Source organism: Sabethes cyaneus, chromosome 2 (genome assembly GCF_943734655.1).
Source record: "Sabethes cyaneus chromosome 2, idSabCyanKW18_F2, whole genome shotgun sequence".
NCBI classification, from domain to species: Eukaryota; Metazoa; Arthropoda; class Insecta; order Diptera; family Culicidae; genus Sabethes; species Sabethes cyaneus.
Window position 1 is genome coordinate 82,398,045 of NC_071354.1, and position 121,896 is coordinate 82,519,940.

At 40.7% G+C, this 121,896-nt stretch overlaps 5 protein-coding genes across 6 annotated transcripts; 3 read left to right on the forward strand and 2 right to left on the reverse strand.

The window, feature by feature from the left end:
- The first annotated feature begins 31,230 nt into the window (after positions 1 to 31,230).
- On the forward strand, positions 31,231 to 32,625 carry LOC128734682 (ADP-ribosylation factor-like protein 1). The gene is made up of 4 exons (XM_053828982.1): positions 31,231 to 31,433; positions 31,553 to 31,769; positions 31,830 to 31,941; positions 31,998 to 32,625. Exons 1-4 carry the CDS (start codon positions 31,430 to 31,432, stop codon positions 32,205 to 32,207), a joined length of 543 nt encoding a protein of 180 aa, XP_053684957.1. The 5' UTR covers positions 31,231 to 31,429; the 3' UTR covers positions 32,208 to 32,625.
- A 142-nt stretch (positions 32,626 to 32,767) lies between these two features.
- On the reverse strand, positions 32,768 to 40,236 carry LOC128738751 (DNA polymerase delta catalytic subunit). Its single transcript, XM_053834102.1, has 3 exons — positions 40,145 to 40,236; positions 38,062 to 40,082; positions 32,768 to 33,973 (listed from the first exon to the last, which is right to left on the reverse strand). The coding sequence occupies exons 1-3, from the start codon at positions 40,207 to 40,209 to the stop codon at positions 32,775 to 32,777; spliced, it is 3,285 nt and encodes a 1,094-aa protein (XP_053690077.1). The 5' UTR covers positions 40,210 to 40,236; the 3' UTR covers positions 32,768 to 32,774.
- A 2,769-nt stretch (positions 40,237 to 43,005) lies between these two features.
- On the forward strand, positions 43,006 to 47,402 carry LOC128733987 (palmitoyltransferase Hip14). 2 transcript variants are annotated; one of them, XM_053827936.1, is made up of 4 exons: positions 43,006 to 44,547; positions 44,638 to 44,800; positions 44,873 to 44,992; positions 45,049 to 47,402. In XM_053827936.1, exons 1-4 carry the CDS (start codon positions 43,330 to 43,332, stop codon positions 45,417 to 45,419), a joined length of 1,872 nt encoding a protein of 623 aa, XP_053683911.1. In that variant the 5' UTR covers positions 43,006 to 43,329; the 3' UTR covers positions 45,420 to 47,402. The 2 variants fall into 2 exon arrangements, with proteins under 2 accessions (XP_053683911.1, XP_053683912.1); XM_053827937.1 differs by having other exon boundaries at positions 45,058 to 47,402.
- A 6,719-nt stretch (positions 47,403 to 54,121) lies between these two features.
- On the forward strand, positions 54,122 to 54,686 carry LOC128737641 (transmembrane protein 14 homolog). Its single transcript, XM_053832317.1, has 2 exons — positions 54,122 to 54,263; positions 54,328 to 54,686. The coding sequence occupies exons 1-2, from the start codon at positions 54,188 to 54,190 to the stop codon at positions 54,585 to 54,587; spliced, it is 336 nt and encodes a 111-aa protein (XP_053688292.1). The 5' UTR covers positions 54,122 to 54,187; the 3' UTR covers positions 54,588 to 54,686.
- A 4,184-nt stretch (positions 54,687 to 58,870) lies between these two features.
- Positions 58,871 to 121,355, reverse strand: LOC128735640 (fatty acyl-CoA reductase wat). Its single transcript, XM_053830124.1, has 9 exons — positions 121,118 to 121,355; positions 98,705 to 98,820; positions 98,474 to 98,596; positions 98,106 to 98,377; positions 93,368 to 93,477; positions 59,673 to 59,871; positions 59,361 to 59,612; positions 59,035 to 59,292; positions 58,871 to 58,961 (listed from the first exon to the last, which is right to left on the reverse strand). The coding sequence occupies exons 1-9, from the start codon at positions 121,353 to 121,355 to the stop codon at positions 58,871 to 58,873; spliced, it is 1,659 nt and encodes a 552-aa protein (XP_053686099.1).
- Between the last annotated feature and the right edge of the window lie 541 nt (positions 121,356 to 121,896).

The window sequence follows — 121,896 nt, forward strand, 5'->3', positions numbered from 1 at the left end:
AGCACCTGCTCATAATGCCAACAAAACGCAAACACGGCTTGCTGCAATTGTTCCGGAGTTTTGGGAGAAAGAAAGTTGGCCCCATAGCAATCCCGATATCAATCTTTTGGATTATTTTGTGTGGGGCATCGTTGGGTGGGATACCGTTCTGATTCAAACTTAGAACAGTCTCAAACTTCGAACACTTCAGAATAAAATGCTCGTTAGTATCGCTAATATTATAAAATATTATGTTTATTGTACACCACCGTGTTGGTTAGAATGTCCTCTATCCGGTGAGGTATGACATTGAACTGTAGGACTCCTTGTAAGAAAACAGCAGGCGCTGGAAAAAGTGAGAACTCAGATTTTAACTTCGTTCGCATACTCTTAGCGTTTCGTGCAAAAGTAGCTGTTTTTTCGTTTGTATTATTTTACCAATTTTAGAACATTTACCTTCCCACTGCGTGATTATTATTTAAGTGCAAGATATATTTGTACTAAAGCATAGTTAAAATATGCTGGTCATTCTGAAGGCATCAAGGTCTTGACTATGAATGCTCAGAAACCGACAGGCACACATCCAATTGGAGACCATTCCAATCAGAGGGATAAAAGAACGCCCCTGAAGAAGGGAATCAGTCAAGATGCAGAATAAAATAAAATTCATCCAGGTGAACCTTCATCACGCCAAGGGAGCAAGCAGCGTCCTATGCAGGAGGTTCATTCACGAAAATTTGGACGTGGCTCTAGTTCAAGAGCCGTGGTTCAACAAGAATAGGATTCTAGGAATTTCCACACAAGCATGTAAGCTTCTTTATGACAACACGCAGGCTGCTCCAAGGGCAGCAATTCTAATACGGGAAGATAAAAAATTTATTCCTGTTACAGAATTCATCAATAGAGATATTGTAGCAATACAATTGGAGGTTCCAACGACCCGGGGAAAAACGGACATCATCGTAGCTTCGGCCTATTTCCCAGGAGACAACGGTGAAACACCTCCAACAGAAGTTGCAGCGCTAGTTCAACACTGCAAATCGAAGAACAAACAGCTCATTATTGGGTGTGATGCAAATGCCCACCATACAGTTTGGGGCAGCAGCAACATTAATTTTAGAGGTGAGTGCTTGTTTGAATATTTATTATCGCATAATATTAACATATGTAATCAAGGTAATGATCCCACATTTGTTACATCAACTAGACAGGAAGTTCTTGATCTAACACTTTGTAGTTTTAAACTATCAGATATGATTGTAAATTGGCATGTGTCGAATGAGCAATCGTTATCTGATCATAGACATATAATGTTTAATTACAATTCTGGAGATCTTTTAATCGAGCAATTCAGAGACCCCAGGAAAACCAATTGGGATACCTACTTTTCCAAACTTTTGAACGATGATTTCATACCGATGGATAATACAGCTTCCATCGAGCAACTTGAAACAGTCTCGTCAACATTTACCACTAATATCATGACAGCTTTTGAGGAAAGCTGCCCACTGAAGCGGAAAACTTCAAGCAAAGACGCGTCATGGTGGAATCGAAAGCTTGAAAAGCTTAGAAAATTGACTAGGAAACTTTTCAACAAAGCCAAGACTACTTCTGATTGGACTAATTATAGAGAATGTCTAACAGAGTACAATCGAGAAATCCGTAAATCTAAAAGAAGGGATTGGAGGAATACATGCGAGCAAGTTGACAGCTTGCCTGTTATAGCAAGACTTCACAAAGCCCTTTCAAAAGATCACACTAATGGACTTGGAAGCCTAAAAAATAAACATGGCCAGTTTACAACCGATTCTCAGGAATTGCTTAGTATCATGATAGACACACACTTTCCAGGCTCAATTCAAACGTCTTCCGATGACGCACAGGGCTTCAACGCAGCTCAGTCTAGTTCAATTATGGACGAAGATGGAGTTCAAGAATTAGCCAGTGCTATTTTCACGGAGTCGAGAGTTGAGTGGGCAGTGGATTCTATAAGTCCCTTCAAGTCTCCAGGATTAGATGGAATTTATCCAGTGCTATTACAAAAAAGCAAGGATATCACGGTTCCTCTTCTGACAAAGATGTTTAGGGCAAGTTTGATACTAGGATACATTCCTAAGAAATGGCGAGAAGTCCGGGTTATCTTCATTCCTAAAGCGGGAAAACGTGACAGGACAAATCCCAAAGCATACAGACCAATCAGTCTCACATCCGTGATTTTAAAGACGTTTGAAAAAATCATGGATCTTCATATCAAATTATCATATTTAAAAAGAAGACCTTTGAACAAATTCCAGTTTGCTTACCAAGCTGGAAAATCAACTGAAACTGCACTTCATACGTTGATTTCGAAAATAGAAAAGTCTTTTGACAATAAAGAAATCTCACTTGCAGCTTTTCTTGATATTGAGGGAGCATTTGATAATGCCTCCCACAATTCAATAAATAGAGCCATGGAGGAACGGGGTTTTGACAGGTGCATTTCCAGTTGGATACATGCTATGCTAACCAACCGCACAATAACTACAAAACTGGGAGGATCTACTTTAACGACAAAACCAACTAGAGGTTGCCCTCAAGGGGGAGTCCTATCTCCTATGCTGTGGTCCCTAGTAGTCGATGATCTTCTAAATAAATTGGCTGAAAAAGGCTATGAAGCCATAGGATTCGCTGACGATATAACAATATTAGTAAGGGGAAAGTATGAACATACTATTTCCAATAGAATGCAATCTGCCCTCAACTACACACTTAAATGGTGTGACTTGGAAGGACTAAGTATTAACCCTTCTAAAACAGTCATAATACCATTTACAAGAAGAAGGAAATACAGTATTGCGGATCTGCAGCTGAGGGGAGTCCAATTGAAGCTATCCAAACGTACAAAATACTTGGGTGTTATACTTGACCATAAGCTAAATTGGAACGATCATCTAGAGTATGCAATCTCAAAAGCAAGCAGTGCTCTTTGGGCTTGCAGCAATACATTTGGTAAAAAGTGGGGACTTAAACCGAGGATGATTCACTGGATCTATTCGGCAATTGTGAGACCCAGACTAACATATGCTTCGCTATTGTGGTGGCCTAAAACTACACAAATAACAGCTCAAAAAATGCTTGGAAAGCTACAACGTATGGCGTGCTCTTCAATAACTGGAGCAATGACCAGCACACCTTCCAAAGCTCTAGATGCTCTTTTATATCTTCTACCGTTGCACCAATTCGTACAACTTGAAGCAGAAAAAGGTGCTCTTAGGCTTAGGCGTGTTAAACACTTTCAAGATGGAGATCTCAATGGACACCTACGAATCCTCCGAGATTTTCAACTGAACACCCTGGTAATCATGAACGAAGACTGGATGGAAACTAGGACAAACTTCGATATACCCTTCAAAGTAATCGAAACCGATCGGAGATTATGGGAAGAAGGTGGTCCTAAGACTCGTCCGGGATCACTCCTGTTTTACACCGATGGTTCTAAAATTGGCAAATCCACAGGAGCTGGGGTTACTGGACCAGGAATCGACATATCAATTCCAATGGGACAGTGGCCCACAGTCTTCCAAGCAGAAATACATGCCATATCAACTTGTACAAACATTTGCTTGACTAGGAAATACAGACATGCCAATATCTGTATTTTCTCCGATAGTCAAGCAGCTCTAAATGCCTTAAAAGCATACACATGCCAGTCAAAGCTGGTTTGGGAGTGCATCCTCTCCCTAAGACAATTGGCTTTAACTAACAATGTTAATTTATACTGGGTACCCGGTCATGCCGCTATAGAAAAAAATGAAAAGGCCGATCTCTTAGCGAGAATTGGTTCGTCAACTGAATTCGTTGGGCCTGAGCCATTCTGCGGGGTGTCCACAGCCTGCGTAAAAGCTGAGCTCAAAGTCTGGGAATCATCAACGATTGATGCCAACTGGAGAGCTGTTCCAACATTACGACAATCAAAGCGTTTTATTACGCCATGCAAAAGCATCACACGCAGCTTAATCAGTTTGAATAAAATGGATCTGAGTACGCTGACCGGTCTTTTAACCGGACACTGTCCGAGCAGATATCACCTTAAAAATATAGGTAAGCTGACAGATGACATATGTCGATTCTGTAATTTTGAGATCGAGACCTCAGAACATATACTGTGTCAATGCAGCGCTCTAATTCAACGAAGACTGCGTATTCTCGGAGAGGGCGTTCTAACGCCTAGCGAGATATGGTCTGCTGAAACAAAAAAGGTACTGAAATTCATTAAGGAAGTCATACCTTCTTGGGGGGAAATGCAAATTCATAGGGCGACCAACACGCTGACTCATAGTGATGGAACGAACTGATTATGCAAACAGCAACTCGGAGTATACCACAATAGATCTAACTAATGGTCGCAGTGGTCCAGGCTCCCATAAAAAAAAAAAAAATAGTTAAAATACAATATTTCATGCATTAATTCAAAGATATTAGATAAATAAAAAGTGTTCGAAGTTTGAATCACGTTTTGAGGTGTGATTCAAACTTCGAACACCCACGAATAATATCCGGTTTTTCTGGGTTTTCCTTCGGGAAAATTAATTGTCTGCATTGATAAAGCTGTAGAAAGTAAACTTCCTTTAGATGTGGTTCAGGGAGTTCGTAAATATTCACAATTGACTTCAGAAATAGGGATTGAAACTAATTATTGTGTGAAAAATTTAAATCACACTGTTAGATGGATTTAAAAGGACAGTGTTTAGAAAAAGGATGTAATTTCACTTATTTAAGTTAAATGACATTAAAAACATTAATACTTTTCAAAGTAATACAAGTATTCGATGTCTGAGACTCAAATATTCGAGCTTTGAATGTCGACCATGAAAGTGTTCGAAGTTTGAATCAAAACCGAACAGCAGTTTTTTAGTGTTTTTCATTATAAAATAACATTTTATCCTCATTTTTAAAATTTTCCCATGAAAATAAATAAATTGTCATGCTATTGAACCATTCATGGGGGTAGAATAAAGATGTTTTCGAGCATTTTACCTTGAAGAAAGTTTCAGCATGGCTTAAGTGTTCGAAGTTTGAATCAGAACGGTACCAATAAGACGCCTTACACCACGCTTAGGTCGCTCATAGCTAAGATCGTCGAGGTGATGGCGTCTATGGATCGAAACATGGTAAAACGTGCATGCGGCAGTTTCCCGAATTGTCTATTAACATTGAAAAGGAAGGCGATTTTTTTTTAAATTAACTAAGTTACAATTCCCATATGTTGCGAAAGAAAATTAGCCACAAAACATTCCTCGCATGTATAACTAACTGGTGTTCATTTTTTAAAACATGTCATTTATTCCAAAAATCCGTCATGCACCCTGTAGGGGAATGCCCCCGGTTGTGAAACAGGTTTTGTTTTTTGGTCATAGCTTTTGATCAGATTATTCAATTTTAAATCTTTTTAAAGCATTTGAAAGATTCAAGACTTACGTATATTTTTGCTAAAGACAGCATAATATCAAAAGTGTGTTACATTTTGATAAAATATTCATTAATTGTGCATCTTGCATAAAAAATAGTATTCAGAGAAAAAGTTTGTTTTAATGTACTAAATACCTTCGTGGAACATTTGAAAGCAATGAAAAAATCGTGTGTAAAGTAATTGAGCAGAATTGATTTTTAAGTCCTCTTTTTAAACAAATCGTCATAATTCGCAACCAGTAGGAGATAGATAGTTACTATGTTTTACAGAGTTGCTTAATTTAGTGTGTTCTACAAATTTTCGGATGAAAGAGTAATTTTTGGACGTGTTTAAAGAAAGGTTTTGTAAGACAAGTAGGCACGGATAATTAACAGTTCGCCCACTCTATAGCGATACTTATAGTAGATAAATAGACAAAGTAGTTGATTGTAAGACCGTAGGTAATGAGGATTGAGTGATTATTGGCGGAAGCAGCGTTGATTCCTAGGAAGGGCTATATTTCCGGTCAGGGATGACTCTTCCTCAGAGGTAAAAAAGAGAAGAGAAATATTCACACTTTGCTCAGTTTTCAATACGATGCGTTGTTCTCCGTTTTGTTTTGCTTCCGCTCACTCTTAGTACAGACGGCTGTTTGAGCAACCTGTAAGTTGTTCAATCTGCTCATTGAGAAGCAACAAAGTGTTAACACTTTGAACACATTCAAGCATTTTTCACTAGCGAATGATGGAAATGATAACATGCGACTGCCGTGTCACTGTTTCTTGACACGACTGTTTTGGTTTCACTTTTCCCCCACTGCAATTTGCAGTAGCTACCGAGAACAAAGTCGAAATTTTCTCATTTAAAGAGCACACTGTGCAAAGTGTGAGTATGAGCAAAGTATTTCTCTTTGCGTTTTGATCATTCTCTCTTTGTGTGAATGAGTATCACAACTGTTTCAACAGTTCTGTGAAGAAGGTAAAAGTTGCACTTTGTGCACAATGAATGAGAAAATAACAAGCCTGTTTCCGGGCATTTTTATTAGCCATTTTATTTCGTCAACACTTTAGAATCAAATGCAAAATAATACATGGAATCTCATTAAAACGATGCGAAAACAATTGGGCTGGAGTTTTTGTTAGCTGTAATTAGTTTTTTATAGTTTTTCTAAATTTTGAAATTTGGACCGCTTTTTCTAGTGGTTTCACCGATGGACCAAGCAAACATTTTGACAACTTTATGCACTGAAAAATAAACGTATCTATTAACTGATCAATCACGTGCAATTTTTTAAATTTTGTTGGCAATATATGAGAAAAAAATACATAATTAATATTGGAAAGGGAGGAAATGTCTGATGCGAACAATGATTAACTGGAGGAACTGGAAAATTTCAATATAGACCAAAAATACATTGGGTTGCGCAATGGTAGATAGGGCTTGCACTTACGCTCTTTCGGTTGGTACCCGAAGGCTTTACTCACTAAACTACTGCCGCCTGTTATCTGTTTGATAGGCTAATATCTAGTTTTGTTTTATTGTCCCAAATCTATCATTCCCGTGTAAATTGTAATTATTATAATATGACTACTTTTTATTTCTACTGCCGAGACTGTTAGCTATACACTTTTTTATGTATGGACTCATTACTGCGACTAGAGAACCGTAAAGAATCGCCATCTGAAACCAATAATCCAGCAACAATGCAGCGGCGTATGTCACTGTTGCCGCACTCTCTGATTATTCTGTGATCAACAGACATTTGGAATAAATAACTTTTATAAAATCTAGATATGTAATTCTTTTTCATGATTATTATACCACAGTTAATGATCGCACCGTAAATAGATATGCTGCTGTTGTCTGTTATTGCCAATTCTTTTGAGAACCAGCGATTTAAATTAGTGATTTTGTATTTCACGATGCTACATTTAATAATAACATACTCAAAGAACCTTTCTCTGAGGCTTTTATTTCGAATAACTCATAAAAAACTGCTAAAAATTTAGAAAAATTTGCTCAAAAATGTTCTCGGTTTGAGATGGCGTCTCTCTATCTATAACAGGCTCTCTAGTCGTTACACTTTTGGAGGCTCTCTAATCGGTGTTTTGAATTTTTGCCTCCAAAAACCACCCCATATGTACCAAATTTGGTTTCATTTGCTTGATTAGTTCTCGAGATATGAGGAAATTTATATTTCATTTGTATGGGATCTGGCCCTCTTAAAAGGGGAGTGGTCATAATTCGCCAAATACAAAACCCTGCCTCCTAAAGCCCTCACATCCCGAAGTCGGTTCCATTTGCTTGATTAGTTCTTGAGTTATGAAGAAATTTGTGTTTCTTATGAGGAACATACGGACAGACATATAGACAGTCAGACAGACAGAAATTTATTTTTATGGGTATAGATAGTTAAGCCCCTTTAAAAAGTTGGTACCCTGATTTATATTAAAAAAATTTACTAACTAGTGGTAAAAGCTTATAAGAAAATCATGATTATTTACATATGAAATAGGATTACATTTTGTTGAATACTAGTGTATTCATATGTATTGGTGTTTTTGCATGTTTGCAAAATTATGATTTAATTTATTTTACACGGAAATCAAAAGCATATTCACCATTTTAAGAAACAGTTTCCGCATTTTTAAACAGTTAATGCCACGGATCATTCTACCCCACGGGTACGTTATGTACCATTCTCCCCTATTATGACATGGCAAAAAATACCTGGCTAATATGAAATCTATACAATATTTGGTCCTTCCAACAGATCTTGCCGTCATTTTGAGAATTTTTGGATTAATCTAGCTTGTTCCGAGCGTCTCACGGACAAGCGGACGTAGCACTCACAGTTTTCAAATTTCGTTCTGGTTGAGGATGTCCCCGTGCTTGTTAGGCTGGCGCTTTTAACGAAGCCAACACAGAATTAAAAAATGAATCTCACATTTGACGTAAACTGAAATCCGATACTTTTCCATTAAATGAAAGGTAAATAGCCAAAAGCGTTTTTAAAGATATATTTTTACATCAAACCAAACGTAATAAATAAGCCTTTAGGTGAAATAACACGTAACTTTATATGATTTGTGATGTGCCATTTATGTGCATGTCAGAAGATGTAAAATTACAAGATTTTTTCGAAGTGTGAAAATAAAAGACGTTTGCAATATGCTTGATTACCCGAGGGATGTTCCTGTTGAAAGTTAAAATTTGGGATTAAAGATAATGCTAGTGTAGGAAAAGGTTGAAAATTTGCAGGAAAACATCAACAAAATAAACATTGAAAATGGGCTTTTTAAGATCATACTAGTACACTGAATTTTTTGTGTACTCCAGACAGGATTGTAAAGGATTATGATCCTCGGCTGGATGCATTAAGGGCCAAACAGAATGCTGCGGCAACGCGTCCGTCAGCGTCATTCTGACAGTTTTCCCTTGGGTTTGCTGTCAAATTGACGCTGACGGATGCATTGACGCAGCATTCTGTTCGGCCCTTTAGTCTGGTCAAATCGATGATGAGAAAAAAAGAAAGAATTAGAATTACTGAGAGATGATAAACTTGCCGAATGGAACCTCGAATCCTTAATTGTTTATAAAACAAGGTATGATAATTCAAATTTTATGATTGATAACAGTAAAAACATAAAGGATTTTTTTCTCCTGATAACCGATAATTGAATTATTGCCACTGAATTCCGTTTGGCCTTTAAGAGTAAGTAAGTAAGTAAGTGTGGTTTCTCAAACATAAATTTGGATGCAAAACATAATCTCATTATTGGTCTGCAATGATTTTTATATGCGTATTCACTGTACGTGTTGCAGATGTTATATACCTAAGTTTGGTGCGTGTAAATCAGTTAAGTTTTCTTTTTTCTTGTTCGGCATCTAATTGGATTGGGTAGCCAAAACAGCTTTCTATTAAAATGTTTCTATTAAATGTAGATTTCTACATATTTTTGCACCTTTTGAGCGTATGATTTCATTGACTTTATCATTACATACCGCTACATTCCTCTCAACAGACTTCTATCAAAAAACGAAATCAAAAGCCGCGAAATAAAAAGCTTTTATTGAAACAAAATAAAGATATTTTATGCTTCAAAATTGGTTATAATATTACTATTTTATTTTATTTATCTTTGGATAATATTATTATTCAACTGTGTCTTAACTTTGTCTTGCAATCCATAACCAATGTCGTCATGATTGTACCTATGCTTTGTGTTTTGTTTTGATTGTAGGGTATGTTGCTGCTTCGTCGTAATTGCCTATTCCCGTCCTATCCAACACAAATTATTAAAAATATTAGAATTTTTATGACACACAATGCAAAACTAGTTATTCCCTAATATTTTGGTTTGTTGTCTATCCTACACGATCAATCAAAGTGAGCTGAGATCTATTTAAATTCTTTTTATCATTAAAGAAGTCCTACCAGCCAAATTTCCTACGTTTTTTCGTGCGACGAAGAAGAAAATGTCGACTAATCGTTTTAATTTCCGTCATTCATAAATGGAAATAACTCACGCAAGGCATTGTCGTTATTCTACAACCAGCAAAACTTGCCTGACCTGCAGAAATAACATTTGTGCCGTCCTACACAAATACATGCACGTTAGCTTCGTAAACATTGTTGTGATTTTTAGTTCGGACGATGAAAAATTTTGATGGACGGATTTTAAAACGGTACGACGAATTTAAGAAATAAAGTCAGTTGCGTAATTTCAATAATATGCTTTAATAATCGCTTCTAAGTGATTTCAAAGTTCATGGATCAGAAGGCAAGTGTGTTTTAGTCGAATCAGCACAAGAACCTTTGGAGTATTCATTAAATCCATCTAACAAATGATGAAAATTAGAATGGCTTTACTTACTACGACGGGAATTTGAAATAAACCCTACCTATGTTCATGTAGAGTTTTATTCGATTTGTGTTGATTTGGTTGGTTGTTAATCTTGGTTGATAATTGACTCATTAAACAAATTAATGGTAGATCAAAATAACGCAAATAACAAAGTCGTCATGCTTGTACAATAAAACTAATTATGGTAAAGTTAGGAAAGAAAACATTAATAACACTGTATAGCGACTGCAAATATGGTTCTCTATGGAATTTGTAGCCAGTTGAGGTGTCGTAGCATGCAACTCCGTATACAAGACGGTAATCCTTAGGAAAGTTATCAAACGGAACGGAATGTTCAAAAGTTTTTTATTCGGGCGAAAACACGTAGACTTTCTATAGTAAGTTGCATACTTGTCAGTTTATAATGAGAGGTAAAAGAATATCATTTAACTAATTTTCAAGTAAATGAATTTGTGTGATTGAAAACAACATTGAATTTACGCAAATGTTGCGAGGAAAATAGAGGGGAAAATAATTACACAACTTTCACGTACACTTAAACGTCAAACTTGTTTTGAATGCTTGATTCTGCATCGTTTCCTTTATCATCCTTGACTTGGTCTTAGTCTGAACCTAGTAGACTTCCAATAAAAATCCAACGTCATTGGGGCGAACATTTTAAAATGAAAATCGGTAGAAACCGGCAATTTTCCATTTCATTTCAACCGATTTTAATTACCTATTAGCCTATTTGTTTGTAGCATATTTATGAAGCACAAGGCCAATCTTTGCAAGTTTATGGTACAAACAAGAAGTATCAGCATTACGTACTAAATTGCCTGCTGGTTCATGGTACTGCCAATGATACTACCAAAGAAAACTGAATAGCGCAACAGAAAGAATAAGGTTTGACTGCACAATCTGCTTGTTATCCACCTGAAAGGGTTATTAAACTTTCCTCCTATTGTAAATTCAGTAATTGCGGTACAAGCTTTGCTATAATACTAGCAATAATGTTACTATTATTCCTTTGAAATACAGATTAAAACTCTCTATTTTACCAGATACGGTTACACAGTTTGAGTTTCTGGTTCATACTTTTTCCTGATAAGACTTCGTTGGACGGAACGAGATATCGACAAGATCCATACTAGTTGCTTTGACGTCCTCTTTTGATCTTAAACGTACTTAAATGCTTAATGTAAGTCATAGTTCTCTCAAACCCGTATTTATTTTCTTTTGTTTTTGTACGTAGAAAGCAAACGCAATAGGGTTTGAAAAAATATCACGCCATCCCTCGTGAATTCCTCATGAATAAACTAAAAAAAATCCTGCTAAGAACCAAACCACTATTAGTCACGTCCCATAATGGAACCACAACCCGCAATAAAACCCAAAATAAAACCATTCATTTTCTGATCATTTAGAATCGAAATAATAACCCAAATGCTTCACCGGCCGTCAGGCAACCGACATGTCCTTTCAAATTTGACACGAGAGGCATCTCAAACAAAACATGAAAAATGTACACCTATTTTGAAACGAAACAAGTCAACCAGCAGCAGCAGCAGCAGCCTGGCCAGGTCGCCGTGAAACTTGGACGACCTCACTGACGACGAACGGACCGTCCGACCGACCGGCCAACGAAAAAAAAAAAATCAAACCTGGAAGGAGGGCACTTACCTCTTCGTTTTATCTCTCTCTTTCTCCGTCGTATGTATATGGTCCCGTGTGTGCACACCGCAGTAACACTGTTTGCGTTCCCACTTGCTCTTCGCCAACCAACTGGCCAGCGAAAATCAGGTTTCCCGCTGCGTTACAACCGAATTCCTTTCGCCTCGTGGCCCCTGCTCGTGTCTCTTTCTCGCTCGCTGTATCTTTCCTCTGCGCTTGGTCACTGTATATTTTTCCCAGATTCCTCTTTCGGAACGGTCTTCTCGCTTGGCACTCCGATTCGATCGCTTAGGTTCACGAACACAAACAAAATAATAATCGTTTGAGCCGTGGCGAAAAACAGGGAATCCACGTAGTAATAATATCAATAATAACCACAAACACTCCAGGGGAAATAAAACAAAACCCTCGGTATGGAAGTAGAGGTCCTAAAAGAATGCTTGCCGGCTCGCGAGTGTGTCGGTATGCGATGTCTTTTGAAGCCGTTCGGGGTTGTAAATTGTTTTTGATGTTTCTTTGTAGATCGATTGTTGAATTATTTGGACCTTTGGCTTCTGAAAAGATACATTTTATGTAATCACTCCGTGGGCTACTTGTATACGATTCAGGTTCTTTCCGTCACTAGAGTTAGTGTTTTAAGTGGCAGTAATGCGATGCTATCGCATGCAGAATTACAACACCGGTTTGTACCACATCCCATTGATCGAGACCGACGAAGATTTTTTGTGATAACTTCGCTGCCGTGTTGTGACCTATAAGCTAGGAAGGGAAACTCCAACTAGCTTTCAAATTGATCACAGGCTGTCGGTATCGAGCATAAAACAAACTGCCGTTTGGTTTCGTGAATCTATGCGCGAACGTACACTGTTTAATGCTACAATGAATGTTTGCATCGAAAATTCACACCGGGCTCGTTGCCTGTTGCTTCTGGATCATTGAAGTCACTTCGCACTGGCTTCCCTTTTAGGTCACGTTGCTATTGTTATTGCTGTCAATTACATTCTGTCCCGATTCCGCATGCATGCATTCCGCCCTCGTGCGCCGGCTTGAAATGTCAGTTCAACTACAATTAATGAGCCTTAACGTTCGGTCTCTTTAGTCGAGACAGTTGAAGATTGCAAAAACTCAAACAAATGTTTGTGAGATAGGATTTATACAAGCGAAGCGTACACGAAACTCACTGCTTAATGGAAGATTAATTCGAACAATTAGTACATTTATCACTTGCTGAGTTGCCTTGCATGGTTTCCACTACTCAAAACATGCGCTTCTCTTTTCCACTGATTATGAACATTCATTATAACCTTGCTGCCATGTATTACATTCGTTCACCGCTTAACTTATCTTCTTCGAACTGAGCGTACTTAAGCTGCGCGAAAATTCCTTTTTCGTTCCAACTTTCACGGGTCAAAATATCTTCAAACTAAATCGCACTCGCATTCAAACCGGATGGTATTTCTTCTCCACGATATCCCTTGCAAAATAAATTTTATTGTTATTCTCTTTTGTCACCATTATCGTTATCATCATCGAGCGTCACTGAAGAATTTGCTCGGTCTCGAAAATAAGAACACAGTACTTGCTTCTACCTTAGCGATGCCGTCTTATGAACTCATTTTTCACCATTCAAAAAATCTTCTGCTCAGAACAGTGCTCTTGGTATCAGGTCAAAAAAAACATCATTACCGGGGCCAAAACAAAATTATTCGTTAAAAAAGGCAAGAAAAGGACACATAAAAACTGCTCACATTCCAAAACCGAGTTGTACAAAAATTATCATTATTTTCCGCGCGCACTCACTCCGGTCCTGCCGTTTGCATTATCACGTTCGTGCAGAATGCGTTCTTACGCTTTTGCCCAGGGTTCGCCACTGCTCCACGTTCCGCGGGGAATGGTGGTGTTGATCCGTCAACACCCCGAAAAGAGTGTGCTGGTCGGAAGGTAGAACTATCCTTGGCGCACAGCGACCAACTTCACATACGCGTACGCACAGCGCAACTCATCAAAACAGACTGCGCCGGAGAGTGGCACGGGCTCGGCATCCAGGTCCAGCCATAAACTATACAACGCGACGATGAACGACGCCATATTCGTTCATCGTCGCGTCGCGTTTCAGTAGGCAGGCAGAGACCCGCACAGTTGGCTTTAGAGCGCAAGCCACGGTGAGATCGGTTTTCACTCCGATTTGCTGCTGCGAGAAAAAATCTTGAGAGTAAGAGAACTTTACTTTACTTTACGTTACTGTAAGGTCTCTACAGCGAGACTTGCAGTGACGCTGACGGTAACTGCTATGTAGCCAGCGCCTTTCGAGTCCTGTTCGAGGCGCTCTTCTATTCTGTTCACTGTGCGGAATAATCCTCTGGCTAGGTTGATAATGTAGTGAAATTGTTTCTGCTGTGGTAAGAAAAGAGTGCTAATGGAAAGCAACGCATTAGAAAGAGTCGCTAATTGGACCTAACACATAATGTTTTGAAAATGAGATATTTCTGTAACATTCAACTGCTACTACAGTTAAACGTTCTAAATATAAGAATGACACATTCTCCGACGTAACGTTACGGATTTTCCAAGCTTGCGATAATTTTTCTCAAATTCTCATCAATCTCAAATGTCACTGTAGATTCGAAAAAATCATAACCTTTTCTATAGAAGTTTATGCTTTCCTTATAAAATGGGTGCAAGAACGTTTCATTGAGGAATAACACTGCGTGACATTAAAACGAACGCAGAATTTGTCACTTTTTCTTTCTCAAGAACTTTCTCAATAAGGCTCATAGAAATAGGGTAAAGAGGGGCAAAAGTACAGTAGTGGTGAAAATGCAGTTCAATGATTTATCAGTGCAGATTCGGCGTAATTTGATAACATTGGCATAATGGGGTGACTGCGCTGACAGCTTGAATCTATTGTAAACATTAACTTATTTTTGAATAGGTCAAAAACTGTTTGAATAGGTCCTAACTGCAAGGGTATGAAATGGAGTGAGTTACCTGGAAGGAGCATCAAATATAGCTCTCTCTCTCTCTCTCTCTCTCTCTCTCTCTCTCTCTCTCTCTCTCTCTCTCAAGCTCCCACCTAACGCCTCCACGCAGATCTAAGTCAAATGATGACGGTCAATGGCCTTACTTAGATATGCTTCATGTACTTACTGGAGCAACTAAGCTAGAAGGTGCGAAGTAGAGCGCCTGTTCTCCAGGTGAGTGGCGGCTCACACAGCGTCTGTCTCGGAACGGGCGGCTGAATATGAAATGCTGTCTCCCGCAAGCTACCTAAGATGGCAGACCCATCAGCCGGATGTAGGTATCGCGACACCGCACAGTGGAAAATACTGGGACAAAACACCCAAAATGGAGTTGAAGTTTTTCATGAAGTATTATTTTTCTATGAAAGTAGACAGACTAAATAACTATATTCCAAAGTTTCAGAGCACTGGGAATGATACAGATTTTTGTAGAATTTTCTGAATCTGAGGTTTGTGTGACAACTTCCCATATTTTTCAATCAACGCAAGTTTCGAAAAATTGTTTTTAATCGTATCCTGTTAGATATTTGGATACAAAGAAAACGTGATTTGGTATTGAAATGGTTATAGATTAGCACCTTATTTTGCAGATTGACGAAAATCAAGTACACTCTAAAATATATTTGCTACAAATCTCAAAATAGTAACACACATGTGACTTCGCATTTTCAAAGCTTTTTTGGGAACGGAAGGTAACCGTGATTTTTTCATATTTTATGTAGAATTTAGTCTACTTTCCAAAAATCATAACCGCATTTTGCGCAGATTTGCGCAAAGACTAAAAATATTGAAATTTATAGAACCATGTGTTTTTAGGCAATCCTGCTTTGTAATTACTTCTAACAATACTATTGCAGATATTTTTAAAGTAAATCTGTGAGCATTTAGCAGCTACAGGTTAGTACCAGGTCAGCAGAGCAGAAATGACACTTTGATATTCAAATTTTAGTAAATAAACATGGTTATTGGCTGGAGAAAGAGCAATTTTTAAAATTCAAAATTTATTTTTAAATTTGGCTCAACGTTATGGATTGCTGAGTGTTACAACGTCATTACTACTTCTCCTAATTATCTCAATGCAAAAAAAAACACAAAATGAAAATAATAGTTCAAGTAGTTATAAAACTTTTCTTAGAAAATTATTTTAGAGACACCCTAATTATTGATTTTTTTTAAATATTTGGCAACTTTAAGTTTTAGTAGTCAATTTAGTTCACAGTTATATACAAAATATGCATGTTCCATGCTACTTTACCAATTTTATTAGTTTTGTCTCAGTTTTATTCTAACTGGCGCCACTGTGCACCGGTGAGGTAGTACACTCAAGTACTTTTTTTACACGGTTTGGTTTTTTGAGTATTAAGAACGAGGTAACTTAGGGACCATTCCTTTATTTCTCAATACATTTGGGAGTAGCTGGACATTCCTCACGTAGATTGAAAATAGTTCCTTAGTGGCACAGTTCTCGAGTAATCGAAAAAAACAAACCGTGTAAAAAAAGACTTGAGTGTATACTCAATTAGCACGAACAACGAAGAAAGAAATTCAGGACGGAACAATCGGTATAGGACACGGCAAGGGACATGGAAACGATTAAGGGATAACGATTGGAAAATTGGTACCTAGAATGTCCGAACTCTGCATGAACCCGCACGGGCTGGCTTGGTTACTCGAGAGCTGCATCAACTCGGAGTGGAGGTCGCTGCTATTCAGGAAGTTCAATGGCCAAATTCCAGAGAAAGGGAGTTTCGTGCAGTAGACCCTATTGCAGGCACTTCTTTCAAATACCATATCTACTACAGTGGCGGCAAAAAAGCGGAACATGGAGTCGGTTTCGGAGTGTTGGGAAAACAAAAGCAACGAGTTATCCGGTGGAGACCCGTAGACGACCGTATCTGCATGTTGAGAATAAAGGGCAAATTCTCTAACTACAGCCTCATCATCTTATACGCACCGACAAATGATAAATCCGACAATGCTAAGAACGATTTTTACGACAGGCTTGAGAGCATCTATGGAGAGTGCCCAAAACACGATGTGAAAATCTTCATCGGAGATGCAAATGCGCAGATCGGGAGGGAAGAATTCTTCCGTCCAGTCATTGGAAGACATAGCCTTCATCTGTCGACCAATGATAACGGTCTGAGGCTCATAAATTTTGCCGCGGCCAGAGGAATGGCGATCGGTAGCACCTACTTTCCACGTTTGAATATTCAGAAACACACCTGGAGGCATCCAAATGGAGACTCTAGCTCTCAGATCGATCATGTCTTGATTGACGGTCGACACTTTTCGGACGTTATCGATATACGGTCTTTTCGTGGACCAAATATCGACTCTGACCACTATCTCGTAGTGAGTAAGATTCGCGCAAGGCTGTCGAACACGGCGAAAGCTCGCACTGAGAGGACGCTGCGTTTCAACATCCAGCGGTTAACGGCAGACGGCGTAGCAGTGGAGTACGCCAGGAAGCTTGACCAGCGAATCGCAGAACAGCAGGTAGAAGAATAAGATACAAATGGGCTGTGGAGGAACATCCATGGTGCCATCCAAACAGCAGCGAGAGAGGTGGTAGGTACGACGCGTGGAAGACAGCGTAACAGCTGGTTTGATGCCGAATGCCAGAGAGTGACAGACAAAAAGAACCAGGCCAGGAGTCGCATGCTCACTGCGGCAACGCGTCAATACAGAGAGACTAGAGCTGCGGAAAAAAGAATCTATCGTCTAAAGAAACGCGAGTACGAGGAGCACGTGCTCGCCGGCGCAGAGGAGCGATACTCCAACAACAATACACGGAGTTTCTATAAAACGGGGAGATCCATGAATTTTGCCACGCATGTGATGTGCAATGATAGTGCTGGCAACCTGCTTACCGACAAAACGGCGGTAGCAGCCAGGTGGAAGGAGCACTTCCAGACACCGTTGAATGAAGTGGTAAACGCAGAGATCACCAGGGACAGGATAGGAATTGTAAGCGATGGTCAAGCTGTGGAGCCACCAACATAGGAGGAGGTTAAAAAGGCAATCAGTGAGCTGAAAAACGGTAAGGCTGCTGGGAAGGACGGTAACCCGGCTGAACTTCCAAAAGCGGGGAGCGAGCGGCTGTACGAAGCAATCCACCGGATCATTGACGGGATCTGGAAGGAAGAACAAATGCCGGAGGAGTGGTTGGATGGTCTCATTTGCCCAATTTTTAGAAAGGGACATCGACTGGAGTATAAAAACTATCGAGGAATTACATTGCTCAATTCTGCCTACAAGGTGCTTTCCCGTATCCTGTTCTGCAGACTGAGACCGTTAGCGGAGTCCTTCATCGGCGAGTACCAAGCTGGTTTTCGTGAGGGTCGTTCCACGATGGATCGGATGTTTACTCTGCGTCAGTTACTAGACAAGTTCCGGGAGTACAACTTGCAGACGCACCAACTATGGACTTTAAAGCAGCGTACGATTCAGTTAAACGAAGCTGTGGCAGATAAACCTAGGACATGGTTTTCCGACGAAACTAGTTACGCTGACTCGGGCGACGCTGGACGGATCCAAATCATGCGTTAGAATAGCGGGTGAGACTTCAACTGCTGTCGTGAGGTTGGATGGACTGAAGTAAGGGGATGCACTCTCTAACCTGCTATTCAACATTGCCTTAGAAGGTGCATTACGAAGGGCAAACGTGGAAAGGAATGGAACTATCATCACGAAATCTCACATGCTTATCATCGGAATCAGGCCCTATAAAAGGGAAGCGGCGAGATTGGGACTTACCATTAAAACAAAAACGAAGTACATGGTTGCTGGCAGGAAACATGGGAGACCATGTGGTGTTGGTGCCGTGGTGATGGGGAACGATATGAAGTAGTGGAGGAATTTATATACCTTGATACACTCGTGACATGTGACAACAATGTAAGCCGCGAAGTGAAACGACGACTTGCAACCGCCAGTTCTACGGTTTACGTAGCCAGCTGAAGTCCCGTAGTTTGCAAATTCGCACAAAACTGGCGCTCTACAGAATACTATTCTTCCCGGTGGCTCTTTACGGACACGAATCATGGACGCTAAGGGAAACTGATCGATGAGTGCTTGGGGGTTTTGAGCGTAAAATTCTGCGATCTATTCTTGGTGGCAAAATGAAAAATGGAGTGTGGCACAGACGCATGAATCACGAGCTGTACCAAGTACAGTCGTATTTCGCTGGTTGGTCCACCACCTCGGCCCAACTGGTGAAAGTGATTCGTTAGTTGGGCCAACTGACAGAAGGGTAATATTTCATGAGGGGTACACGCATTGTTTTTTGTTGATGTTACAATTTTGTAAAACGTTGAATCGCTGTTGATTTTTTATTTGTTTGAAGCATAAAATAAGATGTTTATGTTTGGGTTTGGTTGATTTTTTTCGGTGAGGAATGAAACAGTTTTAGATTTTCTGCGTTACGCGTTTCAGCCTACTATATTTCATTCAGCCATCTTCGGACGCAAGAAAACACGTCTTAATCCTACGAGTGTTTCATACTAATTATAATACTAATACTAATCGTATAATTATTACTAATTATAAATCGTAGTTTGAATCAGTTTGATGAGCTTCCTGGGAAAGCTGTTCTTGCCTATGGTTTTCCATAGCTCTTTCCAGTCGATGCTATCATATGCGGCTTTGAAGTCAACAAACAAATGGTGCGTGGCAACTCTGTATTCACGGCCCTTTTGAAGGATCTGCCGCAATAAATATTTGATCTGTTTTAGACCGCCCTTCGACGAAGCCGGCTTAATAAGTTCCAACAAATCTGTTCGCAAATGGTGAAAGTCGGCTAAAAATGATTTGGGACAGCACTTTGTTGGCGGCACTGAGAACGGTAATCGCTCAATTTTTCTCACAGTCCAACTTGTCGCCCTTTTTGTAGATCGCGTTATCTGCCCATCTTTCCATTCATCCGGTAGCTGTTCCACATATCAAATTCTTACAATTAGCCGGTGCATAAAAAAGGCTGCTTTTCCCATTTTAATAAGCTCCGCTCGAATGCCATCTTTCCCAGCTAATTGATTGTTCTTTAGCTTCATGATGGCCTTCCTAACGCCCCTTCCTGCCATACTGTCGTTTATGCCATAGCTCTTCGCACTCGACTGTATCGTCGGTTGCCCTTAAATATAAGTAATTTTCGGTGTGTGATGATTTGATTCATAGTAGCAAAACAAATCTTAAACTTCTTTCAAAGACTTGACCATTTTTTGCCGAAAGACTAGATTAGAAAACAAATATGGGGCCAATGTGTAACGATCCTACTGTCAAAATTATCATCGGGGACTATAATGCTCAGGTTGGTCAGGAGGAGGAATTCAAACCGGTGATTGAACGATTCAGTGCACCCAATTCAGCAGATATTGGGTGACAAGAACGCAGCGTGGGTACAAATGTTGCGTAGGTACAAATGCCGCGTGGGTACAAATGCTGCCACCTGTCAGAATGTGGACAGATACAAACAGAAGCAAAGATTTTCACGACACACAGAAGTTCTATCAGAGACTCAACAAATCTCGCAAAGGGTTTGTGCCGCGGGCCGAAATGTGCAGAGATAAAGATGGAGGTATCTTGAATGACGACCGCGCGGTGATCGAAAGGTGGAAGCAGCACTACGATGAACACCTGAATGGCGTGCAGGCGGAAGACTATGCTTGCAGAGGAAGTGACCACATTGGTGTAGCAAGCAACGAATATGTACCACCCCCATCGATAAGGGAAGTTAAAGAAGCCATCCAGCGGCTGAAGAATAACAAAGCAGCGAGAAAGGATGGTATTGGATCGGACTTATAAAAATGGACCCGAACAAGTTGGCCGGATGTCTGCAACAACTGATTGTCAAGATTTGGGATACGGAACGAGAACCGGAGGAGTGGAAAGACTGCCCTATCAACAAGAAAGGCGATAAGCTTGATTATGAGAACTACCGAGCGATCACTATCCTGAATGCCGCCTTCAAAGGGCTGTCCCAAGTCATCTTCCATCGACTATCGCCAATAGCCAATTGATTTGTGGAAAGTTACCAGGTCGGCTTCATGGAGGGTCGGTCTACAACGGGCCAAATCTTCACCTTGCGGCAGGTCCTCCAGAAGTGCCGCGAATTCCGAGTCCCCGCGCATTACCTGTTCATCGATTTCAAAGACGCATATGATAGCATAAACCGACAAAAGCTTTGGAAAACTTTGGACGAAAACGGCTTTCCGGGTAGGCTTACTAGGCTTATCATGGCTACAATGGATGGGATCCAGTGCTGTGTGAGAATCTCGGGTGGAATGTCGGACCCATTCGAATTTCGCAGGGGACTTCGACAAGGAGATGGTGTTTCCTGCCTGCTATTTAACATTGCGCTGGAAGGCGTTATAAGACGAGCGGCGATCGAAATGCGGGGAACGATTTTCAATAAATCCAGTCAATTTATCTGCCTTGCTGACGACGTGAATGCTGTCGGGAGAGCATATGAAGTGGTGGAAGATCAGTGCATTAGACTAAAACGCGAAGCAGAGACGATGGGGTTAAAGATAAATACGTTTAAAACGAAGTATATGCTAGCGGGCGGGACCGAGCGCAACAGAGCCCGCTTGGGCAGTACCGTAGATGAGTTTGAGGTAGTCGACGAGTTCGTATACATTGGCTCACTGGTAACAGAGGACAACAATACCAGCCGTGAGATTAAAAGGCGTATTATCGGCGAATGTCAGGCCTTCTACGGACTCCACAAACACTTATGGTCGAACAATCTGAACCCCCGTACAAGGTGCACACTGAACAAAACGCTAATTTGACCGGTTGTCCTCTATGGGCACGAAACGTGAACACTGCTAGAAGAGGACCTACGAGCACTCGGAATTTTCGAACGACGGGTCCTAAGAACCATCTTTGGCGGAGTGCAAGAGAGCCATGTATGGAGGCAAATAATAAACCACGAGCTCGCGCGTCTCTACGGCGAACCAAGTGTCCAGAAAGTGGTTAAAGCTAGACGAACACGTTGGGCAGGACATGTTGCTAGATGCCGGACAACTATCCTGCAAAAGTGGTTTTCCCATCGAATCCGGTAGGAACAAGACGAAGAGGGGCACAGCGAGCGAGGTGGCAAGACTAGGTGGAGCGAGATCTGGCGAGCACTGGGTGCCCACGGAACTGGAGACCACCTACCATGGACCGAAACAGATGGAGAAATTATACTGCGCAGGCCTTGTCGTAAAACGTTAGGCCAATTAAGTAAGTAAGTAAGTAAGTAACAATCCTACTGAGTCTACCTACCGAGCACCGCTCCCGTAGTAGCACAGCTCCCATAGAGCCCACCTGGAGATAGACGACGTAATGAGATCTGGATGACCAGGACCACTTTGGAAGCGACATCCGGGCTGGCCTCCGTAGTAGTTGGTTTGACTACTTTTAACGACTTCAGTAACTTGACTTGCGAGTAGTAGTATCAGTAGTAGTAAGCAAAAGCAAAGCAAAGCCTAGGGGCTACATTCCGTTACCGAAAGTTGACCTTCTGTTTTTATATGACAGACTTCGCAAAGAGTACAGGACAATTGCGGGGCCAGTTGCTACGATCCTATTGACTCTAACAGCCTTTTCCAGTCGAGATTCGAACATACGACGATTGTCTTATAGACCTTTCCATTCTTATGTGTATTGGTGCTTGAAAATGAGGCAAACAAGCATCAGCCCTTTGCCAAAATGAGGCAAATATCATGTATATACACGCGTTTTTCGTGCTCGCTGTGTGGGTGGTTGAGCTGTCAGAAAGCTCTATTAGGCCAGCATCATACCTCGAGGCCAACTGATACTTCATACAATAGCGTTGACAAAATCGAAGCTCATTAACGATGTCTTGAACAAAGGTAGCTCCCTTTAAGTTGCAATCTGCTCCTCGGTTGGAATTTAGAGAAGTCAAAAAATATTAAATAATCGTAAAACTTAAAAAGCATAATAGGGCACCAACTTTTCAAAAGAGCGTAACTGTAAAAACGTAAACAAACTAAGTGAAAGTTTCTTTTTCTATGCCAGAGAAAAAGAAAGGGTTAAAGAGAATGCTGCGTCAACGCATCCGTCAGCGTCAATTTGACAATTTTTTTTTGTATGTCAGAAGGGCATTGGGTTAAAAGGCCACTGCGACAGTCTTAAGTTAACCCATGAGAAAACTGTCAGAATAACTCTGACGGACGCATCGGCGCAGCATTCTGTTTGGTCCTTAACTCTCACTCGGTTTGTTTACATTTTGCTCTGTTGAAAAGTTGATGCCGAATAGACCTTTTTTGAAGTCTGTCTACAATACAATAACAATTTAATTATATATTTGAATTAACAGATTTTTAACTGTGTTTATTACTTTAGAAGAGAATATTCGTGGTCCTTTTTACAGGTAATTATTAACTGTGCTAAATGAAATTCCATAACGTTCACAGCCAATAGCGAAAAATTAGCTTGAAGTTTGCACTCTGCACAAATTCAACAATGTCCTAACATAATGCATGCAAATATGCTGGTATGTCTTGTTTAAATGCAAAATGGTGTTGCAACTGGAGTCGTTGAGACTTTGAGTTCACGTTTTAAACGCCTTCGGGTGCTCGTGCGAACCGCAACTAAGACAATCCACGTTGCGTACCATCTAGCTTTTCTCGCATTGTTTCAATGAAAAGGGAGTTTATAAATTTAAAGTGAAAATTGCTTAAATATGTTGCATAATATGCAAAATATATTGCGCAAATACATATCGTTCAGATACCAGAATGACAATTTCGAAGAACAAAATACCATTGTGTTGAAAGTATCAATATGAACAGGGATGGCGAAAAGCAATCTATATACCTAGGTATATAAAAGTGAGCGTATGTTGTATGTTCCGCCATAACTCCAGAACACCGTTCTGGCGTTCTTGACCGTTCACTACCAAATTTGGCAGACATGTTCCTTGATATATCGGAATCAGTACTTGGGGATTGACAAAAGAGGGGTCCCTAACAAGGGGGCGGGGGGAGGTTGACAAGGGTTAGGAAGGTTATAGTGGGTAAAGGGGTGCGTCTCTCTTGCATTTGGAACGGTAGCATTTATAGAAGTGGCTGGATTTCTGAAAGGGGGAATAAGGTGGCCATTAACAAGGGGAGATTTAAAAACGTGAAGAAGGCTTTGTGTTGATTTATAAGGATTACCGAGAAAAAGACAGATATACAAATGGCTGGGGGACAACAACAGGGGAACTTACAAAGGGAGTTCATTCAAATGAAGGAAAAAGGTTTTGTTTCTGGCATTATGCAATGACTAGTCCACCTCCATCCTTCCAGGCGCGTGATATGGTAGAATCTAATGTGTAACTTGTACGGATGTCTTCCGAGCAACGATATTTAAGTAGGATTACCACTGATAAACATAAATCGGTGGTAAATCTAAGTCGGATACAACTTAGAACACGGTGGAAAAGCTATTGACGAAACGAGATGATAACGTAAAATGTAGTTACATGGCAAAAATCATTATATTATTGTATGTACTTTTTTAATTCAATTACCTGTACTTGATGTACCTATGCCTGTGATAGAAAAAAATAAACCTTTCGTTTATACTAGTGATCTTTTCGGATTTTTTTTTTACCATATTAGATATATCAGAATTAATTACAATATTCAGAAATTGGAACAGTTTCGATTATGCAAACAATATCAATAAATCAAACCTATCAATGAAAACCGTAAATTAAAATCATTATGTATTCGGTTGAACGTGAATGTGTCGGCGACAATGAATTTACGGTTATTTTGCGACTTTTCTGCGTCCAGAAAACACAGAAAGCCTTCCCCACACACGTTTCCGCGTGGCGATTTCTTTGGGATGTGGCCAATGGCCAATGGCAGGTCCGATGCCGATGCGATGCTCTCGCGACCGACGTGTCGCGAGACAAGACCCCTAATGGAGACAGCAAAAAAGCAAATCGCCGGGTAAAGTCGCCTCGCGTTCTCTCGTTTGCTCAGGCTGTAGTCAGGGGAATCGACCTACACAAAAGCGGGACTCCATGATAAACTATTTACGCCAACGGGAAAGTTGACCAACACTACCATCGAGCGGGGCTCGGCAGAGGGGTGGACTGCGAAGGCAAAAATCAATTAATAATATAATTTTTATGAATATCAAGTAAGTTCATCTGTCGTTATATGTTTATGGGGAATGTCTGTAACTTTTTTCTCGAGTTTATGCATTTTTCCTTTCGTTCAGCCCAAAACAAATCATTATGAAATGTTGCATTCGATGCTCCTAAAAGAATCCTCTTGAAGCGCTTACAGAGCATGCAGAAATACGACGGTGCGTTATTTCAATACTTGTAGTAGAATAGTAGATGGGGCGCATTCCAACGCATTATATGTCCGACAAGCAGGAATAATACTCGACGGAACGACGGAAATATTTTATTGAAATTTCTTCGTCTCCTTTAAGCGAAAGAGAAAAGAGAGGAAAGTTGAACCTCCTTGGGCTTCGCAGCGCATTCCTTTTCATGATGAGATGTGTCGCTGATGGTGCAGGCAGGGTTTCGCGGATGTCTGCGACTGTGGTGAGGATTGTTGGCAATTGCGAAAGCTCATTTGCGTTGACAAGATCGGAATTGTGAAATACGGTCCAAGTTTTACTGAACTGATATTTATGGTGACACCGATGTTTACGGAAAAAAGACTATTCCCATAATTTACATTGCGTTGATTCGCGCTACATGCATTGGACCTTTAACTGGGTTACATTTTGCCACTATTCGCCAACAGTCTCAAGGAATCAATTAAAGAAAATATCTTGTCATGTATCACTTCTTTTATTGAAATTTTGGCACAATTGGTTACGAGTTACGAAACATTTCTTTTGAATTTTAATAAACAATGCAACCAGGGCTGTCATGGTTTTTGTACCTCGAATTTACTGATTTACTGATATACTGCCTCAGCCAAACTAATTATTATCTACAATGTTACAAATTTAAGTACTTTTTCATACTCCTGGCGCCCAAAGCACGCATGATAGATCACGAACTTTTTGTTAAAAAGTTGAAATGTCACGGGATTAGAGGAAGTACAGGTTCCCTTTCGCTGGAGATGGCGTTTCCGGAGTATTTGGGCTTTAAGCAAAGCGATACACCAAAAGGAATGTGTGCAGATGCTACAGGCTTCTCTACAGCTCAGCTTCTTCAGGCCACGCTTGAGGGAATCAACAATCAACCGTTCCGTTTGGCTGTTGGACTGCGAGTGGAATAAAGTATTACGCCCATCCGCTGGTAAATTGCGTTGCGTTGTCCGAAACCAATGATTGCGGGTTTCCAAAACGTCAAAACATCTCACGAAGCATATTCATAGTTGCAAGGAGTTGCTGGATCGAGTGCGGAACATTTTGGACCACTTGGAAAAAGTATCCACGATGACGAAATAGTAATATGCATCGATAGGGCCAGCGAAATTAATAAAAACAAGTTGCCAAAACCGGACTTGAATGGGCCACGACTCCAGGGTTGCTTTCGTTGGAGACTTTGGTACTTCAATACACGCTCTGCAGAACAAACTGCGTCATATCGCCGTCAACATTGGGTCAGTAGATGAATCTGCGCGCTAGATATTTCATACGGTCCATCCCAGGGTGTTCACGATGCAACTGACGAATAATCCGCTTGCGAAACTTCGATGGTTGAGCGGTGGTTGGTGATCGGCTTGCAGAAGAAAATGGCTTCTACACAGCATCTTTTGGAATCGGCTAACAGGGGCAATGCTTCCTTGTCTACTTATCCGTAATTTACATCCACAGGCGTCAGTGAGCGAACATCACCTTTACATCACCAGCGGTTGGAAAACGACAGTCCCAAAACCATACACTTTTGACGGGTTGTAATGAATGAGCAACAAATCAAACAGTAGAATGGGCTTGAATTGGTTGAATGACTTCTGGCAGTCTTTGGTTCAGCACCAACAAACGTCCTTCTTGAGCAGATTGCCCAGGAGAGCCGTCAGTTACTCCACCTGCTTGACGAATCTACCGGATCTGCTTGACATCGAAGTTTCAGGTTGAATACCGTGCTTGTCCACGATGTGTCTCAAGAAGTTGATTTGAGGAAGCGCAAACCGGCATCTTTTGAGGTGTAAGTGGAAACCATACTCATGCACACGAAAAGAGTGTAGAGGCTTCGATCGTGCTCCAGGGATGCCGCCCACCATGCCTTCGATATGTTAGAATGCGCCTGGTGCTGGTTTGACTCCAGGGGGAAGATGGTTGTATTGGAAGAGTCCACGATGCGTGTTCAACTTGCGGGAGTCTTCCTCAATTTCGTCCTGCAGGTAGGCGTCTGACAAGTCGAGATGCGTGAAATAACGTGCTCCAGTCAGTTCCGCAAAGATGTCGACTGGGTTTGGCTGAGGAGGCCGGTCACTTGTGCTGTGTTGTTCAGTCTCGTTGTATAATCTCCACACACACGGACTGATACGTCGCCCGATGTGCGTACGACCACTATTGGAGCTAAAGAGAGTTAAGTTCAGTTGAAGGAGTGAACAAAAAGAATTATTCAAGACCTTTTTATTGGATTTTGGTTGGATTTATTAATCCGTCGCCAATCCCTCACTTCACACGGGTCGGCCTAGGAGGGAAATTTCCCCTACGTCTACCGTTAAGGAGATCGGGCGTCGACGACTTCGGTAACTCTCGGGCAGCAGGCCCTAATCGCTAAGGAGGAGACTCTTCTCGGTGAAACCAATAGGGTCTCGTCCGTGGCCCACCGATCTCACCAACGAAGGAAGACGCCGTCAAACTATTCTTTCTCGCCAAGCCAATCCGCCATTGCATTTTAGTAGGACGCCAGGATACCCACTACTGCTCGATTTTTCATTAAATTAAAACCCGAACAACGCGTCCCCTCCGATTACACAGTGCAAGCCGACCCGATCTACGGTCTCTTGCCCTGTAAGCTTTCCCGGTAGAAAAGTAATAAATTGAACTGACAAAATGATGCGTTTTTCAATGTCTGCTTTGGCCTTTGTGCAGTGCAGCGTATGCAACGGATCGCTTGGGAGAGTAAACAGGACGTGCGTCAGGCTTCAGGTACAGCTTCACTTGCGCTTTCGTGCCCTTACCTTACGTGCTTTAGGAAGCTGGTGCTTGAAATGGTTGACTTGTGTTTGTTGGATGACATTGACGTTGCCCAGGTTGCTAATCGACACTGACCATAGATAAAAATATTCATAGTCGCGATTCCCAGAACGTTGAGGTCCGCGTAGTTCAAGATAAAGATGCAACCAGATTTGGTGCCACAATAGATCAAAATAATGGTCGCAGTGGTCAAATCTTCCGACAAAAAAAAAACCAGATTTGGTGAGGTCGCCGATGATGATCTTGTTCTGGAACTCAAAAAGAAGATTTAGGTTACCTCCAGAAACTGTGACTGCAGACTCTATCATCAGTTGAGTGGGTGGTTGACCAGTATTGATCAACGTTTCGTTGGAAATGATGGTGATGTTGGACGCCGAGTCATATTGAAGTTTCATTAACACACCGTTGAGCTTTACTGTGTGTAGGGTGAGGACCCTATATGGTATTCTACCTTCAATTGTATACTCTCTTTGTTGCCTCGTGCTCATGTGAGTGTAAGCGATCAAAACATTCCGTCATTGTTTGTCGAGCAGCTAACGAGGTAAGACGTGTGTTTGCATTCCGAAGAGGCAATTGCGCAATGGGTGATTTCCAGTGATTGACCAGATTGCACATACTGGAACGAACTTCCGAGTGCTTCCGATGTACGCGATGCACGCAAACCGTGAAAATACTTCTCGTCTTGTTCTCTTTGGGCTTCAACTGCTTCGATGAGCCGGGCTTGCTACTGGAACATTAGTCTTTCTTGTATCCTTATTGCTTGCATCTGAAGCAGGTGTGCGTAGCGAACGAACACTCATGGATATAGTGCTGGTTACCGCGTGTTTCTGGCACGATCCACGGTTGCGAGACAATGTTGATGTTGCGTGCTTCTTTGCTCTCCATCATTAGGGTGTCCTGCTTGAGATTAGCCACGTGATGACATTCTTCCTCAAGGTTCGCCAGAGATACTTTACCTGCATATCCTGTTGCGTTTTTATCGGCTTCTAGTGTGAGCTTGGAGTATAGCAATGCTTCACAGTGATTGTTTACCATCGCAACATACGAGTTAACCGCATCGCTTTTGGAGTATTGCAGGCGCTGGTAACAGCAAAAATAGAGTTCTGGCGACCGAACATTTTTTAGGGCTTGAAAATTCTTTGAAAGGCTTCGAGATGCTTTCAAATTTTTTTCTTGTCGCCAATTGTTGTAGCCGGAACTAAGGTAATCCCAACAAACTTTTTTTTAAATAGTAGCTTGTTCAACCATTGTACCGCTAAGCACTAAGTAACAAGCGTTTGACAAGCCGTTATTCAACAAAAAATGTTTGTTGGGATGAACTGCTAGTTCGGAGTAACTGAAACAGGTATCCAGCTTTTTACGAGCCATAATGGCGGACGTGTTCGTAATATTTGAACAGCATTTTTGACATTTCCCTAATACATCGCACGTTTTCTTTCCGCACGTTCACTGTAAAACTAAAGGAATGTACGGAAAGAAAACGTGCGATGTATTAGGGAAACGTCAAAAATGCTGTTTAAATATTACGAACACGTCCGCCATTATGGCTCGTAAAAAGCTGGATAGCTTGCTTAGTAGTTGACTAACGACTGATAATCTTTATTGAGCAAATTATGCTCAATAAAGATTGTCAGTCGTTAGTCAACTACTAAGCAAGCAAGCAAGGCCTGCTCACTGCTGCTGCTGCCTATGTAGCGTTTTGAATAGCGTCGGCTTCATAAAGGAGCCGTATCGAAATGTCTTGCGAAGATCAAAGAAGAACCGACTTCCGGTTTGAATGTGTCGTTGAGTCTCCTTATAATGATAACCCAACAAACATTATTATTGTATAACAGCTTATTAAGTGCCTGTTATCCGGTAATTAGCTATACAACGGATGAATAAGGCACTAGTCAACAAAAATGTTTGTTGGGAAGAGTCTGACGTAAATTATTTACACCGTCGCAAAGTTTCTACTTAGTGATAAAGTTGAAGTCGTCCGTGACGTTTTGTAATTGGCTGCTGAATATCGTGCTTCCCTTTTCGATGCTCGTTTGCCTATTCACACCTTCAATTGCAATGTGATATAACACACTGGACGTTACTCCACCTCCTTGCCGCAACCCTCGACGTGATTTGAAGGGACTCGAACGTCCATATACGGTCGGAAACCTGGATTGTACTCCTCATCCCTACGGAGAACGCAGGTTCGTTATCCAATCCAAACCTCTTCTTCACTGGCATTTCGTGTACTCAAGGGGTCTCTAACTATTTAGAACGTAAACTATTTAACGGTAATTTCAGTCAGAATTTTTATCTCTTATTGCTTGACAAACATATTTTCAATGTAATTGGTAAGTACAGGATAATTATTATTAAAATATGATTTTGCGTATCCAGCTTTTTATGAGCCATAATGGCGCATGTTTTCTTAATATTTGAACAGCATTGTTGACATTTGAAGATAGAATTAACAAAAGGGCGAATGTCGCAAGCGTAAACAAACCGAGTGAGGGTTGCTTTTCCTATGCTGGTCCAGCAAAAAGTAACTCTCACCCGTTTTGTTTACATTTGCGACATTCGCCCTTTTGTTAATTCTATCTAGATTTCCCTAATAGCGAATTCATAAATTAACCTGGCTCAGGTCGATTAGCACTCAGTTTTAATCGAAGTGCTGTCAAAGCGTTCATAAATTAACCGAGATTGCATCTCGGTTAAACTGACAGCATTCAGTTTGAAGCGCAGGTTAAAACTGTCTAGCATTACGGTTTACGGGTCGATCTGTCAAACTGCGCGTATCGTTCATAAATTTCGGGTTCGAGTTAGCACGAACCCAGGTTAATTTATGAATTCGCTATAATACATCGCACGTTTTCTTTCCGTATATTCCTTAAGTTTTACCGTGAACGCACGGAAAGAAAACGTGCGGTGTATTAGGGAAATGTCAAAAATGCTGTTAAAATATTACGAACACGTTCGCCATTATGGCTCGTGAAAAGCTGGATAGGACCCGTAAAATTGTTGCAAGGAACAATATTTTTATGTGTTTTTTACATTTTCGTTGCGTACTTTTCTGATAGACTGTACTCTGTCACTCGAATTCCAATATCGCCCGGCGCTAAGTATGCACTGTTGCGTTTTCCTTTACACGTCAAAGCATTTTTACGACCGAGCTGTCATCCTGCTATTGTGAATTCTGTTCGGTGTCCGGTCATTAGAATTTGGATTTTCGTTTTAGGACAGTTTTATAGATATTGCCAATCATTATTTCAACTTTGTGTAGCACCCAAACATCTGCAGCGTCCGTTGATTACACGTCAGCACCAGGGAGTGGATAGATTGACTATCAAACTGATAACGGACCGTCGAAAGCTACGGAAAACATGGGTGAGTAATGTTTATACGCTAAAAGTGCACTGTCCTTTTGTGGCTGTTTTCCGCTTCACTGGAAACACCGGTACCGTTTTCGAACCTCTATTGAAGTGAATCTAAAATATCCATTGCAGGAGGACTGTTCAGCTACTTCCGCGGCCTTCTAGGGAACCGGGAAATGCGTATCCTCATTCTCGGACTTGATGGTGCGGGAAAGACCACTATCTTGTATCGACTACAGGTTGGCGAGGTGGTCACAACAATTCCGACGATTGGTTTTAATGTTGAACAAGTGAGTTACAAAAATCTCAAGTTCCAAGTTTGGGACTTGGGTGGGCAGACCAGCATAAGGTAAGCCTGGCTAAATTCACCATTCTATTGAATAAACAAACTGTGATTCGATTGTTACAGACCGTACTGGCGATGTTATTATAGCAACACAGATGCTATCATTTATGTGGTAGATTCAGCAGATAAAGATAGGATAGGCATATCGAAAGATGAACTCTTATATATGTTAAGGGTAAGTCCTGTCGCAATGTAATTCTGTATGGGTCATAATATTATATTGTTTTTTAGGAAGACGAATTGGCTGGCGCCATTCTGGTGGTGCTGGCAAATAAACAAGACATGGAAGGTTGCATGAGTGTGGCGGAAGTGCATCAAGCTTTAGGGCTCGAGGCACTGAAAAACCGAACGTTCCAAATTTTCAAAACATCTGCCACCAAAGGCGAAGGTTTAGATCAAGCAATGGATTGGCTGGCGAATGCGCTACAATCGCGAAAATAGTTTTCTGGGACACACTATTCAACAGTTAATGTTTCAAACCAATTCAATCGTACAGGACCCAAACCAGACAGCAGGAAATTTATTTATCTAGACTAACGTTTTCGCTCATATTCAGATGTAAGGTTTGAAAGCGATTATGTTAGCAGCCAGTTGAAACAAAACGAATTACGCAAAAATTGAGGGCCAAACATTTCGTTCATTATTTGGTTCAAAATCAGCAGTGCAAATTAGCCTACAAAGGTACATACATCAACTTGCAAATTATTTTAGAGAAGTATTTTGTTTGCTTTTTTTTTTGTTAGTTTGACTATGCTTAAGAATAATAAGCTCCAGCGACGGACTCCGTAGAATCCTTGCGCATTAATTTAAATTATCATAAAGTAATATATACAAGTGTAATAAAACAGCAATTTCAACAACGCCGATACGAATTTTGATTCCAGCAGAAATAAGCTGAAAACTATGAGGTACCGAATATAAGTTTGCATACACCAAATTAAAACACCAACAGCTCAAAGAACGAGATTATATTTGAATACTTGAATCAAACAACAGTCGACAACAAAACTACCATGTTGGCACACCAAATCGTGCAACCCGTTTTTCCTGCGTGACCAGTTCCATTCTGATCTTCGTGCGCATGTAGAAAATGGGACAATCTCGACTGGTACAGATGACCTCCTCGTGGAGTGAGCCTTGACAGCGTTGACATTGTGTCCATAAGCGACAGAAACGTTCCTCTAGCATACGCTGTCCGCTCAATTCGTGTTGATAAAGTGCCGCCTCTCTAGGTTTGCAGTGTTGACAAAGAGCTTGCCCTTCGTATCCGGCAGGAAGGAGTGCTTTACATCCGAGACAAGCGTCTCGCTTTTTTGTGAAAGCCGCTAAGGCTCCGACTTTCGACGTAACAACCGATCGAGTCCGCGTGTGGTCACCCCTAAGCAGAATAGATTCAGCTTTTTCTCCTAGGATTGGCTCAAAGATACGAAGCAAGGGCTTGGAAAGCTGATTCTCCAGATAGTAGTTTGCGTCGATGGGAACGCAATTCTCCAGTACGTAAATCGGATCTTCGGCTTTCATATAGGCTGGAGTGTTTTTGGCTGCTGTTATAATAACATAAGGAACGCGATCGCCTAGCTTGGGGGCACTGCCAGCATCTCGCTTTTTCATTTTGTTCGCCAACTCAACGTGAGCTTGCTTTGCAGCGTAATCCGTTTTCGCTAATTCCTTAGTTATGACCAACTGAGAAATATCGATTCGGTTACACAGAAGGTCAGCTATTACCTGTTTCGCGTGCTCGACTGCTCCTTCCGGATTGCGATCAATCAACAGTTTCTGTAGACAGGAATTCATAAGATTGGCAACCAAAGGTGAATTATCGCGTCGTACTGTTTCAATGCCTTTGCAATCCATCTTGTCGTACTTGTCCGGGCGGGTGAAGTACAAACCCGCATAACGCTTCTTATTGATTAGCAGATATGGATAGTAGACCTTTTCAAACTCCAGCTTGATGGGTTTAACGAATTTAGCACTGACGAAATCGGCCGCTTCCCGGCCCAGTTCCATGCTTCGCTCGAGAGATTTGACTCCGAAGTTAACCATCACCGAATCGGTATCGCCGTAGATTACGACAGCATCGTTTTCATAGCCGTTTTCCACCGTGTAGCGTTGTTCGACTTCCTGCTTTGTCTGCTCGATCATAGTTCGACCGTACGCTGTTACAGATCCGGAAATTTCTAGGCACGGAAGCTTACCAACCTGGGCACCTGTGAAAGGATATAAGTAAGCGCAAACTTAGAATGCTGTTTCAAATTGAGGTTTGATTATCTTGCATTGAAAAATCATGTTCAAACAAGGTTATAATGTTGTTATTTCTTTTTTTGGTATAAGTTTTTGATATACCTAATGAGCTATTGGGAATTTCAGGGTATGAAATGAGGTAGGCAAACGAGAAACCGTCCAACATAGCTTTCGCCAGCCCAAGCTCCCACCTAGCGCCTCCACGCGACCATACCCGGTAATACTCTATTGAGTAGCTAAGCTAGGATGTGCGATGCTGCGTGGTTCCCGGCTGCCTGATCTCAAAACTGAGATTTTGGGCAGACGGTTGAGCCGCATGGCCTTGTTATCGGGTAAGCCTAATATGTTATTTTAATTTAATTATTTGTTTCGTTTTAGCTCATCTGCTCATCATCTATACAGTAAAAGTCTGGCCGTAATAAGTTTAAATAATGCACATGGAAAGAAGGAAAATTAATTTAATTATTGGCTATAAGACGCACTGATGGAAACTCAAATGACTCGATTAGTAAGAAAATTTTATACTGACTCAATCCGCAATTTGGTAAGATCGTTTCAAGTCGAATTTTCTCACATGTTACTATATACGGGTCGACTCTTTTGGTAATAACATACCAAACGAGTTGAAGTCCGAATGTAATAGTAAAATCCATATGATTCTAGTATTACCTTCTGGCGGGGTTTGCTGACTAGAAAATGATTCCGGAATGCGCTGCAAGTACTCAGTCATTCTTCATGGGTCTTTGAATAGTCAGTGGAGCTAACACCATCTATGACCCGAAACTAAGATAATTGCATGGACTAACCATCACTGCAGTTACCTTCTTTTTTTTTCATAATATCACTGCCGAACAGTGGGAGATAGATAGGATACACACACACGCACCTAATGAGCTATTGGGAATTTCAGTCTTACAACCTTATTCTGTATTCAGACGAATCGGTTTGCTGTATAGTTGTGTTTCACGAATTGCTGACTAATAGCTTTTTTACACGATCAAACACTATTATAGACCACCAAAACACCCTTGGGACAGAGAGGGGTAAAACACGTCGGAATACAGAAAGTCCGAACGAGCGACAGCGAATGGAGGCAAAGCATGCACCTGGGATCGAGTCGGCCGAAGATCGCGAGTGCTATTTGCGATGCAGTTATTGGTCGAGTGAGCTAAAGGCCGTGAGTGGTTTTTTTGCTATAGGTTGTCTATTCCGCCATCAAATTTCTACGTTCATATCAGATAGAAGGAAAAATACAAGCCGGTTATTGTAGGTTATTTAGTGTGCACTGCCGCATACCGCGCCGCGTTTACCGCAAACAAGAGCATACCGTACGTGATAACTTCTTCCAGCACAACCTCTTCACACGTACACCTGGAGGTAACCAAATCAGAAACTGATTGACTACGTATTGTTCAAATGTCGGTACTTCTGAGACACTGAAATCAAATGCTATCGAAGCGATAATGTTGAATTGGACAACTACTTAGCGTCCTAGAGAATGAAATTTTTCACGTCATTTCAATCACTGGGTCATAATGGGTTAATAAGTTTCAAAACTCTATCTCATTACGCATCCAAATCTCTCCGTTGAGAACAACATTCGGTACTGATGCCAGGCCTGGGTTAAATCTCGTGCGGCTGACGCAGCCTGACGTCGCCTAAATTATTTATACGCATTCGCTCGAAGTCGCGCTGTCAGAAGAGCTGAACGTAGCTCCTCTCGAGGCCTCTTCAGCATCTGTGGCTCGAACAGCACGTGCATTAATTTTCGAGGACTGTTAGAATACCATCATAACAGCGATTAACAGTATAACGACTGAAAGGATGTTGAATGGCGGCAGCGTTGCACGTTGCTACTCGCCAGAACATGAAAAAACACAGACAGAAGAAGAAACAGCGAACTTAAAAATTCTACGTCTGAAGATTGGAAAACACATCTGGAGGTATCTAAAGATACCAAGTAAACTTTAGAATAAGAATTTAGTCTACAAAGTTTGATTAAATAAACAAATAGATTGGACAAATCGAGACTCTAGTCCTCAGATCGATCATATCTTGATTGACGGCCGATATTTTTCTAATGTCATCGATGTACGATCTTTTCGGGGACCAAATATCGACTCTGGTCACTATCTCGTCTTGTCTAAGATTCGCGCAAGATTGTCGAACGCGGTTAAGGCTCGCACTGAAAGGACGTTACGTTTTAACGAATACGTGGCAGGGGCTTGATTAACGAATCGCAAAACAGCAGGAAGAAAGGAAAGTAGGTATAAGTGGGCTGTAGTGGTGGCCACTGAAACAACTGCGAAAGAGGTGATAGGCACGACGCGTAAAAGAAAGCGTAACCGCTGTTTCGCTGTTTCTGCGAGCAGATGACAAAGAAGAAGAACCAGACGGCAAGTCCCATTTGTTTGTTGGGAGGGCTGAAATGGCTTTGTCCATTGAATAGAACTTTTGTAGTGCAGAAGTTGCGAAAAAAGAACCTTCCGTCTAAAAGAACGTGAGTACGAGGAGCACGTGCTCGCCGACACAGAGGAGCAGGTATCAGGTATCAGCATCAGAGGAGCAACAACAATCACACGCAGTTTTTACAAAGCGGAGAGGTCCCGACATTTTGCTATGTCTGTGATGTCAATGATAGTGCTGACAACCTGCTTACTGACAAAACGGCGGTAGTGGCTAAGTTGAAGGAGACCTGACGCTGTTGAATGGAAAGGTAAACACGGAGATCAGCAGGAACAGGATAAGAATTATGAGCGATGGCCAATCTGTGAAGCCATCAACACAGGAGGATGTTAAGAAGTCAATCAGTGAGCTGGAAAACGATAAGGCTGCTATGAAGGGTATCCAGGCTGAACTTCTAAAAGTGGGGAGTAACCGGCTGTACGAAGCAATCCACCGGATCATTGTCAGGATCTGGGAAGAAGAACAAATGCCAAAGGACTGGTTGGATGGCCTCTTGTGCCTTATTTTTAAAAAGGACTTATGAAAAAATTATCGAGGCGTATAAGGTATCCTGTATCATGTTCTGTAGATTCAGACCGTTAGCGGCGACTAACAAGCTGGTTTTCATGAGATTCGCTCCACGATGGGTTAAATGTTTAATTTCTACGTTAGTCACTAGACAACTTCCCGGAGTATAACTTGCAGACTCATCAGCTGTTTGTGGAGTTTAAGGCGGCGTACGATTCATTTCAACGAAATGAGCAGTGGTAGACACGTTTCGGCGAGCAGATTTCGGCTGGACTGTCGATTTCTTACGAATTCTACAGCGGGTGGGTGGAAGGTAAATATATCCAAAAAATTAAATGCTGGCCGATGGAACCAAGGCCGGCCGACACCGTTTGAGTAGGTGATGAGTTCAAAGTATTCGACGACTTTATGTTCCAAATTCAGAGACGCATTATTCACTAACAATTGCGACCGAAGAGACTAAGACCCCGTACAAAGCACTCCGGAGGACTTGCGAGGGCTTGGAATTTTCGAAAGGCAAGTTCAAAGAATGATCTTTGCGGCATACAGGAGCATGGAGGCGGAGAAAGCACCATGAACTTGCGAACAAGTGTTCAAAGGGTGTCTAAAGTTGGATAGATACGGTAGGCAGGGCATTTTGCCAACATGGTGTTCGCTTTAAATCAGGTAGGAACAAGAGGACCAGTAGCACATTGAGCAAAATGGTCATATGGAGCGAGATCTGACGGTGGGTACACGGTTATACAAAGGATTAGAGAGCGGTAACCAAAAACCATGTTAATTGGAGGCGAAATCCTATCTATAAATAAAGATTAGAATAAAAGTTTAGCAAAAAAGATTATAAACGACCATTTGAAATCCATTACAGTTTTGAAAAATTGGAAAACCATGGATATTTTTCCCTTTTCACCAAGTAGTTCCAAAGCTACCTTAAAAATTTGCTATCCGATAACTGAATTCCACTCAATGGCAGAAAAATTAATTACCAACTGCGACTAAACTGTCCGGTAATATAGACTGAGAGCTAGCCAATTTATAGTTATAACCTTGTAATCAAAGCTAATTTTAATTCAATACTTACCCGTGAAACCATACACAGAATTAGCGGAAATTTTCAACGCCAACTGACGACCATCCAGTACGGAACGTTTGAATGAATCCGTTTCGACTTTCAGGTCAGCTTTAGCACGCTTTCGAGCAGCGAGCAGCGACTCCAAAATCTCCGGTAGGATCCCTTTCCTAACTGAATTCTTCACAAATACATTGTTTGTTGGAGTGCGTGTGGTCTGATCATCAGTTAAACCCAACTTGTCTTTATTTCCTGGCTGCAACAGAGTGGTGTAGCATAGATTGTGAGCCATCATAATACTCGGGTATAGGGAGGCAAAATCCAGCGTCGAGATAGGATCCGCGTAGTATCCACGTTTCGGTTCAATAACCGTAGCTCCTTCATATTGCTCTTCCGAGCCGGAACCATGATAAGAAGGAATGATGTAACCAGAATCTTTGCATTTTCTAAGTAACTGACTCATCACCTTGATCTGCTGACCACGCGTGAGCAAGCAAGACAATGGCACGCCAGTGACACGGGCCATTTCCATGTAGTTCACAATACACATCAATTTATTCAACAATCTAAGAGGCAAATACGCATCCTTCAGACAATACATCGCCAATCGTCGTCGTGTTTGATCACTTTCGTTTTGTAAATCTGTGATTATGCTGTGATGAACATCCTCTTTTTGTTCTTGCAAAAAGTGGTAACTTACCGCGTTAAGCGTATACGATCTCAGTTTATAATCTCGCAGTAAAACAAACAGCAAATCAAACGGAACACGTCCTTCAAAGTTGACAAATTTGTTCTCTCTGCGTCCCATCTGTTTGGACTGAATGACAGTCTCCTTAATAACTGACCGGATGTTTGTTACTCGACCGAGGTATTCAAAATTTTTAACCTTCAAATGGTTAGCCCGGTTCAGCAGATAAGGTATATCGAAATTGTTAATATTATAACCGGTTAGAATGTCAGGATCCAGTTCGCGCACGAAACTAGCCCACTTATTCAGCAGTTCTTGTTCCGAATCATAGCTAAGAACCTGTGATCCCACGATGGGAGCACAACCTTTCAAAGTGAAAACGTTCCTCAAAAACGGTTCCTGTTCTCCCTGACGAATCACCATGTTTGCTATCTGAATCACCGGATCGTGCTGTGGTTCTGGAAAGATGCCCTTTCTTCCTGCACATTCAATATCGAAGCTAAGAATACGAAATGGAGCCACCTTACTCCATTCACCTTCTGGGGCATGGGCCACAAATTTATTATAAGCAACATCCACTTCAATCTGACATCGTGTTTCCATGTTAGGACTGGTTCCTTTCTTGCGCAATCGCCAAGTTCCTGCAGGCAACTCTATCCAGCTGCATCCGACTACATCGGTATCTACCATAAATCGAATGTCAAAATCTATGTTACTTTCATAAACTCGACAGTCCTGAAAGTCCATTTCCGGCATCATCTGTTCTTTCTCCAGCAATCTCTTGACAGCTGCTAACAATTTCGGCAAAGCCACCATCACTTTGATAAAAGTGAATTTATCCTCTCCGTTGTAACCAAGAATAGACTGACGCTGAACCAACTCAACATCCAGTACTGCTTCCTGAACGTTGTCTTTGTTCGAACGCATATCATTTAGCACTGATTTGTCCAGCGCAGTTCGAAACTCTGCCAGATGAGACTTGGTGAACCCTCGCGGAGCCGCAACGTACAAATACGGCGTAAAACCATGAACATGAGCACAAACCGAATTCCCTTCCTCAGTGATTCCGAACATACGCATAACAGGAACGGGTCCGATTTGCGCTCCAGGCATTCCCGGCATCGGTTGTCCGACGTAATGCTCAATATCAATTTGTTGGAATATCAACGCATCTTGATTCGGATTATAATCTCTTGGTTGGGGCCTGCTCCATTTGGCACAGGTGTTTTCGACTTCCGGCCCCTGGCCGACCAAATGTGCTTGTTCCAACATTTCATCCCCTTCCATGTTGGCCAGTTCGGCTTCGAAATGGCTTTCAAATTCATCTTCATCGTCATCTCCAGTTCTGTAGTACCAAAGGGGTCAAAATTGAGCATTCAATTTTATTCAGATACCTAACCAACTTACCGGAATTTCTTTTGAGACCCTGACGGCCCTCCTCCTTTTGAGAAATCCTTACGTTTAGCGTACATTGCTTACAAATCAAAACGCCGCAAAACTTGTGAAATGAATAAAAAAAAATCTACAATGAAACAACACGAAGCAAAGAGCAACAAGGAGTACGAAGCTTCTTTGAGCGCGCAAACGGCGCAAAAACAGCAACAAATCAAAACAGGTACCAACGCATCAGGTCAACAACAAAACAGGCCGACTGAAAAGCATGACTTCTAGCTTAAGGTCCTGTTTAAATATTACGTAACGCAGTGGGCGTGAGGGCTAAAGCCCTTTCCAGCTTATTACGAGCCATAATGGCGGACGTGTTCGTAATATTTGAACAGCATTTTTGACATTTCCCTAATACATTGTACGTTTTCTTTCCGTGCGTTCACGGTAAAACTAAAGGAATGCACGGAAACAACACGTGCGATGTACAGTGGACCCCCGTTCGTTTGAACGATTCCTCAAGCAAACTAATGGGGTTAGCTTTTAATTTGAACAACTGGTAACCCTAAATATGCTGGAGCTTGTGTGAGCTGGCTACCCTGTTCTTTGTTATAGTTTTGGTGGTTTGATTCAGTTGGCAAATGCAAGCACCGAATATTCCATTCTCCAGTCAGATTTCTATCATAATCGTTGGGAAAACGCATTTTGAAACAGATTAAACACGCTAGATCAGTACAAACAAATCGTGTTTATGTGCATTGTCTGCATGAGCAACTGATGTCACATTGAGAATGACATTTGAACCATTTTTAATTTGCACGTCGTGCAAACCAACGGGGTTCAAATTAAAAAGTGTTCAGATTAAAAACGGTCAAACGAACGGGGGTCCACGGTATTAGGAAAATGTCAAAAATGCTGTTCAAATATTACGGACACGTCCGCCATTATGGCTCGTAAAAAGCTGGATAGGCTCTGTAGGTAGCTTTTGCTTATGCTTCCCGCCATAGTTAGAGTAAACTTTAAGACTGATCGAGGCTGATACAGATTACACGTCATAATTTTCTTCCGTTTGTTGTTGTTGACGGTTGCCGATGGTTAATCTAAATCGGTTTATTCGGCTGGATCAGATTGAAATCCAGCTTTTTACGAGCCATAATGGCGGACGGGTTCGTAATACTTCAACAGCATTTTTGACATTTCTCTAATAGACCAAATCAAGGTGACGTCATCTGGCAGATACTGGCGCCCTTGTTTACAAACAGACCGCAGAGTCCAAAAACGTTTCAGCTGTTTAAACGGCAAGTTTGTTGTTTAAACCGAGTTTAAACAGCATTAGGACTAAATTTAAAAGCCATTATGCCTGTAAAATGTTTAAAAACACGCTACATTCGCTATAAACGGAAAGGAAAATTTTTCAAAATGTAAACAAGGGCGCCATGGTCTATGGACCAAATCATCATACCGTCAATTGACAGATACTAGCGCCCTTGTTTACATTTTGGAAAATTTTCTTTTTATTTTATATCAAATGTAGCGTGTCTTTTAACATTTTACAGGCATAATAGCGTTTTAAATTTAGTCCTAATACTGTTTAAACAACAAACTTGCCCTTTAACAGCTGATTTTTTTTTGGACTCTGCGGTCTGTTTGTAAACAAGGGCGCCAATATCTGCCAGATGACGTCACCTTGATTTGGTCTATACATACTAATACTCGTTTTCTTTCCGTACATTCCTTTAGTTTTACCGTGAACGCTCGGAAAGAAAACGTGCGATGTATTAGGGAAATGTCATAAATGCTGTTCAAATATTACGAACACGTCCGCCATTATGGTTCGTAAAAAGCTGGATACTGTTTGATAGTCGTTCACAGACGTTCGTCGAGCATGTTTGACAGAAATTGTCTATGCTAGATGCCATTAGTTTCAATATCCACAATAAAAACTGTTTTACAGTACAACCCCGCTAATCCGACAAATTCATGGCCGGATTAACGAATTTAGACGCGATAATCCGGCAGTCAAACTAATGTCAGTGGGGGTTTGAAATGTCGTGTTGTTTACATCCAGATGTAAACAACTCCGGAAATTTTCGAAAAAAATTGTCGTAAATACGCAATCAAGTTGTGTTATGTTAAGCAATGCACAATTAAACTATAAAATACTTTCAATTCATGGTTAGCTTCGAAATAAGCACAAGAACGTTAATCTATTGATAAGAGTGATGAATAAATAGAGCTCTTGGCAAAACTGAAAGCAGTTATAAGGAGCACCATTTACCATTTCAATTTAGTTGGAATGAGTAACATCTTGACTCAAATGTCGACCCCCAATGAAGGTAATGTTCGACTGAAAGGAGCTAACTACTCTGCTTTTTAATTCGGAATTTTCCGGATTAGCGAAATCCGGACTATCGTGTCGTCGGACTATTGAGTGTCGGATTAGCGGGGGGATACTGTAGTAATTGTCTCTACTTAAAAAGTTAATGTAATAGCGAATTCATAAATTAGCCTGGCTCAGGTCGATTAGCACTCAGTTTTAATCGAAGTGCTGTCAAAGCGTTCATAAATTAACCGAGATTGCATTTCGGTTAAACTGACAGCATTCAGTTTGAAGCGCAGGTTAAAACTGTCTAGCATTACGGTTTACGGGTCGATCTGTCAAACTGCCCGTATCGTTCATAAATTTCGGGTTCGAGTTAGCACGAACCCAGGTTAATTTATGAATTCGCTATAAGTTATTTCGATCACTATTGATAAAATATGAACATTTTAAGGTTTTATTTGAGGCTTTCTTTAGTACTTTCCGAGTAGAGTGTACCCAAGATTATTGCTGTCAGCTGTCACTGTCACAAATACTGTTTCATTTCCAGCCTGTCCCTACAGCAATTTTCGCAGCTATAAAATCATAGATGAGAAAAATCGAAGTTTTCTCGAGCTTATAAATTCGACAAAAGTGGTGCATTTTGCTGCGGTAGTGCCACACGAATGACTGTAATAATTAGCGAAGAATAATTACCTTTTGTAATTGTGCCCAACGTTGTTAAAATCAGTGCTATACTTGTAGAGCAAGTAAAACAGCAAAACAACGAGTTTAGGTTGTAATGGATTGAGTTTGTTTTGAGAGGGTGTTTGTTGGTTTTCCCTCCAGCGTTTGAAGGCCAGAGTGGGCCAAAAATTATTCTTGTGAAAATCATCAATTAGAGTGGATAATGTACCAAAGCGCCTGCAGTGCCGCTGCCGGTGGTTGTTCTGAACCGGAACGAACTGATCGGGATGGGTTGATATCTCATGAGTCAGCGGTGGCTCCAGTGGAACATGATTACAGTGGATTTGATATAGTGAAGGCGACACAGTTCGGTGCCATAGGTCGAGTGAAAGAGTTAATCGAAGCCGGATGGGATGTTAATCAACCGGATAGTGAAACTGTCACGCTTCTGCATTGGGCTGCTATTAACAATAGAAAAGACATTATCAAGTATTTCTTGGATAAGGGTGCGATTGTAGATGCAGTCGGGGGTGAACTGAATGCGACACCTTTGCATTGGGCCACCAGACAGGGTCATCTGGGGGCGGTCGTTCTTCTACTAGCGGCTGGGGCAGATCCAAGTCTAAGAGATGCGGAAGGTTGCTCTTGTATTCATTTGGCGGCTCAGTTTGGCCACACTGCACTAGTGGCTTATTTCATTGCTCGGGGGGTGAATCCGGATCTGCAAGATCGCGGAGGGATGACAGCGCTCATGTGGGCAGCTTGGAAAATTTCCGCCTTAGATCCGGTGCGGCTCTTGCTCACACTTGGTGCAAATCCAAGTCTCGCGGATCATACCCATGGAAACACAGCTCTGCATTGGGCTATTCTAGCCCGCAATGCCACCGCAGTCAGTACGCTTATATTGAAAGGAAAATCGAGCCTAGAAATTCCTAATCTTCGTGGTGATACTCCGCTCACCATGCTGCAACCTCATCTAGGTTCTATCTGGATCGGCTCGAAAGTGTCGGAAAAAGTGCGAGAGCTGACGCAGCAATCTCAGCGCCGTAATTTCATTGTTCGCTTCACACTAGATAAGCGCTTCCGCTGGTGGAGCATGATAGCGACTCCGTTCCTAGTATTCTATCTGGCTGGTTTGATCTTCTGTGCGGAGACATTGATTATTATCAAAGTATTCCTGCTTGGATGCCTGTATGCTGTTTCGCACACGATTGGCCAAACGCTGTTCGATGAAACATTGATGGCGCTTCTTCCGCTCAGCGTTTACATGGCTACCAAGCTTTGGTTCTATGTTACCTGGTTGACCTACATCGCACCGACCGTGTCCTTTCTGGCTTCGTTATCGTTCCTAACCTGCAGCGCCGGGCTGTGGGTGTGCTTCTTAAAGTCCTGGCGGGGCGATCCGGGCGTGATTCAACCGACGCAGGAGCAGAGATTCAGGGTAAGTTGATCTGCTGATTAGTCTCAGAAGAAACCTTTTTACATCAAAATATTTGTCCTCCTTATTTTGTGATGACTTATTCTATTGTAGACAATTATTGAACTTTCGGAACGTGGTGGTGGAGGCTTCGAACCGTCCGCTTTTTGTTCCGCCTGCCTGGTTCGCCGTCCTGTCAGGTCAAAACACTGCTCGGTCTGCGACCGATGTGTGGCCCGTTTCGATCATCATTGCCCTTGGGTAGGAAACTGTATTGGTAAGTTGCTTAGATTGCTGGAATGTATTAAGCTTAGAGCATTCATAGAAATGATTTTTGTTACGTTTTAAGGCGCTAAAAACCACAAATATTTCATGGGATTCCTCTGGATGCTGCTAATTATGTGCTCATGGATGCTGTATGGTGGAGCAAACTTCTATGTTCAAGCTTGTAATGTAAACATGGACGAAGGTATGTGTAGCAAGTCTTCTTATGTTGATTTGTCTAAGAGTATTAAAACCTTAAAGTTTTGTCAGGTTTATGGAATGCAATGGTAGCTATTGGGTCTTGTAACCCGTGGGTTGGTTGGGTGACAGCCAATGCACTGCTACATATATCTTGGGTGACAGTGCTTACTATCTGCCAAACCTATCAAGTTGTTTGCCTGGGTATGACAACGAATGAACGGATGAATAGAGGTCGATATCGACATTTCCAAGCAAAAGGAGGAAAAAGTCCATTCACGCGGGGTCCGATTCGAAATCTATTTGACTTTCTGGAGTGCAGTTGTTTCGGAATGGTTCAACCATTGCAAACTGACTGGATGCAGTATTTCGACTTCGATAAGCACGTAGAACATGAACCACTACTGCGACCGGATAACTTTCAGTACGTCTGAGTGCAGCGGCAACATCAGAGGCAGCAGGAGAAAACAATGTCACAGTCGGAGAAAGATGGACGAGAGAACGAGCCGGAAATCGTTGGAATTGGGGCGAATATTAGAACAGGAAATGAGACAGCAGGTAATCAAGGGGTTGCTTCGGAACGGTCTGAAGAGCAAGATAATTTAACGGTAATTGTTACTGGCGAGATAGAAGTCGTTGTTTGAAAACGGACGAGAACATTAAGCATCATATTAATAGCTCTTTCCGTTAGTTAATGTCATGTGGTAATGATAAAAATAATTATGCGAAAAAGTTATTCGGTCTGTAAAGTTGTTAATAGATAGTAGTAAAGCTTTGGCTAACAAACTGGCCTGAGGGTATCCGATAAATGTGCTTAACAAGGACTGCGTAGAAAGCTATTGTGCAAAAATATATTCAAAGACACAAATTTATATTTGGTAAATATAAATTACAAAGGTGTTAAGGAGTGTTAAAAATAGAAAACCAACAAACCCCTATTAGATAGCATGTAAACATTACCATTAACTAGCTTTTACATTGAAATATTCAATTATATCCAATCTTTTTTCTTCGCTGGCTATCATTGATCTTCGTAAAGTGTTTGAATCAGACAGCGTTAGCAGATTTTCCAATTCTACGCTCAGTTCACTGAAAGTAATATTTTATGTGTGATAAGCAGCGGTTGTCAATTAGCCCACAGAATGTCACTATATGTATTGCATTCACCAAATACAGTAAAGCTAAACTGGCAGTAAAATTAAACTTTGAATTCAATTTTTATTACAATAATTGGGCGTCAATTTGGACAACCTGTGTTACAGCAGTTGTAGGTAGTGCTTTTTATAATTGACTATTTTTGACATAGATACATTAAAAATAAAGATTGTTTTGTTTTACGAAATGGAACATTCCAATTGATTACCGTCCGCAAAACTTTGAGTGGATTTTGTAATCATCGATCATCAATGTCGCTATATTTTGGTTTGATGTGAAATCATTTGTAGGACAACTAGAAAGATCGATAAATCCACGCAGCTGTTTCCAAATATTATAGAGCTAGAAGTCATCTAAATACACTTTATTCCAAGCAAAATATGCTGGTAAGCTGCAGCTATGTACAACAGTGTGAGCGCGAAACTACGAATGCACTCCCAAAAATCAAATCTCTTCCTTGTACTAGCGCGAAAAATTGTTCTAACGGTGTAGCAAATATAATCCGGTAAAATTGCATGCTGTAAAGAACGCAATCTTCTAGATTCATGTTAAATGTTAGCGATCTAACAGTAGAGCATCTACTGCTGTTTAGATGTAGTGTTAAGAATTTGGATCTACATATTGGTTTCTAAAATCAGCGAATCCGGCATAGAACAAACAACGCCGTTCGACAATCAATAGTACTGGTATTCAGTTCAACTCTATTCACTCTTTGGTTTGATTGTTTGCAACGTAGAAATTACTTTTACCCCGTTCTGATACCGATCTGCATTTAATTGTGTGGCAATATAGTGCAAATTACTAAACAGCAAAAGCGTAGCGCATATGGATATGTCCAACGTAATTTACAGTCTAGTCATACGTAAGTTTTACGGCAGGCAGTGCTAAATAAACGAATTGGCGTGGTAGGGTGTAGGGAGTAATTATCAGAATCAGTCAGACACAGAAATGAGACCCACCATTTCGCTAAGAAAATACCAGCCCAAGATCAAAATACATTTTGAGTCATACTATGTAAATGAGTCACAATTCAAGAAAGCGCAATAAAACATCAGAAACTGTCATTAATTTGAATTGAAACGCTGAAAAAGTGCATGCAACATGTAAAATCATTATCTTTATCGCTAGATGTAATATATCTATATATCGAACAAATCCGTAAATAAATAAAAAAAAACTTGTAAAACTATCTACTATATCAAAGACAAATTTAAAATGCAAGATTTTACTTCTATCCGCACATTGATTGCACACACGAGTATGTGTATAAGTTGAATAAAACTACAAATTGAACGAAATGTTGGTTGCTCTTAGTTATTGTAACAAACGGAACGAATAGCACCCTTTACTTATACCGTGCGGTTGAAATTAGAAGTTCCATGATGCTGGCAAGTTTTACTTTGTCTAAGGTCTACTTGATGGGCGTCAATATTGCTGAATTGGTGCATTGCTTTATCTTTTCTAGTTGTGGTACTATAAGGCTACAATATCGGGCGCTCACCAACGGGTTCGCAGCCTATCACTCTTATTAGTTGTGTCCATTTGATTTTGCTGGATTGAAGAATACCATCCAGTTTCGGTCGAAAACCCCAGCCGTTCGAAATACAGAATAGGGGTGTATCAATTTGTAATACTTATTTCAGCAATATTGTAGATTATAATTCATTCTATGAATCACTCATACGCCACTTTTTGAAATGCTTGGCTGAGGCGGTACAATCGAAAAAGCAAAATCTAATGAAAATGTGCGTGCCATCCCTGCTCCTTACTAGTGATGTGCGCGATCAACGGCGATGGCAAATAGATGAACTCATCCGTCCGTCCGTGGGAAGCGTGCATTTGTCTCCTTTAAGCCTATGTCTTTCTCATATGTGGTCTGCAACGCATTTACTTTTAGCGCAATTCTCCCGGAGTCCGCTTTAAGTCTGTCGTAGACTGCTTCCGTCAACACAAAGCTCCTGGCCATGATATCAAATTTATTTGTGAAATCTATAGACTATAGGAGTTGGTGACTTTGGCTGAATATCGGGCCTCTCGTTTCGATGTCTACTGGTCGGACACCCATTCAAGAGCGAATGTAGGATGTATGTATAGTATGTAGGATAAGTCGTCACGTTATATCACCCCTCGCCGCGTCTTGAAGGGACTCGAGAGCGACCCCGAGATGTGCACAAAGCACATCACTAGATTCAATGTAGCTTTGATCGCTCGCGTTAGTTTGAGAGGAAAACCGTGTTCGTGCAATATCTCCAACTCTGATCCCGAACGATTGTATCGTATGCTGCTTTGAAGTTAATAAAGATAAAATGCGTGGGCACGTTTTACTCACGAAATCACCAGGTTTGCAGATGGGACAAACAACCCCTTCCATCCATTACTCCGATAGCGTCTTATTCTCACATATCTTGGATATATCATTATCATTGTCTAATCTATTTAAATTTAGATTGTACGGTTCCAACAATTTAAGCAGCCTCTCTTGGACATTGCTTTCAACGATGAACGTTTTACTTCGGGCGGTAGCGAGTTCCAGTTTACCACGCGACGAATGAACAGCGAAGCAGCGTAACATGCAGTGTTGTTGGCTGGAACCACAAAGTATTGCAATCGGCGTCCACGGTTTTTGGATGAGTCTCTGATGAAGAGTACTGGAGGACTGTGTTTTTCGAAAATTCCTTTATGTTCCAATGAGGTTCTGTTGCTGAGACTCACATGGCTCAGTCCATACACGTATTTCATGCAACGGTTTAGTGCGACACGTAACTGATCGAAGGAGCTTTTGCTGGAGCGTATGAGATAAATATCGCCAAATAGGAAATGCGGCAGATTCAGGATTTAAATAGCGTCAGCTTAACGTCGGTCGATGCAGAGGCGGTACAACAGCCGAGTGTTCGGAGGCTGACATAGATTTTTCCACATTGTTATGCTGACAAGTCATCTCACCGCAAATCGTATTAGAAAATAAATCCCAGGTTGCTGGCACTTTCTGACCATTCAATACTCGGACCATCTAGAACAAGTCTAGGTACTGCCATTGGTGGAACGATGCTTCCATCTCTGCGACATCGGCTAGTGATGAATAGTGATTAGTTCTTTGCAGGATTCACAAAAAGTTTATTCCGCTGTGACCAATCCTCAACACGTTCTGGATCCGCATTTATCATCCTGACTAGCTCACGTGCACAAGGACCAAGTAGAGAACCGAATACTGAGCCTTGAGGAACACCGGTTAGTACTTCCACATTACGGGAGCAGCAATCACCACAAAACACAGTCTGTCTTCTTCCACACATGTACGATTCTAGCAGGCTTACGGCAACAGAAGAGTATTTAGGTCGGATACCTTCATCATTGTTTACTCGAAGAATTGCGGTTTTGATGCTCTGTTTACTACAGATACATATAGACTGACGGTCCGTCAGCAAGCCATTACCTTTTATGTAGGATGTCATTTATTGTTTGAGAAGCTACTCAAAAACCTCCGACAACGCGCAACGGATGATTATTGGTCTCACATTAGTCCGAGTCCACTTTTTTCTTCATTCGGGCAAGTCTTGCTCTACTCTGGCATACGAGGTGAAAATGCTACTCGAGAAAGTTGAGTTGGATTCCTACTGAACCCAGGGACACATGCGGCCCTGATGAAGTGGGAACCACTAAATGAGCGAATAATCGATGCCAGATTCAGAGCACGGGTTAGGAACCTTACAGCAATCCAGTGCTATGCTCCAAGAGATGCTGCCGACCTGCAGGAGAAAGAGAGTCTTTACAGCCAGCTGAACAGCGTGGTTGAGAAAATCCCGAAGGGGGACATCCAAACCCATATGGGCGACTTCAACGCGAAAGTTGGCTACAACAACGCGGACCTTGAACGCGTCATGGGACGCCATGGCCTAAGAGAGGAGCGAAAACGGGGAGCTGTTTATAGAATTCTATGGTAACAACATGGTCATTAGTGGATCGCTCTTCCCCCATAGACCAATACATAAAGTCACGTGGGTTTCCCGCGACGGCCGAACAGAAAACCAAATCGACCACATCTGCATCAACCGGAAATGGCGAAGGAGCCTTCTTGATGTACGCAACAAACGCAGTGCTGATATAGCATCCGACCATTTTTTTATCGCTGAGATACGTCTGCGCGTCGCACGTGCCCAAAGACAGGAGGAGAACGTTGGGTGCCGCTACGACGTCCGCCGATTGGAGAATCCTGAGGTGAAAATGGCCTTTATAGAACAACTGGAATCTCGAACCTCGGAGTTGCCACCTGGTGGAACCATCGAAGAGCAATGGACCGGTATCAAAAACGCCTTCATCACGACCAGTGATGAAACCCTCGACAAAGCGCGCAGCGGGCGGAGGGAGTGGATTTCGGATGAAACTTGGAGGAAGATCGACGAGCGGAGAGAGGCGAAAGCCGGCATTGAGCGAGCGCTGACCAGATCGGCTAAGTCAGCTGCCTGTCAACGATACGCCGAACTGGAGAGGGTTGTTAAACGTGCTTGTAAGTGGGATAAGAGAGCCTGGACTAACTCCCTAGCCGAACAAGCAGAAACCGCCGCCGCCAATGATGATATCCGTTTGTTGTACGGTAAATCTCGCCGACTTAGTGGTACCAGGATGAATACAAAGATGCCGCTAAAGGACAGAGCTGGTCAGCTATTGACTGACCGTACAGAACAGCTTAAGCGATGGACTGAACCTTTTGAACAACTCTTCCGAGTTTCAAATGGCAGAGACCAGCAGCATATGACGCCTACAGTTCGTCGAATTAATCGCGTTAACTCGGAGGCACCATCGCTGGATGAAATTGTAGCAGCCATCAAGAGTATGAAGTCCAATAGAGCGCCAGGGATAGACTGTATTTCAGCCGAAATGCTCAAAGCTGACCCATCTTTGTCAACCCAGATGATGCAACAGCTTTTCAGCAATACATGGGAAACCGTAACTTTTCCGGTGGACTGGATGCAGGGCATATTGGTCAAAGTCTTTAAGAAAGGAGACCTAACTGAATGCGGTAACTCGTTTCGGCATCACGTTGCTCTGTATTACTCTCCGACTACTCTGTAAACTAATCCTCAACCGGATCCAGGAGAAGATCAACGCTACTCTCCGGCGTATGTAGACCATATCACAACGCTCCACATTATATTGGAGCAGATCAACGAATTCCAGGACTCTCTTCTGCGGGTGTTCGTTGACTTCGAAAAGGCGTTCGACCGACTCAACCACGAAAACATCTGGGGCGCACTTAGGCGTAGAGGAGTTCCAGATAAGCTAGTCCATCTCATCGAGGCTCAGTACGAGGCGTTTTCGTGTGAGGTTTTGCACGACGGCGTCTTGTCCGGGTTACTGCTGGCGTGAGACAGGGTTGCAGGGTTTTATCACCGCTCCTGTTTCTCATCGTTATGGATGAGATATTAGGAGCAGGAGTAGCAGGAGCAGGAGCAGGAGGAGTAGGAGCAATTGAGAGTAGACCAAATCGAGGATTGCCTTGGAATCCTCTAACGATGGAGCAGCTAAATGACCTCGACCTAACCGACGACATTGTCTTTCTCGCACAACGCCGAAACGATATGCAGAGCAAGTTAGACGACCTCTCCGAGAGCTCCCAGGCAGCAGGTCTCACAGTCAATGGTAGTGAACACTGACAATTCCACCAACTTCACAGTAGCGGGACGACGTCTTTCAATATCTTGGTAGCCAAACAACGCCCGATGGTGGTACCAAGATTGATATAGCCACACGGATCAGGAAGGCCAGGGGTGCCTTTGCAGGTCTGCGAAACATTTGGCGCTCAAACCAGATCACTCTACGCACGAAAACCCGAATCTTTAATTCAAACTTTAAATCCGTACTGCTGTATACCTGCGAAACGTGGTGCGTCTCAGCAGAGACAACGCAAAAACTGCAGGTATTCATTAATCGGTGCCTGCGATACATCATTCGTGCCTGGTGGCCTGATAACTGGATATCCAATGAGGAACTCCATCGTCGGTGTCATCAACGGCCGATAGCCACAGAAATTCCACAGAACGTAGGTGGAAGTGGATCGGACCCACCTTGAGGAAAGGAGCGAACGAGGTTTGCAGAGAAGCACTCGACTGAAATCCACAAGGACAGCGTAGAAGAGGCAGACCCAGAGGCTCATGGCGACGGAGCTTAGCCAACGACATCCGGACTGTAGACGAGAACCTGTCCTGGCGACAGGTAAAACCCATGGCGGGTAACCGTCAGCAGTGTAGATCTCTGATTGCATCCCTTTGTTCCGCCGGACCGGCGGACATGGACACATAAGTAAGTAAGTAACAGTAAGAAACCAATGAAAAATTTGTCATATGCTATATAGCGATCAACTCTACCATCCATTTTGAAAAGAATGATTTGCTAGTCCTGCATTGCGTTTTTTGTTCTTCAGAGAGACTAGCGGAAAAACTAATGCATGAATATTATCGCAGGCAACTGGATCGTGAATGCTCTTTGATGCGATAATTTGCAACATTGCTTAAGAGAGCGTTCCCATAGTGACTCCAGTATTCAGGGGGCGAGTACTAGCTAGAACTATGTCCGTGTAGAAAATTTTATGACTTTTATTAGTTTGTTTTAATGGGGCTTTCTTTCAACTGGTAGGCTGGTTTGCCTTAAAACTCCATCATACTGGAATCAATCTCTGGAACTGGAAACAAAAATCAATCTTTTTAAAAGTCGTTCGCATATTTTATTTTGTGCCCTTAATGTTTGGAATAGAACTTGCTAATTTGCGGTTGTCTTGGTGGTTTGTTTTCCCCCAGTTTGAAAAACGTCATGGAAAAACCAACAACAGCAACAACAAATCGCGTGTACGCATAGTGCTATGTACACTATTACTAAGGTACGGCAAACGCGGCACGTTTGTGTTCGTAATATGCTAAAAAGTATTGGTGTGTTAGTGTCATCGTTGTACGGCACAATGTTTATGCTTTTTTATGCCCGTAAGAAGAATAGGGCGAGATTGACGTCATTCTTGCTGTTTACATTATTTGCGCTGCTAACACAAACAAACGGTACGTTGCTCCACACCTCTACTACTTCACATCGCGCATAGTGTGCGTACGGTAGCTGTCAGCAATCTCAATACGCATATAACGAAAAGTGTGCCGAAGATATCGAAACAATTCAATGTAAAATAGCACTTTTATGAGATTGCGCGTTTTAGAAGGTAACATTTTTCTTGCAATCAGCAATAAAGAAAATTTATATTCATTCAAATATGTTTATATGCGAAACTATTTAAGAGTGTAAAGCAATGGTGGTCCGAATTTCTGTTACGTGTTATGTGATTATTATCATAACTGCTCAAGGATGCCAGACTTACTATACATTATCAGATATATACCTTTCACCGGTTTTTGGTAAAGTTTGCAAATAAAGTCGCAATCGAGTGAAGGACATATTTAGTACTTTTTTATTTTATTTATTATTTCCTTTGAGAAGGAAATAGGGCACGGGAGGGTATTTTCAGCCCATTAAGCGATGGCATTTATCGGCCTACTGTCTAGTTCTAGTGGAAGAACAGGTGGTTTGGACGTTTTTTGAATAAAAAATAGTAGATTACTTACAGTCTTTAGAAAATAGTTATAACATATTAAAATTGTATGTCGGCGAAGTATCAGCTGCTTATTCCATAGAGTTTCCACTTATTTAGAGTCCCACGCGAAAATTATTAGCGTGGTTATTTTCTGCGTTTACCACACATGTTTGCAATTTAGCGATTTGAACCATCAGTTTTTCGTTATTGCCCCTCCTTGCTTGACAAGCATAGATTCAGTGCATTTAGTAAGTACAGGATAATTATTATTAAAAAACGAATTTGAGTAGGTCTCGTAAAATTGCTGCAAGGTACAATAAAAAATTACCATTATTTGGATAAATACAATTGCAAAAAAAAAAAAATCCCTTGGCATCCCTGATGTCAAATTGGATTGACTGCCTGTGCCTGAATGAGATTTGTTTTTCAGTGTTTTGTTGATTGTGCAATTTACTGTTTAAAACTTTGAGCTAGTGCAGAATGCCGGTTGATATATTGGGATATGCTTATGCCGCCACGGTTGCTGCCGGTGGCATCATGGGCTACGTGAAAGCTTGTAATTATGACTTTTTTTTGACTTACTTCACTTAGTACTAACGATTGTTCTTTGACTTAACTAGCATCCGTCCCGTCACTGGCCGCCGGAGTAACCTTCGGGATAATCCTTGGATACGGCGCCTATTTGACGTCACAGCAACCTCCACGGCCGTTGCTGCAGATTGGAACATCTCTAGTGCTGGCTGGAATGATGGGCTCACGGTGGGCTCGTTCCGGGAAGTTTGTTCCACCGGGAATTGTGTGCGTTATTTCGTGCGCAATGCTCGCCCGAGGATTGTTGTTCCACAACCGTTATCTACCGTTGATCGGTAAGACTGAATAGTTTGAGAGAAAAATAGCACGGTGCACGGATGGTGCACATCGCAAACGGTGACGGTATTCCATAGTTCTTACGTATCAAAATAATGGTTTGGAGTAAAAGTTTTTCATATTGAATATGTAGTTTTTTTTTGTGAAAGAAATACAGCACCAATTGAGGGTTGGAACCTTTCCCCTCCTAATAAAAGAACCTGTCAAACATTGTCATATCACGCAACCAAGAAGTAAAAGCTGGTTTATACAATAATTCATCTCAAAAGCTCAAAAGCTACACAGAATTATACATCATCGTTTCTATCAATATTGGGGACAACTATCAACTTTGTTTCGGTTTTCCAACGGATACTTCGTTCGACTAGTTTCGAACGAATTGTTTTCCCTATTTCAGGCGGAATTTAGAATATCTCTTACGTTCATTCGAATAACTCAACCGCCGAAATACAGCATAATAGGCTCAGGCTGGATGTTTCATTTTCATGGCCCTACCATTCGCAGTTTCTGTGGTCTTATGTGAATTATGACGCATTCTGTGAAAGGTTCGTCTTGAAACTCTCATGTTATTCGATTCGATTCTAAAATTTCTCGTTTTATGCCACTCGCTCCGTAGATCAAGCTTCATTAATTCGAAAATATGGCTTTTACAGTTGCCTTCAGATTATTCATAAATAAAAAATATCAAGTTTTGTAGGACCTTCTTAAGTACTGTGGTATTTGTAAGTATGGAAGTAATAGGTAAGTACAGTTTATGAAAAATGCTGTTTAAGAATTGAACAGAGTTTTTTTTCCTCAATATCAATTAGGGTAGATGATCCATTAGTTGCGCCACTAAGCACAATATAACTTTATTTTGCTTGTTTATTGAGGTATATGCTTCAATTAATGCTTGTGGGATATAAATTTATCAAATACAAGGTATTTGTCATAAGGCAAGACAATTGCTTTCATTGTACGAGAAGCTTTACAAAGAAAAAATGAATTATCCGATTCAATTATATGGTACCAACAGTTGCGCTAATGTTTCCTTAATTAAGTTTGATGTTCCTTTAATTGTGCTATTCCATATACATTGCTAGGTTGCTAAGTGAAAAAACATCGTAGCAAAACTATAGATGAGCGCCTATAGTTGTGTGCTCCAACTGCGCGTTAGATTTTGGAAAATTGGCATTTTAGCAAATAATGCTTTAATTTTAAATGGTGTAGTCTAACTACCAATACTTCTAAAAACCTGTTTTATATAATGAATGTAATTGTTTTATCTAAAATGCTACGGTGACAAAAATATGCATTAATAATGAGTAGTAGCGCAACTATTGGTACTACCACAACTATTGGATCAACTACCCTATTAATATTTACTCTCAAATGTCGACCAACATTTGAAAGGGGCGGATAAGCCAACTGTCAAACAGAACGGGTGAGAGTTATTTTTTGCTGGAGCAGCACAAAGTAAATTGATATATACCAGGTATATGACAATGCGAGCTGTCATATACACTTTGCACTAACACATCTACACTAGTTCTGAGATTTCGAGCATTTTGTATGGAAAATTAGTTAATTTTTTAAAAAAATCGTTGGATACGCAAGATTTGTCTTTTTTTTTCTTACAGCTTTTATGTTTATGCTTAGAACATTATTTCTAGTATGTATTTTCATGAATACAATGAAGTGCAACATTCCAAATTGCAAGCGGAAATTTTTTCGTCAAAGCGGTATCAAGATGTCTCAAAGAAATGTCGTTATATCGCTTTCCTACAAGTAGTAAAACAAAAAAGATTTTTTTTAAAATGCTCGGACATGATTGTTCAATAAGCAGCATGAGCAACATTGTTATCCGCCCGCGATATTTTTCGTCTGATTTCTGGTAAGCTTTTAAAGTGTTAATTATCTTCTAAGACCGTTTTGTAGCAATCTAAGATTACTTTTTATGGTTTTCTACGTAGTGTTGAGACGGGTAAATTTATGATAAAAAGGTATCATCTTGGAACAGTGACTTCAACTTAAGGATTTTCAAGCAGTAGCACAAGCATCTATTCGAATAAAACTATTTTTTTAAAGTAGACATCAAAGGCAGATATTCAAGAGCATCATGCAAGCAAAATGTTGGATGGAACGTGTTTTAATTCAAGCAACCGTATACCGCATTGATCGTGAAGTATTACATTAACATTAATTCATTTTTCAATTGCACATCGAAATAGTTAGTCACCCATGTTCTCAAATTTTTTACGCATAATAAAGAAGGCTACAAGTGCAAATGACTTTAAAATATATTCCTTACATTTCATTGTAAATGTTCAAATATTTCTCTGGAATAATATAGCTGCATTCATTAATTACAATTAATTTAGTTTTAATTTTCATGCAAGTTCCACCATATTTCAGAACTATTTCTTCTTCTTTCTACACACACTAATGCAACCCTCGATGGTCACATACCTGGTATATATCAATTTACTTTGGGAGCAGCATAGGAAAATGAACTCTCACTCGTTCTGTTTGACAGTTGGCTTATCCGCCCTTTTCAAATGTTAGTCGACAAATATTTACCAAGTTATTGGGGCTTATTCTGCGTGACACGGTAATTTGAATTCGCTGCCATTGTGTTTTGTTCGGTATCAGTCAATTCGAAGCGAATGACGTGAGAGCTTCATGAGGAACGTTTCGCAACTTACAACTCAATCTAGGACTCAATTCACACAGCCTTGCAGGAAATACGTCACTCGCTTTAAAGAATGGACTTAATTATAATAAGCAAAGTAAATTGATCTAAAATGTAAGTTCAATTTCATGACTAATTTAATGCCAATTTCAAGTTTTTCTTCAGCTACAATTCTAATTTAGTCTAATTTAAAAAAAACAGTTTCAGTTTAGTCCAATTTCATGTCCCACAATAAGTCCAATTTTAAGTCTAATTTGACAACTTTCGATTTTAGGTTTAATATCAGGTGCAATTTCAAGTTCAATTTAAGTCCAATTTCATGTTCATTCTCAATTCTAGTTTAATGCCAATTTTAACTCCAATTTCAAATACAATTTCAAGTCGTATTTCAGGTCAAATGAAATTCCTATTTCAAATCAAATTTATAGTGTAATTTTACGTCCCATTTCAAACCCTATTTCACGTCTAATTGCAAGTCCCATTTCCAGTTCAATTTTAAGCCCACTTTCAAATAAAACGTTAAGTCCAAGTTGAAGTCCGAATTCAAATTAAAATCCTAATCTATCAAGTCCAATTATAAGTTTAGTAACAATTTCATGTCCACTAGTCCACTAGACTGAAAACAAAATGTCGTGACCGGACTCGGAAATTCGAAATTTTTAACCTATTTGGCCGGCCAAAAACATGCTTTTGAAAGGTCCGTGTTTCACCCTCTGTTTAGGTTTGGGTACGCCAGTGATAATCATTACGGTTGGTTTATGATAGGTGAGGAGTCATTTTTGTTTTAGTTTATACAGGTATTTTTTCTCTTTAAGGATATTTTTAGTTGATCATTTGGGTATACTTTATTAACCATTCTCTTAATTTTATTTATTACAAAAACCGGTTGTTAAAAATCTGGAACGATTCATTTTATTGCTCTTTCAATAATATTAATTACTGTTGCATTGCATTTCTTTGCACAGTATAGATTAATCTGGTATCTGAGGAGACCGTTCCAATTTCCAAATCGTCAATATTTGAGCATATTTATTACTAATCCTATTTTCACTTAAGCTAGTGGAATGACACAAACAAAAATATCGTTCTCAATTTGGAAACGGAAAACAAATGTTATGAAACAATAACAAAGCAAAGACTGAACGCTTCCACGGTGCAAGTATTAGAGCAATATTCCTTCACAAAATGATGCCCTCTATCTTGTTACACATGGTGTCGGTCTTTTGGTACCACATGCGTTCTTGCTAAATAACTTATTCGAGGGAAGGTACTAACCTCCTTGTCGTTGAAAACTTGAAAACGCTTTTTCGATCAAATCTATTATCTAACCACTAGAAGTGGTGCGTCCAATACATTTGGATTCGTTCAAAAAATCGATATCTCGCTTTCAACAATAAGGCCGTAAAGCTATCGAATGAATCTTTGAATCTTTATTTCTGGGGGTGCTGGTAGATGAGATATGATGGTTTCGGTTGTCTCGCGGAGCGATTGGTCTACCGAATGATTTCGGTGGCGCATGGTGATGCTGAAGGGTGAACTCGTGGTTTGCTTACGATGAAATGCATGATGTTGCGATCTTGCAATCGAAACTGGAGCATAATGAGATGGGTAATGGGGTTCTTGGTCTAGCTAAAGATGAAGCCCCAAACCGTGGAGAGCAGCTTGTATGCCAGTAGTAGCACAATAACCTTGACAGCCTGATGCAGCCAGTAGAGACTGAAATGATAAAATAAAGAAAAGAACGGTGAAGTTTAGGATTCATGCTGATATTCATTGGCGGTTAGCTTACCGATTCCATCGGACCAGTGCCTCCGGGACGGTTTCCAGCGGGTCTTTCATCAGGTACTGTCGGATGCCGCAGAAGTACTGCTCCAGGAAGAAGTCCCAGTTGATTTGACGCATGTCGAAGAAGAAAAGTTTCTGATCCGCCAGTGACAATTTCCGCCACAATGCGTTTTTATTTTCCATTTTGAATTCCCATTGGCGCATGGAGAAGTACTCGATAACGTCCATGAAGCGGTGGATTTTCTTGTACGTGCGCATGAGTCTGTTGAGATAAGATTAGTAGAGGCTCATATATTAACAACAATAGGAAAGTATATACACTCTACTCACCTTGGTTTTCGTCCAATAAACAATGCGATTACGTCAAAGAATATCGCTGGAGCATAGTGCAGAAACAGAACCGCCAGGAAGTGCATGATCCTATTCGGATTGTTGTAGTAGCACAGATACCAGATAGACTTCATCGTGGGGTACATAGATCCGAACTTGATTGTGGTATAGGTGAAGTCATTCCAGGTAATACAGTTGCACTTTTCCGTACAGAAGTTGTAAACTGGTATTTCCGGATCGGGCATAATTTCTCTACAAAAAAGGCAGAATTCATTAAAACCTCAAGTAGAGACTACTAAGCGAGCAAGTTACTTTTGGAATCGTTCGGCAATATCCCAGGCGGCGGAAATGATACCATTTACGCATAGATCCACCGGTACCATATTGGCCACCTTCGCGGGATCTGCTCGAAGTGTTCGTAGTACTCCCGTTCCGGCACCCGCAATCACCCCTGTCGGTCCGTAGAAATTATCGATCCATCCTGGTACTGGTTCCTGATAGGTAGCTATGACTGTAACGATAGAAGAATAAAACAGAAAGTTGAGTATAAACGCACGATACGATGACCTAATTGGATGGCAACTTTCGATAGAAATTCACTTTCAGTACACGTCCCGCGACAATGCTCGCCGGCCCATAATCAGTTGCCAGATCTGAAGAATATGAAGCTATTTAAAGCCGCTACCAAATCGATTAAGTCACGTTTCAGTAGGAACGACACTTACGCGCGTGCGTTATTTATCGAATTTGCACGATTTGACTTTGCGTTTAAGTTTGGGACGGTCTATTATTACGATCGTATGTACGACCAATAAATTCCATAGGCTTTAATTTGTTCCGAAACCGATTTCATAGCAGTACCATTGACTCTTGAGTCACGCCAATCTCTCTACCGCTGGTTGATAGTGTTGCTTGATATAATGAATATAAAAAGTTCGCGAAAGTCTTCACTATCCACTCATTGCTAATAAAAATTTGACTCCAACCGTAGCAAGAATTTCAATGGTTTAACGTGATTGCCTGCTAAATTAGCAATCGGAGCAACACACTTCAGCGGCAGCAGGCCGAATTAGTATGCACAGCACGAGAGTCATCACGGTGCAATTGAAGTTTTCTTTCGCTACTTTGCGTCGTCGGTCGCTAGGATCGTCCGCACGTCCGTTGTCGAAATCGGCTGAAGGTTCGGACCTAGAACCACGCGAACTGACGGCTGGAGGCCGAATTGGCTGCCAGGCAGGCGTGTTTGACCGTGGTATCGGGCATCTATAGATGTGATGCACTAAACTTGACATTTGGCTATGAAATTTTGAGCTGATTTTATGATTTGTATGTGGTTCCTAAGCCGAAGTAACACGATAGGTATTAAATTACCCATCTAATTGCTACGAGTTGTGATATGGTAATCGTAGCATGTTCAGCTCATTCAGTATTTTTGATGATGTTCGAAATTTTATCGAGGCTGGCACATTTCGCATTGAAAGATCGTGTTAATTTGATTTGATTTATATTTACTGAAAATACTCAACTTTATCTGTGTTGAATTGTTTACAAAACAAGGTATAATCAAGAGAAAGTTGCCAAAAAACAACTCTCCTTCACTTTGGAGGTTTAATCAAGCCACCGATCATTTTTCAGTGATTTTGAACTGATTCAAAATCTTATAAGCAAACATCTGATGTACAAAGCAAAACGGCACATATTTTTTTTGTTAGATTATAGTCACTTTAACAGCTTATGTCATTCGTGACTTCTGCGGGGCTGGGATTTGAACCCGGGTCCTCGGCGTGAGAGGCGTGAATGCTAACCACTACGCCGGGACTGACCCCGCGACGACACATATTTTGTGATCAGCACGGATTCTACCCTGGACGATCTACTGTCACTAATCTTACGGAATTTACATCATATTGTGTACGAAACATAGAAAACGATGCTCAAATTGACAATCTGGTGTCCCACAAGGAAGCAGCCCAAGTAACATTTTTGTTGTATAACAGCTTATCAAGCACTTGTACCACGGAAATCAGCTGTACAATAGTTTAATAAGCTATTATACAACAAAAATGTTACTTGGGAGTCCAGGACCCCTACTGTTTTCCTTATTCAACAACGTGTGCACTGTGCTTCAATAAAAGCTCCGCTACGCTGATCATCTAAAAATTTACGTGGTCAAATCGTTTGATTTATCGTACTGTCTGTCTTCATACGCTGCTGCAGTCGCTGAAGAAGCGAATTCGCATGTGAATAAAGAAGAACCTGCATACCTTCAACTAATGGAGGGCAATTCTTGTTGCGATGTCAGTCAACCAATTTGCTGAAAGTCATCGTGTCTCCACCTTCTCTACTATACCGTTCAAGAAACCCATGCCGAAACTCTCCGTACACATACCTTCAGAAAACGCGTTTCCGAAGTGTGTGTCTTGTGGCGGACCCCATTCTATCAGTAATTGTCCTTATTTCATAAAAATGGCACTGGATAAACGATTCCAGTTCGTAAACTCCAAGAGACAATGCAATAATTGTCTCTAACGGGGCCACTACGTTCGAGAGTGTAATTCAAATTATCGCTGCCGAACGTGTAGGAAGAAGCACCACACTCTGCTACATCCTGGGATATTGTCTTCAAGTTCTTCATCAAGTTCTACGCCTGATGCTCAGGGTCCAAAACAATCTGGTGTTCCTACAACTACAGCAACCGCAACAGAAACCCTTCAACAATCTCTTCAGAGTGCGGTAGCTACATTCTATGCAGCTAATGTTGCTGCGGATCACGTGAGGTGCACGTATTCTTATCGACGCTCGTCTCGGTGAAGGATTGCAATGGGCGGTTGCATATAGCGAGAGCGCTGCTCGGTAGCGGATCGCAAGTAAATCTTATTTCGGACCGGTTAAGGCAGATCTTAAGGTTACCCAGAAAGGCAACTAATGTGCTAATCGCGGATGTTGGCAGTTCGTGGAAACAGATAAGTAATTCTGTGTCTGCTACAAATGGTTCCCGTATTACAGAGTATTCGGTGCCGATGGATTTTTTGGTTATTAAAAAAGTAACGGAGGATCAACCTTCAACGACGTTTCCGATCGGCACCTGGAATCTTTCACCCGATATGCCCTTGGCGGATCCAGGTTTTCATAAGCGAACTCCGATTGTCATTCTTCTGGGCTTGGAATACTTCTACGAGTTCTTGTTGCTAAATAACGGTAGAGTTCAAATACAGCATGTAGGCGAAGGGCTTTCACTTTTCGTCAACACCGTCTTCGGGTGGATTTAGGAAGTATGAACCTTCTTCCTTGCTACCACGACGGTCAATACAACTAGTTTAGAGGAAAGAATTGGGCGTATTTGGATGCTTGAGGAACTGCAAGAGGCACCAAAGCTGACTGAGGAAGAAAAGGATTGTGAAATGCACTTTCAAACCATTCCTTTTCGTGACCCAACGGGACGTTATGTGGTGTATTTGCCGAAGCGAATGGATTTTGAGCAGATGATCGGTGAAGCGAAGGATATGGCGGTACGAAGGCTTGTTCAACTCGAACGGCGGTTAAGCACGGATCCGGAACTATGCAGGCGATATAATGAAGCAATGCAAGCTTATTTGGATCAAAATCACATGGACATCGTTCCGGAAGAGGAGCTGAAGCGCGATATACGCGATCGCTTTCTACTTACCTCACCAGCTAGGATTGGGCAAAATTCCCAAAAGTATCGATAATTGAATATCAATATCAAATCCGCCGCTTTATCGATACCGTCGATATATCGCTCGTGAAGCATCGATATTAGATTTATCGATACTATTTAAGGCGGCATTCTGGGATTAGGAAATGCTACTCAAAAGAAGGGATTCATAAAAATTAATCAATAAAAAACATGTTGAGCAAAGAGAGGGCCCCCAAAACACGCACGCAACACATCACTCGCTCCAGTACAACTCTATTTCGGACACGTCGCTTTGTACGGAAAACCGCACCACAGCTGTTCACGCCCGACTGAATCGTATGCTGCCCCGGAATCCACAAAAATATGATGGGTTGATGGTGGTTCAAAAGCCAACCTGGTACTACCCTACGAACTCTCCAGCCACCGGGGATAGACGACGTAACAAAATCTGTTGGTGACTTTGACCAGCGTTATGCTGCGGTAATTGCAGCAATCTATCCGATCCCCCTTTCTGTAGATGGGACAAACCACACCCTCAATCCACTCATCCGGCAGCTCTCTCCCAAACCCCTGAAACCATCCAGTGATGTGTCGTTGCTGGCGGTTCTTGGCCATTCCTGCAGAGTTCCGCCGGGAGTTGCTCCTTTCCGGTTCTAGCTCTGCTCGATCTCTGTCCCACCTCTGCCACTTTCACCGCTATTATGGCGCGTAAAAAACTGGAAAATCTTTATGCCTTCAACGCCCAATACTACTCTATGTGCTCTCTGGTCAGTTTTGAATTGCTGAAAATCGCATATCGTACGCACTTACTGTTCAATAAGCGTTAAACACGTAAGTGACATTGTTCAAGGTTTTGCATAAGGGTCGGACACTCAGAACATTGCACAGCACGGTTGCCAGATCGATAAGATTATAACGAATTTAACAAATCTTGCAGTTCGGCACTTGTACCGAAATCGACACAGTTCGGCTCGTTTAAAGTCGTCTAACATAAAAACGGCTGTGTCGAGGTCATTTCTAATAAAGTAAATTTGAGAATTAAGCTTAGAAGCTACCCGAAAAGAAAACAGTGCGAGAAAAAATCCTAAAAACTTTGTTTTTTTGAGCATTTCCTGACCTAGTTTTAGTCTATATTTTTTCAGCTGCATATCCCGCTTTATCAGAACAGTATCGGGATGAAATTATCGATTTAGCATAATATCGACGTCGTAAGTATCGATGAAATATATCGAAATATCGGCCTTCGAGTATCGATATCGCGGGTATCGATACGGTATCGCCCAATCCTACTCACCACCCTGTCTTCAAAAAGGCAAGCGCGACTACTAAGAGACAGACAGTTTTCGACGGTTCAACCAAGTCGTCATCCAATTACTCTCTGAACGACGCGCTGATGATAGGTCCAGTAATCCGGGACCTTCTATTTGATCTGTTTCAACGATTTCGCAAGCATTTGGTTGCTCTCGTTGCTGACATCAAGAAGATGTACTTACATGTGGTGGTACACCCAGACGATACTCCCCAACTCCAGATTCCGTGGAGATTCTCGCCTTCGGAACCAATTCCAACGTACGAGATGTCTAGGGTTACCTTTGGACTAACCCCATCATCGTTCTGTGCAACGCGATGTTGGCAGCAGCTGGCCTATGACGAAGGTGGTCGCTACCCACGGGAAAAAGCGGCGCTTGTTCGTGACTTTTATATTGATGACTACATCGAAGGACCAGTCTCTGAAGAAACTTTCTTGTTTCAGCTAGTATTGAAACTACTGTAGTCAAAAGGTGGCTTCAGACTGCGAAAATGCGAAATCAAGTTCGCTGAACGCGTTAGCAGGATTGGCTGCTGTTGAATTGGGAACTTCGTCTACACTTAGCTTCGCCCAAGAGCGTGTTAAAACATTGAGAATCAACTGGAAACCAGGGCCAGATTTGTTAAGCATCGACGCGACGGGTCTTACGGTAAGCGGACAATGGACTAGGCGCAGTTATTTGATTCAACCGGTATTACAGCGCTTGTTATTGCATGGGCCAAGATTCGAATGCACCTACTATGGGTGGCTACTCAAGGTTGGGATGATCCATTATCGCCAGACTTGGAGAAACAGTGGGCAGATTTCTGTCAACAGCTGCCATTACTTTCCTGTATCATCCCGTTACGCGTTTACCGATCATCCACTGCTTATACAGTTTCATATATTTTCGGATGCATCCGAAGCCGCCAATGGTGCATGTATTGATGCTCGTTCAATTAGTCAGTTTGGGCAGATCAAAGTCGAGTTGTTGGCCGCAAAGTCTCATCCCGTAAGTCTGAAGAAGGTTACGCTTGCAAGGTCGGAATTGTGTAGAGCTTTTGTTGCTGTAAAACTTTACCGAGTAACCGTTCATGCACTCAAGATGGAAGACATTGAGGCTTGATTCTGGTCAGACTCGTCCATTGTACTGTCATTGCTGAAGCTGCCAATATGTGTCGCAAATCGAGTATCTCACATTCAGGAACTCACTAAGGGACATCGGTGGACCTTGTCAAAGGGACGGAAAATACAGCTGAGCTTGTGTCCCGAGGCGTCATACCAAAAGACCTTCCTGATAAACCGCTATAGTTCCATAGTCCATATTGGCTTTCACTACCAGGCCACCATTGGAATACTAAAGAGCAGTTGGAGTACGAGAGACCATCGGCGGAATTGCTGCAGAAGACAAAAAACGTTCTTGTGGTAACCCCAACAAACCTTTTTGTTGTATAATAGCTTATCAAGCACCTGCTTCCCGGTAATAAGCTATACAATGGTTGAATAAGCTACTATTCAATAAAAATGTTTGTTGGGAACGGACTACACACTAACCCATCCGCTTTTGGAACGCTATTCGTCCTACTGGAAACTTTTGCGAATTGTCCTGCCTATTGTGTGTACTGTCTAAGATTTATCCGAAGGTGTCAACACCGTAAGTCGCCCCCCATTACACCATTACTTAGCGTTAAGGATCTGCAAGAAGCTAAATATGTTTTGGTGCGATGCGCTCAATGAGACTCATTTGGATCAACTAGGCATACTCCGAGTTGGTGGCCGGCTTAGACTTGCTAAAGAATCGTACGCCGTTCAGTACCCCATAATTATTCCAGGTAACCATTTTTTCTAGAGGTGGTAGTCGTATATCATGAAATGGCACTTCATTCGGGCCCCGCATGACACCCGCTCAAATCCGGTAAGAGTTCTGGCCTTTAAAGGGTAGAGGACTGGCAAGTAATATTTTCGGCAATTGTATTCGCTGCTTTCGGAACAACCCTGTCTCAGTTTCTCAACCCCCTGGTCAACTCCCAAAGCCTCGTATAACTCCCACTCGTGTATTCGCTGTCACAGGAGTCGACTATTGTGGCCCGGCCCGGTCAGCATCCCAAAAGGCCTACATCGCCGTCTTCATGCGTTTCAGCACAAAGGCTGTTCACCTTGAGCTAGCAGGGGATCTCACTACTGCCGCCCTCTTAGGCATCTTGCGACGCTTCATATCCCGCCGAGGTTTACCTGCCGAAATACATTCGGATAACGGCCTCAACTTCCAAGGTGCTAGCAACCACCTTCGAGAGCTCAACGATTTGCTGAATGATCTATCTACGTCGGCTGAGATCGCCAATGAAACTTCCCACCGTGGCATCGTGTGGAAGTTCATCCCGACGCGTGCGCCTAACTTCGGTGGCCTCTGGGAGGCTGCTGTGAAGTCTGCAAAGATGTCACTTATTCAGGTTCTGGGTCAACGACAACTTTTATTCGAGGGCCTGACAACGGTTGAAGCGGTCATGAATTCTCGCCCGCTTACTTGATTGCCAGATAACCCTGACGAGCTGAACGTGCTCACTCCCGGGTATTTTCTTACGGGCCTCTCTTCTGACAATACCCAGGTCTTCCAGAAAAGAAGTAGTCCAAAGGAAATGTTTACCTTTCCCGGTAAAACCCTTTATTGCTTCCGCTATATCAAGACCGCTGTAAACTACTCGATATGAAAACACTCGCTAAAAGTTGAAATATTAATAAAATACTCTTCTACACCAGGAAAGCTGGGCGAATTGAACTCTTCAAATAACATCGCTCAAATTAACATAAACGCTGCTCCGTTGCCCGTCGAAGCGCAGAATTTCTTCGGCCGAATTGTATAGCTATTAACCCAATTGTTTGGTATTCTTGTCGCTTACAGTTCTGCTCTTGTTTTCCGTTTCCGTCTTAACAAACTGATCGCATCATATTCGTTAATCAACTGTAGGTTTGGAGTATTGGTTGAATTCCATTACTTGGGAACCACAGTAACGTTATTGTCGTTGTACCACTGTTGAAATAAATTTGCACAGTTACAGCTTGTCAAGTCGGACAAAAAAGGCAATCAACCTATTGTTCCTTGCAGAAATTTTACGAGACCTACGCAAATTCATATTTTAATAATGATTATCCTGTACTTATCAATTACATTGAAAATATGCTTGTCAAGCAAGGAGGGGTGTAGTGGAGAGGCAAAAATGAAAAACTGATGGTTCAAATTGCTAATTGCAAACATGGGTGGGACACGCAGAAAATATCCACGCTAATAATTTTCGCGTGGGAGTCTGTAAAGGTGGTATCTCCGCAATAATAGTGCTCCAGCAAACGCAGTAACTTTATCGGTTTTATATCAATTTTGTCTGAAAGCGATCTTGCCGTACATTTTGCCATCCATAGCGACGCAATCGTGTTTCTTCAGGCTGTCCCAATTGAAATGATATAGTTCTACTGTCTGCTAGCTAGACTTCCACAAGAGGCTTTTTGCCGGGTCTCGTTTTTTAGGCAAGGTCAAATAGGACAAGAGCGAAGAAGCTCGATTCGATTAAATACTACGAAACACCTGAAGACAAAACTTCACGGGTTAATTGAAGCGATTAGTTAAAGTTTATTTTATTGTGTAAATTTTGCTAACCGCGAACGTTAGAACCGTTTGTCTGAAGTTTCGAATCAAAATATATGTTGGAATAGGGTACAGGATAGATTCGTCTACTTTCCAGACATATCAACAAGAAAACAGCATAATAACCAATTTCGATGCGAATTACAGTCAAACCAACCTGGTATTGATATTTATGGATTGTCTCTTCACTATCGAGGAAAAGATTATGTTAGAAAATTACTATTTTTCAATATTTGTTCAAAAAATAGAAGTCCTCTTGGTTTTTCTACCAGTTTTGACTATGACGAAGAGAAGCTTGAGTATGACGAAGAGTAATTACTTGAAATTTTGAGCTTTTTAACTATTTCCACTCTTTTTATAGTAGTTGGGTTAGTAGAATACGTTAATACATTTTTGTAAATAAATGCTGTCTGTCCATGATAAATGAAAGAAATCTTGCTTATGACGAAATGAATTTTCGTATGACGAGCTCCCGCTGGAGCATGAAAAATTGTTCCACAGAGAAATGTAAGTTCCGAAATATTTTTTCAAGCTAGATGGGTATACATACATACAGGCAAGGTGTGTCAGATTTATTTGGTGTAAAAAGTTTGAGTACTTGTTGATTAATTCTTATAAAAACTCGCAATAAAGTCGAGTTTATGTATGACGAAGATGGTCTGTAACCCTATATAAGGAATCCTTGTTCCTAGTTATGTAAAAGAGAAGCTGCCGCAAAAGTATAGTATAACAGATCCAACCTCCCATCGGCATTCAACATGTAAATTTGCTTGTAAATTTACATAATAAATTTTTGTAAATTATTGAGCATTGAAAACACGGAGAATTATTTAGTGCCTAAGATTCAAACCCGTTTTAAAAAATATCACTTCCTTTCATGTACCGTCTGGAAACATGCAGAAATTCACCACGAGCAGCGAACAGAAAGGCAACCCCACGGAAAGTCCTTCGCCTTGGCAATGATAGACTGGTTTTTGAATTTTGCGGATGCTGCGTAGTGAAGTGGAATGCAAATTAGACAACTATGCTTCAAACCTCACCTGCACCTCACCGGAATTGAATATTAGTCCACTTAGTTCGGAATTATTTACTCACATTGAACTTTAGGGAGATTATAGCTGAACGATTCAGGAAACTTGATCGACATCACAAAATATTACGTTCACCCCAGTCTAACCCCCGGTACACGATATGCAAAGCTAACTGTTTGATTCAATCTATCGTGATCAATGTTGAGTAAACACGATGCTGACAAGTTCACGGCGGTTCACGCCTAAAAACACGATTTGGCTCTGTTTCGAATCACCTTCAAATGTTGATCTGTTCATAGTTAATGATGACTAATGATAGTTTATTGTATTAAGAAAATTTAAAGAGTGTCTTTTTTTAATTTTTTGCACGCTGACAAATCTATTTTACATTGCAGGATTGATGATCGGACTTTCTAAACGCTATTTCATTATTAGCTTATATCGCTTTGATTCTTGCGAACCATGTTTTTCAACAACTCATTGAATTAGGCTAATGACAGGTGTCGCATTCGGAACTTAAGAGCTCAAAACAATGATGGCCTGGGTGAATGGTGAATCCAATGCACTTGTAACGAATGTAATTTACTCAACCGTGATGAAAGTTGTTCCAATGGTTTATTTTTTTGCATCACGATGAGTCAGCCGTTTTTGAATCAGTCCTTGTGGAAGCAAAAGTCGATCAATCCCCCAGCAGTCGCTGTTTGTTGGAGTCGCTTTAGACATGTTGCACAGAACCCGTTTTGATAGTAAATTTAAGGGTATGACTACTGGAAAACAAATGCCGTTAAGGTTCAAACATAACAGCATAAGAACTGCTTTTCAAAGCTCAAAAATCAATGACGCGTATTTGAATCTTAATCCAGACTATCGCCGCGCTTAAAATAGACTTTCGATTGGTTGGTGTATTGCACACAGGATGTCAGTTTCAAAGTTCCCCAGCCTAACGGTACCACGGGTACCACCAAACTTGTTCGTGTTTCTCGCATGAAACTTGCATTAAAAATGACGTATCATTTCAAGTTTTCAAAAAAAAAAAAAATCAAGTTGCCAGCTTTATCGTTCAGGAGACCGGGCATAGGGGTTTGGATGAGCACTTCCTGCTGGCCGTGAGGACCTGCTGTGACCTCCGATGGGACTTTACCCGCGCCGCGGGAATAACAAATGATGAATACAAAAGAGATACTCCTTCTGCTACATTATTCGGGAGTACCAATGGAGCAAAATGTTACTAAATAACAGGTTGTTTTGTTCGATTAGTGTCGATTTATTGAGCCAACCGAGGAGTATCGCATCGTCTGTGTTTATTCTTTCACTTTTTCCTAGCTGTCAACAGAGGTTTGCGTGTATTGCATGACCTTAACAAGCAGGTCGCACAAATTGTGAATGGCCACAGTTCCGTGATAGCTTCGCGGATAGCTGCGAACAAACCGGATGATTCACCGGGTGATTTCGAGTGCTGGTTCAGCAGGTTCAGTAAATTCGACCGAAAATAAAACGGCGAAAAAAGGTAATCTTTTTATAACCATATGTTTTGTTTTTTATTATGCTAGACCTAAGTTGATTTATTTTTAGACCAGAAACTAGTCAATCAAATAAAATCTCAGCTGACCAGTAGAATAAGAAGGATACAATCATCAATCTGTAGGTATAGTTTTTCTTGGAATTTGCAAACTAATTAGAAAATGCAACCTCATCGTGACATAAATAATCGGAGATCAAAAACTTGTTTCCAGGTGTTCTGGACAATCTACATTTGGACACAGAAATCTTCACGCTTGACACGGTTTTTATTTGATTTGAAACATATTTTTTATTGAACACCAAACTGCTGCCTTCACGTTGTGATCCAATACTCGAATTTTAATCGATTTAGAGATATCCCAATCAAATGAAAATAAAAAATTTGTTATTGTTCCTTGCAGCCATTTTATGAGTCCTACTCAAATTTTAATAATAATTAATTTTTAATTTAATAATATTTTAATAATAATTATCTTGTTCTTACCAAATACATGGAAAATACGCTTATCAAGCAAGGAAGGGTGCAAAGGGGAGGCAATAACGAAAAACTGATGGTTCAAATTGCTAAATTACAAACATGTGTGAGACACGCAGAAAAAAGCACGCTAATAATTTTCGCGTGGGAGTCTAAAAAGGTGGAGTCTCCGCAATAATTCTATCTTTGTAATCTTTATTATCTTTGTAAAACATTTTATGTATCGCAAGTTTTTCTATCGCGTTATTAAGAAGCTTTGATAGAAATATGCACATTGAAATCATCGTCAATATATCCAACATGATTTTGTCATGGAAACTACCAAAGTTTAGAAATTTGCAAATAGACGGAAGCTTTGTTTCCTTGGTCAATCTATTGCTGATTCATATCAATATTTCTTCTGCATCGTGGTGGTAGTAGATTGACATTTATCATTGCGATGAATACCAACGCTTGAAGGAATTGGTATAAAATATCGTTAAATGTCAAATTAGTTAAATTATTTTTTGCACTTTTTTAGTATTAAATGACACAAGTTATAGTCTACCATTAACTTTCAACTGACTTTCCAGATTCTTTTTATATACAGCTACTATTATACAAAATTATGCAAACAGCTTGTTACGGACTGAGTGAATGTAAATTTGAACATTTGTCATTGAGTGAAAGTGAATGAGTGAAATGGAAAGAATCGGTATGAGATGTTGGTTGGAAAAATATCCGGCGATTGGTTAGACATAAAACCAAGACAGCATTTTGATGCAGTGAGCGTACTAAAGAGCAATACAGCACCTGCAGGCAGTGAGGCTCATTGAAGTTACGTGCAATTTTTGGGGACGAAACCGAGCTATTGGAAATCTTTCAATATTAGTGTGGTGCGATGTAAGTTGAAGGTAAGTTTGGCGTCAAACAGTACCCAAAGGTTATTGACTATATTGACTCTTGTGAGTACATGCCCATTTATTTGGTTTTGTTGGTTGAAAACAAATGAACCGACAATGCGGTAAAAAGTCATTAATTGACCAAACTCGTGACTTTAGTCAAGACCTTGAAATGCGGTCAGGCATATATTAATATGTTTTTTTTTTGAAACGATGATTCTACAATTGATGAAGGGACGGTAAGGGAAAGTAATGAAGAAGGATTTTTTTCGGGAATGAAGGGGAAGGGTGGGAAGGAAGGGGGGGGGGGTAATAGGTAGGTCCTGAAAGTAAAATGACGTTAGATTAAAACTTCTCGGTCGGTGGTTTCTACAGTTGGTGGAGGAAGAGGCACAATTTGTGTGTCTAAAAATAGATCAACCCATGTCGCGCTATGGTTAATAAGGGGGGTTGTGCAGACTTCTTTTGTCCAGCGCCTCTGTGGTTCAAAGGTACACGGGGGTACCAGTGAGCGACACGCCCTGGCAGGTGTTGTGGGTTCAAATCCGGTTATAATCTCTGATTACAGCTTGGTTCGACCCCATGCACCTTCCAGCATTGGACAAAAGACAGGAGTCACAACGACAACTTGTTAACCATAGCTACCTATTACCTCCACCCCCCCCCTTCCTTCCCACCCTTCCCCTTCATTCCCGAAAAAAATCCTTCTTCATTACTTTCCCTTACCGTCCCTTCATCAATTGTAGAATCATCGTTTCAAAAAAAAAAAAAAAAATATCATCATTGACATTTTGCGATGCTGCCGCCGTTTTAACAAGCCGTTTTTCATGCATCAACAGTGTCCCAGAGCCTCTGAAGCCGAATACAATAATCTATGGAACGAACTACCAAATATAATGTCGAGTAATCAGCATACAACACTTTGAATTCAATTACAAGTAGCGAAGCAATACCCTTGAAAAATAGCAAAACAGGAGAGGTCTCATGTTACTGCCATGGGGAACACCCGAGAAATTGGTAAACCGGAAAGAGAGGTAGGTCCTGCTGCATACATAGAACTTTGCCGCATAAGTATGAAATGAGTCATTTCGAACAATTCAGAATTCGACTAGCTACGAAATTTGCTGCAGTGGTATTCTATAATTAGTGAGTATTTACTCACTACTATTTCAAATATTCAGTCCTATTAGTAAAGGGTAAATAAGTTCAAGCAAGCCCGATTAGGAGTATAAGAACCCTATTGAACAACAGCAGTTGGCATTAAAAAAAGTTCAAATCGAGTGCGGGGAATGTGCTGTATTATTCCCAATTTTCTGTTGACCACAACTTCGATTTCATGCAATGCCCAGTATCACAAAGGCAATGGAAGATATTCCTGTAATACTGCCGCCGGTTGTTTGCATGGGGTGCATATTGGTAGCCATTTTGATGTTAAGTTGATGGCCGCCCGGAGTTCGCGGTCCACTTTGAATTGTTAGTAATACTTTGCAATCTGTATGACGCACAGAACAGAAGTGGAAGTTAAAAGCCAAACAACCTTCTACAGATGCTATCTGCAGTGGAAAGGCATGTGAGATGTGACTCAATTCACATGACATGGTAGTTAATACGAATGGCGAGGCAATGAAATTTGATCTGTCACGTCCCTTGCCTCGCAGAATAGGCCACAATGACTGCTACGGCGAATAATGCCGGACGATCTTAGACGAGAAGAGCGGATGTTGATGCTGCAGCAGGGGGCCCGTCAAAACGTAGAGACAAAATGAAGACAGCAAACTTACTTCTTTCGGGATAAGAGGCGTTGCCTGGAAGAAATAGATTGCGAGAAAATGGAGCATTTGTATCCTTCTCACGAAAATTCTACAAAAAATTGAACTTTTGTCACGCAAAGCCGCCATTAAACTGCTTAAGAACAAAAAGGGAGCTGACAATGGGCAACGAAGGACAAGGAAATTCTTACTGGAACAATCGGAATAAACCCACGTGACGAAAAAGGACAAAGAATTGGAAGCTCGGGACGTGAAACTGCCGATGTCTCAACTTCCAAGGGAGCACACGAGTGCTCTCCGACGTATTGAAAAGCCGCGATTTCGACGTCGTAGCGCTGCAGAAGGTGTACTGGATGGTATGTACGTTCAGAGATGGACATACCATCTACCAGAACTGTGGCAACACACACAAGCTGAGTACAGCTTTCATAGTGATGGGTGAGATGCGGAAACGAGTGATTGGGTGGTGGCCAATCAATCCTCGAATGTACAGGTTGAGAATCAAGAGTCGATTCTTCAACATGACCAACATCAACGTGCAGAGCCCTCACCTCAGAAGTAAGAATGACGACAATGATGAATTCTATGCGCAGTTGGAGAGTGAATTCGACCGCAGCCCAAAACATGATATCAAGATCGTCATCGGGGATTTCAATGCTCAGGTCGGCCAGGAGAAGGATAAATGAAATTGGCCTAAAACTTATCGACTTTGCCGCCTCCAAGAACATGGTCGTACGTAGTACCTTCTTCCAGCACATACTCTTACGTAATTACACCTGTAGGTCACTAAATCAGGCAGAATCACAGATCGACCACGTTTTGATCGACTGTCGGCACTTCTCAGACATTATCGACGTCAAATCCTATAGAAACGTTAACGTTGATTGGTTAAGATGCGCCTTAAACTTTCCATTGTGGTTGTGAATAACATTTGGTACCGACACCAGGCTTAATTAGATCTCCCGCGGCTGAAGCAGCCAGACGTCGCCGCCAACTACGCGCACTAGCTCAAAGCTGCGCTGCCGGAAGGGGACGAGCAGGACGTAGCCCCGCTCGAGGAACACCATCAAAACAGCTATCAGCAGTGTAACGGAACGATTGGTGTGACGATGAATGTAGGACGGTGATACTGATGGATGAGGAGAACGCTGCGTGGGTGACCAAGATACGCAGTGCTGCAAGTCAGAATGTGGAAAGATACAAACAGAAGAAGACAAAGCGAACCCAAAAACCTCTGGGAGAAAAAGTGCTACCTGGGAAGTAAGAATATGCAAAGTAGGAGCAGCTGCATTGTTCTCAGGAAACGCGGAAGTTCTACCAAAAATTGAATGAATCCCGCAAAGGCATTGTGCTGCGTGCCGAAATGTATCGGGATGATAATGGCAGTATTCTGACAGACGATCGTGAGGTGACCGATAGGTGGAAGCAGCACTTTGATAAACATCTGAATGGCGCTCAGGCGGTGAACCATGGCAGCGGGGAAAGCGATTTCGACGGTGCAACAAACGGGAAAGAAGTGCGAGCCCCAATGATAGGCGAAGCTAAGGAGACTATCATGCAGCTAAAAAATAATAAATCAGCTGAGGAAAATGGCATCGGAGTAGAGCTTATCAAAATGGGACCAGAAAAGCTGGCCGTTTGTCTGCACCGACTAATTGTTAGAATTTGGGATACGGAACAGCTACCGGAGGAGTGGATAGATGGGGTTATCTGCCCGATCTATAAAAAGGGCGACAAGTTGGACTGTGAGAACTATCGAGCGATCACCGTTCTCAATGCCGCCTATAAAGTGCTGTCCCAAATCATTTTCCGCCGTCTATCACCAATTGCGAATAGATTTGTGGGATCTTATCAAGCCGGCTTCGTCGAAGGTCGGTCTACTACGGATCAAATATTTACACTGCGGCAAATCCTCCAAATGGGCCGTGAATACAGAGTTCTCACGCATCATTTATTCGTTGACTTCAAAGCCGCATATGATACCATCGACCGGAAAGAGCTATGGAAAATCATGGACCAGAACAGCTTCCCCAGGAAGCTCATCAAACTGATTAAATCTACGATGGATGGTACACAGTGCTGTGTTCGGATTTCGGGTGGATTGTCAAGTTCATTCGAATCACACAGAGGGCTTCGTCAAGGTGATGTTCTTTCATGCCTGCTGTTCAACATAGCGCTACAAGGTGGTATGAACCAAGCGGATTTTAACACGCGGGGCACGATAGTCAACAAATCTAGTCAATTCGTCTGCTTTGCCGATGGCATGGATATTATCGGCAGAACATATGTGGCGGTAGCTGAACAGTACACCAGACTAAAGCGCGAAGCAGAAAAGATTGGGTTAAAGGTAAATACGTCTAAAACAAAGTACATGCTGGCCAGCGGAACCGAGGCCGAACGACACCGCTTGGGCAGCAGTATATTGATCGACGGCGATGAGTTTGAGGTAGTCGATGAATTTGTCTACCTTGGCTCACTGGTAACGGCGGACAATGATACCAGCCATGAGATTCGGAGGCGTATTATCAGCGGAAGTCGTGCTTACTATGGGCTCCACAAGCAATTGCGGTCGAGCAGACTAAGTCCCCGTACAAAGTGCACCCTGTACAAGACGCTTATTAGACCGGTTGTTCTCTACGGGTATGAAACATGACAATTCTCGAGGAGAACTTGCGAGTGCTCGGAGTTTTCGAAAGATGAGTGCTAAGAACGATCTTCGGCGGCGTACAGGAGAACGGAGCATGGAGGCGGAGGATGAACCATGAACTCGCACAACTCTATGGCGAACCCAGTATCCAGAAGGTGGCTAAAGCTGGACGGATACGATGGGCAGGGCATGTTGCAAGAATGCCGGACAACTACCCTGCAAAGATGGTGTTCGCCTCAAATCCGGTAGGAACAAGACGACCAGGAGCGCAGCGAGCAAGATGGTTAGACCAGATGGAGCGAGATCTGGCGGAGAGTACTCGGTGTCCGAGGAATTGGAGAGCGGTAGCCCTCAACCGAGTTACATGGAAAAACTTTGTTCAACAGGCTTTGTCTTAGGACGGCAAGCCACCTAAGTAAGTAAGAAAGCATTTGAAATCTTTCATTCAAACGTTACACTTCTATTTTCGTTTTCACAAATTGCTACCCAGTCCCAGTATAGTAAACAAAGACGTAGTCCTACGTAAATTTTTTTTAATAGTGCGAATTTTTTTCTTAAATATATCATAACTCATTAAACATGCGTCTTAGCGACAAACAGTCTTCAGAGATTATATGTATTTTAACATACTGAATACCTTTGTAGAACATATAAAAGAAGTCAAAAAATCGTGTGCAAAGTTATTGAGCATAATCGATTTGAAAGTGCAATTTTTAAACACATCATTATATTTCGTAACCAGTAAGAGATAGATAGTTACTATATTTAGCAAAGTTATTTATTTTAGTAGGTTCTGCAACTTGTTGGAGGACTTTTTTTTCAATCTATTAAAAAAAAACAAAAGTTTGTACCACCCTAATAGGTGAATACACGGTCACCCTAACAGTGCAGAAAGATGCGCTATATTTTATTAATAAACTACTTAAAAGACACTATTCTTGAAAAAATTCGCATTTTTTACCCAATTGCTAATGTCCGCTTTTTTGCGAATCTGGGTCCCTGTGCTAGGGGGTTATGGCGACGCAGCTTAACCAACAGGGCATCCGGGTTGTTGACGAGAACACCTATCCTGGCGATAGGTGAAGGCCATGCTGGGTAACCGTCGGCAGTTGTTCTGCCCGACCGGCGGACATGGACACATAAGTAAGTTAAGGACGATGCCAACTACCAAACCACGTGGAACCTTTTTCTGGGAAATTAAAGTCAATGAGGTAATTGCCATAGAATCCAGAAGCGACGCAATTAGTTTCGGATTGCACAATAACGTTTCCAAATATTTATCAAGCACAGATGAAATCATTTTGTTATTACTGTCTCATTTCGTTTGCTTAAAATTTAGCTGTCACGAGTCACGACTGTGATTCATTAGGGCGACAGCTTGCCTATGAGATAAGCAAAAAGTAATAAAAAATTTTCCATGCAAAAATTTTAGTGCTTCGAAATAAATATGGAGCTAAGTGGATATCATGAAATCAACCAGAAAAAGAATACAAAAAATAAAAATAAAATGCATGAAACGTGATGTTGCTCAATTCATTTTTTGTTAAAGCTTTGTTCCTGTTAGCTAATTGACAAACGAAATGTCAATAAAATCCCTATTTTCACTGTCACCCTATTATAGATATATAAGATAATGTAGCTCTATATCACAACACACTGATTAACATTTGGAGTCATCTCAGGGAATACCATATTCCAATACGTTAAAATCTGCTATAAGTCGCAACAACGGCGCATTATGCGTTTATTTTCGAACCAAAACAAACGCTCAGCTCATCCGGCTGCAAACGTTCAACGAACCTGAACAAAGTGATTAAAACTGTTCACCTTCGGTCGGACTGCGAAAACATCGACTGGCGTAATGTTTTCTCTCACTTTTTTTTTCTTTTTTGACTAGTCCAATGTTACGGTAATATCTGCCGTTTGACGTAAATCTGTTCGATTTGTCTTTGGAAAATATTTACTCACACGCGAAGCCCTGCAGTCGGAATGATATATTAATAGTTAATTGGAAAAAATGTGATATGTATAGGCAGCTTATTCGGCAAGGAAGCAGATTTTTTGTTTATTATACAAAATCCTTCCTCGCAACCGGAACTGCATGAACGCGTTTTCATTAACATTTTTATTTCAAATTGCAAAAAAACTCTTGAAAGTCGAAAAGTCAATGATGATTTCTTGAGTCTTAATAAACCTGCATATCATACATTTTCGTTGTTTTTGGTTGGTTACAAAGTCGTTCGGCTTGATCGTAGCTTTCGAAAATATTTAAGAAATCAATTTAGCTCGTAAACGAACACAGTAATTAGTACGCAATCACGTCCTCGTCGCGTGACCTTATACGTAGTCATCCTACCATCCTATTATTACATCTTGAAATTAACGATCATTCGCGATACTTTTCCGGTTATCAGGCTGTCCTTATAGGCTACTAAGGAACAAAGTTCTGCACACTTTTCAAGTGCATCTGCGTCGCGGTGCACTTCTGCAACAATTCACCATATGCCGAATAAAAAGCATTTCAGCAGCGCCTCGAAGATGAACGACGATAATTACAACCATTTACCAATCAATAGTGCGGTGAAACAGTGACGGCCGTCACACTGTCTGCGCCTGCGAACGGTGGATGTGATCATACATACTTAAATTCAGCACACAATTAAGACCCCGATTGCAGGAGGAAACAATTCGGCACCTCGGCCGTCTCGGTCGCCCGAGTGGGCAGATAGAAATTAAATCATTCACGTTAGCCGCGCCGCACTTTGACGACGGCAATCGAAACTTGTTCCGAGATTTGCTGATAGATATGGGCAATGTCGAAAAAAAAGTTAAACTTCACAAAGCAGCGGCATCAACAATTGTTAATATCCTTCACCTTCGTCTTCATGGAGGAGATATGATCTGTTGAATAGTTGAGGTTCCATTGTCACGTGTGCCAAATAATGTGTATTCACAGGTACAGGTGGTAAGTACGATTTCAAAGTCAATGGCTCTTGAGAGCAGAAAGGAAAAAAATGAAATGATTAATTTAACATCACGTTTCGGGGTGCATTTGGTTAAGCCGGTAACAGCACCAAAAGGCGCCGCAGTTTTTCCTGTGTACATACCTACATGGTTACTTTGCGAGAGATAGAAAAAAAAACTTACAAGTGTACGTACAATTACCTGAATTGTTTTCAGCGTTTATTTTCAAGGTGCACATATGGAATTTTGGTCGGAAAAACTAATGGCCAATTGCCTCCCACGGTTACTGAAATCCGCAGTATATTGATTGTTCATTACGTAACTTCTTTTTTGGTTTAGAAAGCTTTTATATCTCAGTCCGTCCTCAGTGCAATATTTCATCCACTCTAACGCCCTAATTGCTTCGACTGGCTACACCCATGACTTTGTTGTGATTCTGTGAAGTTCAAGACTAAATGGAAACGTGTTGAACATAAACAACGAACGCGCAGTATGTTTTGCGCGTGTCAGTTATTTTTTGTTTGGTGATTGATGAAAAGGAGCTATGAATAGGCCAAGGACATGGTTTTCGTTGAACTGAGAAACAGTTGTTTGAAGGCGGAAGTTTCGAGTGCGATGGAAATGTACAGCGTTTTGAAAATGTTTAGTCCACTATGTTTAAAATGTACAAGCAATGTTTGCGAAATTCTTATGATTATGAGCAGAATTGCCTATGTTGTGTGCAAATAAATAAATTTAAGTTGAAATATTGGTTCACGCACTCTTATAATAAAATCCCGATTTGATCGAGCAACGCTAACGCTTGTGGGATTGATGAAAACGACTCGAGACCTAAAGACCTGGAGACCTAAAGAGTTTGTTCTAATCCAACGGCAATGGTATTTCATCTGGAGCAATTATCCAAAAAAAGTACATGAAATTACTTCCACAACTTTAGCCTCTACGAATTGCTATCAGTGAAACTCCGATGAAACGCCTTCGTGATGAACGCTTTAAGGTTGCTAAGTTGATTCTTACCATCAAATTCTGAAACCGTAATAACCGTTCATCCTTCGAAGGATTCACTCGAAAAAAGTGAGACACTTTGTTCAGTTTGCAAATTTTTAGAGTGTGGGAAGAATCGTCGAACTTTTGACAGAAACTAGCAGAGACTGTAATGTTTACGTTGTAAGGACTTCATTACCATCTATTTAGTGCTTATCGAGATGGCATCGAAGCGAGAGCTCGTCCGCTAAAAACTTATGTTAACCGTCATGGAAATTTTGGCTGCATCCCATAGATATATTTGGAGACACCTGAGACACTGTGCATCGGGAAAATTCGTGAAGTCATTTAAGGAAATCTAGACGACTCAGCCGTGGTAGGACAGCGGCCAAAAATCGCAGACAACTGACCTGATAAAGGCCACCAATTGAACGCTTGGACAGCGTTCATCCGAAATTTTCATTTCGCGATGTGATGAAGAAGGTGGATATTTCCATCTGAATGGTCCAGAAAACAATATAACGTGCCGGCCACCACGGCTTCAAGATCCAGAACACAAGGCAAGGACCTGTTAGCTTCAATTGCAGTGCACTTTCTTTGAAAATTAATGCTACACTGTCACTCTTCCGTTGGGATGACAAAGTCGTGCTCTTTCTGTTAGCGTACATCAGTAGTTTCGGTCGCAGAGTGGTTGTGTGGAATAAGGCCTCCAAATTCAAAACCTTGCATCATTCTGTGTTTTTAACTGCCAGTTCATCATAGCTTTACATGCTGAACTCTCCATCATACCAACGCTAACGCAGCGCTTAACTCCAAGCGACTGCTAACCACACTTATACCGACATCGGATACAATAGCGGGATGAAATGAGTTCGGACTCATGGTAGCTCCCAAACTCCCCACTGCAGTTGCACCAATCCAGCTGGGGAACAAAAGTCTCCTGGTCCTGGTTGTTGGTACACGAAACGGGGCTACCAAAAATTTAGTTCAGGCAAGTGCGACATCGCTTTCAAAAACTCTCGTTTCTACGTTGAGATATCTTTTTCAAGACTCACTCTGTTGTTTTACTACCAGAACGTGTGTGGACTCCGAACTAAAATCAACGACTTTTATTACTACTATTGCAGATTCATTTTGATATTATCGTCTTAACAGAAACCGCGCGATCTAAATCGACGAAACAGCAGGAAATCTCGTGGTGGAGGTCTATTGACTGCTGTCTCTACTAAACTAATTTGGTTCATCGACCCTCTGCCGATTTCTAAAAAAAACCCTCATCGTTAGTATCTTTTTAAGCATCGGTGTGATTTATTCATTGCTCAACTGTAAGGATGATGAAAGAATTATCAACTGAGCTGGAATTAAACAACTAAACGTTGCTTTTCGGTGACTACAACCAGTCCGGTCTAGCTTGGAAAGATCCGGTAAAAGGTTGCCCTAACCTTGACTACCAACGTATTCGCGCTTCTGTGGCTTGTGCTACGCTTTCAAATGGTTTCTGTTTCCATAACCTAACAAAAGTTGATCCGAGTTAAAGCAGCGTTGACAACATCTTGCAAGACTTCCTAACGGGTTTGCTATAGTATTGGTATAGCATCGGAACTATCAGAGTATTGAAACCAATTCTGTAACATCCCTGGCGCAGCGCAAGAAAGCAAGCTCAGACCACTGCTATGCTTGTTATATATTATTTAACTTTCAGTTCTCTTACCTCCGTACGTAGATCATTTTGTGCTGAAATATTCAAATTCACCTCGTACAGTACACTGAGGGTACAAACGGTCTGTCAAGGAACCAATTCGGCTTCCGAAAAGGCAAATCTACGGTGGATGCCATCTTGTCTATCACGAAGACAGCCGAGGTGGCAATCCAACGCAAGAGGACACAGGTATCCGCTATTGCGCAATTGTCAGGCTCGACATGAGAAACGCGTTTAATAGCGCTAGTTGGTACTCCATAGCCAATTCGCTTCGGAACGTCCAAGTGATGGTGTCGCTGTACAGGATTCTGGAAAATTATTTCCAGAATCGTATGCTATGCTACAACACGGAGGAGGGTCAGAAGTGCGTTCCAATCACCGCAGGGGTTCCGCAAGGTTCCATACTGGGCCCGGTGTTGAGGAACGTCATGTATGACGAGATGGTGAAGCTAAAGTTCCCGGTAGGGGTTGTGATTGTCGGCTTTGCGGACGACATTACCTTGGAAGTCTATGGTTAAGAGGTTGAGTTGAGGCCGCCCACTCTAAAAGCATTGTCGAAGCTTGGATGCGCTCCAGGAAACTGGAGCTAGCGCATCATCGGAGATTATCGTTGTGAACAACCGCAAGTCGGTGCAACAAGTAAATATCAGCGTCGGGGATTGCACTGTTTCGTCAACGCGGTCCTTAAAACTCCTGGAAGTCATGGTCGACGACAAGCTCAAGTTCGGGAGTCACGTCGACTATACCTGCAAGAAGGCTTCCACAGCTATTTCGGCATTGTCTCGTATGATGTCTAATAGCTCTGCGGTATATGGCAGCAAGCGAAGGCTTTTAGCCAACGTGGTCCAGTCCATACTTAGGTATGGCGGACCAGTGTGCTCATCGGCGTTAGGAACCAAAAGCTACCTAGATAAGCTAGAAAGTACCTATCGTCTCATGTGCTTGAGAGTGGCGAGTGCGTATCGCACAGTTTCATATGACGCAATTTGCGTCTTAGCGGGTATGATGCCTATTGGCATCATCATCAGTGAGGACGTAGAGTGCTTCAACCAACGTGAAACTGGAGGCATACGGAGTACCACAAGTTCGGCCTCGATGACCACATGGCAGCGGGCATGGTCTGATTCCACAAAGGGCCGGTAGACACATCGACTCATCCCGGAGGTATCTAAGAGTGTGTGTTAAGCACAATAGCTTAAGTAATACCGATAAGGTGGTGCCAGGGTGGATTGAGGCTGGAGACTCGAGTAGGGTTTTAGTGGGTCTGGATCCTCATGCCCCATTAGGCGTGGTACACTAATTACGTAACGCAAAAATTATAGTTTTTTGACCCCCTCCCTCCCCTATGTAACAATAAGTAACGCTTGGCATAGCCCCCCTGTAAATTACGTAACGTTAACTAAACTTCCCCCCCTATCATTGAATGAAAATCGCACAATCCGTTTAATTTTTTTTAGTTTTGCAAACTCAAGAAACGCATCGATTCTACATTCCTAACGGGTGGCAACTAAAATTTTGGAATTTTTTCGCGGCCCTTATGCTCAACAACAAACGAGCTCAGAGTGAAATGAGAGTATGTATGTGTTAGCTCTCTCTCTCCTCTTTTTGTTAATATTTCTTGTTTTGCTTATGCTTGCCCGGTTTTGCTTAAAATGGCGTCGAAACAAGAAGCATTTCGGGAGCGCGTTGTACACTTCTACGAACTGCAACAGAAATTTTGGCAAAAAATATACGGAACAACATTTAAAAAGCAACTATGTTGCGGTTTCGTCTGTTTACCATATCCTAAGATGCCCAGCAACTATTCGCAAGCAAGGTAGTGAAAATCCAGCCAACGCTCCTGTTTCGACGTCAAACGAAAGCTTCGCCTTACAGCCGATTACGGACCGTTTTCAAATGTACACTAATTTTTTTTCAACAATGGATAATGTATCTTTAATTTCGGTAAATCAGATCTTCTTCATGTACCGTTGTTTTTTTTGACAGCTTGAGAAAAAAAATTCCAAAATTTTAGTTGCCACCCGTTATCAAAACTACTATGATCAGAATGTCAATTCTGAATTCTGATCAAACTGTATGATTTAACACAACCAAGTCTGAGTTCAGAACAAAAATTTTGATCAAAACAAATTTGATCAAGTGGATATCAAGGCTAAAATAGAGTTACACAGCTGAAACAGCAATTAGGCATCACCCCATGGTGCATGTTTGGCCAAACGGTTTTCAGCTGCTCATATTTATTCAGCAAAAAATAATTCCGATTTTTTTCAATTTGATAAATTTGTTACGTAACTCTTCTCAAGACTCCCCCTCCCCCCTACGTAACAAAAAGTAACGCTAGCTTGTCTTCCCTCCCTCCCCTCTGAGCGTTACGTAATTTGTGCACGAAGCCTTAAGGGGGTCGGGATACCAAACCCCATTCCATGAGTTGTCTTTTCAGGTGTCTGATAGTACCGTATCTTCTAAGGTGCTGAGCAGATTTCCCTACCCGTAAAAAAAGGAGACTTAAACAAGGCGATGGTATTTGCTGTCTTCTGTTTAACATTACGCTAGAAGGTGTTATGAAACGTGCAGGTTTTAATATGCGGGGCACGATCTTCAAGAAATCTTGCCAATTTATCTATTTTGCTGATGACGTGAACGTTGTCGGAAGGATGTTCCAGGCGGTTGCTAAGTAGTATACCACACTGAAACGTGAAGCAGTGAACGTTTGATTAGTGGTGACTACGTCTAAAATCAGATACCTGTTAGTAGGAGGAACCGAGCGCGATCGAGTTCGAGGTGGTGGACGAATTTGTATATCTCGGGTCGTTGATGATGTCGGATAACAATTGCAGTAGAGAAATACGCAGACGTATTTTTGCCGGAAGTCGTGCTTACTACGGACTCCACAAGATGCTAAGGTCTGGTAGGCTTCCCCCCATACCAAATGAACCGGGTACAAAACCCTATAAGACCAGTAATACTCTATGGGCACGAAACGTGAACAATGCTCGGTGGGAACGTGAAAGCACTGGCCATTTTTGAACGTCGTGTGCTTAGGACCATCTTTGGCGGTGTATGTGAGAACGGTGTATGGAGGGGAAGCATGAACCACAATCTGGCGTAGTTCTTCAGCGAACCCACTATCCAGAAAGTTGGTACAGCTGGAAGGAACAGTGGGCAGGACATGTTGTGAGAATGCCGATCAACAACTCCGCAAATTGTTAATTGTTGATGGTCAGAAAATGCTGGATGCTATAGCCGCTCCTGGAAATGAGCGCTAGTTCCAATGTGTTTTGGAATGTGAATATTTTATTTCCACACATGCCTTCACACGAACACTGTTAATCTTAACCCGCAATCCGAAATCCGAAAATGTTATATAATCATTTTAAACTTTTGCGTCATACATGGCTGCAAACAAAACTCGCCCCTTTTGACCGTCATCGCATACATCCTGTTCTATGAAGGTTCGTGTCCAGATATTAGGTCAATAGGAATACAATTCAACGAAGAGTACTCAATGCAATGAATGGTTTGTCACCTCGCAAGTTTAACGACGCTTAGCCCAATGAACGTAGGTACCGGCTCATGGATATTTTCGCAATGCTACATCATGATGGATTATCCGGATAGCGTGTGGGAAAAATCAACATTTGTTTAATCCCGTTTATAAAAGGGTAAACCACCATCAACTCTTTTACAGAGGAAAAATCTTCGCAAATATTTAACATCGTTTACCTTCTACTTACTCACCACACCGCACACCGCTCGGTGCTGTGCGTCTACGTGACAACCAACCAACAACGCTGGCCGGGTCGGATTTGCGCTGCTGCAGCAAATCCGATGCATTCAAGGAAGGCTTTGTGATGGTATTTACCTGTTCAAAAGAGACAATCAATTCGCAAAAACCTGCGCGTTGTCTCATCGCACGAAAAATGAAATTACGCAGATGTTACTATCAATGAAATTATATCTATACAATACGGCACCTCAGCAGCGGTCACACCCGCACAGTAAACACTGCCGACAAAAGTCGGACGTTGAAACTTTCTCCGGTCGCCGACGCCGCCGCCGCCGCGCCGGTTGGTTATAAATGCAACGAGTTTGTTGGCCTTGATTTTTCGCCACGCTTCAAGCGAAGAAATGGTCGAGGCGTCAAAGGAAATGCCGAGAAGCAAAAAGGCAATCCATGTAGGATCAATTTGCATGGAAAAGCGTTATACATTGGAGGTTTGTCTCTTCTCAGTAACTGGCTTAAAAATGTGTAATTCCTTATGAGTGACACAACCTGGAATAGTTTTTAATGGACGTAATTTAAACCGTGGATGCTTATGCCACAGACAAACAGACATAACACTCGTTTTCCATTCTTTGTACCGATTAAACCGTCATTTCAAATTTGGGCTTAGTTGGTAATGTCTCCGTTTTGGTTAAAGTGGCGCTTTATAACGAAAGAAGGAGAATTCCCCATAAAAAAATATTTGCTACTTCAAGGGATACCCATGTTGTTTTTTGATATTTGAGAATGTCGATCATAGATAGCGCTAGTGTTCAAGCTAAATGTGTGATACGATAATATTTGTTGATTTTTCTTCCAAGTGTTATGTTTGTTTGTCTTTGCTTATGCTATATAGTGGTCGCCAAAATTGTGCCCGTTACTGTTCGTAGAAAGTGTACACGGGATTACAATTTTGCTGTCCAGTAATTGAATTATCCATTTGATCTAGGAGCGTAGTGAATTATATGGCTCGATGTTACAGTGTATCGAAGAATTGTGCGTACAGCAGCAGTTCGCGAGTTAAATGTACGGTGGAAGTTATGCAAATATAGAAATATATTCAGATTTTTAATTTCTATTATTGTGGGTAGCTCTAACAAACCACACAATAATTGTCAACATTTATCGGTTCAAACCAAGCTAACGAAAAACCTGATATTTTCGAGTCAGTAATCAGTTTTAGTCAGTCATCCATTTCCTGCAGTAACGGGTGAGTATCAGGTATCAGTATCTTTGGCTCGAGCAGCAAGTGTGAGTAAAACTTTATGTAAAATCCGAAAGAATCTCATAGATGGAATGGTACTGGTCGTTCATAAAGGCTAAAAAACCTCTCAAATATTGTAATTTGAAAAGTCATGCAAAACAACCTTTATCTATTTATTTCTGTAAACAATCACATATTCGTCAAATTTTTAGGCTGTTAGGGCACGAGTAAATTCCGAAAAATCAAAGCCCACCACCTCTGCTGCGTTCACCGACTATAAAACGTATTCACGTGTAACTAAAGCTGATAAAGTATCAGCAATTTTTTGTTACACTCTGCGTACATAATTTACCACATGAGAGCGTCACGGCCACGGTATGATTCAAAGTAAACAACGTGTAGTTTTTACGCACGCCGAATTGTTATTTCCGGGTCACCAGACAGAGAATATGTATCTATGATGCGGACATCTGGGATTGTCATAGAGAATGTGGTACCTATCTCGTAATACATTCGCTGTGTTTTAATATAGCAAAGATTCGTATTTGTGAACACACATTTTTCGATTTTGAAACAGACTGTAAACAAAATAATTTAGTTTTACCGGCATCATGATTACTCCCAGCTAATTGAAGTGATTCCCTACCAGAGATCCTACTAAATATTATAAAAAAGTGAAACAACTACTGAATACTCAATACAACCTCGATAATCAATTATATGATTTTAAATTATTTGTTGGTCCGCTATTTAATTTTGCGTGTTATTTGTGTTACTCAATTAGAATAGTGGAAATCAAGTAGGGTAGCCAACTTATTTTGGACCTGATATGTAGTTGCTGTCCAAATTACGTCCAGCGGCAAATGGTGTCCAAAATAGGTTGATTGCTCTAAACTTCTAGTCTGAAATTGTACCATAAATTAGGGGACGCTCCACTCAACGGTACTGCTCTAAATCTTTCAGAATGAAAATAGAAAGGATACTCGGTATTAGTATTCATAAGATTACCGTACTTTATCGTACTAACACTAATACATGGCATTATGTACCGAAATTGTTAGGCACACCACGTTAAACAGAAAACCGATGAAATGAGCGGAGCAGCATTGGTTAACGAGAAGGTAGACGAACTCACTGAAAATGATGACGAAATGCCAAGCAGGTCAGTCTCGTCACTCGTCTAGGGTGATGTAAGTGTTAACCATGTGGAAATGGATTACAAATGATTTTTTTTTAAGTTCAGTTCATCACGATCGGAGTTTTATATATGTTCAACCGGACCGAAGGGCTTAATCATGGGCAAGGGCTTCATGCTCCAAATATGATTTTAAACAAAATAAAATTGAGATTAGAAACTGAATCCTCATTTGTTGTCATCTAAACTACTTTAAATGAGGTGGAGTTTCTAAACAAATTTTATTTGCTCTAAATTTCATGCTCGAGAGGATTATTATAGGCACAGAAAAATTTGCTGAAAATGATTTAACCTTCTGCGACTGATGTGGTAGTCTGACAGACACCAAAAATCAGACAAATGCAACAGATGCGTTATGCATGGTATTGTTGGTCTTCATATGTTGTCAATCTATACCTATAAAAATTGATTTCTGTCTGTTTGTCTGTCAGTCGGTATATTCCTTATAGAATCGAAAACTACTGAACCGATCGGCGTGAAAATTTGCATGTAGGGGTTTGCGGGACCGAGGAAGATTTTTATGATGGTTAGAGACCCCTCCCTCCACTAAGAGGGGGGAATCTCATACAAATGAAACACAAATTTCTGCATAACTCGAGAACTACCTAATCAGGCAAATGGAAAAAATTTTGGCATTTGGGTATTTTTGGAGATAAGAATTTTTTTATGATGTAATGAGACCCCTACCATCTTTAATTATCTCTTTTAAGGGGAATTATGACCCGTCCTTCCTTTAGGAGGGGAGGCTCCAATACAAATGAAATACAAATTTCCTCATACCTCGAGAAGTAATCAAGCAAATGGAACCAGATTCGGAATGTAAAGGCTTTTAGAGGCAAGAATTTTTTCTAAGATTAATTAGGACCCCTCCCCACTTTAGGAGCATGTGGGTGTTATTGGAGGCAAGATTTTTTTTCTATGATGAATTAGGACCCCTTACCTTTTTAGGAGTGGGGGCTCCCATACAAATGAAATACAAATTTCGTCATAACTCGAGAACTAATCAAGCAAATGGAACCAAATTTAGCATGCGGGTGGTTTTGGAGGCAAATTTTTTTAAATTAAATCTGAATATGAGTTATTCTCGCTGAAATGGGGCATCTACTGACACGAGGTCTTCAAATATTGGAACTTTTGCACTTGATTGGTTAAAAATGATTTAAAAATAAGAACTTCACTTTTAATACTTCGAAACAGTAGACCCCTCGTTCAGCAAGGGGCCCGAAAGCTTCGAAAAAAGTTAAATTTTTAGCAAACCTTGTGATCTATATGGTGTGATGTTCCTAAAATTTGCAATGAAATAACTAACAATTGGCATGGTTTTGTAAAGAAGAACAGGGTATTCAAATGAAATATGTTTTTTGTGGCCATCTTGGATTTGGTTGCCATATTGAATTTTATCAAAAAAAATTGTTAGAAATCGTTCTCAGGCAACACAAGTTTTGTGTCTTGAGCCGAAATGTGTCGGGATAAGAATATATTGTCGAAAGATTGAAAGGTCCGAAAACCGAAAGGTGGAAGCAGCATATTGATGAATAGCTAGTTTGTACCCTGGCAGAAAACTATGACGGCGTCGGATGATCATTAAAAAAGTTGAAAAATCTCACAGATGGCTCCAGCATAGACATGTTTTGTCAAACATACTCGACGGACGTCTGTGAACGGCTGTCAAACTGCATTTCAAACTGATTGATCCACCCATAAAGGCCGATTCAGATCAACCGTCAGCAACCATCAACAACAACGGAACGGAAAGAAATTATGACGTGGAATCTGTATCACTCTAAAGTTTACTCTAAATATGGCACGTGGCGCTTTAGTGTCCATCTAGCGATAAGCATGAGCAAAAGCTAGCTAAAATGATCCATTTTGGGGAAACGTGGACAAGATGCCAATCGCAATGATAGGCGAATTCAGGCCATTATATCTTAGCGTATGAAATTTAATACGTAGTTTAAATGTGCGCCGGGTCATGATGGGTTAAGTACGCCTTTAATCAGCTAAAGAACAATAAATCTGGGCTGATTTTAGATTTAGATTTTAGAATAGATCATAACTGCGAATGAGAGATTCTCTTCATTTCAATACAATTTTTCTTTACGATCAGCTAGCATATGACGCAAACAATCTACAATCATATCGTGCGGAAAAAATGACGTCAAGTGTATTTGCAGCGTCGTGATAGACGTAAGAGAGGAGACGCGAAGATATTCTCTCATTTGCAGTTATGACCTATTCAAAAACCAGGCCAGAAGTAGTCTGGGAAAGATGGCGTCGGAGTGGAGCTCATTAGGATGGACCAGGAAAAGCTGGCTTACTGCCCCAGTTGATTGTAAGAATTTGGAATACAGAGCAGCTATCCGAAAAAAGGAATGCTCATGATTCCACGAAATTATGAACGAGCATGGGTTTCCCAGGAATATGATTAGATCGATTAAGGGTAAACATTCGTTGATGTATAGCGGATCAATTAAGCGATTTTTACGCGCCATAATAGCAGGTGCTCTAAATTGTGTTCGTAATATGCGAACAATCTTTTTGACAACTCTGCATCCATCAAATCTGGCACTCTCCTCTCCTAGGCGAAATGTAAACAAAACTATTGCTCTCCTTCTTTTGCGTAAACGAAAGAAAGAGCAACACTGCCGCACAGGAGAAGAATGCCAGACGTGATGGATGCAGAGTTGTCAAACAGATTGTTCGCATATTAGGATACAATTTATTAGCGTCCGTAATTATAGTGCGTAAAAAGGATAAATGGAAAATCAAATTTTAGGGGCATCACAACAGCAGAATACTAGAGCCAATATGGCGAAAGCGGGTTCTGCCAATACAGATGCATTGCATATCCAGCCATTTTCTAGCCACCTTCGGTTTCCCCTTAAGCCTACAATGGCACACAGCCAATCCAAAAACTAAATTGATGTAGCGTTATACCCATATACTTTTTTCAAAGCTATTTGGACGCCAATTGAATCATATTATCAGTTTTTATATAATTTTTCACTATCATATTTTTCGATTGCGCGTCCAAAAATCGAGAAAAGTATATGGACATAACGCTACCATCAATGCAGGGGACGGCAGAAGAAAGTAATGAAACAAAGCTATTGATAGGATCCAAACAGAATGGGATCGCGGGTGAAAGGAAAAGCAGAAAGTTAGGTAAGGACGTGTCATTTAGGCAACGCTTAAGAAGTTGTGTGCCGTTCTTTTTTGTCGGAGCATTACAACCGGACCTAAACCCACTACTCCTTCCTAGGCCCTGTGGCTCGTCTGTAGTGATGATCCTTGGAACCGCAGCGGACTGGACAAAAACAATAACCCTCAACCTCTTTATTTAGCGTGCGACATATTTCAAACTTCGTGCCAATAAATAATTCAACCGACTAGTGTTGGTGGATTAAAATACGTAAAATCGATGCACAAAGAACAGAACTGCTTTTTCAAGTTAGAATATTTTCTGAAATAGTCATTTACAATTTACACGTTTCAGGTGAAAAGGTATTCAACATTTAAAAAAGCTTATTAAAAAGCACGGTTGAAGATTGCAATAATTTTCATACATTCCCCCTTTTATGCTCCGAGTCATCACGGAGAAACAATGAATTCGAACGTGAATCCATCGGTTAAGGTACACTCTTAAAAATATTAGTTAAATTTTCATTTACTTTTTTGTTTGTATTCAATTTACATATCATATACGTAGTAGTAGGAACACTTCGAAATATCTATAAGTAGGGTGACCAAGGTATGTTGAACCCCATCAGCAGCTGTACATAATTTAGACACTTCCATTTGATTTTGCTGTAAATGTCCAAATTCAGCTATCCATAAGCTGAAGGGTCCAAAATACGTTGGTTACCCTGCGTGTTATTTTGATTGTACGTGTAAATTTGAACGCATGTTGATATATCTTCGGGATTTGCTCGATTTAAAAATATAAGTATCTTTAGGAAGCATCTAATTATGTATGTGTTATTAACTGAAAAATTCGATGTTTCGAATCGTGTACCGGCAGCGCCAATTTATTTGGCAAAATTCCAACTGTCTCAATTTATGACTGAGCTCGAGGGCTTTCCCGCAAATAAAAATTGCCAGCCTGTTACTTGCAAAGTAAACAATATTCTTTGCCGTATTTTTTGGGTAATGAAGGGGAACTGAACCGCAGTAACTGAAATTGCGGTTCATTATAAGATCAACGGCGTATGGTGCGGTCCAGTTATTAGGCCGCCGCAGGTTATTAAATTGGTGGTAAACGGCCATCACCGTCAAACTTTTACCTGACGTTTGCACCGAAAAACATAATCACGACATAAACTGGGTATAAACAACATCGTAAACAACCGTGCAAACGGCTTGTTTTGCACGCCTATTCAAAAATGCTCCAGGCAATGGGTGACTATGAATTCAAGGGCAATTTCGACTAGCACTGCCAGTGTTGAAACGTGACTTGTTGCTTTTTGGGTCAGTACGATGGAATCTAAGATAGTATTTTGTAATATTTCTGTGCGTAATAAAAATTTTAATGTATAATTGGAAACAGTTAAATTTCTCAAAAAACCTGGGGAACATGAAATGCAGCGTAACATGTCGAAAGAGTTGTCGCTAGTAGCTAAGATTTAACTTTAATAACAATTTTACTATGGCGAAAGAATCTTTCGCTTCACCCATTGTACTAAAATCAGTCCGTCTTTTATGGTACGATTTGATTACCATCACAACTGGTTGTACAAGTCTGCTAGGACTGTTTTGATTCATCGATCAACATGCATTTATACTAAATCAATCCAATTTACGTACTTGAATGTATGTATGTATAATTTTCCTGCTCCGGTCACCGTACCGCTTTGACGACCCCTTAGTGGGAAAAATGACGTTTTTTTTTTCAAACTAGTTTAAGTTTACATCGCATGTAGCTGAAACTTTGCGATCGTTTCAGGTAAGTAAGCAATAAAACCCCGCTAGTTTTAATAGACAGCTTGATTACCGGGCACAAGTAGCTGTAAGAGATCATTGATCTCGGTATCTAAAGTAATCAGCATCAGAAACTGAAAGTTGTTAGAATTTCTCAAACCCTTCGACGTGGAAAGGAGTCAACCTCGGCTGGGAACCCAGAGAAGAGATTTTGAAAGATTTTGCAGCGGCCTTAAGGGGTTACTGATCCGTAGCTAGAACCTGGCTTGAGTTGGCAGCAAGGTTAGCAGATACGGAGGTTGCATGTATTTTCATTAGCAAATTGCGACCGAACTGGTCCATAATCGGTTACGTGACGGAGTGCAGCTACTTACCGATACCCGGTCGAAACATGCCGATCGGCATACCCCGGCTGTTCTGTCGTACGACGTCCTCGGCGATCGCCTTTGTGAATGTGTAGGTATTTGGCCACTTGTCCAGCAAGCTATATCGATGCGAAAGGAGAAAAATGATTCGGAGGTTAGCAACACGTTTGACACAGAGCATATGGTGATTTTCTCACTTCGACGTTAATTGGTTCTGGTGATTTGTGTTTCTATCTGGTTATGTTTCATTTTTCAGCTTGGTTCAATGGTCTTTTTTAACGTTAATGTAATTGGTTTAAAGCAGATAGCATAACAAGTGAACGGTATTCGGTTCTGAGTTTAGTAATCAGGCAGAATGGGAGAATATGTTTAAACGTTTTTCGATTTTTTCATGATTGAATAGCTCTGACGAGGGCTAGTGATTTGAAATTAGTTTCCTTTACATTCAACTAGTGAAAGTCAATTAAGAAGTTCAAGTAAAGTCGATGTTTTTTTTATGTAATGAATCCATTAGGCGAACTTTAGGCGAAAATATATCGTTCAAATACAATAAGAAATTTAATGTTGATGCACATACAGAGAGCATTCGGAAAAATGGATTCACACAACATGTTTTTCTTAAGTCCGATTCTCTTATAACTCTTACACAATGTCCATTGTGTACGAGTTATAAGTGTTATGTCCTTATGTCTTGTCCGCGATTGCGTCTTGTGAGTTTGGTGCTCTTACATTGACACGAAAGTTGTATAAAGTCCAATTCTTTTCAAACATTCTACAAATGAAGTACTTACTACTAATATGGTTTCGTTTTGACATTATTGTTTTATTGCACCTTTTCTCCCAACCCAAATCTCAGCACTTCGTCATTTACCCTTTTCATCAGGTTTTGGGTAGTAACAGGACCGACTCATTTAAGCAATTTTAACCCGACCCAAGTTTAATTAATGTTTATTTTCGATCACTTTTAGGATTTTACGGATGTTTTCTTTCGTGATGGCCCAAAATTACTCGATAGGGTGGAATTCTGGAGTGTTTTTAAGGATTATTTTCCTTTAGTACGAAAGCAACATTATTGTTTTTGAACCTGTCTGTGTCTCAAAGGTGTTGGGCATGCCAAATCTGATTAAATCGGTGGCAAGTCATCCAATGGAATCCAAAATGCGCCGACATTCTCTGCGCGCCTTTAAGATCTATTATGAATCTGTAATTATCACGTGCAGTCTTTCCAAAATGTTAGAAGAAATTATTAAGTATTATTATTATTCTTTATTTTTTTCAGCCTGCGGCTAGTTCACCTCTTTCCTGAAAGAAATTGATCATGATCTTTTTGAGATACTAATTATCAAGAAACTTTTTCCCTGGCATATCTACCGTCACCACCTCGTATAGCTCTCATCGCTATAAGTTGATGCAATTTATTCGGACCTAAAGGCAGCCTTCGATAAAGTTAATTACCATATCCTGCTAGCCAAACTTGACCGTCTGGGTATGTCGACAAACCCTGCCAACTGGTTCAAGTCATACCTGATTGATCGTCCATTGTGCCTAAAACTGGGCTCAGTAGAATCTGAAGAATTCCTCAATCGTTTAGGGGTCCCATAAGGTAGTAAGTTAGGGCCATTTCTGTATATCATTTTTTTCAACGACGTGTGCCAATATCTACCGGAAGGTTGCAAACTTCCATATGCCGACTACCTTAAAATTGTTTGGGTAATCAAAACCTCCATTGACTGTCAGTTGTTACAAATGAAACACGTAGATATAACAAATACGCATGTGGAACAAGTAGCAGGAACAAACCTAGTACGTGATGTTGGGGTTATGCTAGACTCTGAATTGAACTTTCGGGAGCTTTACAGTCACATCATTGCCAAATCTCGAAGAATTCGTGGATTCATTCTCCGCGTCTCAGCTGAGTTCCATGATCCATACTGATTGCGCGCCTTGTATTTTAAACTGATTCGATCTGTGTTGGAAACAGTAGTTATTGTATAGAGTCCGCTCCATAGTACTTGGACAGCTACAAATCAATGAGTTAAATACCAAATATATGGTAAGAAGAGGGTCCAGAGAAATCAACGTATGCCTCCCACGGACAGTGATCGTTGACGGCGATGAACTGGAAGTGGTTGATTGATCAGTTCAAATATTTGGGATCTCTATTCACGACCACGATAATATGAGTAAGGAGATTCAACGACGGTTTTAAGCTGGAAGTAGGGCCTATTGCAAACTATTTTTTGATGGAATACAAACGTACTCCATCATATACCTGGCGAAAGTCGAGAGGCTAAGATGGGCCGGTCCGTTGCAAGGATGCCGGACGACTCTCAGGGAAATCTGTGCTGTTCTAGAACCCCACCGGAACCAGGAATAGAGGGACTAAGCTGCTAGATGGTTTGACCAGGTTTAAACTGAGTTGCAAGCTTCGAGACGCCCAAGAAATTGGTGATGAGTAGCTCAGGAGCCCGGCCACTCCGAGTCTATGTTGCTAGAGGAGGAGGAATAGCCTTCGCAGTCATCGGATGCAAATCAGTCGGACTTTTTAGATCTTCTTTTAAAGTGATTTTTTGGGCTCTGCCCGAATTATGCTAGTGTTTGATACTTAAAACAGCAGTACTAATTTTCTGCAAGACTAAGGGTCAATTGTGAACCTTGAAAGCTGACAGCTCTTAAAACATTTTTTTAGAAGCCTTAAACCACTGCGACCATTTGTTGGAGCTATTGTGGTAGTACTTGAAAAATAAGCAACGATGTAATTCAGATCGGAACAATAAGCAGAGACTCAGGCGTAGGAAACGGACTTTGGATTGTAAGCTTGAAAACGGAGCTATCGGTCTGTGATTTTTTTTGGGAAATATTCGTATGCTTTTCGTGTAACGCATGACGTTTTTGTTCCAGTGGTATCCAATCGATATAACGAATGAAGAAAATGCTATCAAAAGTTTATCGTATCTCGCAGAGTTCAGCGTACGAATGTCGCCTAGAAAGCACATTCCTAGGTCCTCTTCTATCGATTGTTGCCACTAGCGAATAGATTTGTTGCTAGCTATCAGGTCGGTTTCATGAAATGTTGGTTTACATCAAACCAATTCTTTACCTCCATAATTGCCACGAATTCCGAGTACGCATCATCTGTTGTTTGACTTCAAAGCCGCGTACGATATTATGAACCGACGAAAGCCATGGCATTTGCCGGAAAGCTGTCCAGCATAATGTGGATGTGTTTTAGCGTAGTGTAAAAATATCAGGTGGTCTGGCGGATCGGAACCATTCGAATATCCCGGAGACCTTGACAAGGTGTTTCGAATGATGTTTCCTAATGGTTACAGATACGCTGGGTAGGACATGTTGCTGGAATGCCGCAAAATGGTGTTGGCATCGGAGCAAGACGAAGAGGAATGCAACGAGCGAGTTGGTCAGACTATTTGCAGTAAGATTTGGCAAATACTGGGTGCACAAGAGAGCACTGACTAATGACCGTGGGCCGAGTTAGATGGAAGAATTACGTTTTGTAGATCTTGTGATTAGTCTTGCGAAGCCCACTTCTCACACACACGCGTACTCATTCTAACAAATACGCCGGCATAAGCATCCCTTGCGGATTTTCGCTCTTATTTATTCATACACTGCGACGAGTTTTTGCGAGCTGTATTTAGCTAACAGCTACGGTCGTCGCATTCGTTCGTTATTGCAGCCCAAGCTGCTGAAACCGATTACTCGCGAGGGTTTGCACTCCCACCCGTGAGTAGAATGGAGGAGCAAGATGAAGAAAAAAACAGTAAGTCAAAATCAGTATCCCAGTGCGCTACTAGGCCTCACGGGCAGCTTGCTGCTTACGAGTTATTTGCCTCGTGAGTGGACTATGCAGAAAGACGCTACGAGGCTGTGCGTTCGCGAGTGTATAGGTAGTAGAATGCCTGTACACAGTAACGGCGGCTGTTTGTTTTACGCTTGAATGAGCGTAGTAAGCGTTGAATTCGCACGATTTGCAACATTGCATGCGATGAGAAGTCAGATCAATTAAATAAATGATTGGGCATCTTGACCATTTGGTTGTCATTTGAAGCTTATTATTGACTTGAAGCAAGTAGAAATCGAAAGGAGCAGAAACACATTTTGAATTATGTTTAAAAAACCGAATGTTTACTAAACGAAAGTCATTTGTGCATCGTGTTATTACTAGGGATGAAAAGTAGGTTTGTTTTGATAATCTGCTTGCATCTGCTACCTTAACAGCAGAACCAAATGGCGTTAACAGGGAGCAGATGTCTTGTGTTGGGAAAACCAGAGGTTCTGGCATATTATGAGTAAGCAGAATTTAACATAATGATTGATCGAATTAAACCATGCACATTTTAAAAAATTCTCAGAATCATTTTTTTAAGACAAAGCTTTATCCTATACAGCCTAATATTTTTTCGCGACACATCAAATACCTAGATCGTGAAGAGATTCACAAGAAAGAAATTGTACGCATGCGGTTTTCTCGCCAAACTTGCATTTTCCGATAACAACTTGTCTGCAACAAAGGGTTACAGAAATTGAGCAGCCGTTTTTCTGGTAAGAAGTTTTCAATAAATGACTCAATCGCACGGCATTCATAAATTACCCGAAAGGTATATTTGTAACTCGCTACGCTCTTTCTGTCATTTCTGTTAATTCAAATTCCTATTTTTTCAATCTGCATTTCATACTTGCACAACTGGTAAACAGTTTCTCCCAAAAGCATGGGTAGCATACTCACATTGGCGTGATGTTTTCCATCATCGCGTCGCTAACGCAATCGGTGAGGCTGATCATCTTCTTGGAGTCGATCGGTGGCTCGTAGAACCGCTCATCGACCTCCTTCTGCGGGCACTGGGTGTACGCGGTGGACACATAGATGATGGACTTGAGGTGTTTCATCTCGTAGCACAGGTCCAGAATGTCCCGGCAGGCTTTCACGTTGATTTGCATGGCGATTTTCATTTTCTCGTCGAATCGCACCGTAGCGGCCAGATGAAAGACGATATTTACCTAGATTTGGATACGTTTGGTGGGAAGGTCGAACATCTAGATTTAATAAATCAATTTACGACGGATACTTTGGCACACACGCTTCCAATGGCTTACATTTTCTATGAGGAGCTCCCGGTCGGACGAGCTGATACCGAGGTTGGGCAGCATACAGTCACCGGCGATGGCTCGGATTTTGTGATCATACTTTGGGCAGGCTTGCTTCATTTTATCAAACATCTACCGATGGAAGGAGAGACGAAAAGAGCTAAAACTAAATTTCGGTGCCAGAACCAAACTGTTTCGTTTTGACCGGATGCTGGCTGCATTTGTCAAATGGATACTTACGGCATCTTCGAAAATTTCTTCCACTCGAGAGAAAATATCCTTTCCCCGTTTGCTTCGTATCAGCAGGAAAATGTTTTCCACTCCTGGGCAGCTGGTGAGCAGTTTGTAGATTAGAGCTGCGGAATAGAAAGAGAAGTAGGAGCTCGTTAGATAATTGCGTGTATAGTGAAATATTGGCCATTTAGCTAAAACAGGTATGGAAGGTAAAATGAAGGGATTTTAAATTGTTATTTAAATTAAATATGCAAAAATGTTGTTATCCCCTAATTTATAGAAACATGTGCGTCTTTTTGCTTAGCGTTAGTTAGAAATCTATGATAATCTAAAATTAGACACATAATTTATAGTTAAGTAAGGAAATCTGAATAATTTTGGCTCATCAGCCACACAGACAGCGATATTCGGCTTCATTCATCTAGCGTGTTCGGTGTCGACTAGTCGAATTCCCGTCGAGTGCCGAGGGTCGTGATGTCACCATTCAGCGTTCTGCACACGAGGATAAAAGGTCAATATACCAAACTTATTCTGAATGGAGCCTTCGGCATCGTATCCTAAGTTTTGCGCATTAGTCTGCGAAGCGTTTAATTCATGAAGGAATAATGGATTTCTGTCAAAATTGTGAAAACAGTAACAGCCAGTTGATTGTGCAAATTTAGAATTCGAATCGAAGAAGAAAAACAAGATGAAGAGCCAAATGTGCTTTGTTTAGCATCGTGGGAGCAGAACATTAGCGGAGCTATACTGTATACATGACCGTTCTCAACGACTCACAGTGTATTAGGCAATGGCACTGACTGACGTTATATATGGCAAAAATTTGCATGCATACTAATTTGGTCTTACGATAGCAGGTGTGGTATCGTTCCATCCAGGATGTTGGTGGAAGATGTTGCTAAATGCGTTTCAAACGTTTTATGAGGAGTTTCTGCATTGAGTCACAAAGCGCAGCACGTTTTACTATAGCTACTCAAACACGTGTTCGTGAATTGATCGGTCTGTTTATATTTTCCGAAGAATCAGATTTTTTGACACCCGACAGCTTTGTCGAAAGCTTGCATCTGATGACGGAGAGCATCGGTTAAATTTGCATTACTACTCGTGTGAATGAACCTGTTCACGTTTTGCATGCTTATGGAAATGCATTCGGATTTTCGAAGATGCTGCTCGAATAGTTTTAGATGCCATAATATATCAGGATAATGATAAACAAAACAACGAAATGCTTCATTCTGCTTCTGGTTTTTGTGTTTGTATGTCAGGTATCAACGACATAGTGCAAAATTAACATCATAATTTAGGTTATATCTGAAATTATAAATGATATTATAATGTCTGCACAAGCTTATTGGAGGATTGAAATTTATCGATAGTTACACATTTTTCAGTAGTTTTAATGTTAAAATTTTCACCTAATTAGAATGAATACATATAAATATTTGAATTTTAGATAGTGAAGGACGGAAGAAGAAATTATACAATCATGACTTATGAATGATATTCGCAGTTCATAAAAGAAATCAAGCCTGTCCCAATATCAGCCCGCGGATAAATGAATTACATATCAAATACAACCGCAATACATTAGCACTGGTACCTTTAGTATTTAATTCTACTTATCCTTCTGTTTTGCTATTAATCATTCTGCACACTTCGTGGGTGGGTAAGGATTTATTCAGCCGACTCGTGAAATATGGTCCACTTGGAACATGAAAACATGTTTTATTTTATAGCAGCTTCTTCAGTGGTAAGTTTTGAAATATTTTATTTATGTTTTTATTATTTTATTACCTTATCTGACTAAAGTCTACATAAAAAATGGAACTTCTTAACCTTTCGACAAGGCTCCAACACAACGGGTTCCTTATCATCCGAAGACGATACAATGGTATTTGCAGTAAGCCGCTAGAACGTAGAGTCCGTTGCGAAGCACGAAAATCCAGTAGAGACAAAAGTCTGGAAGAAAAGATTTGACCGATTGAAGGTTCTAGGTATTACGCCTTTTTTGATACCCAGAGCAAGCTGGATGAATTTTACAATGAATTACAATGCTTCAATTTTCGAACGGTCGAACCAGAGTCGTTGAAGAATAGCGAAAACAGCAATGGTCCTATGTTGCTACCTGGCGGGACACCAGAGGTACTGGAGAATTGCGTCGAAATGGAGGAACCAAGTTTTGCGCGTAGTAGCTTGTCTCGTAAGCAGGCTTTATTTGCGGTTTTTTCCTTATTATGTACTCATTTGACTAGAGCGCCTCAGCGAAACAGAATCCGAAAAATTAGTGTGAAGGGTAGTTGTAGAGTTAATTATTATCTACAATATTGTCGAAGAAAGTATAGTTTTATCCTTTGTATTTATGGCGCTATATGGCTGCTACCCCGTTGGCAGCAAAAAGGACCCCTTCCTTTATTCTGATGACTTTTCTTAGTGTGGATGTACGCACAGTCTAACATCTAGGAATTGGATCGCAGAATGCGGACGGTTTCCAAATATGCAGGTTCCGAATTCACACGGTTAACCAGGAGCAAAAGCTTCAAGAAGGTAAGCAAAGCACGAATAATAATCAGTTTGGTCACTCTATTCAGCTTTCCACAACCCGGTAACAATGTGACAGCTCCCATACTAATCAAACGTACCTAAAACTGCTGGTTCATGGTTCACGACAGATGTTTGAAAGCGGCGTAAATATCGAAGAAAGAGTTTATTATCATTTGTTTTGGCAAAAAATCTCTTGTGCATATAAGATCTGAATTGGTTTATTATTTCAATAGAGTATTTTACGAACTGACAACATTATGTCAAGCATCAAAACGTTTCCGTGGTAATGACAATAGCAGCATAACTGGTTCTTCTGTCATAATAACATGCTCTATTTGGTTCTGTCATGTAACAGAGTGTTTTTTGTACAACTGCAATGATCTCTATTGCTTGGATTTACTCTTGAATTTTGCTTAACTTGTTCTGTTAACGACAAAATCGATCCAGCAATCATAAAAGAGCATTTCATTTTGAATTGCGCAGCGGATAACTTTCAATGAAACAGGTTATATTTAAATACTTTAGAGCAGACAACTCGTACACAAGAGTGACAATCTTGTAATAAATACCGCTTTTTATCTTGTAAACAAATCAATCAAACAACCCACCAAGAATTCAAACAGTTTTACCGAAAATATGAAACAATGCTGAAATAATCAATACGCACTTTTCAAATCGTTGTCCAGACAGCTTTTTGCGTTCACATTTAACGTAACAAAAATTAACATTTCCTTTGGAAATCGAAGGTGCGTCAATTTTGGCCAGCACGTAGAAACGATCGTCGCGACATTTTTGACACTGGCGGGTGTTATGGGAAACTATTAATATCTGTCACTATGTTACGGGGTAGGCTTTCCACGAGCGACAGTGGCGGTGACAGACGATTTTGACATTTCATGCAGACGGATTCTATACAAGTTTGACGTGTTACTTGCGTCACTCACGAAATTATTCAGCTGTAGGATCATGCAAGAGAGCGAACTTCCGCATTTATGTTCCTGTGAAAATCCTCATTTCTGTTCCTTTTTCACAAGACAGATGACAGGACAGCCGTCCGGCATTCTAGAGGCATCACCTCCTCATGCTGCTGTTCAAAAGTTTTTGTAAGAATTACATTTACTCAGCACGGTTTTTATCCAAAGCGATCTATTGTGAAAAATTTGACCGAATTTACGTTGATGATGTCTACACTTATTTCAAGGTAGCATTTGATCGAGTAGATTGTGGAATTCTGTTAAGTACGCTAGAGAAACTCGAAATCTTCAGATCATTGATCACCTGGTTTATATACAATTTGACAAATCGATCACCTTGCGTTAAGATTGGAGCTTCAGGTCCTAAAGTGTTTTGGTGCTTCCCAGGGAAGTAATCTGAGATCTCTTTTATTTTCGCTATTTATCAATGGAGCTTTCTATTATTGTAACGCTTACAAGAGGATTATTTTCTAGTAGGACTGTGAATAAGAGAAACTTTCAATCGCCTTCGTAACCCGCATCAGTTCAAATACAAGATGCATGAAAACAACATAAAGCGCTGCAACTTTATTAAGGATTTTGGAATTACCATGGTATTACCACCAGATATCTCCTTTGATTCTAGTGTTGTCCAGAAACATATGGACGCTGCGCATCACGTTACAAACTTTTTAGACCACAACGCAGTCCATCTACTAGTTAGTGACTACAACCAACCCAGCCTTGTTTGAAAAAGCACACCCATCGGCCACGCGATTCACGATCCTTCTGAATCATCCATCTTAAGAGCAGGTATGACGCTGCTGGACGGGATGTCTTTGTTAAAAATGCTTCATCTCTCCACAGTTAGAAATTCGAGATCGAACACTTGATCTTGTTTCCGTGAATGCAGAAACCTCACCGCACGGTAACTCCTTTGAAGCATGCGAACTACTCGTTGATAACGAAATATCAACCACTTTCAGTAACTCTTGTCAGGTAGTTTTTGAGGAGTTACATGATGTAAGAGCGTTAAATTTTACGAAACCCGAGAGTTGCGAAACTGGTTTCTCTGGGCTGAATGTTGGAAATATTAGTTTTTCGGACGAAGACATCCTTACTGCACTGAAGAAGTTGAAGTCCTCTATCACAGCAGTACCAGATGGAATGCCGTCGATTGTGCTGAAAAAGTGTGCAACTGCCTGCACTCCACTAAAATTAATTTTCAACCAGTCACTATCTCAGGTGATATTACCAATGCGTTGGGAAAAATCGATCATGTTTCCCATCTTTAAGAAAGGCGATAAACAAAACGTATCGTGGAATCGTGGAATTACGGCTCTTAGCGGAGCTTCTAAGTTGTTTGAAATCCTAATTGGTGGCATTCTATTACGGGAGGGCAAAACATATATTTCGGTGGATCAACATGGTTTCTTCCCAGGCAGGACAACAACAACAAACTTAGCACAGGAGGTATGGAAGGAGGAGCCAGGTCGATGACGTGTAACTATACAGATTTAAAGGCGGCATTTGGTCGTAGAGATCACTTTATTTTATTGGCTAAATAGAGCACATAATGTGGTAGAATGGTTTAAATCGTACCTTGTGGGCCGAATTCTATCTGTAAAAATAGGAAACAACTGCACACAAACTGCTCGGGCGTACCTCAAGGGAGTAACTTGGGACCATTACCTTTTTCATTATTTTTTAACGACGTCTGCCATGTTATACCATCAGGCCGATATCTTATCTATGTCGACAATCTCAAGCTCTACCTTTTCGTATATTCGACGGCAGACTGCATCGAGCTGCAGCAGCATTTGAATGACTTTCAGGATCATGATTGGTGCTCCCAAAACCTACTGATCTTGAGTGTTCCGAAGTGCTCTGTGATCTCATTTTCACGTGCAAAAGACCCTATTCATTGGAAATATACTCTGTCTGAAGCACAAATCAATAGAGTAACAGTAGTAAAAGATCTTAGGGTATTTCTGGATACTGATTGTCCTTTAGAAATCATTATTCCCATATAATTGTGCAAGCGAACAGATATTTGGGATTTATCGTAAGAGTTGCCAAAGACTTTACTGATCCGTATTGTTTACGAGTATTGTACTTTTGCTTTGTCCGCTCTGTACTGGAAACTTCAGCTGTTATATGGAGTTTATACACGGATGTGTGGTCAAATACAATCGAAGAAATTCAATTAAGGTTCCTGCGCCATGCGCTGAGACGTTCACCTTGGCGAACCCCAATATATTGAAAGCTGCCGCTTGCTTGATATGAATACTTTGGGCAGAAGACGGAACATTTCCAGAGCAGTTTTTGTGGCAAAGTTGTTGATAGGGGAAATTGATTCGCCTTTTATTTTATCAAGAATTAATATTATTAACATCCAACCTAGAAGCCTAAGAACTTGGACATTCTGAGACTGCAATACCAGCGCACTGAATGCGCCCAAAACGAACCCATAAGGGCGATGTGGGATATTTTTAAATTTTATGTATCTACACACTTAAAAAACTCAGCAAAATTTGCCGAGATTTGGACAGCCGAGCGTTCAATAAAAATTTCAGTTTTGCAAATCGACGTTTACGGATCTTTACTAACGTTTGGCATCATAAAAAATTTTACCGAACGCTCGGCTGTCCAAATCTCGGTAAAATTTTGCTGATTTCGGCACTTTTTTTTAAGTGTGTACATTTTGACTTTTCCTTGTCCATTGATAATTTTAAGATTAGAATAAAAAGATTATTGTAATATGTTTGACTCTGTCTAGAAATTATCTTAAAGGGGCTTTTCCCCATCCCCTGACCAGATGACCAGGTAAGATGGCAAAATAAACAATCTATACCTATAAAAATGGATTTCTGAAAAATGAAATACAAATTTCTTCCTAACTCGAGAACTAAGGCTTGTTCGCGACAAAATTTGGACACCCCTAAACACACACAGCTTCGGAAATACATTAACAATGAGTGAAATATTTTGCAGAGTGGTAGACGTATGTCTGTTTCTGAAAATATGACACTTGTTTATATTACAAGCGCTCAGTGTAAAATGGCGTCGAAAGAAGAGCAGGTACGAAAAGCAATTGTGTGCGGTCGCAATGAAAATCCGGATCTCTCGTTAAGAAAACTTGCCCAAAAACTTGGATTTCTTCCAAGCACTGTTCACAGTGTTTTAAAATCGTTCGATTCTCGATTGACAACAGCTAAGAAGAAGGGAAGTGGAACAAAAACGGATCTAAGGAACCACCACAAGGATGCGAAGGTAAAACAAATATTACGGAGGAGACCAGATCTTTCTATGCGTACCATTGCTCGTAAAATAAGAATGTCGTCAACATTCGTGCACACTTCTAAGCAACGACAAGGCATGAAGTCTTTCAAGGTAAGGACTGTGCCAAACCGTAATGATAAGCAAAATACGATGGCCAAAACACGCACTCGTAAGCTTTATCGCGAATATTTAACGAAGTTTCCATGCGTTATAATGGACGATGAAACGTATGCCCTAGAAGACTTTAAACAGCTTCCTGGTATGTCTTTTTACACTGGCGTGAAACGAAATGGCGTTGCAGAGCATTTTGGACAAAGAAGAAAGCCAAGTACCCCAAAAAATATTTAGTTTGGCAGGCCATATGCAGCTGTGGTCGAGCAAGCAAAAGTTGCATCACTACGGGAACGGTTAACAAGGAAATATACCGTGAAGAATGCCTGCAGAAACGATTGTTACCGTTCCTATACAGCCATGATGTATCCTCGCTGTTTTGGCCTGATTTGGCATCTTGTCACTACGCCAAAGATGTTTTGGAATGGTATGATGCTAATGGAGTCCATATTGTACCGAATGAGGCGAATCCACCTAACTCTCCAGAGTTATGCCCCATCGAGCGGTATTGGGCTTTGGTGAAGAGAGAGCTGTGCCAGCACAAACAACAAGCAACAACTGTAGATAAATTTCGAAAATCTTAGACAAACGCAGCTAAATTGGGTGCCAACAAGTCTGCACTGACTTTCATGGCAAGGGTAAACTCTAAAGTTCGCCAATTTTTCATGCAGACGAAATAATTAATAATTAATTTGATTGATAATAATTAACGATACACACGTAAATGATAAAAAATTGTTCATGGATTAAATTTCTAGCAAATTTGTTTTATTGCAAAATTGAGGTGTCCAGATTTTGTCGCGAACAAGCCTTAATTAAGCAAATGAAACAAAATTTGACATGCGTGTGTTTTTTGAGGCATATTTTTTCCATGGTGAATTGAGACCGCTCCCCTCTTTGGGAGGGGAATTATGACCCCCCATTATAAGAGGGGGGCCCCCGTACAAATGAAATACAAACTTTCTCATGATTAGAGAACTAATCAAGCAAGTGGAACCAAATTTGGGAAGTGGGGGATTTTGCAGGCAGGATTTTTTTATGACGGTTTGAGACCCCTCACCCCTGTGGTAAGGGAACAAGGACTCTCATACAAACAAAACAGAAATTTTTGCGCAACTCAAAAACTGATCAAACTCGAGAAATTTTAGACTCTTTCATAAAACATAACAGACAATAACAAGACCACCAAAAACTATCGGTAGTCCCCTGCACAAATCACCTCAGTCTAGGTTTATTTGTTTTCCTAGGTCTACTGACCTCTATTACTTTCCTTCAGTTGGGTCCGAACGAGCGACAACGGGTAAGGAGAGGATCACCCCGAGGATCGAAGTGGTACTTTCCACGAAAACGTTTTCCGTTAAATGGTACATTCCGCGTAAGGTTTTCGCGAAATGGTATTCAGAGAAATGTTACACAATCACGGCGAATATTTAAGTGCTATCCGCTTTATTTTATCGGGCTAAGTAACGGGGGGATTGTTTTCTACTTTACTGTGAGGAAAAATTGAAAATTTGTAAATTAAACTATCCATGCTTTCATAGTGACGTAACTGCCAAAATGAATTATCTATGGTTGAGCTCCTCAGAAACTAGCTTAACTCGAGATTGGGACAGATTCACGATTTATGTACAACACAGTATAATTTGTGTCAATACGAAGTTTGTCGGGTCAGCTAGTAAATAAATAAATAAATGGATAATTAAATAAGTAAATAAATAAATTACGATCGACAGTAAGATAAGGTTTAATGTAAATGCACTATAAAGACACTGGAAGCTCTCAAACGAGTAAGAAAGCGAATTCGACAAAAACCGGTTGTGTCTGGATCTGGACGTAAGATGGTTAAGGAACTTGGAATTTTGCAGTCAACCATGAGGAATATTTTGAAAGATGATCTTCGATTGATTTCATATAAAAAACAACTTGAAATTAAATAAAAAAATAAACTTTTCAATTTAATTTTAGGTTTCGTATTCTACTAAGACGCTCCAAAAGTTCTGTCAAAAAACAACTGTTTTCGAACGAAAAAAATGTTCCTGCTACAGGATCACCACAAGCAACAAAATAATCGAATATGCAGCACATCTTTCTGATATTCCTCGGTACACACTGGTTGTTCAAAGGTTCCAGAATGTTTCCAGGGTGATGGTATGGGGGTGTTTCTCCATAAATTTAAAGGTTCCATTGCTGTTCTTTAAACCTGGTGTTAAAATTAACACTAAACAGGCTTGGCATACACTTTTCGCTTTGATTTTGCTCTTTTGATGACTGCTGCTCAGCCGAGCAGAATTTGAAAAAGTCGTGTATGGGGCATTTGTAGAGCTGGTAATTATCTATAATATTGCTGAAGAAAGTGAAGTTTTATCCTTAGTATTTACGGCGCTGTAGCGCAGCAATGCCGTTGGTAGCAAGAAGAGCGCTCTTTTTGCTACCAAGAGGGTAGCAGCCTCATAGCGCCATAAATACAAAATGTACAGTAATGCTTACTTCAGCAATATTGTAGATAATAACAAATCCTACAAACGCCCCATACATCACTTTTTCAAATTTTGCTTGGCTGAGATGCAGTAATCAAAAGAGCAAACTCGAAGCGAAAAGTGTATGCCAAGCCTGACACTAAATATTACCATCGATAATATTTTGAAGAACCGTTTGCTTTTCATCTTCAAAAAATGCTACCAGACTGCTACCAACAAGATTCTGCACCGTATTACCAGTCGAAAGCTACACAGGTTTGGTGTGAGGGCAATTTTCCGGATTTTATTTTCTCGAAAGAGTAAAACATGCATTTCATTTCAATGTCGAAAAATATGTTATCGTTTGCTTTACTGTAGCTCTACTACTCTACTGTGCGGCCTTTGAGTTAGTTTTAATCGGTTTAATTAGGTTTTACTCTGGATTTAGGGGGTGAGTTAGACAAAATGGACTATTCTTGTGTTTCGCACAGTATGTAGTGGATGGGATTTAAATTTTCTGATGTATTGATAATATTTTTCATTTCGCGGGCGGCAAATTCTAAGCTTCTTTTATAGGATTCGAGAATTGAATCGCCATTTTCTGGTCCATAAACACGTGCTACTTTATCTGCTACTTTATAGTGTTACACCTAAAGCAGTTGAACTGTGAAATGATCTGACAAGGTTTCGACTGTTATGATGTTTATAACTCCTCTTTAAAACCTTTTAGTAGCCTTAAAGAGTTAAATATTTTAGTCGTTTAAAAGTGTTTACAGTTTGTGGGAGAAGGCTGATTTGAAGAATTTAAAGTTTGCTCAAAGACCATTTGGGAGTTTACTTTAGCAACTTCGATCACTTCAGTCAATAAACAGCTGCCAGCAAGTTATTGTCCGCAGTAAATGCGGAAAAGTCTCTGTTAAGCTTTATTTTAGATTCAAAGACAGCCTTTAACAAACCTTGAAGTTTGATAAAATTGCCAGATTTAGATGTTGCTGAATAAATGTTCTAATGCATAATAATAAAGCCTCTGTCCAGATAAAGGTTGAATATTTAAAATTGTCCAGCTGTCATTCCTTCTTTTGTGCACCAACGTGCAATACACTGTATACAAATTACAAAACTTTCAGCGAAATCTGTTCCGTCGAAATGCTCAGTCACCAACCATTTGACGCTGTGAAAGTGGGCATTTCTCTTCCTTGGTTTCAGTTCAGGAAATTCGAATTTGTAATTTGAGTTTATCATTAATTTATTCCTTCAAAAAAGCATTACCGTAACTCAGTAAACACGAGTGCATTGCAGCATTGTGCCGTATCTGTGTTCTACTTTCGTTGTTGAATTCGAGTTTGAGGAAGTCTTACGTTGGTTTGACTCCGCTGGGGAAAGCATCAACACGGAGCATATATTAAAGTAAAACGCTGTACTATGCTTGTGGATACTGTTTAAGTTGTTGGCTACTGCCGAGCGTAGTTCAAGAAATCTGTTGACTGCGATTTTACGACTTTTATGTTGTGCTTATAGATATAAAGTTTGTTAATGATGTCGGCAGAGCTACTGATCAGAGTGTTTTATCAGAGATTGAATTAAATGTATTCTTGAACTTTTTTGATTACGATTCGATTGAGCTATAAGCAGAGTAATATTGGGCTACGACGGTATTCAGGAGTCTAGATTTTAAAGCTTTATAATTTATTACTGTATAACTGTACAGCATGTGCTTTACATTGGTCAACTCAATATCCATAAGGTTATGATCCTACTGATACTGAGAACCGATTCCAACACGAAAATGATGAAGGATACCAAGGGACGATTAACTATCATATTTTATGGATTATTATTAGTAGACGCAATCATGTCTATGAACAATAAAATTCAAGAGAACGTATCAAATACAAAAATTTAATACAAACAAGTTCAAAACAAGCAAAATATTAAGAAGCAATAACAATCGGTACAAATTAGCGTCGAAGTGTAACCTTGAATATTGTTAAAACGGCTTCATCATCTGAAAACAACGAAAAACGACTACCCATTCCACCTCACTTCTAGTTTAACCACCAACACACGATATACCGTCGAAATTCGTTTCGAACGTACGGAAAATCCCACCAGACGACGACGACGACGACCACGACGATCACGATATCAGTCACCCACCAGTCACGGATACATAACAACCACATTTCAGGGCAACCTCCGGAATGCGACGTCTGGTATACTGCATTCCACCATTCCACCGTTTGTGGGCCCCAAAACTTCGAACCAAAGTGCGAAAGTTATGAAATTGAAAGCTTCCTCTTGACCTTAACCCACAAAACCAATATAAACAGCGTTCAGTTTTAGCTCGGCTTACAGTAGCTACTGGCAAACATATGCTCCGAAAACTGGTCTTGTTATGCAAGCGTAAAGTTTTTGTGATAAATTTGCGACAAGTGAGTTTAGCTCAATCATCGGATTCAGAAGTTATAGCCATAAGTCAAACCACACAGAATAAGTTTATTAAACAATAGAACGGACCGTGTTGGTTTGGCGATTCGCTTTCAATCCAACGAATGACAAATATTGGTCAATTATTGCTGTTTACCAACCTTTCGTGGTGGCGATAAATATTTACCCCACAAGAACAAACTGGCGTCCTAACGAGCTCGGTTTGAACGGCTAAAATGTATTTATGTCGACTACGGAAAAAAGATTAGCAGCTGTCTAGTTAGATTTAAGTGCATCGGAAAATCGCTCGGAGCTTATTAGAATAGAAATCATCAACTGCCAACTCCACATTGTGGGTAGCGTTAATTGCTTCTGCTTGGGCGAAGTTTTAAGCCTTAGTACCAACTATAGCGTGAACTGTAATTGTGAACATTATAGCACAACAAAAGGGAACTGAAATTATCTATTTTGAGCTTTAGTACCCGATAAAAAAAATCTAACCGCCATAGAACAGAAAATTGAAAATTATGACTAAATGAGATGTGATCAATAAAGATCAATAAAGATCGTAATGGCATGCAACGACAACAGACCAAGGGTGCGGTTTGGTGTTCGAGTATTGTGAAACTCAAGTCAATGTGGCTGACCCAACAGTTTGTTGCGAGTAAGCTGATGAATATAAAACGTGGTTTTGCTAGCCACACATCGATCATCATAGGATAGAGGTTAGGAAAAGTTTTGAAAAGATTGGAAATTTCATTCGATTTTCTACGAAAGACTTTACCTATTTTGAGTCTCCTTCAGAGTTTGTAACTAGTTTCATTTCAAAATTTGGTTCACTTACTAATTTAGTTTGAGAGAAAACCAAATCTAAAAATCTAAATATATCTAAATATCTAAATGCGTATGTTCCGCCATAACTCCGGAACACGTTAACGGTTTTTCGTAAACTTAGAATACATTTTCCTTAGCATAAGGGAATCAGCAGTATCAGCACAAGCAAACTGACAAAAAAGGGGCGTAGCCCCTAGCAAGGGAGGATGTCCAAACAAGCAGAATGAGCTTTGTCTTTCATTATGAAAATTATAGGATCGATAATCGGCTGTAAGATATGATTACGGGATAGAAAACAGATGTACAAGTGGCTAGGAAGCAATGGAGCTTTGAGTAAGTTCGGGCATTCAGCAAGTTCATTAACTACTATATCGCTACCGATGACAGTGAAGTAGGATCATCATCTTTGATCATCTGTTAATAGTCGTGTAAACAAGCCTGACATCAATCTCAATCAGTTGAATAGGATATGGGATTTCTTTGAAGATGGCGCTACATGCGCACAAACTATGCTATTAGGATGAAAAAGTCGTAAACAAATTCAGTAAAAAATACAAAGATAACGTGCAAAAGTCGATTGCATATTTGTTTTCATCATTTACCATGAAATCGCGCAACAAACATAAGATCACCGACTAGCTCAAACAAACTTGTACCAAATTGGGTACCACAAAATAGTCAATCAAAACGCCGCACGTTCGATCACTCACGTACGAACGATTCAACATTTTCACCGTGTCCAATCAGAACCAGCCAGCAAGTCTGTTGCAAATCATTCTCCTTTCAACTTAACCGCATCGGCTGCAAGAACACCTCAAAGCAGTTGACGCTGCCCGATGATTGCCTTACCACAGGTGCTGTGTGTTAAGTTACATAATGGCATAACGTTTGGTTTTCATTTTACCACCGCAACGAGATGAAAATGGCTTTTGACGGCGGCTCAGCTGATCTACATGTGCGAAACAAACACGTCGAAACCGTAAATTCTAGGAAATCGAATGTCGCATTCAACGCCCTGCCGAAGAAAAAAACCTGTCCCAAGAGGTGTCAATTGGCTTAGAAGAACCGATGTTGGTGCTGTGAGCTGCAATTGGCAACGTCGAAGTGTCTGGTCCGATCGGCACTGTTACTAATATGCTAAATTGTCCACATGATATGAATTTAGAGTGAATGAAATAGAAGGAAGCTAAACCATTATTGCTTTCACCAGGAAATAACTCGGAATCGCTCATAGCACACCTCCGTGACTGTAAAATGCTTATGCACTAGGTTGGTTTAAATTCAGCTTTAAATTCATTCATTGATGGCGGGCATAGCATTTGTCTGGATAATAATACATCTTGTATGCTGACTACATATGTTCCTGATGTTCAGTACTAATTACCCTATAAAGTGTAGCGCAATCACATTGTGGAAGTGAAAGATGCAAGTAGTGTACTTAATAATAATGAAGCTATAAAGTGTTACATGCTTTTAGTTAATAATTTATTCCACCTAAATTCATGCAAATCTCTCCAATACTCGTAAAGAAATCATAACGGTACGGTTGTTCAAAACTAGTATATCTGCTGATAATATTAGGGACACCCTCATCCCTCCATTATGCCTTTGCGACAGCCGTTATCTATTATATTAGTGCTTTAATCACAGAGAAAATGTGTTAAAATTCACATTTGAATAAAACAACTCATATCTAACTGGATACCATCCATGGTAGAACACGTCAATTTACTTAGCGAGGTACTGCTTAGCTTAGGATTGTAATTAACCTTTGCATTTGGCAACTAAGGGGTAAGTTTCTTTGAGATAAAATAATCTCAATTAAGGCTATTGTTGAGTTAGTTTTTGGCAATCTCTTCCTCTGATGCGGAGTTAGTCTAATGGTTTCACGGTATTCCCTGAGCTAGTGATTGAAAAGTTGAGAAACACTGTTGAGAAAAGCTATTCTATACTATTTAAATGATTCTTCAATAGCACAAAGTGCTTTTACAAGGTGCTCTCTCCGGTTTTACTACGTCGTTTAACCCCAATAGCAAGAGATTTCGTATTAGGCGGGCTTTATGGGGATCCGTGCTACTACGGGTCAAATTTTCACACTCTGAAAAATCTTCCAGAAATGTTGGAAGTACAATGGACCCACCTATCACATTTTAGTGGATTTCAGGGCAGCATACGATACAGTCGAGCGCGAACAGCTATAGTAGATAGTGCACTAGGACGGTTTTCTGGACAGATTTACGCGACTGATCAAAGCCCTGGAGCAAGTGATGTACTACGTGCGTATTTCACTCTCAAGTCCTTTCGAATCGCGCAGAGTCCAAGTAACAATTAGGGTTTTATTACACTCTTATGATGGCATTTAAGACCAAAATTAGTCATAAAAACCACCACAAGTGTACAATAAAACTCACATTGTAACTTGGTAGAGTTGCGGTAGGGAGATGCATTGTTCTGTACGTTATTTAACATCGCTTTTAAAGGTGTCACCCGGCGAGCGGGCATCGAAGCGAGAGGAATAATCTTCGGCAACAGTAGCTAACTCCTAATCCTCGCAGACGACCTCGACATCATTACCCGAAGCCTTCGGATGGCAGAAACAATATACGCCAGTCTTAAAACGGAGGCAAGGATTGGGTACAAATCGATGCGTCGAAATCCAAATATATGGTAGGAGGAGGCTCCAGAGAAATCAATGTTCGTCTCCCACGAACAGTGGTTCTTGACGGCGATTAACTAGAAGTATTTGATGAGTTAATGTTTTTGGATTCTATGATAACCGCCAATAATAATATGAGCAAGGAGATTCAACGACGGTTTCAAGCTGGAAATCGAGCCGACTTTGTTTTCCTCCGGGAAAATAAATTGTCTGCATTGTAAAATTGCATAAAGCCATAAACATGCTTTAGATGTGGTACATAGAGTGCGAAAATATTAGCAATTGACTATCAGAAGTATTGATTGAAACTAACTAATGTGTGAAAAATTTAAATCACACTGTTAGGTAGATTTAAAAAGACAGTGTTTAGAAAAAGGATAATATCTCACTCATTTAAGTTGAGTGACTCTAAAAACATTAATACTTATTAAAGTAATACAAATATTCGATGTCTGAGACTGAAATATTCGAGATTAGAATGTCGACCATGAACGTGTTCGAAGTTTGAATAAAAACCGTACTGTAGTTTTTCAGTGTTTTTCTATATAAAATAACATGTTATCCCCATTTTTAAAATTTTCCTTCGAAAATAAATAAATTCGCAGACTTAACGCAAACTTAAATGAATAAATAAATTACCCATCCTGTTCGTTTTACCCACAGTTCCCCTATCTGCTTAAAGGGCTCCGAGTTATTGCTGAAGTATTGTGCGCGCATTCCCTTACTGGACACGATGGTTGAAACAGTCGTGTTTCTGAACGGTCGTAAAAAGGGTCGTTTTTAGCTTTTGACAGATAAAATGTCAAATTGTGTCATCATCGCTGTTTCATTATTGGAACCAATCGAGCAAAGTAAATAAACCTAGGAATTACCGTTCTATCAGAAGAAACGGAATGAAATTCAGCATGAAATGAATTTGTATTTTCAACGCCGGTTTGCCGAAATTTCATAGTGAATAAAGCGTAGTTTATCCTTCATTATCCAAACAAGCAATAACAAAGCAATAACGTTCGTATTCGAAAACAATTTGTTTAATGCTTTTGTATGATTAACACGAAGTCACGATTAAGGTTGCGACAGAAACGCAATGAGCCTGTGTTGCCAGTTATGGCGATAAAACATTACGAACTGTGTTGCCAATTTAGTCATTTTTTACCTTTGGAACGTTTGAAACAATATCTGAACTCCCCTCGGAATCCATCGATCAAGTAAATGCACAATATCCAAAACAGAGCGAACAAGAGATTAATACAGTGCCTTCAAACAATATGTGTCAGTGAACTCTTTGCCAATTCTGTTCATAAAACCAAGGTTTTTATTTGCCTACACTTAAAAAAATCAGCACGTCAAGTTTACGTGAAAACATAGGTAATTCTCATCCATCAGACTTTTCATGTAACATTCACGTGAATTGTTGGTAACTCGCACTCATACTAACCAGTCTACGTACGATCCCGGTAAATTTGATCAATTTTCCCATTAACTAGTACACGAAGTTCACGTAAGTTGCTGTACAGAAGTTTACATGAATTTTCACGTGGATGCGACGCGTCGATTTTTTTGAGTGTATGTCAACATAGGCCTTAAACTCAAACCGCCTGTAGGGGAATGAGGTGGGCTCCATAATCATCGTCATGAAATAATCAATGATCAGTGTCAGTGATCTCTGAAGACATGCAAAAATCCAACAGTATCTCAAGATTCTTGAAACTCTTGCAAGGGATCGGCCAGAAATACTGTAGTGCCATAAGATCGATGTTTTTCTGCATGTGAAAGAGATCACATAGCATTTAGTTATACCGAGATTTAGCTGATTGTGGGAGCACCATTCAAACAAATCATCTAGATATCGTTAGCCTTGTTTTGCTCATCTGAACTCATGTTCCAAATCGAGCGAAAACCCAACGATGCCTACTGTCACGCGAGCCAGTATGAAAACCATAGCATTCAACGCTTACGCCACTCGCTCAAGCGTAAGATAAACAGCCGCCGTTGCTGTGTGCAGACATTCTGCCACCTACACACTTGCGAACGCACTGCCTTATAGCGTCTTTCTGCATAACCCACTCGCGAGTCAAATAACTCGTGAGCAACTAGCTGCTCATGAGGGCTAGTGGCGCACTGGGATACAGATTTTGCATTATTTTTTTTTCATCTTCGCCCTCGATTCTACTCACTGGCGGGAGTGAGAATTCTTGCATGTGACACTCGTAAAAACTCATCGCAGAACATGAATAAATAAAAACGAGAGTTTGAAAATGATGCTTATGCCGGCGTGTTCGTTATAACGACTATGCGTATGCGAGAAAATTAAACCACACGTCCACACGCAGAAAGAGCAGATCTACAAGCAGAGCTTATCTTTTCTTGACACACTGAAGACCAGAGACTATATGCTATGCTTGCAAATAGAATATCAGACAGGCAATTATATGGACTGAACCGATTTGCGTCATGACCTTGAGAGCATGCATTCGATATCCCTCGGGCAGAAAAAGAAAGGTGAAACTAAACTGACGCTTTTCTCCGTTTTTCGGAGAAGGTAACGTTCGACAGACAGAGGGAGAGAGAAAACTAATCAATTCGCCTTCTGCGTCAGTTGTCGTATATTCGAATCTCGGCTGGGCGGTGCTAGAGTCAGTAAAATCGTTGCACTAGACCACAGTGGACCAGAGTAGCAAAAAAAGCTGACATTAGCAATTGGGTAAAAGAGGGGCTCTGTAGCCGCAAGGTTACCGAGTCTGCTTTGACAAGCGAATGGTCATGGGTTCGAATCTTAGTAGAATCAGGCCATTCGATGTCAAAGTGACTTTAGCATGGGTTTATTCTCAGGCCCCTCATCGCCCTTCCTTCATGCTGAGTTCTATATTATCCCGATATGGCCTATTGACAGTGCAAAAATGAGACCCTTATAGTAAAAATGCACTGGTTTGCTACGCCAGGGATGACTATAATTGGGGACTGTGCGCTGTCATGTGGAACGAGGTGGGTAAAGTAGAGTAAAGTATTGAAAGAAGGGTACCCAATTACACACAAGCACGCATAAAAAAAAAAAAAAATTCAATAAGCATATCGCTCACTCAATAGCGACTATAGCCAAAATAAATGCAGTGCGGGTTATACAACAAACACCCGGGCGATATCACAATAGATCTAACCATAATGGTCGCAGTGATGAGTCCATACAGGAAAAAAAAAAAAAAAAAAAATTGGGTAAAAATGTGTATTTTTGAAGGGTGTCGTCGAAGAAGTTTATTTATAAAATATAGCGCATCTTTCTGCACTATCAGACCGTAAATTCACCTATTAGGGTGATACAAACTTTTGTTCTCTGGAATTAAATAAAAAGAAAACTTATCCAATTTAATTCTACTTCTTCTTGACAGATACGTATACGACTTGCAGGCTTTCTCAGTGTCTGTTTTCGAACACAGACACATTTTAAATAATTTAAAAAAAAACTTTTTCTTCAGAAAAGTTGTAGAACATACTAAAATAAGCAACTTTGCTCAATATGACAACCATCTATCTCTTACTGTTAGCCAAATATAATGATTTCTCGGGTAATTTTTCAAATAGAGCTTGTCACAATGAGAGATTCTCTTCGCGTCTCCCCTCTTGTGCTTTTTACGGCGATACTAACCCATTTTAACACATCAGCTTTGCATGAAACGGTTGCCGGAGTCACAAGTTAGCTAAATGTTTTGAAAATTTCCTTTTCTATGCATTTATGTGGCCGTGAAAAGTGGAAGAGAGGAGACGCGAAGAGAATCTCTCATTGTCTCATTGTCACATTCATTGTGGTCTGTTCGAAAAATTACCCGAGATTTGGTGAAAAAAAGCACCTAGTACTCCATTATGTTCAATAACTTTACACACGATTTTTCCATTGCTTTTAAATGTCCTACAAAGTTATTCAGTATGCTAAAATACATATTTTCTGTGTGTATGTGTTCTCACTAAAAGGCCTATTTATTGAGTTATAAAGTATTTCATCGAAATTAACACATTTTTCTAATATTTTTTCCGTGGATGCTCCGGAGATCTGCTGATGGAGAATTGTTGTTTTTGTAGATAATATATAATACTTTCGTATGAAAGTTGTTTGGTTTGCCTCAAGTTTTCAAAAATTTAAAAAATATTTTTGAGTAGTGCGAATTGTTTTGCTAAATATTTCATGACTCATAAAATAATCGTTCTAGCAAGAAATACTGAATTACTTTGCAGAACGTTTGAAAGTAATGAAAAAATCGTGTGCAAAGGTATTGAGCATAATTGATTTTTAAGTGCTCTTTTTAAGCACATCATTATATTTCGCAACCAGTAAGAGATAGATAGTTACTATGTTCAGCAAAGTTGCTTATTTTGATGTGTTCTGCAACTTTTTTGAAGAAACTTTTTGTTCTCAAAGTCTTTAACAAAACTAAAGTTTGTATCACATGTAAGATGCACTATATTTTTACTAAATTGCTAATGCCCGCTGTTTTGCGATTCTGGACCACTGTGTAGCTCAGTAATTGTCTTGTACTCTAATTAACCGGCTGCGAAGTCTGTCTGTCGATAAAAAGGGTCAAGCCTTAAAGACGTTTCTAACCGAAAGCTTTGCCTTGTTTTACTAATAAAAGGCTGAGAATTCAGGTTATTTTCAGAGCACGAGATAAGCTTCAGCTGTCGCGTCGTCCTGGTGGGATGACAAAATAAATGTTGTTGTAAAATATGGAGAACAACAGTAATCCGAGATTGCTTCCTTGAGGGAACCTGATGAACTGACGCAGCTATATGATTCATTATATCCGATCTTCACAGTAAGGTATGACAATAAGCCACTCAATGAAGTGCTTTAATTTTTACTGTTCAAGGAATGTACGGTACGTTAATTTTCACTGTTCAAGGAATTCCCGGTAAACCGTTGTTAAAATGTAGTAAATCCGTCCAGTTTATGTATACAACCCACTAAGATTTATTGCGAACATAAATCTTACGTTTGTAAGAAATGTTACATCGAATACAGTTTCTCCGCATTCTTATACTCCTTGACCAGCAAATTAGTTTGAAGATCTCTGAGCAAGCTGTGCTCATTGATTTTGCTATCTTGAAAAAAGATTTTGATGCTTGTTTACATTAATTGAAGTTCTTTTAAGAAACTGTTAACACGTGAGGGATATGGCGAGAGCAAGAACCTTTCTCTCTTCTTTTTTCTTGCGAAAAAACCAAACAATCATCAGTGTTGCTGGCAGCCAATTTAAAAACACTACATAAGTACATACACAGCCAATGGATCAATCTGATACCTACTAGCATACAGAATGCTTAATAGTCTCCCGACCTTGTAATCCAAGGTAAAATAAACCGTTAAGCGAATATAAACAGTTTTCGGTTGGTGGTTTCGGGCTGATCGAAATAATTGAAAATCTTTTGGAAACAAGAAAATTCAGAAGGAAAACGAACAACAGTAAATACCTCGACCTGCTGTGTGTGTGATGATTTCGTGTAGGTACGTTTCAAACGCAAGGTAAACATTGCTACACGTTTCGTGAACATGTTTTATTACCTTTTGTGCAATGGTAAACTTGATCGGTCAAAAAATTTAATGTCCAATCCATTTAATTGATCCAGTTAGTCCAGCTAATTTATTACTAGATGCGTCTTCAATGTTTTGATTTGTAATTGTTTTTTTGGCCTCTACGTGCGTGCGTTGACGAACTCGTAATAGGGGAGACCGATTAACAATCAAATATAAGACACGCTAAAACATATTTGTACGTTTCAGTGTTATAAGTTGAAAATACATTTTTTGTTAAAAACAATTGTCGATTAGAAATAAGAAATTTAGCTTGTTTCGCATACTATTTTGCTTAGTAATCGTTTAATTTTTAAAAGATAATTGTGTTTTTTAAATTTACAAGGGTATTCCCAAAATTCATTTTTTTTGCTCCACCCTCACCTATTTGATTCAAAATGCGCATATCAGGGAGTTATTCGATTGACTTTGTCCGATACGACGACCTTTCCGTTGCTGAGCGCATCGGAGACGAACGAATGGCTCTACAGCTCAATCGGTTGGTTCCTCAGGTTTGAGGCAACAGTGACTGAATATCGTATGACTTATGTGTTACCAGGTTTCGCTTCGGTAACGCGGTAACGCGTCATTCCGTTCACTTTGTGAACTTGTACATAACGTATTTTACGCAAAGGTCTAACCTTGTGTTTTCGTAAAACAAATTATCATTTTGATGAGCAGTGTGCTACATAGGCGTGAAATTGTACAAACTTGAACTTACATGTAGGTTAAAGTTGCTTAGTTTTGGGTTAGTGAAAGTATCACATGATGTATAATAGCAATTTCATGATTTGAAACTAGGTCTAAAATGAGTGGTAGCTTTAACGGTCAAATATTTAAAACTAGAAACGTAAAACATTTTGAAAAGCCCATTATGGTAGATAGGCATTGTTTTTATTACAAAGCTAATTACCACGTAATAAAAATAGAACTTTACATATTTCCTACACCATTTCTGCTCGACTATAATATTTGGTAGTATATTCGGTGGTCCTTCGTGTCGGAAAACCAAAGTGCCAAACAACATGTTTGGTCAACGAGTGAAAAACAACTGCGCAATGCAATGATTTGCAGTTTTGTATGAATTCAAGTCAAACAAGTCAGGCATGTCAAAAGGTTTCATGCTAAATCTTAAACCTCTTTGTGCCAACAAGAGACTAATTTTGGACACGAATCCAGATCAGAGCTGTGTCAACTTGCATGACGCAGCCTTTTTTTTCAGCCGCTAGCATCGATTAAAATTGTGGACCAAAAACAAGCACCGAAATGCGCTAAGTAATTTTGACGTCCGGAGAGCGGATTTTTATTCGACAACCTACATAATGATAAATCCCAAAAAAAGAGATAAAAGGGAATAAATGTAGGATTGGCGGTTGGAAAAAACAAAGTAATTATAATGATCGTTGTTTTGCAACATGAAAAACGTTAACTTCAATTTAAAGTGTCACTTAAATGACGTCTTCGATTTTGATAAGCTGCAGAAAAAGTCTGCATCACTGCGCTGCATTTGGCGAATTTTTAATCCATCCTCAAACTGTCTGTCAATCATATTAATCTGACACCTGAGCCACGGCTATAAGTTTATATGTAGGTACTTACTTTTCCCCAGGAACCCGGTACCGCCGGTGATGAAGACATTGCACCGGTCGTAGAACTGCTGAATTTCCGTCAGTTTGCGGTCCACTTGGCTCGAGCTGGCGTCGGTGGTTTCCACGGAGGGAAGCGTCATCGGGGCACTACCGCCACCGCCACCACCACCACCGCGGCCACCCTGGTTGTTCTGCCGTTCGGATGCATCGGACTGATTCAGCGCATCTTGGAATGTTGCGACGGTCATTGTGAGTCGTTGGAGGGCAGAATTGGTGGGTTTTCCTTTAAATTATCTCTGTTTCACTTCACGGGTTTGTAACACTAGATAAACGCACCGACCCGGGAAAGGTCGACCACACCGAAGGGAGAAGTATTTCACAACTTAATTAATATTTTTGGATATTGAGGCGTCCTTTGCAACACCTTCGCCGTTGCGTTTTACTCGATGGTTACGCGTTTGCTGATTCGGTTCACCTGATTGACCCGCTAACTTCGATTTTTAGGCTGTATTTACACTTGGCTTTTGTCTAACATCTCTTGTTTCATCACTAATCGTTATTGAGTTTTTGCCTCAACACTAACCGCTACTTTTTCCCCCTTTATTTCACACGACTATTATTGCACTAAGTTGAGAAATCTCGATCACCGAAGAGAGCACTAGAAGAAATAGCAAGACGGCACGTGGAGCCGCCGGTGACGAGAGGCAGAGGCTCCGAAGCTTTAGAATCGCTGGGAAGATAAAAAATAGAAATAAATAAATAAAAAATGATGATAAAGATGATGGGAAG

Excerpts from the sequence above, each read along its gene's own strand:
- LOC128734682 (XM_053828982.1), top strand. Across the intron at positions 31,770-31,829 it reads GGTGGGCAGACCAGCATAAG|ACCGTACTGGCGATGTTATT; the intron begins GTAAGCCTGGCT and ends CGATTGTTACAG. Across the intron at positions 31,942-31,997 it reads AACTCTTATATATGTTAAGG|GAAGACGAATTGGCTGGCGC; the intron begins GTAAGTCCTGTC and ends ATTGTTTTTTAG.
- LOC128733987 (XM_053827936.1), top strand. The coding sequence starts at position 43,330 with ATGTACCAAAGCGCCTGCAGTGCCGCTGCCGGTGGTTGTTCTGAACCG. Across the intron at positions 44,548-44,637 it reads CGCAGGAGCAGAGATTCAGG|ACAATTATTGAACTTTCGGA; the intron begins GTAAGTTGATCT and ends ATTCTATTGTAG. Across the intron at positions 44,993-45,048 it reads TAATGTAAACATGGACGAAG|TTTTGTCAGGTTTATGGAAT; the intron begins GTATGTGTAGCA and ends AAAACCTTAAAG.
- LOC128738751 (XM_053834102.1), bottom strand. The coding sequence starts at position 40,209 with ATGTACGCTAAACGTAAGGATTTCTCAAAAGGAGGAGGGCCGTCAGGG. Across the intron at positions 40,083-40,144 it reads GGGTCTCAAAAGAAATTCCG|AACTGGAGATGACGATGAAG; the intron begins GTAAGTTGGTTA and ends TTGGTACTACAG. Across the intron at positions 33,974-38,061 it reads TTCTGTGTATGGTTTCACGG|GTGCCCAGGTTGGTAAGCTT; the intron begins GTAAGTATTGAA and ends ATCCTTTCACAG.
- LOC128737641 (XM_053832317.1), top strand. The coding sequence starts at position 54,188 with ATGCCGGTTGATATATTGGGATATGCTTATGCCGCCACGGTTGCTGCC. Across the intron at positions 54,264-54,327 it reads CATGGGCTACGTGAAAGCTT|CATCCGTCCCGTCACTGGCC; the intron begins GTAATTATGACT and ends TGACTTAACTAG.
- LOC128735640 (XM_053830124.1), bottom strand. The coding sequence starts at position 121,355 with ATGACCGTCGCAACATTCCAAGATGCGCTGAATCAGTCCGATGCATCC. Across the intron at positions 98,378-98,473 it reads GGGAGCTCCTCATAGAAAAT|GTAAATATCGTCTTTCATCT; the intron begins GTAAGCCATTGG and ends ATCCAAATCTAG. Across the intron at positions 59,293-59,360 it reads TTTATTGGACGAAAACCAAG|ACTCATGCGCACGTACAAGA; the intron begins GTGAGTAGAGTG and ends TTATCTCAACAG.